This window comes from Molothrus aeneus, chromosome 6 (assembly GCF_037042795.1).
Source record: "Molothrus aeneus isolate 106 chromosome 6, BPBGC_Maene_1.0, whole genome shotgun sequence".
In the NCBI taxonomy this organism is placed as follows: Eukaryota; Metazoa; Chordata; class Aves; order Passeriformes; family Icteridae; genus Molothrus; species Molothrus aeneus.
In genome coordinates, this window is record NC_089651.1 from 50,430,825 (window position 1) to 50,552,720 (window position 121,896).

At 39.7% G+C, this 121,896-nt stretch overlaps 2 protein-coding genes across 3 annotated transcripts; one reads left to right on the forward strand and one right to left on the reverse strand.

Moving 5' to 3' along the window:
• Window positions 1–40,931: 40,931 nt before the first annotated feature.
• Window positions 40,932–102,439, reverse strand: SETD3 (SET domain containing 3, actin N3(tau)-histidine methyltransferase). Its single transcript, XM_066552186.1, has 13 exons — window positions 102,355–102,439; window positions 79,410–79,519; window positions 77,685–77,777; window positions 74,508–74,656; window positions 73,323–73,395; window positions 72,560–72,816; window positions 56,078–56,136; window positions 54,123–54,237; window positions 49,820–49,894; window positions 46,989–47,155; window positions 46,263–46,348; window positions 44,355–44,515; window positions 40,932–43,724 (listed from the first exon to the last, which is right to left on the reverse strand). Exons 2-13 carry the CDS (start codon window positions 79,510–79,512, stop codon window positions 43,281–43,283), a joined length of 1,782 nt encoding a protein of 593 aa, XP_066408283.1. The 5' UTR covers window positions 79,513–79,519; window positions 102,355–102,439; the 3' UTR covers window positions 40,932–43,280.
• Window positions 102,440–102,822: 383 nt separating this feature from the next.
• CCNK (cyclin K) lies at window positions 102,823–119,573 on the forward strand. 2 transcript variants are annotated; one of them, XM_066552914.1, is made up of 12 exons: window positions 102,849–102,935; window positions 103,567–103,674; window positions 104,692–104,958; window positions 105,937–106,018; window positions 106,604–106,735; window positions 107,538–107,643; window positions 107,784–107,841; window positions 109,624–109,793; window positions 110,711–110,994; window positions 114,985–115,018; window positions 116,076–116,150; window positions 118,248–119,573. In XM_066552914.1, the coding sequence occupies exons 3-12, from the start codon at window positions 104,762–104,764 to the stop codon at window positions 118,868–118,870; spliced, it is 1,761 nt and encodes a 586-aa protein (XP_066409011.1). In that variant the 5' UTR covers window positions 102,849–102,935; window positions 103,567–103,674; window positions 104,692–104,761; the 3' UTR covers window positions 118,871–119,573. The 2 variants fall into 2 exon arrangements, with proteins under 2 accessions (XP_066409010.1, XP_066409011.1); XM_066552913.1 differs by lacking the exon at window positions 103,567–103,674 and having other exon boundaries at window positions 102,823–102,935.
• Window positions 119,574–121,896: the final 2,323 nt, after the last annotated feature.

Genomic DNA, 121,896 nt, shown 5'->3' on the forward strand with positions numbered 1-121,896 from the left:
AAATATTCACCATGGAAAATATAAAAGACTTTTTGTGCTGTTTGCAGTTATTTTCAATTTTTATTTTTACTGTAACTCTGTATTTATTATCCTTGGTTTTTATTTAAATTACATTATACTCAGAGAGCTCAATCAAGACACAGCAACCCATTGTAAAAGGACCAGGGCACATACACTTAAAAAAAGCAGTCCTTGCTTGGCCACTTAATCACTACATCCTACACAGTGCAGAATTTATGTTTAGAGTGAGTTAAAAATCCTCTGAAAAATGCAGAGGCTTGTAGCCCTGGTGGTTGAAATCATCTGTTTATTCATGTATAACTCAGGCACATCAGTGTGCCTCAGCACTGAGTTGAACTGACACAACAAGTGTTGATTTTCCATGTCTAGTTTGTGGCCTCACTGTTATAAAAGCTACTAAGCAGGTCACTTGTGGAGACAGGGAGAAAATGGACTGTATCCCACGCTGCTCATTTCCCATAGCCTGCCATGCTCAGTGCAGTCAGGACCAGGAAGCAGTGACCTGCAAGCTCGATGTAGTTCTGCTCTTGCTGCTCCAAATTCATTTTCAGTTAAATTGTTCAGGAGGGAAACTGTAGTATCTCTGGAACAGATATCTTGCTTTTCATTTACTTCCAGCATGAGCTAATTCATCCTCAGCTCATCCAGATGGAAAACCAGGTCGTTTTATTCCCTTTTTACAGGTAGCGAAATTGAAGCAAATTTAATTGACATATTCTGAGTCATAAAAAGAAGGAAGAGCATGGGTAGCTTAGGAGTCTGCTGTTCTAAAGCACCAATTCTGCTTCAGTCCAGGAAAGCCAATTCTGCATTAACTTTTACCTCTTCTGAAATACAACTTCTAAATATCTATTCATCAAGTATCAACATGAATAACATTGCAATTATTTTATGTTCTTTTCCCATAAATTTCCACATGTTTCTCTACCAGTATTAGGTCAGAAAGGTTTGGCTTGCACAATGAATGCTGCCAGAGAGATGATCTCTGTTGCTCTCTAGCACCAAAGCTTTAATTGGCTGGTGAGATTGATTAACATGTAAAGCAAAGCTAAGGTCTTTAATCAATCTTAGAAGTCATTTATTGAGAGTATATGACAAAACCATAAAGGTTGTTGCAAATGACATATTTTAATATTAAAACCAGAATCTTCTGCCTTTGTAGGGGTTTGAATATGTTTTTCCCCTGTTTATAATAAATTAAGATTAAAATTAAACAGGTACAAAATAAAAGGATGATTTGTGAATGTAAGTCTCTTTATCACTAATCAGTAATATCCACAGCACTGGAATTCCTTGCCCTAGAATGCCTCAGAGCCCAGCCCAAGGTTGATTCACCCAGCTAACACCTGCTATCACTCCAAAGTGGTTACTTATCATCATGTCTGATCTTGATGAGAAATTGGAAAACACTATGCACACTATTCTCACTTCTCTCTTTGTAGAAGTAAGGTTGAATAAAGTATAGGTCGTTACATGAAATGTGGGTTTCAGTGTATAAAGTCATATGCTGAGGGCTGATCCCCTGCTCTGCAAGGCAGAAGGGAGCATTTATCCTGCACAGATATCAGATTCAGAATGGATCCTCAGGGAAGGTTGGGGGTTGTAAAGATAAACCTGTTCCTAAATCTGAAAGCTCAGCCTGAGACTACACTTCTATGTAAGGAAGGGATATGCCAAGACATTGCATAAGAATCTGACAGCTTGCTAGCTGGATGAAACAGAGAGAGACACTTCTTGGTTGATCTAACATATAGATAGTTATAATTATGTTTTTCTATTTCTATCCACCTGTCCTGAAATTGAGTAACTATGCTGTTAAATTTGGATTGCAATAAAACCAATATCCTTTGCACTTACCTTAACGTTTCCCTTATGTTCAAAGTGACTTTAGAGTAACTGAAAGTCATCTCATTGAAGGGACTTGACAAGCCTCAAAGGAGGATCCTGGACCAACATCTAGTACTACCTCATTGGGAGAGCTGTACAAGACTGCTTAATGATTTGTAGTTTGCATCCTCAAGGGTGCCCAAAAAAGGCATCTATTGCCCCTCTGGGCCCAGGAGTTTCTCCAAAGGATCAGTGCAGAAAGCACTAGCCAGAACAGGAATTTACTGTTAGTTATTATTTTTCCAAATATCACTTTTTCAGTCTTGCTCTGACTTCAAATTTCTTACCACAGAGTTTTTTGTTTGTTCAGCTGCTCTCCAGCTTCTTTTCAGTCACCTCAGGTGAAATGAAAGGCCAGTCACATTCAAGATCAAGCAAAACTGTCATAACAAGGACTTCCAGGGTGGTTCAGAGTAAGCCCGAATTCATCCCCTAATGCAGATAATATGAAACAGGGAGCAGCCAAGTGTGATTTTCACATATCTCACAAAGATAAAGGTATTTAATTCCATAAAATTTGCCATCTACACTGTCAGATGAGAAAATGAGGCAGAGGGAAATCTTCAATTTTTTTCCGCTACCACACAAAACAGCAAAGGAAAATCAATTGTCTGAAATACAATTCAAAAAAATTCACTACAGGACCAACTTCCTTTTTTTTTTTACTGTTGTAATCATTGGCATTTAGAAGCAGCAACACTAAATGCCTGTCCTCAGCACTGAAGCCATGTGCATAAGAAGTGAGGATTTCCATGGGCAATTGAATGATCTGGTACAACAGCAGTTAAGAGGAAAGCTCTGCTGTTGATGGCCAGAAAGATAGTGCTTGGCCTAAGAAGAGTAAAACCCATACATTTTGTTTCTCTGACCAATGTGAAAGCTTCCTAAAAAAAAAAAAAAAGGATGAGAAAGGAGATGTGCAGTTTTGTTTCTAATGATGGAGTCTGTACGACCCTTAATGACCTCCTCCCATCTTCGGGCTCTCAGTGCCCTGAAGAGCAACAGATGTGCAGCTGGTAAGGCTAAATCAGGCCTGACAGCACAGCAAGACGGCTGGGGAAAAGGAGAACACTTTTTTCAGATATTAAGTCTGGTATTCTGCCTTTTATTGTGCAGGAGTGTCCTAATGAGGGAAGCGTGCATACAGAAATTAGAGATGGGAAAGGCTATCAGGTCATCTTGTCCATCGTTCTACAATGAGAGAGGTTCTGAAAGAAATATAGCATTAATGTGGGGCCAAAGAACAGAAGAAAAATCAAGAATGAAGTGAAATAAGTTCCAAAAGCATTAGTAGCTGTTAGAGGTAACACAAGTTAATAAATAAAATTAAGGCAGATGTGAACATTAATTGGCCATTTAGATGGGTGTGCGTGAAGTTATTAATGACAGACAAGTTCTAATATATCCTGTCCATCTCCACAGTAAAAGCCAAAGAGTCCTCATTCAATAGGATAATGAGGCAGTCAATGGATGATCCAGTTATTTGACCTGTATTTTTAGTGCATTTAAACAGCATAACTAAAATATGTTAACTACAGCTGATATCCAGCAAGAGTGAGAGAGAGAAAAGGCAAGATGACATGTCTTTGCAGGGAAAAGGGCTGGAAGCATTACTTCAAAGTTTACACTATGCTTAAGAGTGGCAGGAGAGATGGTGGAGAGGTCGTATCACACAAAATACCGCATTCTGAGAACCTCTATCACCACAAAACCCTGGTTGCAAATCTCACCATGGAAGAATTATATCCTAATCTAGTTATTTTGCCAGTGTTCAACGCAAGCCAATGCAGCCACCTGTCATTAAACAGGGGGTTGATGGTTGTTTTAGTTTAGATGACTTGTGGGGTCTGTGCTGGAAACATCCTCAACCTCTATGACAGTGGCTCTGTCATAAGCAGAGAAGAATTTGTGATGCCTAGAGAGCATTCTACAGATCTGTTCAGCTCTTCTCAAAACCTCTTCTGTACAAAGAACCAAACATAAACCCAACACTTGGTCATTGCATTGCCTCTACCCAGAGTCTGTGACTGTAGGTGAACCAGCTTTTGTAGACAACTCCCCATCCTCACAGTCTTGGAAATTCTGCATGGGGCTCATTTGCAGAGGTGATGCTGCCACAAGCAGATTGAGAGTAACTCCATGATCCCAAAGTGTTCTGCCCCACCAGCCATCCCTGAATACATTCTCTAAACAAGCGCCAAGACTTCCTTGGCATACACCATGGAGTCTGAGGAGAGCAGGGCAGGATCCACTCCACTGGCACAACTGGGCTTGAGACAGGAAGGCAAATCTCATGGTGTGTGAAAACAGCCCATGTCCATTGGAAGCAAACAGCATGGAAACAGTACTTCTTGTGTGACTGAGGCCAGAAAAAATACACACATGAAAGAAAGGTGGAGATTGTTGGCCACTAGGAGAGACATATAACAGTTTTGTAATGAAAAAAATTGGTCGTACAGCTTAAGTAGACTGTCTATTCCTTTCTGCATTCAATCTTCTGGATGATGATTTCTTCTCATTCCAATGTTTAGAAAGGGTTTAGGGGAAAGGAGGGGATTTAATCTCATGACTGACCTTTACAAAGTATTTACATACACAAATATTTAAAACATGCATAGCACCTCTCCTGTTTGCCAATTTGTCTCACTAGGTAAGCCTCTCCTGAAGAGCCATTTGCAAACACAGCAGTTCTGATCCCTTCCTGTTTCCAGTGGCCTGCCAGTCGGATGTGGGGTCTTCCTGACCCACCTGGGGATGCTGACTTGCCAGGGTGATGGGGTACTGTCACTGTTGGGGTGTCTGAAGGGTGAGGTCAGTGCAGCCCAAGCACTGGACCTTATTCTCAGGCACTCACCACTTGTGAACGAGGAAATGGGAATCTCTCCAAAGAAGGAGTTAAGGAAGGTAAATCCCAGGTAATTCCCAAGATGCCAATCTCTATGCATCAGGAGACAAAGATATTAAAAATGCATTGTTTAAGAAAGCAATGAATGTCATCTGCCTTCTTTGTGGGGTGTTCCACTATCCCCGAGGTGGCAGGTGAGGGACCAAAAAGCAGTATTCCCAACCTCTTTTTTTCCCAGGGATCCAAGCTACCATAATTCCCTCCCTCCTGCAAGGGTTAACAAGAAACCTTTTCCGTGCCCCTGACTTTGTCTTCCCCCCTCTCTGTTTTCGTGCTTCCCTTGCCGGATCCATTTGCAAATGATATCACTTGTCTGCATATTGTCACTTGCCGCCTGCCCACCCATTTATCAAGTGTCTGCAGCTCGGCACAGGCTTGCCCTGTCCTGCTTGCTCCATTGTTCCTGCTGACCCAGGGGAAGGCGCGTGTGAGCGGGAGGGGAGCGGGAGGGGAGCGGGAGCGCTCCCGCAGCCCCGAGCCGGCCGGGCAGAGCGCGGCGGGGCAGCTGGGAAGGGACAATGACACGGCGAGACTGACAGCTCCCCCTCCCCGGCTGGCATTGACAGATGACCTTGCAGGGACAGCAGCCCTGGGCCTCCCCACAGACATTAGCTGATATAATGGGCTAGACTGGACACGCCATCCTGGGAACGTAGGAGGTAGGGAAATCATCCCGGCTTGGTGGAAATAAACTCCACCGTTTACTTTCACAATAGGTTTTCCCTCAAACTCATAAACTTGTTTCTCAGTAACCCTAAAGCAAAATGATCACGGAATTTGAACGCAACATTTACCAAGTCCTAATGAATAACATAATTATCACTTTATGCAAATCAAAACTCATTTGCATATGTGAATATTTAACTATTAAAAACAACGCTTTGATCTTGAATAAAAATATGTATATCACATAATCATAGCCTTATGGAACATGAAAACTATCTTTTTTTTCCTTTCTTTTTTTTTTAACCGTACAGTTTTGCTGCGCTTGGGTTTGCTGTTTGAACGTTCTCGGCAGGGACTCCATCTATGGAGCTTCTTCCCCGAGGATGTCCACTGGGGTCTCTCGGTGGCTGTCATCGCAGCTGGGTACATTGGGCCTTTTTCTTCAGGTCACTGAAGCACGGCAGCCTTCCTTCAGTTTGCTTTTTCCTTGCCCGGTAGTGTCCGCTTTGGTGGCAGGAGCAAACCCCAGCTCTGCAGCCCAGGTGGGCTGAGTGCTCCTGTGTTACACACCACCCAGAGATGCTGCCAAGAGATGGGTACTTTACACATTAATTACAGAGTAAGGGAAAAAGTCAAACTCTGCTTGCATATTTAAATCAGACCACAGTAATGCAGATTTTTCTCTTAGGGAAAGATTACCAGGGATCACAGAGGAAGCAGGAGTCTTTCACAGAGGATTTCCCCACTGAAAGCTTTGAACCTGGTTCATAGAATAGCCTTGTGAAGGAACACTTGAAGCCAAGGATCTAGAAGCATCCAAGTGCCCAACACCCACAGGTATCCTTATATAATTGCCAAGAAGCAGCTCTGAAGGTTCAAGCCGTGCACTGTGATATGCTGAATGATAAATCTCCTGTTTTCATATACTGGAGCTATTATCAGCTAGCTATTATCACTAATTGTTGTCCTTTGTTATGTTTCACTAAAAATAAAAATTAGATTTTAAAATAACCCCTTCCACTTTACCAAGTAACTCCTTGTCTGCAAAGTTATTCATAGTTATTAAACTAAATGAACTAATAATGAATAACTGGTCACCTAACATTCCCCTACAGGCTGTCATTGATTATGGCCCCTGAACAACAATGTTATCTAGAAATGTGCTTACCCAACTGGGGTGAGTAAGGAATATCAGGCCATTGATTGCCCTGTACTTCTGTCCTATGGCTTGATGTGTTTCCCTAGGGATGTGAAAGAGTGGCCCCCTGGGCTGATGGAGACATCCCTTCCCTGCTCCCCCACCCCATCATCCCCTCCCAAATCCAGGTTTTCAGTTCTTGCCCTGCCCTGCCCTGCCTGCAGTAATCCTGTGTGCAAAGGGAGCCAGACAGGGACACAAAGCATGTCCTTGACACTAACTTAGTGTCACCTTAGGATGAAGGTGTCCACTTAGGAAAAAAATAAAAATTGGTTCCAGCTCTTAGCTACAACACCTGCTTGAATATTCTGCCCTAACAAAGTTTTTGCTGAAGCTAGGCTTGCTACCCTTGTCTCTCTCTTATAGGTAATATTGCCTGGGATAAAAAGTATTCATGCTCAAATACTTTTTTTTTTTTTTTTAATCTAGCATTTGATGAAAACAGTGTCCTTTTGCAGGACTGTCTGAAGGAGACCCTCTTGAGCACATCCTGAGAGTCCCTGGGTTCAAATGCTTTATCATCTCTCCAAAAACCGAACGTGGGTCATTCCCATCCTGGTGGAGCACAGTAACCACTGAGCTGTTGCAAAAACTGGGAGTGGTGACGAAGGAAACAGGTGGTAGCACTTGCACCTCTTCTGATATTTTGTAAGCAAAGGCTGCTGTAAAAATTTAACTCCAGGACTGCTTATAGTGCCATGATTCCCAGTTGGACTTCAGTGACTTTAAAGTCTGCGCTGTTTAGAATTTGAGTGTTGGTTTGAACTTTGCAGTTTGGGCTTCAGTCTAGCAAGTGCATATTTTAAACAAAGAAAACATTTGGCAAATAGTTGATTCTGCATGCAGGCAATGTCCCTCTGCTCCACACAATTTATTTTTACAAGGGTCTAAGGGAGACACATTTCTCTAAAAATAAAAGGCATCCACACGAAGCTGAATTATTCCTTCGCAAACACAAACTGATCTTTGCTTGTTTCCAAGCATTCTAACAAATCATAACAACAAAGCAGCACTGTACTCCTTTAGTTAATGAGCCTGTGGCTGTACCAAAATCCTACCCTTTCCAGCCCCAAACACATGCATTGCTCCTATAAAGCTTTTGTCCATCAGAATGGACACCGTGACCCCCGACCTTTGAAAGGCTACAGCTTATTGATGGCATTTCCTACATGCTGTGTAACATGACAAAGTGCAGCTGATGCAAAAGTAAATTATTAGTGAAGAGTACAATACTAAGGGCCATAATTATTTTTTAACTATTCAACTTCTCTTTGGAACAAGTACAGGAAGATGATTTTCTTCAAATCACTGAATTCCTCTTAACGTGCATAGCTCAAAGTTTAGTGATGTGCAAGAGAGAAACTCCTGTAGATCTGTCAAAGGGACAAAAGAAAACATAATTCACATAGTAGCACTAATTTGGTATTTCTAATAGGTTGCTAAAAATCTTCCAGCATGTGGTGGATTGACCCTGATTGGATGTCAGGTGCCCACCAAAGCCCCTCTGTCACTTCCCTTCTCAGCTTGACAGGGGAGAAAAAATAACAAGGAAAGGCTCATGGGTTAAGATAAGGAGAGGAAGACGTAATGGACAGAACAGATTCAACTTGAAAAAATTAATTTCATTTGTCGCTAATCAAATAAGATAATGAGAAATAAAATAAAATCTTAAAAAACACCTCCTCCCCACACCTCCCTTCTTCCCAGGTTTAATTTCACTCCCAGATCCTCTCCTTCCTCCCCACCAGTGCTTCTAGGGAATGGGGACAATGGTCAGTTCATTGGTTTTGCTGTTTCTTCCTTCTCAGGAGAGAGACTTCTCACACTCCTCCCTTGTTCCACATGGGGTCCCTGCCAGAGGAGACAAAATTCTCCAATCTGAGTACTTCCCAAGGCCTCTCTTCACCAACTGCTCCAGTGTGGATTACCACCTCGGGGTGCAGTCCTTCAGGAACAGAACTCCCCAGCATGGGTCACCCACAGTATCACAGTTCCTGACAGCAAACCTGCTCCAGCATGGTCTCCTCTCTCCACAGGTCCACAAGTCCTGTCAGGACCCTGCTCCAGTGCAAGCTTTCCATGGGGTCACAGCCTCCTTTGGGCATCCTCCTGCTCTGACAGTGGGTCCTCCAGGGGCTGCAGGTGATTCTCTGGTCCACTGCGGACCTCCATGTGCTGTAGGGACACAGCTACTTCACCATGGACTGCACCATGGACTGCAGAGGATCTCACCTCTGATGCCTGGAATACCACCTCCTCCTCCTCCTGCACTGACCTGGGTGTCTGAAGAGGTTTTCCTCTCACACAGTCTTTTCTTCAGCTGCAATTGTTCCAGCACCGCAATTTTTTCCCTTTCTCTTGAAAACATTACCCTCAAGGCATTCACTGTTGCTGATGGGTTCAGCCTTGGCCAGCACTGGGTCCATCTTGCAGCCCACTGGCATTGCCTCCACTTGACATAGAGGGAGCTTCCAGTACCTTCTCACAGAAACCACCCCTATAGCCATCCTTGCTACAGAAACTTGCCACACAAACCCAATACAGAGAATATTTTGAATATGTGACTCTTCTCTTTACTTGCCCAACACAAAGAAGCACCCCAGTGCTGTGTGCACAGGATCACTCTGCTGGCTGCTCCTCAGGAGGGCAGCCAGAAACGACCAGCAAAAATTTGTGCCTGAGCATCTTGATTCAAGACTTGTAGAAAACCAGATGAAAGAGGATGTGAATTGAAAGTGTGTTTGTCACTGCCCCCCTTTTTCCCAAGGTATAGAACAATGAGGCCCAGATGTTATGATTGCAGGAATGCTAAAAATTTCATGAGTTATTCTGCAGGCAAGAAAAGACACAGAAGGTCAGGCCAAACAGGCTTAGGGTTTGTGTGGGGCAGGAGCTGTTCAGAATGAATCTTTTTAATGTGCAGTATCCATTACCAATTGATGTCAGAGATCCTCTTATAGATGGATCGTCTAATGTTTTTTCTTAAAAGGCAGAAAAATATCCATGGCAAACCTTCAACACATGTATTGGAAGAAAAATTCAGAGTTATGGAGACACAATATCTGTTTTGACCAGCTAGGAATGGCAAGTTCAAGTTTTATTCTGCTGTCCTTTCCTATGAAAGGATGATTACCAGTAAAAAAAAAAAAAAAAAAAAAAAAAAAAAAGCTGGAAACTATGCAATGTATGCAATGTAAGAAAATTCATCTGAAATTCTCTATTTCTGGATTTTAAGTGAACTACGCCTGCTTTCATCAGGTAACCTGTTGTCAAGTCATCAGGTTTGAACAGGCTCAGATCTAACAGTGCATAAGTGTAGCATGTGTTGGTCTGTGTTTCCAGGACAGAACCCCAGTTTGAGCAAAGTTCAAGGTCATACACAAGGCAGAACCATGTGGAGAGTTTGCAAACCACCAGCCTCCAGCAGCTCCCAAACACTGCTGGGTTTGCTCAAAATGATACCCAAACTGTGGCCATGCTGCTGTGTCCTGTCTCGAGCAGGAGCTGTGGTTTCTTTGCCAGGAAATTTCCCATATCACAGGGGCTTCCCACATGAATGAACCTACATGCCAATGTCTGCAATGGCAGCTGCAGAAGCTTCTGCTGCTCCAGGCCACGTCTGAAACAGAACCGTACCTACAACCTCCACTTTCACCCTTCTTGTGTCCTCATCATAAAAGTTTTCTCTCCCTTTCCCCCAATATCCAGAGCAGTTTTGGGAAAATACCAGACATGCCCTGCTGGTCTGAGATAAAGATACAAGGGTCAGCAGGACTGACCCTTGTCTCTCTCTGGCCTCCTCTGGGAGTGGAAACCTGGATGCAGTCCAGGGCTTTGATGGCTCTCCTGCATATCCACCACCCACCTCTGCCTTGGCAATCCCACTCACAATGTGGCCACTGACAGCACATCAGCCCCCTGTTCCTGAGGGCAGAAGGTCCATACACCCCAGGAATTTCCTGTGTCCTCCACTTTAGTGTCCTCCACCTGCAAATGTCCCTCCCTTGGAGCAATGCTTCCCCATCCAGAGCTCCTTTTTCCAGGCTATCCTGCCCTGCTTATTTATCCAGAGTCACTCTCACACCTGTATCTCACATTTCACACCACTCAGTCAGGAGAAACTACTGACAAAGATTGACCAAAGAGAAGGAGGCAACCAATGCCTTGCTCCCATTCAAAACAAAACAGTGCAGGAGCAGAGGGCTTTTGTTTTGGCTGTCTGGGCATGTACACACAGCATCTGCCTGTATTGGCTTTGCATGGCCAAGCTTTGGTAGTGGGGATGCTACACGGGTGGCTTCTGTGAGAAGCTGCCAGAAGCTTCCTCCATGCCCAGCAGAGCCAGTCTCTGGCAGCTCCAAAGATGGACACGCTGCTGTTCAAGGCTGGGCCAATTAGAAATGGTGGTAACACCTCTGTGATAACATATTTAGGAAGCAGAAAAAAAATTAAAGATATTTTGGTGTTGTAACCATGGCCAGAGGAGAGTGAAGCAGGGGAAGGACTCCTGTCCCTGAACAGCAGCAGAAACAAGGTGTGATGAACTGACCACAGCCCCCATTCCCTGTCTCCCTGGGCTGCCAGAGGGGAGGAGGTAGAGTAGGGAAAGAGGGAGGAGTAGGGAGAAGTTGTTTTTAAGGTTTTGTTTTACTTCTCATTATCTTGCTCTGATATTGTTCATAATAAATTCAGTTAATATCTCTAATTTGAGTCTGTTTTGCCCGTGGTTGTATTTGGTGAGTGATCTCTGTCCCTATCTCAGCTCATGAACCCTTTGTTTTATTTTGTCTCCCCTGTCCAGCTGTAGAGAGGTTTTGGTGGGTGTCAGGCATCCAGTCAGCACCAACCCACTACAATGCCCTGTTTGAAACCAGCCCTGTCTCCTCTCCTGTGCCACTACTGCAGCAAGGCTTGGAAACACATTGTTCTGTGCCCCAGCAAAGCCAGAATCTGAATGAAAAAAGGTGAAGATTCCCCATGACAAACACCCTTCCCTGCTTTCAGTACAATCGTGTAGCTCCTGCTAATGATGAACATTTCCTGGCCACAGCCCTTGGCGGGACCAAAATCAGGGTTTCATTTACTCACATTTCCTGTGATTTCCCTTAAGTTTGTCCATAATTTCATACAGACATTAAGCTTTCTTGCTATATATATCTCAAGTAGAAATCCATTCAACCAGAATTCCCTTAATAAAGGTTAAAAGATTTGCAGTGAAGAAATGTCAAAATACAGTAGCTTATAATTGCCCTCAAATATGCAGTTTTATATATTTACTTCATGTAGAGGAACCTTGGCATATATTTAATTAAAGAAATGGAGCCTGCAGGAGGTCTTGGAATGGAGCTCATTGTATTTTGGTTTGGGATGAATTTCACAATCTACTCTATAGTTTTATTAATCTCCCCAAGCATGAAAAAACTCCAGCTATTTATGTAGAAAATGGCAAGGAAATAAAACATAGAAGCCTTTGGAAGTGGTTTTAAGCATAGCAGGAGAAATTACAGTATTTAATGTCAGAATCTAGACAATTATTACAGAATAAATGGCTCCTTGCAAGAGAAATAAACTTTGAACCAAGATGGTTAATTGATACTTCAACAAAGAAGACATTTTTATGAAACAGAAATTCTGAAACAGACTTTTAGCACTTTTATCAATTAACCAACAATAAAGGTTACAATCAGCACCAGGAAAACCTACAGTTTGATTCCTGTTGACATCATCTTTTTTGATTAAAGCTAGAAACGTTAACCTGAAGACCTGCAGAGCAAGAATCGGAGAGGTAAAGCTCTGGTGAGTTTCCTAACACCAGCTACTGGATCCAGGAGAGAGTGTAGAAGAGTGTCACTTAAAAGGTTACTTGGTGGATGGTTTAGAGCCACAGCTCAGTGTGGCAGAAAGTGGTGCCACACCAACCAGAACGTGACAAGACTTGGAGATAACTTTTTCCCACTTTTTGCAAGAAGTGGAAAACCTGACCTCGTGATGGAAGCAAACAAGGGAAATGCACATATGTAATACCATGTGTGCCAGGTCCAGGGACATCAGCAGGTGGGAGAACTTTGAATCTGAAGACTTGTTCAATCATGGAGGAAATTCAGCATCCTTCCCAAGGGAGTTAACACTTCAGTGGGACCAACAAAGATGGGCCTGGCATATCTATAGGGTAATCTGTTACAGGAACATGCTGCTTTGAGTTGCCTAAGGGAAAGGGCGATTCTATTCCGAAACAAAGACTAATGCTTTCCTTCTCCTCTTTCTTCTTCCTGAAATGTCAAGACTAGAGGAAAAGTGACCAGAGCAGTGAAAGCAGTGAAATAAAATGTTGGAAAATATGACTAATTTATTTGTCACATAGGCTCTGGTGTCAGAATCACAGATCTAAAACACAGGCTAAGCTTATTTTTCACTGCTTTATTCCTTCACGCTTATACTTTTTCTCATAGGAAAGTTAGTGGAGGTTACAACGTGTGGTAATGGGGATATTTTCCACTGAAGTAAATGTAATTTAAGTGTAACAAGGCAGAATATAAGTTTCCATGGCAAAACAAAGAATTTGAGAAACATCCCATACAAACCCAACTTGTTCATTTAGAAGAAAAAAAACCTTCAAAAAATAGATTTATTTTTTCCTGGCTGGTATCTGAAAAGCTTTTCATCTATAAAGCCAGAGTCATGTACTAGTGGGAATACAAGCATTACCTCTTACCAGTTCCCTGTGAGTCCCATACACAGAGCAGAAGTATAAAGCAGGCTGACTTTAACAGCACAAGGACCTTAAACATGTAATTTTAGCTAGAGGGAATTCATTACCAAAATCTGAGACAAAGAGGATCACAAAGCTTGATTAATTGTGTACATGCTCCAGCCTATTGCTTTCCTCACTGTCCAACATGTTCATAGTTGAGGCAAAAGTAGATTTCACTCCAAAAGAGGAAAACCACACTGGTTTAATATTTAACTTCCACTAACCCCAGTGTGTTCTGGAATCCTCAGCCCTGGGTTAGAGACACAGGCATCCCAGGATGCCAGGTCTGGTGTAGGGGAGAAAGTAAATCTGATGCCTCAGGATGGGATTAGAGAAGCTGGAAAGTAGAAAAAGAAGCTGCCCAAGCTGACGGATAAGAAATGTCCACAAGAGGCCATGTGGTGTGCAGTATTTAGGGGTGAAGCAATTAAGCAGAGGCAGTTATAGCTACCACTGGGAGAGAAGGTGGCACCTATCTCCTCTGGGAGTCCCAGCTGTAAATCCTTTCTCGGAGATAAGAAAAAATACTGAAAAACAACTAACAGTTATCTTGCCCATATTTTTCCCTTAGCCACATAAGAGGTAGGAAATTGCTTTCAAGTCTTCCTCCTCTCTCCTCGCCCACACATCTGATTAGAAAGCAGATTCAAACCTTGGTCTCCCATTGAGGAGAGTGTCCTCATCACCACCTTCTTAGGTATTTGGGAACAGGACTTTCTTAATAATACTCTGCTGAATCTGATCTAATTAAACACCTGCATTCAATTATAAAACAAACCTGACTCTCTCACCTTTCTCTGTAAGGCTAAAAGATAAGGATACACGCCCAGAATGTGAGACTCAAGTTTAAATTTCTGCTCCCAAGGAGGTGAGCTCAGATGACCATGAAGTTTGAAAGGCCTGTTTGCCAGAAGACCTTATGGCATTTCCCACTCCACTGTGCATGTTCAGTGTGCCAGGAGGTGACCTCATGTGTTTTACTGCACCACTGTAATATCAGCTGTACAGGGAGAATCTAACATAGGTGCTCATGTCACTGCTCTATTGGTGCTGTCAGTGGATGTCTGATGGGTCACATACCTGCCCAGAAAATCTAGCTGGAGCACAGCTCCTCCTCCTGCTTCACTGCAACAGTGAGAGTGTTTGTGCTCCTTGCTCCACAATATGCAGCAGTGCCAGGAAAACATTTTGCCAAGGATAGGAAAAACTGACTGTTCCTCCACCTACTATCAGTAGCAAGGGGAAGTATTAGAGTTCTCTTAAAGAGGAGAAAATGCATGGACACGAAAATAAGGTGGGAGGATAAAACCTGTCTGCATCAGGCATCCTCCTCCCTCCGGTACTACAGATGCCCTATCAAGAGGAAAAGGTTATGTAATGAAAGAAGTCTGCCTACAAAGCCTGCTGCTACAAGAGTTTGCCAAGAAAAGAGACTCTCAAGAGAGTGCCTTACAACAGCCTTAAAGCAAGATACTGCAAGACAGAACCTCAAAGCATGATCTCTGAATACTAACCTAGAATGGGTTAAAAGGGTAGAAAGACCACTGAATCAACCAAAAAAACACATAATGGGCCATCTCTGGAGATTCTCACTCACTCATGTTACTGCAATTGCAAATAACAATAATAATGTTTATTTTTGGTTGCAGGAGAGTGTGGAGGGCTGAATGACTGGGGTTGGTTGTATTTGTAATTCAGCCAGCAAGAACAGAATTTGAATCTAACAGAAAGATGGACAAATTATCATACCAAACATTTCTGGTGTTTGGTGCCACCTCCTTAGGCCCATCTAACAATCCATGTTATGTGGCCCATATGACCATGAAATAAATGCAATTAATATGACTAATGAACAAAGAGAAATATTGTTGCTGCCCACTACTTCCATGGTGTCCAGGAAGCTTTGTCTTGCTCTGCATTTGTTTCAATTCTGTTGTTCTTGCAGACAGGACCTGAATATGCATTGTCATGAAGGAAGGTAAATGGAGGCATTTAAATACTTAACTGCCCAGAAAACTGTGAAATAAAATGCTCAGTCCTTGTTTGATTCAAATTTTCATTAACAGCTTGAGATTGCCAGAGACAGATGCCAGGAAGATGATTACTGTTCCCAGAAGTGGCCAACTTTTGATACTTCACTGATGCTTCTGGAACCGTTCATCCTTTGTACACACATGTGTTAAGTATAGGTTTCTCTCTTCCCTTGAGCACTGTGATTCACACAGTGATGGTATTAAGAGATCCCAGTGAGATGAGAGCCCACGTGGGTTAGGGACACTTACCCATGTGCTTGTCCTAACTTTCTGAAGGAAAAGCAAGGAGTCCTGTGCCCCTTTACACACAGAGAGCTGAGGTACAAGCAAACACACTTACTCAAGATGAAACAGGCAAATCTGTGGTGGGGCTGGGAACAAAATCCAGGTTTCCTGAATCCTCTCCAGTGTCTTAACCTCAAAAGCACCCTTTCTCACTAATCAGGTATATCAGACGAGTCATCAGACACCTATATGTATATCTGCTTACCCTGAGATTTGTATACCTCTGTGGTCCTGAAAACGAGTTTGTTCTCTCCTGCCTCACCCACAGAAGTTTGATAGGGTGGTAAAACCAGCTTAAAGACTTCCTTTGTTCTGATGAGCAAACAGCAGCTCTGCTCAAGCCTCTGACCTTTGTCATGAGGACCTGAGAGACGAAACAGCTGTCAGGTGGGCTAAATCCACATGGAAACTTCCTCCTGGCTTGTGCCCTGTTAGGTGTCTCCTGGAGTATCGGTGGCTGGATGTGTTGTCTTGATGAAAGCAGTATAGGCAAACCAATGAAAGAGGCTCATCAGCAGCTCTCCAAAACCACCTTACCTGCAAACACAAGGCAGGCAAGCAAGGCATGGTCTGCTAAACAGAGAGTGAACAGATCTTAAAGAGAAGCCAAACAGCGTAGAAGTTGCCAAAAACCACTGCCAGTGTCTGCAGGTGAGGATACTGTTACCTTACCATCAGTACATCCTTCCAGATTAGAAAAGCACAGAGTCAAGAGCCGTAGGAAATCTCCAGGTGAATTTGTTAACCTTGGCTCCATTACTAAGTCAATCTTCATAAGCAGAATATCTGCCTTTCCATTTCCTTTGAAAACAGGTGCTGCAGACCTTGTCTCTAAGCGCAATCAGAGTCTGCTGTGTTGAAAAGAATGTTGACAGAGGTAGCAATAGGTATGACAGGAGCATATGAGACTCCTTAAGCTAATCATTAAAGCCAGGATCAAGAAGGCAAGTGCTTACAGGTGCCTCTGTCAGCCTTGTCAATCCAAGAGAAAATGAGGAGATGGGGGGTGAACTCCTGAAAAAGTAACAGCTGAAAAGTGAGGCTAGTATGATAAGATGGCAAGTCACAAAAAAAGGTGATTCAGGCAGTAATATATGCTGATATTAACTAAAAACACGAAAAGTGCATAAGGAAAATGTTGTGAAACTGGCAAAACTGAATAGAATTTAAGAAGAAATCAACAGTTTTGAGAGACTAGCGTATTATCATTGGAAAAACATTTTTACTCTGACTAGAAAAATAAACAGAGGATAAAGTTTTAGAACAGCTGTATGTGATGTCAAAACTTCTACAGATCTCAGTGGCACCAAGATCTCATAGAAAAAATAAAAAACCTCTGTATCAACCAACTAGAAGCCTTGGGTGGGGAGAGCCCAAACTTTTCAGTTTCACCCCTGTTCCCACCACCCATGGATTTTCTGAGCTCCACATAATAGTGTCATTCCCAAAGACTTGGATAGTGTGTGGATACATCTGCACTGCACATTGTAGTGCTAAATGAGGTAGGTCTAAAAGAACTAGCTTGAGGATGAGAAGCAATCCAAACTGATTAGCATGGTGTTCTACCCTTGCCAATTTATTGTGCTAATGTAGATATATCACTTCTAAGTATCCCTGAACAACACAGCCTTGTGAAATCCGGATCTGCCAAGAGCTCAGATGTGTCAGTAGGTTGAATGAAGAAAGCCTGAGACTAACAGGTTGGTTGGAAATGTGAGGTACACCGAAGGAGGCTATTACTTTGTGCTGCTTTAATGCCTTCTAATTTTTTTAATTAAAGCTCGGTTACAATATCCCATAGGGAAATATCCCTTACTGGCAAAAAGAGTAGGCCAAGAAACCTCACAAGCTCTCTTCTGGCATTCATGTATATTACTCTAAGTATCAGTCCAGCCCAAACTTGTAGGAGAATAAAGCTACCACACTCCTACCACAAAAACTATTGTTCTTAGACAGTAATTGATGTTTTTCCGTATACAAGGACCAGATAATCTACTTTCATTCAAAATGACTTCTTTTAGGTTAAGGGAAAACAGCAACAAGAAGAAGAAGAAGGGGGTAGGGGGTGGTGATGATGAGATTAAAATAAAATGCAAGGTCTCCAAGAGAGACCAGTGTGTGTTCACTTCCACGACAGGCTGGAGCAGGCAAGAGGAGCATGGCTGCTCCCTCTGCACACATTACAGGATTTCTTTGAAATTTGATGTGTTCCTGGCAGGCTTAAATGTTTTCTTTATTACATCGGCCTTTCAGGGCTCTCAGTCTTTTGGCTGTGCTGTTATCAAGCCTTGCAAATGGCTGAAGTCCAGTGAGGGAGCAATCAGATGCATCTTTGTACTTGGGATCAAGGCAGGAACCCAGCTACAGAAAGGCTGGTTTGGCTTCAGCAGGCTGGAGATGCTGACGGTGCTGCCTCCATGGGCACCCTCAGATATGGTTGGGTCTGAGCTTCCCAATGTGACCACGTCCTTGTGCTGCATCATGTTGCACACTGAGAGAGTAAATCATGTGGGGAAGAAAAGAAGCTTCTTGTTCATTCTCTCTTCATACCATCTCAGCAGTGGTCTATGGCCAGAGCTTGTCAGTGTCATTGTAACACAGCACTAGTGACAGCAAACCAGAGAACTAATTTGAGCATGGTAAAACTTTTGCTGGAGTTGGTCCGGGGGTGACCTGGCCCTGGAAAAGGCAGCAGGACAGGGCTGTCGGCAGCTGCTGGATCTCCACTGAAGGAAACAGCAGAGGTGCAAGAAAGAGATTGATCTGAGGGGCTCAGGGCAAGAGCAACATGCTGATTTATAGTTATGTGCTGCATCAGCTAAAGGAGCTGTGGCACTTTCCTTTCAGCCTGGCTGTGGTCATCGGTTAATTGTCCATGAGAAGGTGGAAAGCATTAAAACTCAGGAAACCCTTGTGTCTGTGAGTGTGAGAGTAAAAGTGTTTTAGGCAGCTAAACTTACCTGCTAAGAATCAATTTTACTTTCTCGGGTGCCCAGGTCTGGTTTCCTCCCCACACGTACGTACAGACAAATACATGCACGTAAATACTAAACAAATACATTCACCTTGATAGCATTTTGACTATTCGATATGGTCGGATTGCTGAAGTTAAAAACTCTCCAAAGAAAAGAGTTTGCAGATTTCTGTCAGCCAGAGATCTATTACTCATGCTCAACCATCTGGTATTTAATGAGAATATGACAAGCTGATTGTTATTTTTTTTTCACATGGCAAATTGAAAAATGTGACTTTTTGATCTGTATTTTAATTACACCCCCTCTGATCTCTCTCCCTTGCACTTTCTTAGTAATATGATTTTGGAGAGTAAACACATTCTGACTTTCTCTATTAGCCTTGCCTCTCAAATGGATAAATAAAATCTCATTTCTTCATGTTTCTCTGATTTACCTGTGTTCGGTGAAAGTTTAAAGAAAATGCTTTTTGTCACATCTAAAGAATCAGAGAAGAGCTTCCAATGGAAGGTGAGACTGCATAACTGCGACCACCCTTGGTACTTCACAGCTTCCTGGCACCCTGTTTTTTCCATGCCATTGCAGCTCTCCCTGGAGGGGAGTTGTTTCATGTTGTATTTCATGTTGCAGGCATTGCTATTATCTAATAAGCTCATAGTTTTGCTCCAATGCTGATAATTAAAAACATAACATAATGAAAAAAGGAACCCAAACAATTCTGCCATGAGAAGAAGGGGAGATGATACAAGTCCTAGAAATGAGGGTTTCTGTCAGATTGACCCCTCTCAGTTCATGACATGTCACTGCCTGCTTAGTTGGGCCTCATGCCTATAGCTGCAACTACATCTGATTACATATGAAAGCCTGACTTTAAAGGGACTGGACCCAATCACATGACATGTTTTTGTCCAAGTTCCACTATCATGTGACAATCTACAGTAGATTTATGAAATTAAGCACAGATGGCTACTTTGTTTTTGTTCTTTGAACTGACAGCTGCTGGTGTAAAAATAAATTAAATTAAATTTCATATAAGTCAGACTCTGAGGGGGTTTTTTTTGGTTAAATAATCTTTAAGGTCCCCCCCCACCCTGAACAAACATACATTCATTTTAAGGTTTCACTGGTTCTGGCCTTCACCCCATGATCCTGGCACACCACCAGGAGCTTTTCCCATCTACCCTGGCAGTGACCTCCCTCCTCATCTGAGCACAAAGCCCCTGTCCCCAAACAGACACCAAGTGACAGTGGGGACAAAATGTGCCAAGCCTGGCCAGTGGGCATAGCTGAAGTGGAGCCATTTAAAGCCACTTTCCATCAGGAATCTCAGCTAAAAGAAGGGAAAACCCCATGAATCCTCTACCCTGCAAGCTTGCGGGAGAGTATTCCTAAGCCCTTAGGAGCTGTCAGCTCTGAAAGGCTGCATCTGCCAACAAAAGTGGGAGGATTGTTAATAATCGAGCTGCTAATAATCCAATATATAGGGAAAACCAAAGGAAGCCACTTCTAGGTAGGGAAAGTAATGGCAGGTGCATAAAAGAAAATCAGATGACTTTTTAAGAAAACAATGTTTCAAGATTAGCCAAAGGGTTCTCCTGTATTCACAAATCTCCATGGAGCACTTTAAAGTCTTCTATGTTTGTATCATTTAAAGTGCTGCTATTTTAGGTCAGTGTAAATAAGTCATGTGTGCCGTCAGCCTTGTACAAGTGCTTTCTGCTGCTTAATAATACATGTGCTTGTCCATTATAGGGGCTACACGCGTATGTGCTGGGATCTGGAGGCAGTCATGCAAAGATCCTGTCTTTGGCATGGCTGCTTAATGCTCTGAGTTAGGGCATGGGGTGTATGCTTGTGATGACCTAGAGCAGGACAGAGGCTAAACAGAGCTCTGATCACAGCTCCCAATAAATAATTCATAAGGAGCTATCTAATGGTATTGCTGCTTTCTTCCCCAGCTATGCCATCAATCCAACACTATTGCCTTTTATTTTATTTATACAGAGATACCAGGGTTCTGCATAGCAGGGGGTTAATTGACCACATCAGAATTCTGCTATTTCAAATGCATTTCAGCAGTTTTCCGGGGTCTGGTGGGTATTTTGGAATTATAATGTCTCAGGTTCCATCATGGAAATGCCTGGCACAAAAGATGCTATTCAGATGCAGCATCCTACAGCACACAGCAATCAGGGCATCTCCAGCCTGACAATCCCTTCAGATACACATTGATGCTGAGCTGCAGTCTCACCTATGGCTTGTGCCTCCAACAGATTTCCACCTCTCTGAAAGGTATTCCAGTCATTGGTCTCAAGTGGGAGCAGGACATTCTGTAGCCCACTGATGTGAGCTGGCATTCTGTGCTCCTGTATTGTTCACTTCTGTGTTTCTGCTTTCTCTGGGTCTCCTTTTCCATGTATGTAATACATTCATCACTATGGGGACTCACATCACGTGCTTTTCCAGAATTGAGCACCACGGGGTCCTGCTCCCTGTGGCCCTCTAGGCAGGACAGCAGCAAAGACAATTGGGTTCCCTAAGTGACCCAATGGCACAGCAGTGCTGTGCAATAGCCTGAATACAGGACAGAGAGCATGAACTTTCCAGATCTCAATCATCTGGTCATTTTGCAAAGCTGCAGTGAAATGTAGAAGTGATGGTGAAAAAGTAGGCCTGTCCATGATGCATAATTACTGAGTTGGTGCTTAAAAAGCACTCAGGGGTTGGAAGCTGTGAAGTCCTGCTAGGAAGATGCTGTGGCACATTTTCTTCAGTGAATCTGCATGTTGCTGCATCCAGTCAGGTAGCCATCACCCTGAATTAGAAGTGGGTTCTCTTATTCTGAGCCAGTTGCTTTGTGGGGAGAAAATGAGTTAAAGTGCCTGTTTTTCCTGATGGATATCTGAGAGAGTTAATCAGGTGATATTTTTAAAGGCCTTGTTCTCCTGTGATTTTGCCCCCAGAGAAGTCAAATTAGATTTGCCATTCCTCCAACAGGAGGAAAATTCAACAAATAAAAGAGCAAACTATCACAGTGGAAAAGCCAAATCTCCAAGTCTGACTTGCTGGGAGGGAGATGTCAAAATACCTTTACAAATCTGTGCCTCAGTACGAGTGTCAGGTTTGCAAGGTGCAAACACTGTGCTTATGAGAAAGAAATGAAGAGGGTTTTGTTAGCAAAAGCTTCCCCAATCACACCTCCACAGACCTCTGCAGGCTACTGAAACTGAGCACAATGTCTGTGAAATTAAGAGCTGAAGAGTAAATTGGTGAAAGAAAATGGTGAAAAGAAAAAAAAAGTAGTTTAAAATGGTCTTTTACTTTCCCCTTCAAATGTTACAGTACTGATTTCTTTGACAGAAAAATTAGTGTGTGCAAGTGTCTCTGTGGTGAGTTATAAGGAGAGGTTTAGAAACAAGATTTTTGACAGAAAACAAAAGCACGTCAGTAAATAAGTATGCTGTAATGTTGAAAAAGCCCCACAATAGCGTTTCTCGTGCATATGTGGGAGTGAGGGATTGTAAGAACAAGTGGTGGCTGCTTGCCTGGGTTTATCAAAGCCCAGTAGGGCACTATCACCTCTTTGTCTTTCCTGGGCTCAGAGTCATCAATCCCTCCTGTTCCTTCCCGAGCTGTGAAAATGTCGAGGGAGAAACTCCTCCTCCTGTAACAAAGCCCAGCTCCAGGCGAGCACCGTGCGGCTCTCGGGCCCCGGCCGGGTTCCCGCGGCTCCGAGGGGCAGAGGGGATGGGCAGAGCTCAGGCTGCGGGACCGCACAGCCCCGGGGCCGGGCTCCCTTCGGGCTGGGCTCCCTCAGGGCCGGGCTTCCTTCGGGCTGGGCTCCTCGGGGCTGGGCTTCCTCGGGGCCGGGCTGCCCTCAGGGCCGGGCGCCCTCGGGGCCGGGTTCCCTCAGGGCTCGGCTCCCCCCGGGGCTCGCATCCTCCGCAAAGCAAGTAAGGGCAGGCCTGGCCAGGACACCATGCGAAGGAAAGGGACTTTGTGCTGCCTTGGAGCAGGGGCTGGCCCCGTTTCCTTGCTCTGACAGGGCAGTGCTGGAGGCAGCTTTGTTTAATAGCTCAGCTCATACCTGAAACCATAGCTTCCAAAAAGCCTGGAGCCTCGTGTGCGTCCTGTTCCACAGGGCTCCTGTCCCTTGCTCCCCTTCCCACTACCTCATGCACAGCCACAAACACCAAAGACCCTTTTTAATAAGGCCACCCTCAGACTGTCTACCCTGTGTGCCTAGCCCCCACACAAAAGCTTTCTGGAGGGATGTGCTGCTGAACTCCAGCTCCCTAGGATAGCTCTGGTGCTCATGGAACCCCCACAAGCTGCAAATCACCTCAAAGAGAGGAGGAGGAAAGGGCCCTTGATGCCCACTGGGAGCCAGCACCCCATGGAGAGCTGTGGGTGACTGGGCAAGTCCATCTGCAGAAAGGCATAGCCTGTGGGATGCTCTGGTGGGAGCAAAGAGAGCAGACAGGAGGAATGCAGACAGGGATGGCTGGAGGGGCAGGGAGGAAGCTGGAAGGTGGCTGAGGGCAGGAGGGGAGAGGAAAGGCTGGAGGATGAGGTGGAGAGTGGAGAGGATGATGAGGTGTGGGATGATGTGGGAGATGTACTGGAAGGCAGAGCTGGCCAAAGCCTCCAGGCTGGAAACCAAGTGAGTGCAGAGGTTCTGGGGGAAGCGGGTGCCTTCACTGCAGCTGCAGCACGGCCCCCTCCCAGGGGTAACAGCACCTACCAGCTCCTGCCAAGGCACTCGGGATCAGTGCAGCCCACGTGTGGAAAGCTGGGCACCACAGGAAGGAGATCACACAAGCATTGCTTCATACAGGAGTGCTGACAAGCTGGAAAAAGAGATTTTATCTTCTTCTATACCTGATGTGCTGCTGGGACAGCAGGAGGGGGTTATGCTGCTGGTTTCACCAGAACACCAGAGGTCTGAGCTGGTGGCTGAGGGACTCTGGTCCCTGACCACAGTAGGAATGAGCGATGGTTTACAAAGGCAGCTGTGCAGGTCTGTGGCCTTCTCCCTGTGGTCAGGTAGGGGCTGTGGGCAGACTAGTGTTTTCCCAAGTGTGCTCAGCATGAGACAAATATTTCTCTGTCATTTTGTTGCAAAAGTGATTCTACCAAAAACATCCAGTTCAGGAAGTGATTTCACGAGGAAACAGACAGAGACAAGTATCCAAACCAGGCAGAACTCCAGAGCAGTAGTGCAGGATCAAGCACAGGATTTGCCCCAGCTTGATATTATTACTGTGCTTGTAATTAAAAGCCTTTTTTCTTCTGATTGCAAAGATAACCTCCTAAGTGTTGCCGACCATAATCCAAATCAGTTTCATACACTTGAGCCTGCATATACCCTGGAATGACAAATGCCTCTGAGAAATAGACACCATTCTATTGCTGTCAGCAGAGCATCATTGCTAGTGGCACCCATTCATTGTTTGAGTGTTTAGCTCATGTTTTCTCTGTGCTGCTGCTGGACATACCTTCAGACACCAGTGGTAACCTTTTCAGGGTGGTGCTGGCATTGCCAGGAGACCTAACAACCCTCAGATATGTAATATCATTTGAGATGATTTTAAAGGGAGAGAGAAAAGGAGATTCATCTTCCTCTGTAAAATTTACTTATTAAAATTTCAAAATCCAACTTTTCTTCCTACATCACCTTCATTGTTCTGATGAACAATGTCCTCTCCTCCAAAGAAGACTATAGCCTACAGAATCTCCCTCTGTGTCACTACAAGTACTGACATATATTCCTACAGCTTAAGAAGAAGCAGAAAATATTTACAAAGTGAGAGTTTCTACAATGACATGTAAGGAACCAGGTGGGTTAAATGATTCTTGAAGTACATTAAAAGGATGAGGCCATGCCATACTTTCTTCCAAAGACACACTGTCAGACACTGTACCTGCTATGTTGAACATGGCCCATCACCCATTTTTGGGAAAAGAGCCACATAACTGTGTATTGCTTTCAGTATTTCTAAGGAGAGCAGACAGGAACCCACTCTGAGGGGCACATCAGTAACCACACAAGCAGAGCTGGGAGAGATAACCATGGTGTGAGGCTCAACGACAGCCAGGACTGGCCCAATTCTTTACTCCTGCCCCTATGCATGGTCTTGCTCTCTGTCAGCTCCTGTTTTCTCCTCTTGTGCCAACCAGCTCCAGGGGAATAGGTCAACCCAATTTCCTAGGACAGAGACATAGATTTCTCCTTCTGCACCGTGAGTAGCTGCTGCTGCCTATGGGAGTTGTCATCCTTCCTGCACAGGAAAAATACAGTGAATGGAAGAGGCTCAAATCCCATGCAGATTTAGAAAAGAGCTAGTTTCTCATCCAGGAGAGCAGAATGCCAGCCCCATTGTCTCTGATAGCAACCCCAGCTGAAGAAAGCAGAACCTGCAATGCTGTCACAGATTTCACTGCCTTCAACACCTACTGATAAGCCATTAAAAGCTACTTTGAATATATCAAACTAAGAAATAGCCCTAGATTGGCTCATGGTTTCAATACACATTAAGAATTTATGCCTGTCAGCCCAAAGTTTGTAGTAAGAGATGTTTCTTAGTGACCTGGGAGTAGGGATGTAAATAGTGAATTAGCAAAATGTCCGGATGACACAGAATTTTTTAGGTTATTCAAGACTATGGGGAGCTACGACATGTTCCAGAAAGACTTGACCAGACAGCATGATGGAAGATGAAATTCAGTGTAGACATGTGCAAGCTAATGCACACTGCAGGAAATAATTTAAGCTTTCATACATGCCAAGGGACTGTGAATTAGTGATGAGAGGCATTATGGTGGACACACAATGCCTTCAGTGAAGCTGGTTGCACAAAGTACAGCCCAGGTCAGCAAAGGAATGAGGGGAAACTCAGATATCTAAAAGTGAGTGGGGTGAGACTTACATGGCAGAAACCTTCTGGGTCAGGCTGGAATATAATTTAAAGGTACCTGTGAATGAAGCAGCTCTGGAATCAATTCTCTCACTTTGCCTCAGCCAGGTCTTTTGGGGCTCTCATGTCTTACACTCTGAGAAGGTCAGAATAGTTGTCAAGCCTTGTAAAAGAGCTGGACCTCACTGAATTCTTTTTCCATCCATGAAGTCCTTGAAAAATGATAGATATCCTGACAAAGGTTCAAACTTGGCAATTAAATTCCCATGAGCTGGAATTAGAAAAGGTGTCCCACTTATATGAATAGATTGCATAAATTGTATTTGGAGGTAGTTTCAACAAGGCAGGTTCCCTGGGTTTTGCTGTGAATGAGCCAAACCTTTAGCATAAGGCACTATTGCAATATTACCAAAACTTAACCCCCCTGGAGTGGGAAAGGGAAGACCCTTTTTTGTTTGTTGGGTTTTTTTTTCCTTTGAAACAAAGGGCAAAAAACAATGTCTGGGAATGAAAGCCCTATAAATTAATTTATATTCTAATTTCTGCAATGTCTTTGTATATAAATGGAAGTTAAGTACATAATTTATGGAGGGTGGTATATGTGAATTGGAGTCTCAAACCCCCTCAAACATACTCACTCAGGCATGATGTGTAGCACACTAACACTCTTGGGCAGTGTGCAGATTGCAATAGTAAAAAAAAAAATCACTCTAATACTGTGTGTTACAATAATAAATGCAGGAATTAGAGGGTTTTACCGCTCTGTAAATAAATTATGCATATGTAGTTTTAAATTAGCCAAATTAAATGATTAAAGACACTCCATTCCTTCATAAACTTGTCTCAGGAGTAAGGAATGCAACATACAAGCAGAGGTCTCTGGTTCCTCTGAGCCTCACTGTTTCATTTGAAGCAATCTTAGATGCACTTCCCTTCCCTCATAGCTTTGCAAGGACAGAGGGGGTTTTATTTTTCTTCAGCTAATTATTTTCAGTGTTGTGATTAGAAGCACTAGTTGTGTTTGCAATGGACTGCTTCTGGGGTGGAGAACTACCCTGGCTCCTCAGAAATCATCCTGCCTACAATGACTGGTTCCAACATTTCTGCCCCTGGTTTTAACCAAGGTTTTCAAATACCCACAGCTCTTCATGACTGGGCTGGCAGTGGAAGTGGACACCACTCCTGAAATGCAGGTCCATAGTGCCTTCTCTGCACAGAGTAATGTTGTGCCAGCCTGTCAGGGGGGCTATGATTTGCTTTGGTACGTGGCTCTGTGACTCACAAGTGGCTACAAACATCACTGCCCATTTTCCAGTGGGAGGGAGTTTAGGCCAAATCTCAGCAAACACATTTCTCATTCATTCCATGAACTGGCACTGCAGCCTTCAGCCAAAACTCACCCATCACAAGAAGAAACTGCAGAGATTTCAGGACTGTTTCTTTTCCAGTATTACCAATGCTGTCTTACCCCATATTACCAAACAGGGCTTGATTCTACTACATCCTAGATACCAAATTAGCTCAGTTTTTCCAGGGAAAGTTTGGACAGTATCTGTCACTCTCAAAGCATTTAGCTCAAAATGTCATTTTATAAGTGGAGAAGCCATCACAGGAAAACAGAGCACCTTTCTTGCGATCACAGAGTAGAGCAGTGGAAGAGCTGAGATACTTGATTATTGCTGCGGGTCCTGCCTTTGGCCAGTACCACCTCCACACACCATGGTCATTTCATCAGCTGAGCCACTGCAAGGTACTCTTTCAGCATCACTCAGCACCTCCAAAGCAACTTGGACCCTGGATAGCTCAGGCATTTACAGATGTTAAAAATGTCCAGAGCTGTATAACCAAAAATGTCTACTGAAATCTGCATGTTAAAAAAAAAAATAAAATAAAAAAAAGAAAAATCAAACAGGGATATCCACCTAATATAGATTTCAACTGGATTTTACATGTATCTGCTAGGGAGGAATACACAAGCTTGTCACTCTATCTAAAAATGTGTATTTTAGTGGAATTCTCTCCCCATAAATCAGCTGAAACGCTGATGCTTAAAGCAGTGTGAAAACAGAAGGAGTTTAAGTGAAGGCAGTGTGGGCATGGCACAGTTCACAGAGCATTTCTCCTTTAATTCCACCTGTAAGTACAGTGTGCTGATACATGCAGTCATTCACTGCATTTTGACTGTATTTTCCCTTCTTGCTATGAAACCAGCCTCAGGCTTAACATGTATCATGTAAGGCAAGAGATGTCTCTCAAAACATTCTTGATGTTTTGGAGAAGACCCCCATTTCCAACAGCAGAAGGAGTTGACTGTTGACATCCACAGCAACAGGGTTTTGGGAAGCAAGTCCTAGGTACAGTCCTAGGATCAGGAAACATAACAGACTTTAAACTGCAACTTTATGAGTTTATGAATGGGATTATAAATAAATATGAAAAGAAGAATCTTCAGAATTAAATTTACTAATCCAGAGGTTCCTGGTCATTCTTGGTAAAGTAAGCATGCCATCCACCTTGGGAATTACGGTAGCTGTTCCAAGGTAACCACATACTTAGGTTTCTATGATTCAGACACAAGGTAGTTACAATGGGCTCCAGAATTTGGTTTATGCTTTGGAGGAAAGTAGGGAGAAATTTTAATCTCACAGTGCCAATATTGATTCTGTGTGATCCTAGCCAAATAAAGATCAAACTGCTTCCAAGATTTTTTTTAATGCTATATAGATCTGTCATTGAGAGAAACACTGCAAGTTTCTGATACAAATACATCCTCATGGTGAAATGGAGATTATTAGCTCATTATGTTTATAGCATGAACTACAGATTTTAGATATTAATGGGGCAAATATGCTGAAAAGAGTTGTGGTCTTTTGTTTAGAAATCTTCTCTTTCAGAGTTTTACACCTCTCACTGGCCAGCTTGCCACTGGGATTTGGAAGAGTGGAGTGCAATGTTCACACAAAACAATGACAGACCATGAGGCTATGAGCTCTTTGGAATTTGGTTCTCGTGTGACAGGTTGCCAGCTTGCCATGGCCTCCAGCAACAGTTCAATACAAATAACCAGTGCTACATTTTCTTTCCCCACCTGTTTGCAAAACTTTACCACTATGTGTTTTCAACATCACAAGAAGCTGCTACAAGCTGGCATCTATGTGTGCACACCAAAATGTGTATCACATGTCTATGAAAACTGGGAAATGCTTCACACTTTCAAATCACTAAAGTTCTTGGGCTTGTGTTGGGATTCTGTGTGGGATGTGATGTGAAGGACAGAAACTACGGCATCTGTGAGGGCAGGTACACAGTGGGGTTGCTGGATGAAAATGCAGGAGGAATTGAGAAAAAATTGACTGAACTACAGAGGACATGAATATCTTGGCTCAGGATGGAGAGAGATGGCAGGGTGCACCTCTGCTGCTCATGTGTGTCATTTGGCAGTATCACTCAGATCAGATCCTGCTTTTTCTTACACAACTTCAGGTCACTCATGACCATTGCCTTTTCTGCAAGTGAACTTCAATGCGTAGCCCACAGAGGCAACCATCTCCGGGGCTGCACCAGAGCCAGCATGATCAGCAGGTGGAGGGAGGTGACTCTCCTTGACTCTGCTCTCAGGAGACCCCACCTGGAGTGCTGCATCCAGCTCTGGGGCCACAGTACAGGAAGGATGTGGACCTGTTGGAGTGAATTCAGAGGAGGCCCACAGAGATGATTAGAGGGATGGAGTCCCTCCCTGATGAGGAAAGAATGAGAGAACTGGGATGTTTAGCCTGGAGAAGAGAAAGCTCCAGGGAAATCTTATTGAGGTCTCTCAGCATCTGGAGGGGTACAAGGTACCTGTAGAGGGACTATTAACAAGGACAAGGGGGAATGACTTCAGAGTGAAAAAGGGGATGTTTAGATTAGATATTAGGAAGAAATTCTTTACTGTGAGGGTGGTGAGGCATTGGTACAGGTTGCCCAGAGAGGCTGTGGGTGCCCCATCCCTAGAAGTGTTCAAGGACAGGTTGGATGCATCTTTCAGCAACCTGGTCTAGTGGAAGGTGTCCCTGTCCATGGCAGCTGGTTGGAACAAGAGGATCTTTAAGGTCCCGTACAAGCCAAACTATCCTATGATTTATGATTGTGAAGGCTTGCACAGACCCTCGTAAGAAATTCTACTGCTCTGACACAGCTTGTGAACATCTCTGGCCTGACACTGCCTGAGCATTTCTTTTGGATCATTCCTGGAGATGCCTACCTCAAGAATTGCCTGGTGCAGATATCCCTGTTTTTCCTCACTGAATGGTTGTACAAACTATCTCCTGAGCATGAAGATATTTAACAAGAGCCAAAACCACTCATTCTGTGTAGTCCTTGTCCTGTACAGTAAGAAGAAAAAGTACCTGGAGAGACAAGTTTTTGATTCAACCCACTATTGGGAAAACTGAATTTGGAGCTGAACTTCACAAAGAAGTAATGTTCTGTTGTTTTTCTGAAATTATGACTAAATGTGAAAAGTGTGGAGTTTAGCAATCTCTGTTCCAAGAAAATGTACTGGAGAACATGTCCCTATTTTTATCTATGCAAGTAAAAATATTCCAGGAGACATTAAACTTGACTATAGAATTTCTGGTATGATCATGGCATGCAGCACATGAACTTCAGGAGATTTAAAAAAACACTAACACTGGACTTAGAAAAATAAGAAAATTAATCCTGAAAAAAAAAAGAAATTAAGAAGATATAACAATTGCAGGTATTATAAGTTAAGATAATCACAAAGTTCTTACATTCGTGTCCAAAATACTTGTTAAATGTAACAAGGATCATGTAACATGAGAACTTTTTAATGCACTTGAATTCAAAGCCAGATATCAAGAAACCAGGGTACAGGCTGTACCTGTGAACTGTGGAAATTGTATCATCAACAGCAGTGATTGAAATGATGAGTGTGGAACCCAATGAAAGTGCCAAAGGAGCATTAAGACAAAGTGGACTACTGAAGGACTTTGATATTTGACCAGGCAAAATGGTAATCAAAAAGAGAAATACCACCATAAACAGCTTTGGTGTTAACGAGCAACCATATATAACCCAGTGGAAGAATCTTTGAGGAGTATGGAAAATTAGAGGAACAAAGAGGGGAGAACCTAAAATCATTTTCAGGCTGGAGGAAACGTACAGCAAGAGACCTTCTGTGCCTCTCTCATCAAAAGAAGAAGCCTGGGAGGTAAACTTGACTATTCCATACAAGTATATGCACAGAGGGAAATTTCCAGGGACTAGAGAGAGAGTTTTTGCATCCAGCAAAACAAAGCAGTACCAAATCTACCATTAGGACCTGAAGCAATAGGAAAATTTTGTTTTTGAAAGTGAGAGTCATCAAATATTGAAACAAGCTGCCAAGAATAGCAACACAATCACCATTTTCCCCTATCTTTGTATCAACGCTGGATGTCTTTGTCTTGGACAAGTGCACATTATGGACATATACCAGGTAACTGGATTCAGGGTCAGTGTTCTAGTGAACCCTTCCTGCCTCAAGGTATAAATCTAGAGTTGGTGTGGTTATTCCTACTGCATTCTGGAAAGGATATAATAGTATTTGTTCATGCTTCAGGGCTTTCATCAATCTTTTTAAAGGATCAGGATAAGGATCTTCAAGGAAACAGTTTCCCAAATCTACAGGTTCCTCAGCTACTTGTTCTACATTTTCACTAGGAATCAGTAGTGTACACTCTGCCTCATTGTGCTTCATTTGTCATTTTCATGGTCTTTTTGGCTATCTGAACCATGCCTCTTTAGGCATGTCCCTAGTTGATAGCAGCTTACTGGATTGTATCTGTAAGACTTCTCACTCCTACGACATTATCCAAGATTCACAGCTTATTTCTGTTCCTGTGCAGTCCAGGGTTAGCTAATGAATACCTTGATTACAGCATTCATAAGAGATGATTTACATTTTTTCATTTAAAATGTCACTGGAAGTCCAGTCTTCCCATGCTAAAATATTTGAAGCCACTGCCAACATCATACATGGTTGATATTAATTAGAGTAGAGGATGACAGCACTTAGAAAATGACCTTTAACAAGTGCTTGTTCTTTAGTTAGACTAGGTCATTACTAGAGATTATCAAGCATTTTCAATAAAACTGGAATCTCTGACTCCTCTTCAGCTTTAAATTTGAACAATGAAAAGTAGTGGAGACTCCTCATCTACCACTGCCCCTAGCCTGTCCCACCACAACAGACAGCTGGTGATTCCTGTGTATCATTTGCTCTGAACAGCAGGAGAAGGAAAGAAGGAAAGTGGTGAGCTTCATTCTCTCCCTTACAAGCAGAGCCTTTCCTTTGCTGCACAGAATCAGGCTCGAGAAGATGGAGGACAACCATCCCCAGCACAGTTCCTTTTGTCATCCACACAAAGCTTGTGGAAAAGGGAAGAAAAGTGGGTTTGCAGTCTGTGTTGTCACAGGTAGCAGCCATGTCCAAAATACGGGCAGAGCAGACTTTAAGGAGCTGCAGGTTCATCCTAGTTTCTTCTAGGTGCTTTGCACCTTACAACTCTGGAGTTTCAGAGTGTGTCACTGGAAAAAATCCATTTAGAGACACTCTTTGTGCTCATACTTCAGTCATACCAGGTCCCATGGAGCTGGGGACAAAGCTGCAAGCATAGCACACACCATGCAGAAAAAAGGGCAGTGGGGGCAGTCACTCTGCTCCAGCAGTTCTGGACAAGATGGGGTGAGCAGAACAAAAATCTCCCACCCAGCCTCTCTGTTCAGAGAGCAGGACTTCCCACCATGCTCCACAGCTAGTAGGCCCCATCAAATCCTGCAACTTGCTCCTTTCTGTGTGAGCCATTAAATGAAGGTTCTGGGCATAAACCATGCTGAGAAATTATGCTGCAGTTTAAGAGAGTCAGAACAGAAGGCCTGCTTAGGAAGCAGTTTGAAATTATTGAAAGTAGCACTTCACATTTCCACAGCAGAAGCCTTTATAGGCTGGAAGTCTCAAACCTTGATCACTTCCAATTGAAGCACTTATAAAAAATGTGCACTGCTGGAATATTTTAAATGACTGTGTGCAGTGTGTACTGACTGAACATTAGGGGCTTCAATTAAATAACAGTTCAGAACATAATGAACTGAAAAATTTCACACTCTCTAAAGTGAGATAAGTATGAAGTGAAGAAGAGAGAATTAAGAAATAGTGCTCTGAAAGTGGCACCAGCTAGTGCCTGATGAGACTCAGGCAGAAACACAACAGAACAGTTTGTGAATTAGGGTGTTATATTTTTGGGGGGTTCTTGTTTGGTTTTTTTTTTTCAAATCCCTCAGAGAGTACAGGAAATGGCCAGGTCTTTTTTTATTTAACAAAGGGTGACTTTGTGCTGAAATTGGGGATGCACATACTCTGTAAGCTTGGCTCAGTCATATCTGAAGTTAGGCACTTCTGGAGGCACAGTTTGTCAGCTGCTCCCTGCTGTGGGATCAGTGAATAATCTGGAGCACAGGTCCAAAGTTCTGGCCTGATATTTTGCTAACACCAAGTCCTTCTGCAGTTCTTGCATTTACTAATGAAGTAATGTTCTCCTATGACTCCTCTGACCAGACACACAGAGTACATTTGAAAATGCTCATATGCAGCTATGGAGAATGATGCAGCAAAGACTGTCCATGCTGTCCATTTCCTCTGAATGTCAATTAGAGGAGAAAAGGGATGAGCAAAGGTAGAGATCTGCACCACAGCATGAGGCACTTGCTCCAGAACACTGCAGAATGCTTTACAAAAGGGAAAACTGACACTCAGAGTGCCAGCACACTGCATTTTGGTAACTGCTGACTTCAAACTAGGGCTATTCTCCCTTTGTTCCATGGCTGGCTTGTTAGCTTTGGAGGCAAATCCCTTTACAGACTTCCATGATCTCTAAAGCACACTTCTTTGGTTTGAAATGGAACAAAATGAGATCTCATTGCAGTAAGTACCGTATTTATCCTGTTACCAGAAAGAGCACGGGTGTCTTTAGAGATCTTGCAAATATGAAAGATGTTTAAAAAAACCAACAAACCTAAAAACCAGGAAAATTGACACACTTCAGATTTTTAGGCTTATTAGGTTTAACATTTCTATGTTTGAGGTTTTAACTGACTCATTACTATTTTTCTGTCTGTATTATTTCATAGCAACCTTTCAAACAACTTGGTGGCACCTGCTCTAGGCACATCTTCCTTCGTTTTTTTTAACTGGTGAGCTCCAAATCCCAGCTGACCAAAGCAGCTGTACTCTCTAGGAGCCCAAGAAGACTGAAGATGATGGACAGCCATATCAACCTCTTCCAAAGCTGATGTATCACTTACACACTGCATTTGACTTGAAACTCTTGAAACTAGACCAGAAAGGACCAAAAGCTGAAAAGTAAGTCGATCTTATTTAGTGGCTACTTTAAGTCATGGAGAGTTAACTCAGTTTGCCAGCAGGTGTTCATGGGGATATTAATAATCCCCATGGATTATTAATAAACTCCCAAGGTGGGAGTCAGGAGCCTGCATGTATTCCAGTTTACCTGACATTAACCCAGTATATGAAAAAACTGAACAGACTACAAAACCCATTTATAAGCATATGTTGTAAGCCTAATGATTCAGGAGTTCTATAAAAATTGTAAGTATGCTCTGATCTTCAAAAAAAGGTTGTCAAATAAAATAAAATAGGAGGGAAACTTATGCACATTTCCTCAAGCTCCATATTGTCAAACTGATGAGTCTGTTATCAAAGACTTGGTCTGACTGGTCTTTTGAGGAATGTAGGAAATCCAGCCCAGACCACTGAACTTTCATTCTGTTATGCATAGAAAAAGCATCAAAAGCAATGCAAAAACCTTGCTCCTTAGACAACCACATAATTATTTGCCCATGGAATAAGTTTCTACCTTTCCCCTTCAATTCAAATCTGCTTGTAATCTTAGAACTGAGGGCTAATTGTCATCTTAATTTTGCCTATTTCCTTTTACCGAAATCTGAAGCATTGAGACCAATGCTTAGCCTTTTCAGACTCCCCCTGAGTGGTGGGATTCTTGTTTTCTTTGCCATAGCATGAAGTGTCAGTGGTTAACTATGTTTTGTTGGGTCAGTCTGAGGCTCTCTGCCTTTCAGACTCCCTTTGGTTCTCCTCAGTAAAGGAGGATGAATGAGACTGCAGCTGGACCAAACAGCAACTTTACAATTCATCTTCAAGGTTGTCCTTCAATTTGCAGCAAAATGCATTCTTGACCACTTGCACCAGAGGACAAAAAGCTGTTAAGATACTGAGCTCTTCAAATATTTGGCTTCAAGTTTTCAAAGAAAAGGGTTGAAGTCATAGAATCATACAAGCTTATATTCTTAAAAGGTCATTTCAAACCCAAAGCAGGGTTTAAATTTTAAGTTGCTTTTATGAACAAGGCATAGATTTCTTCTGACTCTCATGACTGACCATGAACTGTGTTTTGGCCTGTCTCCACATGAATTTTCTGCTTGCAACATATCAGCTAATGAAGCAGGTCTGTCCCTAAAGCAGGGCACTACCTGGCTGGTGATTTTAATGGGATTCAGCAATCTCTGAGCTTTCCATAATTTTTCTATATTTGAAGATGTCCAACAAATTCTTAACACTTGACACATAAGTAACATATGAAATGCTTGAACAACACGTAGGGAAATGCAGAGATCATGTCACTGCCCAGTTGTTTTTTTTCTTTAACAAATCAGCCTTGAAACATCAAAATAGGATGTTTTGAACAGATCAAATGTTTCCAGTTTTTTGCATGAGGAAGATATGCTAAATCTCACCCTTTCCTGCAGATTTGTGCAGTTTAGATTAACACACCCCTAAGAGAACATTTTTGTCAGTAAATCAATCAGCTATGCCTTTCCCTAAATACCTTTTCTTACTTCATATATCTGTATCACAATTAGCCATTACCTTAAAGAGTTTTTAGAGGCTCTCATTTAGAGATTTCACCTTGACTTCATTGTCTGTATTTGACTCTTTGTATCTTCTTGGAAATGGGATGTTTCTGAGTGTTTTCCAGGTTAATACTTTATTTGCATTTGCCACCATTGACCAAACCCAGGGAAGATGCCAGACCAGAACAGGTAAAATTACACCTGTGGATCCCAGTCTGTCCTTGGGGGAGGCTCAGCACTGCAGTCACAGCAATACTTTCTTCCCTCAGTCCATAGCTAGGGAGAAAAAATCCCAACGCTTAATAATCTTCTGTTTGTAAGGAGGAACTGCTTATTTTAGTAAACATTTGTTCTAAACAAGTACCAGGCACATCTCTTTTCCTCTTTCTAGAAAGAATCTTGTAGTTTGTTCACAAAACTATTTCAGATGGACTTAGAAATGTAACCTGCTCTTGTGACCAGAACTACAGATTGAGGCTCTGCCACCCTATTGCAGCCCCTTCTTCATGTCAGAAAACATAATAATGCTGCTTCATCTCAGAAAAATACTGCAAAAATTTGGCTTTGTGAGTGCTGCAAGGCATTTAGAAACCATTGGGAGAAAACGTGCCATGAAAGTGAATGTCTTCACTGCGGGATGCAAATATATGTTAAGCAATAAAATTCTACTTCCTAAATAGGCTTGTCTTGCTTTGATATTCAAGGATATGAAAAAAAAGACATACATACTTCTCATTTAATCCTGCCAAGATACAAAACTTGCCTATTTTTATACAGTTGCCCAATATGGATGACAAAAATAGCTTTCTTAATAAAGAGAAAGAAAATACTAGCTAATTTCTCTTGCTGCAAAGCAGGAGAGGTCCACCTCAAGACTGCACATCATTTTAGGCTGAAATTCTACCTGTTGAACCTAATTTTTGCTGAGGAAAAATGCTGCTGCTTCTGAAAACTCAGCTGAAGATAACTGAATTGTCCTGTCAGAGGATATCACTACTCCCAAAAGTAAAATCTGAAGAAGATTAATATGCTTTGCTGAGAGTAAGCTCGATAACTATCATTGTGCTGTGTATTTGCTTCTCGCAGCAGACGATATTTGATCACTTGAAATGATTACTTAGCTTTAGCTGAGAATGTTTTGAATCAAGTGGCTCTAAATCATCTGTCCCACAAGTATTGCTACCAGCTAGTGAGCGTTTAGGCAGCATTAGCACAGGTTAATAACACCTCTCCAAGGGAGAAAGGGCAGGGAGTACCTCAAGAGTGTGTGTGCATGTGTAAAATCCTCTGGGGACAAGGCAAGAGTTTTTGAGGCAGCAGCTAGACCTCTCCTGTGAAAAATAAGCCACATCACGCCAAACTGTGTTGCATTTTAAAATCAAAAGCCACACTCTGTTTCCAGGGGGAAATAATTTCATCTAATCCTGAGCGATGACATTCGAATATGAATGTTGTGCAATTACATTGGTGCTCATGTTAATGGTGCTGGACAGTTTGTATCCCTGTACTTGAAGTGAGCCCGTTCAGCAGCACAGGAGTGAGAATTTGTGAAAATGATACCACCATTTCTTAGGTTTGGGTAGTAGTAATTGCACTACTTAATGAAAAGAATTATTCAGGAAACACTGTTATTTTCATTCCACAGCTTATCATTTGAAAGATTTGTGTGCTATTCCTGCATTGAAGTGTTTACCATCGACCTATAAACTGCTGCTGTAATATTCCAGGAGGACTCACTTTCCTAGTCACTACCTAAAAACTTCAAAAATGAATGTGAAGAACAGGTTTTCAAACATTATTCAACGCTCACAAACTATTAAAGGTACAGTGATTTTATTAACACAGCAAATGACTACTTCTGATTTGTCTGCATACATTTCTTCAATGGATGATACAATTTAAAATTAATAAATATGCTTTTTGATAGATACTTTTCAGAATTTTTAAGTGATAGCTTAAGAGACACAACATGCCAATGTACCCTTTAGGAATTGATGCCACTAGACAGAACCAAGAGCCTCTTTTTCCCTAATCTTGTGGCTCCTTAAAGCTAGGAATTATTAAGGAATGCAGTATAACTAGGTTTTGGTCACCTGAAAACACCACCACCACTTCCTTACTCACTTTGCTTGTTTATGCCTTTTAGCTGTGGTTTGATGCTGCTTTACAGCTGTGAGAAAAATCACATGTGTACATGGAAAAAATTAAAGGGACAAATTATGGATTTGCATAATTTAGAAGCTTAGGTAGAGTAAGTTAACAGGGATGTATGTAGAAATGACTTTAAACACTCACTGTGATGTACACTTCTCTATTTCATTTACCTGTAGTTTGATCTGTGCTACTCCTTTTATTTCAAATCCATAGCAGCTCTGGTCCTTTTGTTACTTACCATTCAATAGTATCTTGACAGCAAAACTACATCTTCGTTCTCATTTAATAACTATTTATCATTCTGTATCTGCCCATTTTCAAGAAGGAATAAAGTTAAGTGTTCCAGAAATTGGAAAAAATTGAAACTTGACCTTTATTAAGTGGGTTAATTGTCACAATCTCAGCATGTACAAAATTAATGACCAAAAAGTGGAACTTCAGAGTTTCAGAAGACTAGGTTAATGTCCAAAAAAGCCTAAACTCTGACCTTCTTGACATATGCCAAAAGAAACAGCCACCCTAATAAATTACTACCTGTGTGCAATTATAATAAACCATTCCTAGCATCCAATCACTTGAATTAATTGCTGCAAGGCAGTGGGACTTATAGATATTCAAGGCAATCTAAAAATTCCTTTGCAGTTCATAGGAGGCTGTTTGTGCATGCCTGTTTCAGCATGGAGATTCAGTTTTAAAGCACATTATTCATACCTTTGGACCACAAATCTGTGTACAAGCCCACTTAGTAGTGCTGAAATTAGGAGCCTTGGCTGAGGTATTAACATTACTGAAAGTGGTGAACCAGTGTGGAATACAGCAAAGGGAATGGAATTTCCCTTAAACCCATATCATAAAGCAGTTGCTGGATGCAGGACACCTACACAGTTTCCAAAATTCAGCCTTACATAGGAGGAACAGGCAACTTCTGTGAATACGACAACAAACCACAGCATATTTAAATCAAAGAGCATTTGCAAAAAGCAAGCTAAAAGAAAGAAATGAATGCTCCATTTGCATGGGTCCAAGGTAGCAGTACAACATGAAATCTACTGAATTCCACAGCATCATGTCAAACACTGCTGAACTGGCCAAGAGGACAGCCCACACTTCTCCACAGATAGAAAAGCATCTAGGGCACAGGCAGGTTGCCCCAGCTGAACACAAAGCAAGAGGGAACCTGGTCAGAAACATGTGTAAGTGAAACAAGGCTGCAAGCTGGAATGAAGCTACTCTTGGTGCTTGCCATGCATGGGATGTTACAGGGAAATTTGCTTTTTTGCCCCTGTTAATCCTATTCAAAGGACAATTGACTTATGCATTCAGGGCTGGCAAGTTAGCCCATTTTTTAAAAACAGTAAACAAGTAAAATACCACTGTTTAAGTTCAATTATCTACCTCTGATGGTGTTTGAATCTGTGCCTAAGTAATGGCCACCCAGCTGTGAAAACCAACATTACTCATGTGCAAGATGCTATCCCCTATACTCATGCAGATTTTAAGCACCTTTCTGAAGAAGCAAAGTCAAGTCTCAGTGGCAGCAGTGACTCACATGTGCTCTTCACTGCCAGTTCAACACAACTCTTTGTGATCCATATGTGTTTGTGATCTATAGTGAAGCCCTTGCCTAATTGTGAAATTTCACAGTAATTACAGAACTAATTGGAGATGATTTTGAACATGCACTGAAATAATTCCTGAACTTCCTGTTCTTGAGAGCAGCAACTGTGCCTCCCTGGCAGAGGACAAACTGCTAGCTGGACAGACTAGCTGCAGTTCATTTGTCCAGCTCCTCTTTTCCGCTTAGGAAAGGACATCTCCTCAGTTTCCTCCCCTACCTAGCTTAATCTTTCATGATTACAAATTACACCAGATCCAAAAACCAGGACCATTTGTGGTTTGCTTTTTTCTTAATTATGGACTGAAAGGTTTTTTATTTTTTTAAATTTTAACTGAAAAATCCTCCACATGGTTTCCAAACTTATGGCATTTGTTAGGAAATAGATGTAGAACCTGGGAAATGCTAAGAAAGCTCTCCTAACCATGAGTCACCAATTTATGTGTTGTACTTTGCACAGCATGCAGTGCATGCAAAGAAGGAAACTCGATAGAAACTATTAAATATAGATGGTAATTACGTGAAAATCATGCGGTCATATCTGACTTCAACAAGGATCAGTTAAAAATCTTCTAGAGGAAAAGGGATGGGTATTGCTTCATCAGATAAATGTGGTAGGGCAATGTTTTTACTGAAAACTCCTGTTTGGAGCAGAGTACAAGAAATACCTAGACTGAGTTTCAGTCCATAAAATCAGAAAAGAAGATTTTGGGAGCACCTTTCTTTTGTCTGATTGAAGTACTTCAAATATTTCATAATTACTTCACATGCCTTTCTAGACAATGAGAGAGAAGGGGCAGCAGTAGATACTACATACTGGTTTTAAACATGTGAACTAGAGGAGATTTTGTAACCTAAATCTTCCAGAATACCATTGAATCATGCGAGTTTCATGACTCCATGACGATCATTTCTCCCTAAAGGCAAATCAGCCTCAAGAAGGCATCTACTGTTGGGTTGCACAGATTTTCTGTTCATACCACCTGATAATGATGTCTGAGGCAAAGAATAAATATTCTAGCCAAGAACAAAAACCATCCCACCTCCCCAGCCAGAAGGCTCTCATTTCTCCTTCACTCATGACAGCACTTAAGCTACAGTTGCATTTACACTTTAAAAACATTTTTCAGGCTGGCAGTTGTTGCTCAATTTTGTATATTTGACTTTATCAAGAGGGAAATATGGACATCACCTTGTGGCACGGACCCAAACTAGTTACAGGTTGTTAGGGAAATGATTCATCAGTAGGTAGGTTCATGTAAAATTCAAAAGGCTTTTTTTCCCCTGTTTTGCTTTTGGAGAACAGTCCGAGAAATGCAAGTGATGTCTTTCTTACAGGAATACTTTAGATAGCTAAACAGAAGCAAGATTTGGCATTTAGCCTGGGATTAGTGTGAACAGCCTCTTAACCAAACATTATGAAGAAAGTTAACTTTAAAATGCTTTGAAAGGTCTGTTTTCATGACAGATGGTAATAAGGGCTCATCAGTGCCAATTTTTTTTGTTTTCACCTCAGTTTTCAAGAGCTTAAGTTTTAGGTTAGTGCTTCTGAAGGAACCATTACATGCATAGAGGAAAAATGCAAATTACAAAATTAGATTACTCACTATTTTTATTGTGTGTAACATATTTTTCTAAATAACACTAACAGATGAAGAGTAAGAATTTGACCATGCACTCAGTAAAACACTTTCCCTTTCTTTTACTTGAATCCTTTTTTTGTTTTTTCCCCAGCTATTTGTCCTTTAATCTTCATCTGTACACCTGGACAGATATTCCTCTCCCCACAGACCCCAAAAGATACAGCAGTCAGTATCAGGTAGAGGTTTTGCTTGTATAATACACTCACTAGTGAAGACATGGTAGAACTATATTTTATTCAAGAAAACCCACACATTCTGTCCTGTGGTGACCACAGGCTTTGCTAAGCCATAGATATTAGCAAATACTGGAACAAAATACAGTGTATCAGATTGAATCAAAGCATTTAAATTCTGAATTACAGTTATAATTTTCAGGGAAGGCTAGTTTCAGAATTGCATCATAGTATCTAGTACAATGTTGTGCAATGTAAGTGGCAGAAACAGAAGTGGAGTATTGGTCCTAATAAAAACCAAAACGTAATTACTTGTATGACATTTAAATTGTCAAGACAACAATTCCATGACATTCTACCAAAGGCAGCATATAGTTACAAAAATACTGGTCCAGCATCTTGTTAGTGATGAAGCAATATCCAAGGTGCAATGGCAACATGCCATTCTTAGTGAAATACTTTTTAAAAAACTATTTTTTCTATTTTTTCCACACTGATACTAGCTGAACACCAGAACTTCTATGACAACCTGAAAGAAGGTCACTATTTAAATGTGTATTGCACCAAAGATTGATGCAAAAACACATGTTCCAGGTTGCAGTATGAAAGATGCAAAGGCTAAAAAAACTACAAATGTGCCAGAAGACGATTTACTGCAACTGATCTTCAATGAGCAGTTTGCAACCTCTATTGAGTTTTAAACAACTGTCCAAGCATTCCATTCTATCCATCATCATGAACTTAAGGATACAAAAGTAAGAGACAAAGTTCTTAATATTGAGAACAGATTTAAACCACTTGATACTCCTCTGAATTGATCCACAAAATAAAAATATTCTGCCCTCCTCTCCTCCTAATAGGCTGGTAATTTCAAAGTCAAGCCATGGAATTACCCTTGTTTTGATATTGCACAGTGCTAGGACTGTATGGTTTCCACCTAGAAGTTCAAACATGTACTATGACAGTGACCAAAACTGCTGGTGACAGTAGACCTGCTTAAGTTGTGGCAGCATCACAAGAAATGTGCATCAGATGAAGACACAATCTAAATGGCAAAAACCACTGCACACTTGGCTGTGGTTTGGACTTGGGCCAAAAATACATAAACCTGATTGCCATTTCCTTTGAGGAAGCAGGATCAATTAATATCTTAACTAAAAGACAAAGTTGAGTAAGATCAGGTAAACATGTGAATTCAATGTTACATTCAACAACACAGAAATGAAGGAGTAGCAGACAAGAACATTGTTAATATTTTCCTTTTAATAATGGTTTAGTCAAAAGTGTAGCTTTGAAAATCTCTAGCTCATTGTGAAAACCTGAAGAAGCTGGGAAGTGACCTCACTTTGATCAGTTTAAAGCTGTGGCTTGGCCTATCTGCTTGCAAAATCTCCAGTAGCTCTGCCAACATTGTAAATAAAAACTACTGCCTGGAAATAAAAAGTAGTCAGCCTTTAAAAGTTCATGAATGTTGTATTGTAGCAGCCTAACTCCGACTGAAGAAGAAAGATATTTTATACAGTAAACAAAAGACAAAGTAAACTGAAATCTTCAGAGATCACTTTAAGTGTATACAATTTGGATTCTCATTGACATTTAAAACTACCAATCATAAGGTTGCCACCTTACCTTTTTCTGGACTGGCACACCTGATTTTAAACAGGTTTTCCTCCAGTCTCCCAAGTTTCTGATCCTCTCATTCAGTTTTCTGCTGTATTGCTCCCCTACCTTCATGCTGAATACCGAGTCAGTCCTGCCTTCTGCTTTTCTTGGCAGGAGGCAGAGCAAGCTTTTAATTTCGGTAGTCAGAGTGACAGAACAACAAACGCACAGCAGATAGAAGAGCTTAATTCTTCCCCAGGAAGAAAATACATTTGGTTCAACAAAGGGCTGCAAAATCTTCCAAAGGCACCTCTTTCCCCAGTTTTCGCCTGAAAGCAAGATGGCAATCTTAATTGAAAAGGGATGCTAAATCTTTTAAATAACTTAAAATTTCATTTTTATATAAAGCAGCAAAACCATTTTTCTCTGCAGAAAGAGAAATGTTAACAAAGGAACACACCAACATAAATGCACTGTTGATAAACTTCAGCTAGTTTAATTTCACAAGAAAGTAAAATTTTAGGACTATTCTTTAACCTCATCAGTACTTTCTGAAGAAGATTCTTTGGCATCTTCAGTCCCTCTGTTGCTTTTCTCTTTACTAAGATTTTCACTTTCTGATTTGGTCCCATTAAATAAAGAGTTTTCACCATTTACAAACCCATTCTCTGTGACTTCAGCATCAATGGCTTCATCAATCTTTAAGTCCCCTTGCTCTTCCACATCTTCTAGGTTTCTCAAGACAATAGGGAGTCTAGAGTCTGCCACAGTGTTCTCTAACAAGGCAATATGGCCCTTGTCATACTTGGGGAGCGGAGCTCCGTCTGCCATTTGTTTCCTGTAATACTCTCTGCTGGCAGCTGCACTCTTCACCGCCTTCTCCAGGATCTCCTTCTCACCTAAGCGCAGTTTGATGGCCATTGTCGCATGTGCAGTGAGGTTGTGAGTCTCCAGGAAGGACTTATCCACCTGGTAGGAAAGAAAAAGCAAGTCTGCTACTAACACCTTACACAATCAAACAGCCCCTCCCTCACCTCATCTCTTTCTCTGAGCAGGAGTGACACCAGGCTCTCCAGGCAGAGCCAAATGGACATGAGGGGGGTCTGCAAATGTTGCAAGGAGTCCCAGTGAAATTTGTCATGAAATCATAAAAAAGCCCAACACTTCTGCACATAAATCAGTCTGCATGACAAGCAAAGTCAGGTTACTTCACAAATACATGCAACACGTAGGTTCACTTATACATTTGCAATAGGAGCACATTGCTTTGCAATCTGGAGAATGCAACAAACAGAAAACAAGTTGAAACTGATTCCCCATCTTATTTGCAGAGAAAAAAGCAGGTAGTCTCTACTTGGAAAATCAAAGGAAAAATACATTAACAAAATTACATTAACAAAATTTCCTTTTTTGCAATCTTATTTGATTTTCCTTAGATAATGCAAAACTGTTTCTGCACTTAAAAAGTACAGAATTAATTATGTGCTAACATTCAGGTTGAAGTTTGCAAAGACAAAATGAAGGACAAAATATCTTTTCCTACAATCTCAACACACAGAAGAACTCAGACTTTTAAATTACACATAATGATAATTTTACCTCCACAGTTGTTTTATAGGTTTTCAAAAGAAGGGATGCTCTAGCTTCCAGGAATGTCCAAAGTTTAACTTCATTGTCCCAGCTAACAGGAAAGTCAGAGTTCCCCAGAGTGAAGATTTTGCCAATCGCATGCTCACCTATCAAGTGCTCCTTCAGCTCTTCTGCAATAAGTATAAAACCAATCTGTTAAAAAACAATCTCATCATTCACTTTGTCAGTTGACAAACTGCAGAAAGATTTATTTTCAATCATATATCTTTGAGCAGCTAGCAAAAAATAACCCTCTCCTCAAATAAGAATTATCAGATATGCTGCTTTTTCTCTAGGATTTGCCTCAAAGAGACAACTTCAAGTCTTCAGGTCAGCAGCAAATGGGCCTTCTCCCCACCTGGAAATGAAGATACTTTAGACATCACAGCCTCTCATACACAGCATAAATCTCCATCAGTGAAACAGAATGTTTTGTAAAATCATTCATAAATGAAAGGGAGTAATTTGTAAAGAGTGCAATGAACTTTTTGAGAATAAAAGGAACAGGCCGAAGAGCGTGCAAATAGCAATGGAATTCTTTTTCCTATTGTTTTGATAATCTTTTTCAGTAGCAAAAACTTCCTACAGGTGGTCAGAAAAGACATCCATCAAAACTCAAGAGTAGAAAACATTTAATCAGCTCCTTGATATTACACAAATTTCATTTAAGTTTTAATTAATAAATTTGACTACTGCAAAGCAGTTATGACAAACTTCACCAAGAGCTTGCATGTAGTTTCTCAATAAACAGTTTTCCTAAACAGTATTTAAAACATATAAATAAACTGAGCACAATCATATACCAGAGAAATGCAATTAAAGCATTCACTAGCTATATTTTCCTCTCCAAGCCAAAATTCACTCCCTCATCAGCATCCTAAAATTTTCTTCCCTTGAATTTACTTCCCAGAAGTATGAGGCAATCGCAAGAGATGGATGTAGGTCCCTTCCAACCGAACTGTTCTGGTATATTCTAATTTCTTAGTAAGTTCTAAGAGATGGATGACAAGAGGAAGTGAAGGCATGACACTAAGTTACATTGTTTTTATTAAAGAAAGCAAATAGACCACATGCAGAAACTCAACTACTTCAGTATTCCTGCTGGCACAAAAAATCCACATCATCTGCACAGTATTCCTAACTGCAAGGGAGTTCTCTCACTGTCATGACAAACTGTCACATCCATAACCTTCAAAACTGCATCTAACCAACAAGGAGCTATTATGAGCATTTAATGAGAAGTTTCACATGCACAAATAAGGTGAATATTTATTAAATGTACACATATTTTCCCCCACAAATAGAAGTAACAGAAGAGAAACACTAGAAAGACAGTCTGCAAATACAGAAATTACCAATTACCAAAATATTGAATATTTAGTTCACAAATTACTAAAATATAGAAAATACTCAACTTTGAAATGTCTCTTCCATATTTCTTTTACAGTACAGAATATTCCAATTTAACACATATATTATTCCAGTGGTGATGACTAAAATGCTGTGATTTTAAGCATGTAAACCCCTAGGTCTTGCATGATCTTGTTCTGCAAACTATTTTGAAACCCAAGAACTAGAGATCAAACTCCAAAGCTCACTCATTCACGAGAGTCTGGGCGATTAAAATAAATAAAAAATTGTATCATTTCATGCTTTCAGAGTTACTGAAATATTCCCTCAGATGACATGGACAAAGATTGGGGTTCTCAGTAGCTTTTAACTTAACCTTTTTAACTTAAACTCATCAACTTTTCTGATCATCTATATTAATGTTTTATATAAATGTCTATCCCATTCCTACATTAAGAAAAAAAAAACAATCAAAAATCCCCACAACAACACAAACATAAATTAGGTTATCTTCATAAAATATCCTACCTTCATTCATACAAAACACTCGAAGGAAAGCCAAAAGCTGGGCAGAGATTGCAGGCTCAGTGGAGTGCAAGGCAAAAACACTTGAACTAATAAAAGAAACAATCAAACAACAGCAGTAAATACAAGTCCAATTGTCATATCTTTTAACTTATTTTAATATAAAAGACCATAAAGTATACAACAAATGTACTGCTACAAAAGTAACTTAAAAAAATTAGGTAATATTAGCTCAAACAGAAAAGCTTCCCTAACTTGTATCTGAAAAGAATGATTATCTCTACAATTTTACACTTAAAATTATTTTATACAGCTTTCATAATAAATTCATGAAAATGCAATGTTTCATGTCTGCTGCTCCTAATAGTACCCTCTGGACTTAAATGACTAAAGGAAAATGCTGTGATTCACATACTGAGCATTGCACTATGTCTGCAAGGGATAGGAAAGAAAGTAAAGCCACAGATTGCTTCAAATTAATCCTTGCTCTGTTTTTGTTCAAATGGTTATTAAAGCAAAGGCCTTTTTCCTTATATATGGTTCAAATTAGATGATAATATAGTTCAGAGAACTTCTGTAAATATTATTACAATAACTTTAATTTGCTATACAAACAGGAGAAATATAACACCTAAGAAAATTATCACAAAAGAGCTCCATCTATGCTTTACTGGACACTATATACTTTGGAAATGTTTTGAAAAACCCATGGCATTGTGTTTTACTTACGTTGGGATACCAGCACGAGCTAAGACCTCTGCCTTCATAGCATACAGCCTGTCACTTTTACTCACGCCAAGCTTTATTTTCACTCTGTCATGTGAATTATTATCAAAGAAAAAACCACTGTGGATCACAAATTCAGCGTTTGACCGAGTGCCATAAAAAATGTAAATCTAGAAGGATGAAAAGAGAAGTGAAGGGACAGGAAAAAAGCTTAAGATCAGCTCACAAAATTGACATAATTTGAAAGTTATTTTCTAGAAGAGTTACTATTCTGAGTACAATGTATATTTGGTTATATGAAGAAACATGCTTTGTTTTCTGGTATTGACTCAAATGCTGTATACAATATGGCAATTACACTTTAGAGGTAGATGTAAACATATACATGTATAACACAGACTTTGAAAGGCAAGAGGAAATTTTTATTCTGTACTTTAAAAAAAAAATGTTCTGGTTTCTCACACTGACATAAAGTACCAGCATACAGAAATAAGCTTTCAAAGGCTTGCTAAAGGCTAAAAAAATCAGAGACAAGGAGGGCCCATTAAAAGATATGGTGTTTCTGGAATAATTTTCCCCAACCAAATGTCCACTCAAAACTACACTGCTGATAGATCAACTTTGCTTTCATTTAAATGTTACCTTAAGATATGGATATACCACAGTACATCATACAGAGAGATCTGAGCTGTGTTCAACCAGTATTTATTTTTGTTTTACTCTGAACTCTTTTTTATAAAGCATATAGTTACTTTAATTCACATTTTAAAAGAAGTTACTAAATATAACCTGCAGAATGTATTAACTCAGGGCTAGGCAGTATGAAATTCATGGGACTAGAGGTCAGAGTACCAATTGTATTCTCCCACATCAAGAGGATATTTTCCCATTTGTGTCTGATAATAAAATTGTCAGTCAGAAAAAGAAGTCCCAGCAGTTACAGAATTCCCTTCAGAACCTCAGGGTACAGCAGTGCTCTGGATGCCTGCAAGCTTCCATTCCTCTCTAGCTGACAGAGAAAGACACGGTGCTCTCTAAAGGGCTCAGTAACAGCAATGATGCCATTTATTTTCTCTGTTTTCAATTTTGTGTAAGAGCTGTTTATCCTAAGCACCAAATGCTTAAGTATGATATTGAATTATACTAAACATTATACTGTAACACACTCATATGATGAACATGTGACCAGACCAGGTGTATTGAGGCAGTGGGTAAGGAGAGAGTTGCTCACCCTCTCAAGTTTTAAAACTATTGTGATACATCTCATATTAAACTAAAAGTCACATATCATGTATAGATTACACAGTATGCTCTTACACCCCAAGACTGTTTTACAAAAAATCCAATTAAACACAGTGAGAATTGTGTTATTTCAGGCCAGTGTTTGACAGACTCTGTGGACCTCTGCTGCCTAACATTTTTAGTAGTAAAAGCATGGATCATACACTCTTCCTGCTAAAACTGTAAGAAATGACATCTGCATGGTATATTAAAGGACTGAAGCATTATATAATTACAGTGCTTTAAAGATGTCACTAACAGTTAAAGTTTGCACAGAAATTCTGATAAATAGCAGACAAAGTGAAACTACTAAAATAAAATTGAAATATAGGAACCCTCTATAATTGAAATGGAGAGAGCAGCCAGAACAGCTATATGACACATCCATTGCCAGCTGTGGAAAATTATAAATTGGATCACTTCTGGAAAAACTGTGGACCTCTTTTAACTCATCACACCACAATTGGAAAAAACAGAAAATATTTGACTACCATAACAAATTCTGAGAGCAAAAATATACAATCACTGTAAACCTCAGCATAGCAATGAGGATAAATACACTTTTGGAAAGATGTATTCAATAAAGAAAAAATGCCAGATACTTCTTTGTTAAAAAAGGTAACAATACAAAAGAAAAATTAAAATCACAATATTATAAATTGTAAGACTGGCAAAATAACAGAGTAAAAGTAAAAACTCAGAGGCTGAGTTACAAAACATTTCGGGATGTTTCATAGACAAAGGCTTTGTCTGGCCATGCTGACTGCACAGGCAGCAGTCAGAAAAGGAGTGCTGCTCCACTTGAGGGTTTAGGCTGGCTGCTGACACAGAACAGGGGCTTCCTACATGCCTAGAACCACTGTCTTCAGTGCATCACTAGTTTGGACACTCAGTTTTGGTTCTGAGCAGCTCTGATCAAAATACTGGATTCTGAACTGTTCCATGCATCTTTGCAAGACTCTTCTGCTGTCTCAGGATGAAGAGGTAAATGCATGCATGCCTGTGTGAAAGGGACACAGTATGTTTTTAGGTCCTTCCTCATTTCCACTAAGCATTGCAATGACAACAGCATGGGTTAAAATAACTGGCAACTGTACTGCATTTCACCTCTTTTAAATGAACAAAGACTAACAAGAAACATAAGCCAACAAACACCATTGTTAAAAAAGACTCTACAATCCATTACTACAGACAAATCTAAAAATTATTTATCTTTGGCCTTTTGGACAGGGCCTTTTACTAAGCTCTTCCAGAATTCCTAACTTGGTGGCTGTGTATGTTCACATTAAAATTAAATATTTCAACTAGTTCTATAAAATACGAGGAATAAAACTCTCCTACAGTCAGGGTCTACCAAGTGATAGAAAATATTCTAAAAAATGCACACGTATTTAGTTTGGTAGCATTTTCACTCAAAATTAGCTCAGCATAATAAATTTCAAATGTAGCAGGGTTTAATCCACACTACTACATTATTAAAATTTTCTAGGGAGTCACCAAGTGTTCATAGAACTTAATGGAACAACAATAATGTAGACAACTCTTCACACTACCTGTTCTCCAGCCTTGAAATCTTGAAGTGCTACACATTCACACCGGTCATCTTCCAAATTGTAGCCTGTAGTGATCTATCCAGGAAAAGAGGGACAAAAGCACATTTAGCATTTTATATTTCTCTCTCCCACCACTGACAAATTTCCCTGTTGGAAATAAATATTAACAATAGGAATTGCACACATTTCTTTCTCAGCACAACAGAATACAGCTGATAGTGATTGCTTTACGATTCCTGAGCAATCTCTTTTTTTAAAAAAAGTCTCAGCATTAAAGAAATCTAATGGAGGAAATAACCTACCTGAAGTGAACAGAAGGCTCTGAGGAAGGTACCCTCCATAGAGCACAGACAAAGTACCATGCTAAAGCTGGCAGCTTGTTATAAAGTTCTGGAGCTTTCAGTCACTCCCATGAGGCCCAAGGGAGCAAGGCACTGACAGCTCTATATACTGTGCTTTATCCTTCAACTGCCAACACATTTTTGATCTCTCAATGAAAAAGGATTAGATAACTGTGGATCTTTAGGGGATACAATCTTCAGAGAATTATAATTTACTTGAAAATAATCCCTTTATCTAAAAGTTAAGTAATACTCTTAAAATGCTAAAAGGATTTTTGAGATGGTAGCTGGCAATGGAAGAGGATAAACTCTCTTGACAAACCTGCACTTCCCCAAAAATAATTACTACACTGTAAAGGGGTCACACTAACAAGTAAAGCTTTCCTAAAAATGTAATATTTTTTATTAAGTGACGAACAGCATGTTCTTGAATAGTATGACCAGAGATGCAGCCACAGGATGGAACATAAGCTGCTGAAAAATCAGAAAGCAACTTTTATGGTAGGTAGTCTGAGTTCAGTACTGACAGAGGTAACTTATGGAAAAATATGCTCTAAGCCTGGGGAAAAACCTAGAAGAAGCCAGCAATTCTCTCTCAGCCTTCAAAAATGAAAAGTTTTGTAAGCTGACTGATATGAGTCGCAGTATACCCCAATTCCCATCTTGGATGCAGCTTGTCCAAAGACAGAACGACTCAGATTATTTCAAAAGCTTGGTTGATGGCTCACACATTAATAGTTTTGCACTGCTTGCATCATTAAATGTGCATTTGTCAGCCGAAACAGTGCTTTCAAATGGAGCAAATCCAAAATGTCAGCCCCAAGCACGGGCAGTCCAGCCCTGCAGACGCTTGCAGAAAGCTCCCTGTGCAGATGCTCACTGCAGGTCTGTTAAATGGGTTTGTGGAGATCAGTAAAGAACACAAGAGCCATGCAATGCAGCCCACTGAGAAACACAGGCTGCAGTACTTGAATACAAAAATTCCTGTGCATTCTCTAATTTGGACTGCACAGTTTTAATTAAGATTTTCGGTTTAGAAAGTTATCCTACCCTGAATTGCAGGTTACAAATGCAAGAGGATAACAAATCTACCTTCTACAAATCAGTCATCTTCTGAAAAACTGTACTTTTCATCCAAAAAAAAAGAAACTCTTGACCTGTCCTGAAATTTTCTTAGTGTGTAAACTCAGTGAAATAGTTCTGAGTGTGAAAAGTCCACTCCAATCCTTTGAAATGCCAGTGGAACAGAAGGCTTTCACAGACTGGGGAAATTCCATTATTTTATGAGGAGGATTCTGTCAGTTTAAGCATGCCTCACTGGAGTACTGATCTTCCTTTTAAATTTTTAGTTTTGCTTTAAAAAAAAAAAAAACCCCAAACAGCACACAAAACCCAGCAGCACTTCTGAAAGACTTTTCTATAAAGCATAATGGAGTGCTAGACTCCTATTTCCTCCTTCTTTTAATAGCAGTCACGTAAGAGAATTAACAGGGTGTTTACTTCTCTTCCCACATGATAGCTGACAAATTGCATCCCTTCAGTTTTATTTCTGAAGCAGACTGATACATGAATTTCAAGTTGTGTATAAAGCATGCAATAGTCTGCTTGGTCAGTGATTAAGGATGGACCCAGCCCAACAGGCAGAATGTAGCTTATTCAAAGCTCTGTCAGAACTGGTAATCAACCTCTGACTGTCAAAATACAATCCCACTAAAGAATAACAATGAGAAATGCATGAAGACAACCATTTTGAAATAGTTCTTAGAGGCAGGTTGATCTAATTAATAGTGTCAGAAGCAAGAAAAAGCTGGATGGACCTAGCTCCAGTTCAAATCCAAAGAGCATTTTATTATCTAGCTCATGGAAAGGGGCCCTGTGGAATAAAGCAACAACAGGGATATATATGGTAGCTGATTGACTTGGGAGGTATTTCAGCACTACATTTGGAATAAACTACACAGGGCTGCATTCAATGTCATCTTTTGTTTCTTACTTTCCTGCAATGGATAACAGTTCCCTTCATGTATTTTAAAGGGATTGTGCTGTGATGAGAGCAGAGCCCACCCTCACCTCAATCTACAATAAGATAAATAAGATAAACTACAATATAGGCAGTTTACAGTTATTTTAGCAGTCACCCCCCATTTCTAATAATAAAAGGCAACTAGCACACAACAGAAATAGCTTTAGAAGCTTTTCTTAGCCCATTGCCAATACTACAGTTTTCTATCCTTCCTGAATTTATACCCATTTAAATTATTTTCTCTAGAAATATGAAATAAATGACTGAAATCTTTACATATATAAAAAATATTTAAGTTCAGCACAACCCCCTTTGCCCTTTAGGATATATTTCAGCATAAAAAAATGTTTCAAATCCTGATATACTACTGCATTAGGAGGTTTGGCTCCAAAGGCTGGCTCCATATCAAACCCACTGTTAAAGAGCATAATAAAAATAAAAATTACTTTATCAATTTAAATAGAAGTTTGAATGAGTAAAACAACATAAATAGCTGCTCTTTTAATATATGCTACTTAAATTTTCCCTCACAGAACCTTGATTCCCTTCCTCTTTACTCTAATCCTAACTTTGAAGGCATTCATTAAGAGTTGTCTAATGAATACAGACAAGTCTCTGCAAAAGCATCTGAAAGAGATGCCCAGCAGGAAAAGGGTACAGGAAGTACTGATGCTTGCAGCTATGACTTATATTACAAAAATACACATTTCTGGATTTTAAGCAATTTTCTTTGTACTGAAGACTCTCATACGAACTTTATTGCTAAATCAAAGCTGTGAGATTGCATAACAAATAGGCAAAGGCAAGAATCAGGGTTAAAGAACATGTAATCACCTTGCAATAATGAAAAATAAATAATAAACCCCAAACACTTGTACCTTCGTAGCCTAGCCTACCATGCTGTAATTGATACAGTCATAGTAACAGTAAATTAGCTAAATGTCAAGTGAAAAACAACTTACTTTACAGTTTGTTCATTTAAAACAGACTTTTTTATACCAACAGCACTAACACATACTGCTGTCCTAACATTTAGGTCAACCCTCCCACAAAAGAGACAGATCACTTGAATAGGATGGTTATATCCAGTGCTTACAACAAATAATATCTACTGGAAACACAAGTAGGGGGTATGACTTTTGAAGTGTGCATGAGCATGACTAAATAACATTGATAAAACAGCCTCTCTGGGTTTCCATTTCCTCACCTCAGCATTAACTAGTCTGTTAATGAAATCAGGAATCATCCCCTGAACTAGCGCACGTAAGCCAAAATGTCAGCAGGTCTGACTTTCTATATACATATGTCACCTTTTAAATGTTTAATATGCCCTAAAGTAGTATTTTTGCATTTTGTTTCTTTGATGTAGTAACAGATGTACTGTTTTTGTTGAACTAGGCTTTGTTCTTGTTGTTGCTGTCTCTGTAACAAGGCTCTTTGGGCATGGTTAGGAGAGCAGGCAGTATTTCTTAGTTGCAAATCTCTAACCACTTTCCCTAGTGGTAGCTACAAGAGGCAACATCCATCAGTGCCTGCTTTCTGTTCTCAGAACAATTCTGTCCAGTACTGTGCATCCTCTTCAGCCCACCAGAAACAAAGCTCCATGTCAGGAGACTACTCAGGCTGGACAAAACATTTCATGTAAATGAAAACTTTTAAAAGTACATTATATGTACACAAGACATAACTTTACACAAGTATCAAATCTCTTGTATGGTTTTCTCTAGATGAAGAAAGCTCTGCCTGAAAAGCTATCATAAGATATTTGAGAAACTGACAAACCTTTCTTTCAGATATTAGTTTTTCTAGGGTTTCTTGGGAAGATAGCATTCCTGTGTTAAGAAGCATAACAGAAAGTGTTACTAAACTGTTGTATAGCAGTTGAAAGACTTAATACCTAACCCCTAAAGTCGTTCAGCAACACTGAAGAAATACTTACCAGTCCATTAGTATGATTACACATGTCCCATAAAGGTATTAGAGCCAGTGTAACTCTGGAACCATCTTCTGTTGGAATCTGGTTCTGCCGTGTCATAACAGAGGAAACTGCCCATCTGCAAAAGATAAAAACATGAGATGGTCAATGTTCAAAGCATTAAAACACAATTGGCCATAGTCCCACCTGAAGCAATCATTTAGACTGGGAGTTTCCAAACTTAGTTTCCTTCAAGATCACACTGACTATAGGAACAGTAGAAGGCAATATCACTTGCAGGAAAAGCAGCAGCTCCCAGGTTTCCAAGACATGCACACAGAACAAATACCAAACCAGGATTGTGACCCCTCTTCTCTTTGCAAGTGACTCTTCACACCTTCCATTGGCTGCATTCCTCAGCCAGGATCCACTCCCTTTGTCAGCTTCTGCTTCCCAGCCCTTCACCACACACATATCTCACACTACACATCCCAAGCCCAGGGTCACCTGCTCCTGCAGCTTCTCCTGCTGGGCAGCAGGAGCTCCCACATATGTGCACACTCTTGTAAGAGCTAGGGTATATTTCCCCCTCACTCTCTAAAAAGCTTATATACTGCATGAACTGGAAACCAGTGCAACCACCTGACACATGCATGATCTTTTGGCAAGTGTTTCCCTTCAATTTGCAAGATTTTGGCTTAGGTCAGTATTGCTAAATTTTCTGCTCAATAGTATTGAGAGGAAAAAAAGCCACAACATTCCAAACAGATATCCAGGTAAAAACCATGAAGAGAGTATTACATAATTCTTTAGCATATGGACATCATTCAAAATCCTTCTAAGTCAGGTTAAGTAAACAAAATGCAAGCTACCTTTTCAAACATAAAAATCTTTAGAAAAGCTTAGAACTTCAGTATTTTCTAGATTTCATTTTTTATTTTATACCTGACAAAAATTAATATTAAACACTAGTGGAAAAAAGAATATTTGTCTCACCATGTTCTGGCCTTACGACATATATGTGTTGTGGGGTTTTTTGAGGGGAAAAAAGATGTCACCAGGAGAAGGTCAAAATAATTTTAATTCACACAGACTTCACTACTAACATGTACTTAATATACAGAATAAGACTTGTGAAGGATTTCTTCAGAAGAACTAGATTGATAAGAAAGACAGTGGCCAACTGAAATCAACCTAGGTCTAAAAAGAAAGTTAAATTGTAGATAATTCTGATATAGAAAGACTGCTTGAAACACAGTAACAACATGCTTCTTGTTAATTGTTGCAATTTGTCTGTAAAATTTTACACCACCTCACTTGTAAATTGGTGTGTTCCTCTCTTTAAGTGAAGGAGGCATGCTTCAGAAATCCCACTTTTATAGCCTTACCCACAAGTACAACTAGGCTAGAAAATCTCTTATGAATGTCTTTTATTCATGCTATTTTAATCATTTAACAGAATTAAAGCTCTCATTATCTTAAATATTATTCTTTTAATCTTAGTTCTGTCACCCCTTATAGCACCTCCAAGTGACACTCATGCTTCATGTGTACAACTTCCATTCTCCAGCTCTCCTGTTCAACAGCAGCAGCTTGAGATATTAACTTTTGCTAGTGTGTGCTGGTAGAGCCTTTTATGAAAAAAAAAATTTAAAAAATTTCCCCAAACCCTAAAACTCCTGCCACATCAACTGAATTATTTTCTTAAGAAACAAGGAATTAACCTTAGTAATCTGACTATGTGTGCCAGTGAGCTAAACTAACTGCTTATAATGAATGACTATTCCTTTGTAACAATTAAAATCTGCATATTTATTTCACTTTCTTCTTCACTAATAAAGTGTATTAGTATCAAATCCTACAATTAAAATTTCAGTAAAAATAGGGCTTTCCCACCAATTAAGACTTCCAGGGCCCCACAGTTTACCATAGTAAAAACAGAAAAGAAACAAAGAAAAAAAATTAAAAGACAGACCAACCTGTAGTCGTCATAAGTGAAAGAATCCTTTAAGGGCAGTTTGCTGGCATTAGGATGGGTCTGCAAAATGTAAGTTGCATAAAAAGGTGAAAAGAGGAAGAAAAGAGAAATCAGAAATCAGTCAGCAGAATTTCATTATTTAGCTGCCTAACAGATCCTAACAAGAGCCAAATGAAGCAGGAGGCGTCCAGCCGCGCTACAGAGGGATCATCATGCTATTATGCTCTCATACATCACTGTCAACTTAATTTGTTGTGCCCAGCAGCCGCCATAAATCTGTTTCTTCATATTTCAAGGCTGGAACCCACAGACATTGTACAAAAATAAAAAAAATTTAAGGTGGACTGAGTATGTGAAGGTAAAACACAATCCAGCCCTCAATGCACAGTGGGGGAAAGAAATCAGACAATCAGTGTACATTAGCTTTCACCAACTTCCACATTTTCCTCTCCTCTGTGATATCAGTGAGGTATTTCACAAATGCAAGAAATATTATACAAGATTTTCAATTCTTCCTTGATACCTGTAACAGTATTATTCAGTAAAAGTTGCACTACACCTCTGAAACAAAATCAGATTAAAATATTTAAATAGCTTTGGTGACAAACACTGATTAGGCAGTATCTACATTAACCCATCTACACACGCTCCTATCTAAAAGTGGAGCTGTGTCATTTGAGAATGTGTAACGCAGTTCTCATTAACAAGCAAACATTTAATTTCTAAAAGCTTTAAGAAGCTCTGATACCCGTTATTTTTCTGACTAATTAACTTATTTAAAGTCTCGAAAATACAGGTAGCTTTAAGCCCACATTCACACATTTTCTTTAGAATTTTGTTCCAATTCACAAATGGAAAGCCACAGCAGCATAAATTTTAATCTTCAGGTTCAATTAGGTCTCTGAGACGAATTGAAGCAAATGATCAAACGGTTATTTCAGAAGATACAAATGATTTTTTGCATAGCTCTATCTTTGCGACGCTTTTAATGCGTGAAGCTCCATGTAGTACGCAGTTTTTTACTCTTGATGCATTAGCATCACAAGTGCGTGGTAATTTATCATTTCTCACTGTAATGTACTTGCTGGCACTGTGTGCAGGACAGTAGGGGATGAGGTAAAAGTGGCTCAAACCGTAAATCAATTAGAAAACAAAAGCTTGTGCTCAGCGCGCAATTTTAGGCAAATTATATATTACAAAAGACTGCCAATTGGGTGTGAGGTCCCAGGTGGCTGCTGTCCCTCAGCCCCTCGGTTAACCCTTCCGATGGGCTTTCTCCGGAACACGACCGAAGTTAACAATTCCAGTGCCTCCTGTTCCTCCCCTCACTTTGAATTTTTTTTCTTTTTACAGCACTCTACGTTTCCAAATGATTTTCACTCACATAGATGGCACGGTCACTGTGTAACAAATCCCTTCGAATTTAATTGTAGCAAGACATTATACAGTTGTTTCTTCTAACAAAAACATTCAGCACAAACCCAGGACTGAGACAAAGCCAAGACATCTCAGGAGGCACCTTTGCTGCCGGACAGTCCAGACCCGAGTCCAGAAATGAACACAGAAACTCAGCCTTCAGCTGGAATTAATTATTACAAACAAAAACCTCCCTATAGTTTTCATTCATGACAATCTAATTTCAACTCTTAGTGTTAGTGATGTATTTTGCAACAGCTTGATAAATTAATCGGGGAAAGACAGCACCAACACTGTGAGTATCAGCCCCTCAGTTTCACGTTCCAGCACGGCCGCGTTTCCCTCCGGCCCGTGGCGATCGGTGTGAGGAGCGGGGTCTCATTGTGCACCTCAAGTTTACATCCGGCACGCCGCCCGTGGTGCCCGGAGCCCCGCGGGTGCCGCTGCCCCGGCCCCCGGCCGTGCCCGGCCCCGCCGCCCCCGGGCCCGGCCCTCACACCGCGGGCCGCGCGGGCCGGCACTGCCCCCTGCTGGCGCCGCCGCGCACTGCTCCGCTCCGCTCCCTTCGGTGGGGCCAGGGCACCGCACAGGCCGAGCGCCGCCGCGCACTGCTCCGCTCCGCTCCCTTCGGTGGGGCCAGGGCACCGCACAGGCCGAGCGCCGCCGCGCACTGCTCCGCTCCGCTCCCCTCGGCGGGGCCAGGGCACCCCACAGGCCGAGCGCCGCCGGCACCCCCAGAGCCCGCGCTGCACCGCGCACCTGCAGCGAGGGCAAGCGCCCCGCCGAGAGGGGTCCGACCTGTTCATCACAGGAGAAAGATCCCGGGAATGCAAACACCCCTGCGTGTCTGCTCTGTTCTTTCCTGCTTTGCTCCTGTCCCCGAAACAGCAGGATTTAGCGGAACATGCTGTTTTTCCAAGGGTAAGAATGACTATGGTCATAATGCACTGGAAGTAAAAAGGCATCACAGACACTGCGAGGGCTCAACAGCCAAAAAGCGACGGCTGCAGCCCCTGTGTCCAGCACACAGCCGGTTCCAGGAGCATCAGCTCACAGCCTCAACCCCAACTTGGAGCAAATAACCATAGGATGCAAGACCTATACACGTTGTCATTGTCCTCTCTGTAGGAAACGTGTATTAGATCAGTAGATTGCAGGGAGATCAATTGTTCATTTCACGCAAGCAGCCTCCTGTAAGAGCCAACCTGAACACCCAACCCATGGGCAAAGATCCTGGATGCTGCCAAATGCTCTGTCACCCTTCTGGCTTGTAAATCTGTGAAACTTTGGGACTGCCCCTATGTGGACACCATCCAGATGTAATTCACATAAAACCACTAGTAAATTACAATAAGGGACAAAATATATGGTCTAAAAGACACAGGGCAGAATAAAAATCCCAGCATTTGTAATTACCATATTTATAACATCCCGTGGTACAATATTCTAGTAGCTCTTTTAAAGTTAAGATACGTCAGCATATTTGATCATGCTAGATTTCTGATTTGGTCTATTTTACTATGTAACTTTAAAACCCTATAGATTACAAGAATCTGAAGACACACAAAAAAGAACAATATTCTGATTAAGAACTTGATTTAGTATGCAGCTTCTCTTTATAGTCCCTTGGTAAAAATGAAATCTCCCTAACAAACACTTAATAAAACCTGTCAATATATCTAGAAAGAAAAATGACACAAATGCATTAAGTATTAAATACCCTTGAAAAAAGTCACATATTCCATGAATTTTTGATGTACTATCTTGACATTAATGTAAAACCTTGATATTTATAATTGACAGATATTTAATAAAGTATAGAAGATGACTGCTGCATAGCATGCAAATTGCTCAGACTGCTCAAAAAAGATACAGACATATTTAAACTAAACAAACACTTAATATGTAAAAAAAAAAATCAGATCTAGCTTTTACAGGTTCATGCAGCTAGGTCTCTACAGATTAGCTTTCAAATGTGACATTATCCACTACATGAACCCTAATTTTAACTTACCAAGTCTGTATGAAGTAGTTTCAGAAAGTTGGGAGAGGAAGCTTTAAATAAAAAATGGGAACATGAAAATGTGAATATATTCATTTAGATGCAGGTCCTGACATTCTACTGAAAGAGTTATTATAAAGAACAAATACCATTTATTTCGTTACCCTTTCTGTGAAAATATTGTCAGAGCTGGCAATCAGGGTGATGACCACTGCAAAAACAAATAGTGGCATGCTGAATTTCATTTTCCTCCTGATGCTGCTATTCCTAAAAAAAAAAAATGAATAAAAAATGCTTTTTCCCCTTCAGTGTTCCAAGCCTTCTTTGAGACATTTGGAGGATATCTCAAAATAACCAGAAATATTAAAAAGTAACAGTGATTGCTGCCAGATTGTCTGCAGCCACTGTGGAAAGAGACAGACTGTTATTCTAGTCACCTAAAACACTATCAGACTAGAAGCCAGTTACTCAGTATGGCAATCAGAGGAAGGGGGGGGCGTGGGGGGGAGAAGAAAAAAAAAAAGAAAAAAAAGGACACTTCCAAACATATTTTCTCTTTCTGTGAAGCAGTAATATCCAGGGGTTCACATCTCATGTTTAATGCCTCACAAACAAGCAACACTCCTGATGTGCCATAGGGGCCTCTGTGTTATTAATTTCTCCTTCAAACTTTTAGATGGACATCACAAGGTAATAATTCTCAAGTTGCAGAAAGTAGATGCTAAAGCACTCCCACTTTGAGGGCTTGTTTCATTTCAACGGCATGAAGGCTGCAGTGTAGAATAGTGGGTGCCCTTCCAGCTAAGAAGCCATCACAGCCTTGACTCTGCTTTCCAGCCTAGGGGCATTCAACTCCTGTCAGAGTGGCCAGACTCCTGCAGACAGTAACCCTTTTCCCTATTCAATCGCAAAATGCTACAGCTCATTTATCAGAGTTCCTAATCTTGATGGAGAATTTCCATTAAAATTGGCTTAACATTTGCTTGTTTACCAAGTGATGCAAAGAACAAGTCCAATTACTATAACATACAATATAATGTCTGAGTAGAAGGAAAATTTAAAGTTTACTTAGTGTTAAATTTGTGTTCACATCTACACTACTAGATGCCTTGAAAAGAGCTGATGTATTTTTATATGAAGTCATATTGCCCAGTGTATTCCTTTGTGCTATTAACCCTAGTATAATCCAAGTAAGAAAAAATTATTTTAATCACTAGATGTGATCAAAGTTAGTTGTTTTTTAAAAGACACCACCTCTAAGCTGAGATAAAGCGATCATTGGACCCATCTACTGCTCCACTGTAATACATAGCCAAAAAAAGGTTTTTAAAAAAAATCCTTGTTTTTGTTGGTTTCCTGCCTTTGTAGACAAAGAGATTGTTGGACTTCTGTGACAACTATTTCAAGTACTCACCAGTCCAAGGCAAAGTTGTGGGCAATCACTGCACTGATATCACTAAATCAGATTTCAATAATCTCAGAAATCTCTTGTATCCCCATTGAAGGGGAGACAGCTCCACTTCTACCCCAGGAAATGATCATAGCCAGTGTTAAAAGTACACTGAGGCTACCACTGCACTCCCTTCACAGCCCCCAAAACATTAAGGGTGCTTGAAACAGTTAAAGCCAAAACCACTTTAAGTTTCCACCTTGTTAACTTTCATTCCTTTGAACATAAACCCCAAGGGTTACTTGCTTTTGACCAAACAATTTTTTCTTCCTCTTCTTTGCAGATTCTTCCCTCTTTCCACTGTACTCATTAACATGGGGAGATTTCGTTATGAGCCTTGGTGGATGCTACTTGATGGTTTCAGGCCAATGTGTAGGTGTACAAAAACACAAACACACACACATTCAGGGCCAGAAGCAGGAAGATCTGTCAGCATTTGCTGGTTACTGTCCCTTTCCCAGCTCTGGAAATCCTTTGAAGCAGCAGCCTTGAAGAGAAACTCCTCTCTGTGGAGCTGCTGAGGCTTTAACTGCCCTAAAGCTAAGTAAAATAAAGAATTCAGAATGGAGGATCCTAGTGATCTACAGGGAAACAAGAATTCACTTTTTCCATTGGACATATGCTGCCTAACCTAATGAGGGAAGCCAGTTTACTGTACAGGACAGGAGACAAAGCCAAAGATTATTTTACTTTGTATAGTTTATACAGTTTATAACTACAGAGGCATACTATAGAATTTTCAAACAGGCCAATTCGTGAAGTGCTAGGAATAATGTTCCCAAACTCGTGCCATTATATGACTTTCCTAACAGAAAAAAGATAGTTCTACTTTGCAAAACCTAATAGAATGAATCTTTTATAAAAAAAAGATTGAAACTTCTTAAATCTAAATAATATTCTTGCTTAATTCTTTATGTCAGCAATTTTTATTTACTTTCAGCCAATATACACAAGAAAGCACCGTTCCAGACTATTAGGGGATTCACGCAGCGGAAGCAAAGTGGAATGACTCCTTCTGGTGCAATGGAATTTAACTGTGTAGTCCCTTTTTCTGTACCTTCTACCTGCAAAATTGTTCTTTGTTAATGAGACAGCAGTGGCACAACAGACAACTCAAATCATTAACTATTAACTCAAGGGTCTGAAGGACTGACAACCCACTTCACATACAATGTGGATATTACTGTTTGGTAGACAGAGTACACAGAAACAACTCTGAACTGACTGCAACTGAGTACCCCACCTCCAATCCTGTGCCATCTCCTTTTTTAAATAGAGGCAAGACAGCCATGGACTCCTTAACAATTACTTCTTGATTACTCCATTTCAGAATACTGATTATTCTGTATGTGTGTATCTATACACAATTCTGAAATACTAATCCTTCCCAAAACAGAAGACATTCAGATACAGCATTTAAATAAGAGACCAAGTTTTTGTACCTTTTTTTTTTGTCCTTTCACTGAATCACTTAGATCTGAGTGCAGCCCCATTAAGGGCTGAAGTGGAAGAAGCTGGGCTGAGATTAGATGTGTTTTGCAATGAGACAGCCTCCCGAGTCCTTCCCAAAGCAATTCACTTGACAGAAGGACACATGAGCTCCACTATCCCCTGTGGTAAATCTCCTTGCAAAATTTGAGTTTACTGTTCATGTTGAGCCTTAGATTTACAGGCTCGTTCTGCAACATTTCATTCACACAGGTACAGTAAGATAGCTACAAAACCCTGCTTCCTTGCAAGGGTCTATGTTTGTATATCATGACACATCTTTTCCTCTATAGGCTCTTCCTGAGGTACAAAGTTTACCTTGAGCATTTTTCATTTCAGGAAACATTTTACCTTGTTAATTTCAGGAGCTGGACTTTGATGATCCTTGTGGGTCCCTTCCAACTCTGGATACTTTATGATTCTGTTTAGTGCAACACACAGGAACTATGCTTATGCACAAATCCATCCCACAACTCTACTATTAGTGAACTCCACTATTAGGTGAATCACAAGCCACATAAAAAATGCTGTGATGGAAACCCTGAAGTGAACTGCTTTGAAAGGACAGAAATGGTGTTTCCGATTCACAACCACTTCTCAACAAAAGAGTTTGCTAACAAGCATTAATATTATGCAGTATAGCCAAAGTTTTGTTACCTGTGATTTAACTACTCAAGTTTTCCAATAAATCCTACCAGGAGCCATTTAAGTAGAAGCTTGGATCACGATCACCTCATAACCAAGCTCCCACAGGCCATGGTAAGTCCTGGAATGACAGGTACTGGGGCTACAGTGGCACACACATCCAAAACTAAAAACCATTTCCTCTTCAACCTACATTCAAACAACAGTACAAGAAAATAAACTTTGGTTTACTTAGCAACATATCAATGTCCTACTGTGTGGAGTATTAGCATTGGGTCTGACTGAAGAGGATAATCCACTTTGTAATTTAGTTAAATTACTAATTTTAACAAAGATAAGTACCCTGTATAATTTTGCAGTGCTTAAAGAATACATCCTTTGAGTATTCCGCTCTAAGAAACATCAGCTTGTTATAATATTTTAAATTTATGGAACATTGGTAACTGCTGTTATATCAGGAAAAATATTAAATCTGCACAATAAGTACAAACTTTATATGAGAAAGTATACTTGTAAGTGCATGATGATCTCCTGATGTCTGCTGAGGCACTCACTTCCACAAAAGACACAGACAACATCCCTGCGGATAGACTCAAATGTCCCACAAAGTGCAACTCAGTTTAAAAAAAACACAACTAACAGAAAAGCAAACAAAAAACTGTCTCCACTCTATTGGCTGTAAAAAGAGATGCTTATCTGCATTCTCAACTAGGAGAGTGGTTGAGAACCCCATCTTCAAAAAAATGCCTTAAAAGCCCATACTACTAACAAGAGAATGTATTATTCCTCCCAAATGTGGTTTAAACTAAGCAGAAACAAATTTTGTTTTGCATGGCACATATGCTTTGAAGTACATCTCTGCTTCTCCAGAGGAAAGCAGGCGTTTAGGCCACTACAGCAGAATCCATTCAGAATATAAAATAAATTAAAACCTGCTGATTAGGAGATCTTAGCAATGTCTGTACAATGAAAGATAACATTTATACCCAAAATGAAAGATATGTTTTATCCTATCTGTCCTCCAACTTCGAATCATTTTGACTCTAAGCAAGAGCAGACACCAAGCAGGATGTGCCTGTATTCTGATCTAGGCCAGCACGGTCCAACTGGTGCCCATCGTCTGAATCTGGACCACAGGATGCCTCCATATGGCCTGCCACCTTTTCCTTGGAGGAGATAGGGAACAGCTGCTTGAGGAGCAAACGCTGCCTGAACAGCCAAACACCTCCTCCTGTGTCCGGCTGGCTCAAAGCCCAGAGCTGTCGCTGTGTTCCTGTGGAAAGCAAGGAAGGAACAGGGGAACAAGGCAGCAGAACCTCCCACCCACGCAAGGACTCGAGCTCTTCATCTGCCTGGCTCGGACAGACACAGCCCAGCAAAGCCTGGAGCTGCTTCTGCCATGGAGAGGGGCAGCCACAGGAATGGCCCCACAAAGCCCCAGGATCTGCTGTTACTGTCATCATGGTCGGGGGTGGGATGTACCCAAAAGTGACACAAAAAATCAGGAATTTGGCACATGTTTGCAAAGTCTAAACCACCTTACAGTAGCTACACTAAGTGGTACAGTACAAGCATACTGTCAATCTTCAATCTGCTGCCAGTAAAACAGATTAATACAATATTTTGGCCTTCACAGAGAGGAAAAACACAGAAAAGCATAAATATATTTCATTATTAACTGCCTATTTATTTATTATTGATCAAGAAGAACAACTTGGGCATTGAAACACAGACAAAGCAAATTATATAGCAACACTATTTTTACCTTTGCAACTGCCCACTCAATGCAATTTTAAATCTCTCCTTAAGGTGACATGCATAGTAGACAAGTAAAAAAAGGGAAAGATTTTACAGGGTTTACAACTGTGCCATCTTTCTTCCACCCATTTTTCATTGTGTCGCTGACATCATTTCTGAAAAAAAGCTATTTGACTGGTATGCCAATGAGTATAAATCAAGCAGGGAAGAACACTGAGAATCCTGAAGACCTACCTGGTACAGAAACAAAATTGAATTTGTGTTTCAAATACATCTGCTTTTGACTGCATATTGGTTGATCTCTTTGGAAGCATTAAAATATTCTCTATTACTCTATTATTATCAACTTAAAAATAATAAACACCTTCTGATTACTTCAGTGGGGTGTTTCAAAAGACAGTATACTTGTCTGCATTCAACTCAGGTAACGTTTAGCACACAAAAGTTAAATGGTGGTGTCTTCAAGCCAAGTACAGAGAGACACCAGATGTTCTACTTCACGCTGACCTGGAAAATCACATGCTTATTGGAATAGGAGAGATTAAAAACAACACAGAAAAATAATGTAAGAGCAGCATAAGTCATATTGAAAGTATCATCAAAACTTCAAAAATTGGTGTAAAAACTATGCTAGAGACGTGAAATCTCATTTAATATACCAAATATTGAAGCCACACACAATACCAGATTTTAAAGATGCTATGATGAAATCTAGAACTTGATGTGTTAAACATCCTAACTAAAATGATATTCCAGTCCCCAACAGCTAATGGCTGGATTTTAGAATTTCATTCATGCTAAATCAATTAGTCAAATTTTATATGAATAATATATGAAATCTAGTATCTGATCAAAAGGGATTACAGCCTCCAGGAAATTAAGTTCTCTGTCCAGTACTGCACACAAACAGACAAAAACATCTTTGTATAGATTACTGCAAAGCTTGTATTCACAACAGGACTACAACAACACTTTCACAGTGTCCAGATGTCAATACACCCTAGTCAGAAAACTGTTTGACAGTGTTCCTGTGAAATGCTGGAAGAAAATCAGACTACAGATAATACCTAAAAATTGTTAACAACTTCTACCAAATTCTATTTTAAAAAAATATTAAAAAGAGTATGACTCATGGGGCAGCTTCTGTCTTCTTGAGTAAGAGGAGCTTGACAGAAGGAAAAGAAAGCAAGTATTTGCTCATTAACTTTGCAAAGAAACATAAAAGTGAGTCAAAGAAAGTAAGTTTACTTGCTAAAAAATGTTACTTAAATAGGTGACTTTGCCTTCTTCATTTAGTAAGAATTTTAGAATTAAACTGATCTCTCCTGTACTGGGGAGCCCAGTGCTGGACTCAGTACTCTGGGTGTGGCCTCACCAGTGCTGAGTAGAGGAGAAGGATCACCTCTCTCAACATGCTGCCAACAATCCTAGTGCAGCCAGGATGCCATTAGCCCTTTTTTGCTGTAAGGACGCATTGCTGGCTCATGCTCAGCTTGTTCCCCAACATAATAATGGGATCATTTCACTTCAAGTGCAGGACTTTGCACTTCTTGCTAAATATCAATTAGCAGCCCATTTCTCCAGCCTGTCAAAGTCCCGCTGGATGGGACTTACCAGAAACTGAAGTGAGGCTAACAGGCTTGTAGTTCCCTGGAATGATCTTTCTATCCTGAGGATAGGAGTGAGTTTGCTTTCTTCCAATCCTCAGGAAAGTTTTCCAATCATCATGGGAAGATGATTGGGAAATCATCGCTCAAAGATCACTAAGAGTCATCAAATTTGCTTTGGAAAGGATCTCTAAGTGTTCCCTAGTCCAACTCCTCACTGTGATGAACAGGAACATCTTCAACTGGATCATGGTTGCTCAGAGCCCCATCCAACCTGACCTGGAATGTTTCCAGGAATAGGGCATCAACAACCTCTCTGAGCAACCTGTGTCAGTGTTTCACCTCTCTTTTTGTAAGAAATACCTTCTAGTCTAAATCAACCCTCTCTCTTTTTGTAAAAAATACCTTCCTTAGACCTAGTCTAAATCAACCCTCCTTTTTTAAAACCATTACCCTTGGTCCTTGCAACAAGCCCTGCTAAAAAGTTGGTCCCCATCTTTCTCACGCCCTTTTAACTATGGAAAGGCTGCTTTAAGTCCTCCCTTTTTTTTTGTCTAGGATGAACAAGGCCAGCTCTTTCAGCATTTCCTCACAGGAGAGGTGCTTTAGCACTCTGATTATTTCTGTGGCTATCCTCTGGAATCTCTCCATGTCCTTCCTGTGTTGGGGACCCCAGAGCTGGGTGCAGTACTCCAGGTGGAGTCTCACCAGAGCAGAGGGATTGAATCCCCACTCTCAACCTGCTGGCCACCCTGCTTTTGATGTAGCCAGGGTACAACTGGCTTTCTGAGCAGCAAGCACACATTGCTGGCTCCTTCACCAGCACTCCCAAAGTCCATTTTTCAAGGCTGCTCTCAATCCCTTCAACCCACACCTGTATTGATAGCATGAGTTGTCCCAACACAGGTGCAGCACCTCGCACTTTCCCCTGGTGAACTTCATGAGGTTCCCAAGAGCCCATTTCTCAAGCTTGTCCAGGCACCTCCAGATGGCATTGTGGTACTAGGAACTCTTGAAGGCCAGTCTTACCAGTAAAGGAAGGCATTTGGTACTCCCATTTTACATGTTCTATGTCACAGTCCCCCACTCCATCCAGCAGCCCGCCCACATTTCCTCTAGTCCTTTGGTCATCTATGTACATATAGAAACCCTTTTGATCACCTTTGATATCTCTTGTAAGATGCAATTCCTACTGGGCTTTAGGTTTCTTAACCACATCCCTGGATGACTGGACAATATCTCTATATTCCTTACAAGTTACCTGTCCCTGCTTTCACCTTCCCTATGCCTCCTTTGAAAAAGGAGTTAAAAACTCCATCTGAGTTTTTGCCAGGAGTTCCTTGCTGATTCATGAAGGCCTCTTGGCACTTTTGCCTGACCTCCTGCTTTTGGGACGAACTGCTCCTGAACTTAGAGGAGGTGCTCTATCAATACTAACCATGTTTTCTTTCTTGGATCCTTCTTCTCTCCAAAGCCTTATCCCATGGGACTCTTCCAAGCAGATCCATGAAGTAGCCAATACTGCTCTCCTGAAGTCCAGCATCATGACCCTTCTGTTTGCTCCTCTCAGGATCCTGAAATCCACCACCTCATGGTCACTACAGCCAAGGCCATCTTCAACCTCTGCATCTCTAGCAAACCCTTCTTTGTTTGTAAGTATGAGGTCCCTGAATGCAAGTAGCACCTCTCCTCATTGGCCCCTCCACTACTTGGTTGACGAAGCTCTCCACAAACCTCCTGGACTGCTTATGCCCTGCTGTGCTGTTCCTTTAACAGATACTGGAGTGAGGTCCCCACTGAGGACCAGGCCCTGCAAATGTGAGGCTGTTTTTAGCTATCTGTAGAAGGCCTCATTAACTTCTTCCTTCCTCCTGATCAGGCCTTATAGCAGAGGCCCACCGCGCTGTCAACCATATTGAGGTTCAGGTCTTTTATTTCTTTCCAGACTGATAACTTGCTCTTCAGAAAAAAAATGTGGTCCCTCAGTGGTCCAAAGAGTACAGGCTGAAAACAGTGTGTAAATCAATGCCAAACTGCCATCCTGGACAATCCCACAAAACTGGTGTTTTTTCCAGCACATGAGAGGCAGCTACACAGAGATACTACTCACGGAGTGCCACTGAATGCATACAGCCATGGCAAAAGCTATGGTCAGCTAATGCTCTGCTGGTTTTGGACTTACCACTTCAAAGATTTTAAAAGACAACTAAAGTTATCATAAAATTGTCTTTTATTTAGGCAGGAAGTAACAGCCTTTACTACAGCTGGGGAAAAGATACAACACTTTCATGTTCAAAATGGAAATAGTTTGGACACTTCCACCTTCTCTAAGTGCATTCCTTGTCTTCATATCTTGTTTTGATTCACAAAACCTTCTCTGTGGCTGACTACAAACAGGCATAGAGATGCACCTGAAAATTAAACACAAAGACCACTGCATATTCTTTTAAAAAAGCTTCAAACTCGGCTGTATTTTCTTTAGAAATATGATCTCACTGTGACTGTCTGTAAACTATATGGCTCCCTCTTGTGTCTATCATACCACATTTCAATGGACAAAAAATTTTTAACATTAAGCCATAAACATCTGGGCTTTGTTCACCCTTCTTCAGGCAAGCAGTGCTCATAAATGTTAAGGAAGTCACAGACATACCTTCCTTTCTCTTCCCATGAGAAGAGAAAACCCTGCAGCTTACAGAATTTCACTTTGGAACAAACTATAAAAAAATCTAGCAAACTACAAGTCTGCAGCAATGATAGCAATAATCTTTTGAGCATTCTCTGTATTTTGATACCAGAGCAGAGGCCAAATGCAGCACTGAAGTACATCTGCAACAACTTTTAGCTATTTTTTAGTTATCAAATTACATATGTTTAGAGAGGTGTCAGTGTGGTTTATAGAGCCTGGCTAACATGCTCAAGAGTTTATTTTTGTCTGCTCAACATCCCACCTGTTTCTGCTTATCAAACCAGACTACAGTTTAGCTTGCAACAGCTGTGAAATTCATAAATCTGCCCATTCTTCATGTGTAGCCAGACTAAGCACTTGGAGAACGAGTCAGAACTGCAGCAGTCACCCTTTATGGAGAAGCTAAGGAAATAAAACAGAGCAGCACTTCTCAAACCATGTTTGAAACTGCACACCTATCAGAAGCCAAATTATTTTAAAAGCAGTCTAGCAATGCTATTTGGAAAGAAAAAGAAGCATTTGAAGACAGGACCTGTTAACCCTTTTATTCCCCCCACCATTAGAAATATCTTGTAGACTAAAAATATTGCAATTAGAATATTTTGTCTGCACAAAGTAGTCCCTTTTTTAGTATCTTCAATTAGCAAAAAACCCCAGCTTTTATTTCAGGATGCTGCTAGCATTACTTCCCACAGTAGAACAACTATCAATAAAGTAAACACAGTTTTAAGATTTTTGTATTATAAAAAATGTATCTGTATACTTAAAAATACATACTTTAAAAGGTATTTCTACTTTAAAAAAATTAGTCTGCATACTGAAAGCAATATGAAAATCCTGGTCACACAGGATAGCTTTCATTTAAACATTTCTACTAAAGCAGTAGTAATACTGAATGAAATGATGGTTCACAAAAATCTAAAAAAAACCTCATTTAATCAAGCTTGCAGAGTACAGAGCCTTTCATGGACAAGTGGGTTTGATTTGCTTTTTTCATTTATATGAAAAATTTCTCTTTCACTGTTTCTTCCCTTTTCCATCTGTTCATGAATTACCCTTAGCATTAGTATTTTGGGGGTCAATTTTGTTCAAAACATGGTATGAGTACATGCAAGCTGATACTAAAATTAATTTAAGCTTTTATGAATAAGGAAAAATGGTACTGTTTTAGGGAAGAAAAAGACTTCTATTTTTTCTCTATGAACTCCTTTCCTCCACCATTTAATAAATTACAGGCTTTTATTTTTGAGAGCAGAAGCAGAAATCAAACATTTAAACTTTTCCATAAGTTTTCACCAAAAACATCAATAATAGCTGCCCAATAGATACAGTTGGCATTCCTGGAGCCAACTGAGTTTATTTGACTTTCTAATGTGAACAGTACTATTTGCTGAATAGTAGTGAAGAAACATTCAGCTGAAATTGTGGTTACATGGCAGTGCTGAAGTAAGGCACCAAACAACCAGGACCCACTTAAAATTTAACTAAATACTTATTACCTCTCATTCTGCAAAGGAAAGTAAATAAAGCAAATGATTCCTACCTGACCTACCTTCATCTCATGTTCAACAATGTGAAACAATAGCTATAGAACAAGATATGTAACAAGAATACAAGGCAAGCAATAAAAGCATTTGTCAGGAGAAGCAAAAAAAAAAAAAATTGATCTCATTTTCTGACCATTCTCCATTTCAGAGATTTTTTTTTAAACTAATGTTGCAACCACACAACCTATCCCATAATAGTACTAGTGCAGGATGAGTGAAAATGATGGAACTGGTCATAGTGATAGTTCAGCTGAATGAGATGATTCAGTTCTGAAAAGAACTGCAAGAGCAAGAATAGCAGCTAGAAGAATTGGATAATGTTCCACAATATCCTGCTAATAACTTGTCAAAAACAGTAGAAGAATTGGATAATGTTCCACAATATCCTGCTAATAACTTGTCAAAAACAGTAGACCTTCTTAGGGTGAAAAAAACGTTCTAAGGCACAACATTTAGCAGCTCTGTTTGATCAGGCAGCATATTTTGAGAAACTAAGTGAAGGCTGGAAGACCAAGTGTGGACTGGCAGTCTAGGAGAGGCCACAGCAAGAAAGCAGTGTTGGCTGAACTATCATTTCCTCTACTGTGACACCTGGAAGGAAGAATTCAGTTCCCTTCCAATATCAAAGCCACTGTTTCTAGCTTATTCCTTGTGCATCTGATTTGGCTTTCACCAATCATTTTCAATTACTTCAGTTTTCAAAATGTATCCCTCTACTCCTTACACTCCATAAACTGAATTTGTGTTTGAAACATATTCAGTTCTTGAAATACCAAACAGCTACACAAAATAATGTAACACTTGTTAAATTTAAACAGTTGACAGAACAGCTTTGGAACTCTGGTAACACTAAAGGAGAATAGAATTGCCTTGTGTCTTCTGACCTTTCTCATGCCCAAACAAAATGTCTCTAGACCACACATTTGGGGAGATTCAGTACACAGAGCCATACATTTTTTATACAGATTGTGCCACAAAAAGCTTTGAATGTCTGGACATTGAGCACTACCTTGAGAACAACACATCAACATTCACACCAACATTATATCCAGATATCAGTCAGACTAACAGAGTTCTGTCAGAAACTTGGTTTAAATCATTACTTCAGAACACAATGAGAAGTTCACCCATCTCAAGCCTCTCCATACCCTGTTACCAGATGGGTTTATCTTTGTATTTGAAAGCAATCAAAAATAATTACACTAAACAGAACTGAAAACAACAGTTAATCCAGTTCATTGGAAATACAACATATGCAATGGTTTTATTCTGTCAATTAACAATTATAATTTTGCTTTGTTAAGTGCAAACTAGACAGTTTCCAAAGAATCATAGAACCATGCATAGGTTGCAGATCTCTGTAGGTCATATAGAAAAGTTTCCAACCCACAAACTTCTAGAGACTGGCTAACAGTAGCAAGATGAAAGCAGTGACTGGATCATTCCTTATCTCCTTTTCCCCAAAACAAACAAATCCAGATCCCTTAGTCTCCCATACAGATAAAGGGCTGAAGCAAATTACATCTTAATAGCCCTCCTCTGGTCTCAGTCCAGTTTGTCAACAAGTTTCCAGTTTGTCAATGTGTCTTTTGCACTGGTGGGCCCAAAATTGTACAGTATTCCAAATGAAGCCTCACCCATTTTTAAACAAAGGGCAATAATCACTTCTCTCAACCACCTAAATACATTTTTATATATCGATAAGCCTACAGAACTGCCAAATTTCAATAGCAGTTAAAAAAAAAAAGGCAAGAAATTGCTTTAATGATTGAGACTTTCAAGGGCAATATACTTGTACTATTATTTAGCATCACTGCTTTCACACCTTCCACAATAAGGATCATGAGAACAACATGTATATACTATATTTAAGATTCTTACCTGAATAACTTTGTAGAAATAGGCATACTGTCGAGCTGTATTTTTATATTGGCTAAAAACATCATGTATGGCCTGAGTAGACTGAAGATACTGTACTTCATCTTCTTCAAAATAGAGAGGAGTATCATATTCACTGGGGAGAGTCTGGATGTAGGGCAGCCAGAAAGAGTTGGGGTTGGCTCGCTCACAAAGGAGATGGAATGCCAATGTTATATTGCCCATGGCTTGAAGAATTCGATCTTGAGAATACAGAGATCCTGAATCAACCAAGAAAGGCAAGGAACTAAATTGATTCTCCACGGAAAATACCATCCTAGATTTACTTTAAATTAACATGATTAAATAACAGGTAAGCACTTAACAAAAAGAAAAAGCTTTTCAGGTTTCTAAAATATTTAGCCTACACTTTATTATACTGCAAGATTTTTGACACAGCAAATGCCTTGTGTACAATTGCATTACAAAACTAGAACAATATTCTCAATACCTCAGAACATTTTATCTCCAAGTACTATACAAGCTACATAATACACGTTCAAAATAACACAAACACTTGTGGCAGATATCCAGTGCACTCAGCCAGAAACTAACCGGGAAATTAAATTCTTTCCACTGACACTTCAAGTTTCTAAGTATTCCCAACCTGATGGCTGGCATGATAAGCAAGCCCTGTAATAAAGAAGATCAGCTAAAAAAAGAAAGTCTCCTACTGAAAGATCCCATAAATATTAATTTCTTCTTAAGAACTTCCTTGAGCTCTTACCTAAAACTGAATTTTTAGCTGACTCAACCGTCATTAACAGTTTTCTAGGAACCCACAGAAACAATTCTTCAGCCTACAGAAAGGAAAGAAATGCAACAGAGGGTCAGCCAGCATTTATATGATATGCCAAGTGTCTCAAATATACACCAACTTTAAATTACAAGTTGTTTGCATTATTTTTTTAAAATAAAAATTATTCTGAATCTAAATTCTTCCTTCTCCCTCTTCCACTGCAAATTCAACAAACAACCTGTAGTTCACATTGTGGAAAGCAGTGTTTCAATCTGCATTACACAAAGCTTTAAAACAGGCACTCAGATACAAAATAAAGCCCTTCCATTTTGGAACTGCTACGATGTACAACACAACCTTAAAGCTACCAGACACATTATATTGCTAATAATTACATGATCACATATTTTCTCACAGTAGAGTTTTTTCATATTGGCTGTTTTTATTCTAGAAGAATGGTTCAGTATTTTTATCAATCTATTAACTGTGTGCTAATGAAGCTCTTAAATTATTATACTGGGCTCATTTTCTGGTAGTCATTTTACAACAGCTGATTGGTCTTCAAACCTGTTTCCCACCTACAAAATAGGAATGGAAAGACACAATTTTAAATGCTTTCCTTTTAACAGTTACCTAACTCTTTGTGTGTCTATACTCCTTATCTGATGATTAAAAAAATCCTTTACAATTGTCATAATTTGGGGATTTTTTTTCATTTTCACTGGAGAACAGGTATTGCAAACACCTCTTTCTGAGACAAAAAGACCAATTCTTTAAAAGAAGGGACATGAATGAAGAAGAGAAGAGGCTAAATAGGTATTGCAAATACCTCTTTTTCAGACAAAAACCTTGTTCAGTTCTTTAAAAGGGATATGAAAGAAGAGACTAAATAGTTAGAAAACATGGAATAAAGGGATACATCAGTGTGGTAGAGCACTCTGGTAAACAGTATAGGCAACATAGAGGAAAAGAAAAAGACTGATTAAAAATTCACAGTACTAGCAGTAGTCATACAAAATAATACTCTATTTTATCAATAATGTTTTTCTCAAGTACACAATGTTTCAGAACAGCATAAGCAGTTAAAAGGGGGAAAAGGGTGAGCATTTCAGAGTTTTGCAGATACATTCCAAACACAATTTTCTAATCTAAGTCAAATGTTCACATGCTCACCTTTATCTCTCTTGTTGCTTTCAAACCAAATCCCTCCTCTTCAAAGTTAGCTATTTCAAACCCCTCTGTGGATGCTCCATTTTCAGTTGCCCACTTTATCAATTCAGGAAAATAGTCATCTCTTTTTCCATCAAAGACAACAGACAAACCTATATACACAATTTATTGAAAAACAAATGCAGAAATAAGAGGATCCAGAAAGATAAAAAAGCTCAATATAGAAGCCCATGTTAAAAGTTATCTGCTATCTCATAGCAGTGCTACTTTGAAGAAGCTGAGTCAGAACTGGTCTCTGTTAAGTGTTACTCAATAATTTATAAATGTCATACCCAATTTTCATCAAATTCATTATTGTGCCAAAATGGCTTACCAGTCATCTTAAAAATGCAACTGCCTAAACTGAGCAGTAATGAAATATGAAACTCTCCTCCTCTTTCCCTTTTAATAAAAGCCAAAATATTTCCAATCTTAATATCAATGATAAATGCAATCACCACAACATGTTGATACAGACAAGGAAGAATTTGAGAGGCAAGCTGTAATTTCATTAATTCAGCACTGCAACTGATGATAAGCAGATCTTGAGTTTCTTCTTTCACATACAAGACAGTTAGCCTTTTCCTGTAGCATATGGATCTACTAAAATATCCAAGGATAGATCTAAGGATAGATCTAAACTATCTAAGAATCATCCTCCTGACATCACAGAGCTCATCCAAATTTTTAAACTTTGCTTCTCCAACAACATGTGGTCCACCAGTGGAATCACAAGCCTCATTCATTTCCTCAGCTTTCTTCTACTGTGAATGCATTTGAATCTCTCTGTAATAGTTCCTGGCTATTCTCAGCCAGCTCCTTTTGTACCTCTTTGTCTCTGTCTGTTCTCTTCAATCCAAACTCTAGAGTCAGATAACATTAAAAGTGTCCAAAGACCCCCAAAATGCTCAGGCCATTTTATGAGTGACAAAATGTCATCAGTATTACATCCAAAGATATTTTGGCTAAGCAAAGAGAATAAAATACTTTTTGAGATCAAAATTATTTTAGGCAAGTAGCATTAGTAAGTAGCAAGTAGCATTTAAAATATCCCTCTCCTGCATTTTGCGTTTCAAGGCCCAGAACCAATCAATCTGTAGTTAACTTAAAAATGTGAGCATCATTTAAAACTTTCTTCTTTGTGATGCAGAATAAAAATTTATTAAGCATTTGCAAAGTATTTTTTTTCATATAATGCCCTCATAAACATAGTAAGGCTAGTTGCATAGTTTCTACAGAACTTGGTAGGTATTTACACTGCCCAAGATTTTGCTCTTGTGATTTTCAACTTTTGCTACTCTATAAGACTATTGGAAGCTTTTAACATCCAGTTTGTACTTGAGACCATTCTTTAAGCATCTCTAAAATTCTGCTTCTGTTCTTCATATACAATGTGGACCAATACTTCCCAATTTTTTCCAAATTAAAGAGAAGATCATCTCCTTTAAGCCATAAGCACCATTGGGAAATAAACGGTTTCTACATGGAACAAAATATAGTTGTACTGATGAAAATCTATATTGAAAACTAGCTTTAGTTAAGATTTTGCTAATGAGTCAAACAAGGAAAATTTTAGAAATTAAACTCAGTTTTCAAAATAAGATTTTTTTATACCGAAGATCATTCTAGTTCACATCCTGCAACCCCACATTCTAGTCAAGAAAAGCACAAAGTATAATATTTTTGGCAATATACATTAATTATATATTATTAGGTCTAAAGCCTTTATTAAGTTAGAAAACTCTGTAGATTAACTACTATGTTCTATTAAAAACAGTCTTGAAAGACACCATACCATTGCTGCTCACTGTGTATGGAAAAATGTTACATGGAAAGACACTTGTATGTCAATAGCAGTGTGGTTAGTAGGTTTGGTATCTTCCAAAGAAAAAACTATGCTCTATTAACATGATACTGTTACACTAATTCTACCATCTCTGCCAGCAGCATCTTTCCTGCGGATAGTTTAATCATTCTGGTGCAGAAGAAAGATTCAGAGACAAGGGCAACCCCCGTGCTAACTCTGCTCTTATTAACCTGAATTATGACTTTAACACATATATTACATCATAAAAACCTGCACATGTACAGTAAGTTTATACAAGTCATGGCACAGTTAAAAATGAACCAAGTTCACATCTACATCACTACAGAATGCAGTCACTGAAAGAGCATCATTTATTCTTCCATACACCCTCTGCCAAAAACTGATCAGAGGTGTATTAAGTCCTTTGGAGTAAGATCTTTCTGCATCAGCCAAAATATATTAAAAACAGGTGTAAAAGGGAAGTTTCAAGACTCTTAAGTATCTGCTTTATCAAGTAACACCATGAACTAGACAAGCTCCATTTATATGTAGTCTGGCTTTCTTGCTATAACTGTATAAAAACCAGAGAAGAAAGAATTGTTTAGGACTTTTTCAGGTATATCCAGCCCAAATCTATTCATTGCAAGGTTAAAAAGTTATTTCTCAGTCATTAAAATATATCTGTCATAAAAGAGGTTACTTTTACTAAAATTATGTGAAAAGGATTTTTTAGAGTATACCTCCAAACATAACAAAATTAATATAAAAAAGTATTATCAACAGCAAGATGTTACGTTCCATAATAGAAGAAAACTGATCTAGTATGAAAAAGAAGCATACCTTGAACTTTGGAAAAGTGGCAATAAAATTCTTTGTGAACTGTGATATTACAATAATTTCTTTATTTTGATTATGTGTATAATTTAGAGCAGAGAGACTTATTAGCTGCTGCATTTACTTTGTGTATTTATATACTTTTGTCATCACTTGATGTCCTGATGTTGTCTTGCTGAAACTGTTTCAACACCCAGTAAAGCCTTAATGTACAACAGTTACAAATTTAACTTTAGAATGTTCAGATGTATAGAGACAGAACAGCAGACTATGCAACCAGGAACCAAGGCAGCCCATTACTCTCTAAGGATTGTTACTTCTAGTCCTTCAGATGGTGATGAGAAAACAATCTCAAGCTCCTTTTTCTACTTATCAGACAAAATTCTCACAGGATCATCTGTCTGTGATAATCATTCAGAATTCTGAGTATTAAAATGGTTAATGCCAGTGGTGAAGCCCACCTGAACATTTCAGAAACACTGCAAGTGTTTCACATTTACCTTTCTGCTTTTTGCGGATTTTCTCCACAAGTGAACGGATCTGTACATATTCCTCCCATTCCTTACCAGGACCTGGGGGAGGACTGCTGCATTCTGGAAATAAAAATGTTTTCTTTAATTAAGTACATTTTATATATATATATATACACACACATAGATCTATATATGCACACATATACATATATATTTTAACCTCAGAATTATGTTTTCACAGTAATTTAACAGAATCTCAGTACTATCTGTCCTTCAAATATGTTTACATGGCAAATAAAACAATCTCCACTGTTACAAACATCCAATTATATGACAAGTAACTAATTTAGACTTTTGAAATCTTAACACTATAACTTATTTTATTTTTAATATTCCTTCAGATATAAGAAATAGCAAATGTCTAAAAAGCTGGGTAGAGAAAAAAGTAAACAACCAGGCCATTAAGTAAATAATATCTCAGATAAGACAAACAACAAAAAGTGTCTGTTTTCAATAATTCAAGCAAAGCACTCTGTTTACATTACCCTGCTTGCCATCACTCTTGCTGTAATGAAAGCAGATAATAATAGCACAGAGCATACCTTAAATAATTGAGAAATTTGTTGGTACATACATTTCACCTGCCTAGTCATTACTGTTTTCATAGATGCAAAAGTACTGCAGGGACAAGTAAAGGAACACAAAGCCATGCTTCAGCTTTAGATTACATCCACAGTGTCTCTGCCAATATTCTAAATGTCAGTGTGTGGATTTCTTGATCTAAGCCATGTAAATCCAAGTGGACAGCTGAAGATTACCTTGCTCAAGTGATTTGAAAAATCTTAGCATTGAATAAAATATGGAAGCTTGACAAAAAGAACAGCTGATACTTGTCTTTGCTTAGCAAATTAGATCCACATTTTATTTTTGGTAGCAAAGCAGAGGCCAATTGTAGCATAAGCATCAAACTGCTTTGCCAACTCCTTGTCTCCTCCTCATGAGCAATGCTAAGAAAAATTTTAATTTTTCTAAGGCAACACTTAGATGTGTCCAGAATATGAAAATATGGAGTTGTGTTTCAAAAAGAACTGTATCATTGCAGTTACTAATGACAGTAGCAAGAGTCAATAGTATTTTAGCATCATCGTATGAAATTATGCTCTGCTTTTCATATTTACTAGAAATAATGGATGAGTTCCAAGTTCCTCAACAAGTGAAACAATCTTTGGTCTATACACAAGATCTAAGCACTATGAAAAGTTTCCAAACAGCAACAACAAATTTATCTAAGCAACAAAAATATCTGTGCAGTTGAACTGAGTTGTATTACTGCTGCCCACAGTTAATTTCCCTACTCCAGTATCAGTTCAAAGTACTGTTCAAGTGATAGATGGAAACAGTGTAATTTTTCAAGTTTACAAGAAAAACATTTTTGACAAAGCTTCAATGCCAAGTTATCTGGTTGTTTAAAAACCTAATCTCACCCAGTATTTATGCTTGTACTCGGATGAAAAGCCAAATGCTGCCACAAATACGGTCTGTCCAATAAATACCCATTTAAATAAGCAAATGGTGGCATATATTAACAGAGGTAGTTTAGTATGTATTTCAAAGTATCCACCTTAAGCACTCTGAAATAGCAAGCTTGGCCACTTACAGAAAAAACACAACTCATTGGCTTCAGCAAGAAAATGTTTTTGTGCGGTTTGCACAGCATCCCTTTTCCCAGAGAGGCATAAAAACAAAACTTACTTTGCAATAACTCACTAATTAGATTCAACATTTCCTTTGGAGTTACCGTCGCTGTGGCTCCTGTACCTGACTTCTGAGTTTTTACTCGGCTTTTCTTCCCCATCTTCCAACTAAAACAGATTAAGAAGCACACTGTCACCAATTACAATGAAACAAAATATGATAAGTATGAATGAATGAGATCTTCTTTCACTAGTCATATGAAAAAGAAAAGAATGAGAAATTATTTCTCGCACATATATATGTGCAAGTATTATTTACATGGCCTGAACATAAGAGCTATACAGTGCAATCTGAAGCAATATTTCATGTAGTTGCATATTAATTACTTCAGGGTAATTAGAAACTAGAAATCTTAGAACAAAAAGAAAAATTATTCTAATCACATGCAAATTCATTAGTTGTGAACAAATATTATGGATTCCAATGTATTCAGGCTACAGAAAACCAGGTTATTTTATCTCATCAGCTGCATGGCCAATAGCAGCTGAATTAGTATTTTGACTGTATGTTACATAGTAATTCAAAATTAATTGAAAATTAAGTATTCCATTTCAAATAAAATCACAATACCATCTGTATGTCTTTGCTGCAGCTTCTTCTGATTCAAGGCAACTAGTTAAAGAAAACTTGTTTTCAGTTCCCAAAGTAAATGGAACATCATCTTAGGCTGGTATTCCAATATTCAGTGCCCCTTGTTCTCCTGCAGGACTTAAATCACACAACACCTCCTGGAACAGCATTGTAGTAAGGTGTGAAATATCCAGGGAATTTCTCACATGCACCGGGAGCAATTTCTGATGCTGGCACTGAACAGGCTTCTAGAGGAGGGGCTGAGCAGGATCTGGTACTCATGAATAAGGAAGAACTGCTTACACATGAGACAGCCAACTGCCTCAGATGCAGTAATTGTGAAATCGTAGCGTGTCTTGAGAAAAGAAAGGAAGGAAAAAAGCAGACTAAAGACTCTGGACTCACTGCAGCAGACAGAGCTGGGACTTGCTCAGGGAATGGTAAGCAGAATGACTTGGGAGGCTACAAACAAGTCCATGACAGCCAGTCATCTTCCTGGACTCTTCTCTGAGCACCAAAGAGCAGGAGGCCAGCTGACTGTGCACAGGACTCCTCACTGACAGAGCTCAAATGAAACACAGGTAAAGTGGAACTGGGGACAGGCAACTGGAGGAGAATAGAGATGCACTGTCTGGGCAAGCAGAGGATGAAAGAGGGAGGCCAAAGCCTGGTTGGAGCCGATATTGAGGATGAATGTGAAAAGCAAGAAGAAAAGCTTTTACCATGAGCAGAAGACACTCTGGGAAAAGTGTAATTCAGCTGCTAAATCAGGAAGATACCTAGTGATGAAAGGTACAGAAAAAGTTGAGACACCTGACACTTTGGGCATGGTCTTCACCAGCAAGGGCTGCTATCAGGTTTACCATGTTTCTGCATTTAGCAAAGTTTGAGGGAGAGGAGCAGCCAAATCAAAAAGCTATCTAGGTAAGCTGTACCTATGCAAGTACATAGGATCAAATGGGAAACATCCAAAGTACTAAAAAAGTTAGTTGATGTCTCTGGAAGGCTGCTGGCTACCATCTTTGAAAAGTCATGGTAATTGCTCATGACAGGAAACTGGTAACTTAAAATCAAACAAACAAAAGCCAAATGAAAGGCAAGGTGGAGGCAGCAGAGTAAAGGATCCAGAGAACTAGAAAACAGTGAGTTTCACCTCAAATGCTGTACAAAATGTAGAATGAGTTCTAAAAGGAAGTTATTTCCAGGCATGATGGACATAAATGTGACTGGAATCAGAAAACAGACTTCTAAAGGCAACCCCTGCACTTCCTTAAGCAGAAGAGTAAGTGGCTTCATGGACCAGGGAGAACTGGGGGTTGCCAGTGCTTTGACTTATGCAAGGTTTTTAACACTAGCTCCATAGCACCCCAATGGTCAAATTGAGGAGACATTGACTGAATAGGCAGGCAAATAATTCCTTGAATCATGAAGTTCAAAGAGTTTTGGTCCGTAATCCTTTATGCCAACAGATTAGGTGCAGTATTTCTCAGATTTCTCAGTAGACAATACCAGCCATTAATCACCAGATTTGGATGCTAGGACAGAAAGGATCCTCACATATTTACAGAAGATATAAAATGGAAAAAGCAGCCAATATGTTGAAGGGCAGGACCAGCATTCAGAAGGATCCCAACTAACTGGAGGAAGAAGCCAGAAGTGACTTTGTTAAGTTATACAAAGATATAGTAATCCTGCATTTGGGAAGGAAAAGATCATATAGTGCATCATAGCTGCAGACTGGACCAGCAGCAGCTCTGCAGAAAAGGATTTGGAGACTCTAGGGGACAGCAAATTCAACAAAAGCCAGCATCCATAAAGCAGTGAAAACTAACTGCAGTTTGAGCTGCATAAGCAAGAACACAAACAGCAGGTCAAGAGAAGCAATTATTCCCCTCTGCTTGCAGTGGTGAGGCCCCATGTCCAGTGCTGCAGCTTTGGGCCACACAGAGCAGGAGGTGCTGGCAAACTGAAGCACATCCAGAGGAAGGACACTAAAAGGGCTACCACATAAAATGAAAGACATCATTTGTTCAGTCTGGAGATGAAAGGGAGTCCACTACTGCCTTCATCTATGTGATAGGGAATTATGCAACAGATGAAAGCAGACTCTTATTGGAAAACACAGCAAAAACTCAACAGGCAACAGACACACAATGCCTCAAAGGAAATTCCACATAGGCATAAGGAAACTTCTCACCCTGAGGATGGTTGAGCACTGAACAAGACAGAGATTTAACAGCATCTCCAAGCAACCTTGGAGAATTTAAAAATTTGACTTGGCAAGGCCGTAAGCAACCTGATTTAACTTTGAAGCTAAAGCAAAAAATGGAGCCTCTCAATCTCCAGATATACTTTTTTCCCTACAGTTCCACATGTTATTGCAACTGAACTCTGCACGTCTATAAGTAGTCTATACAGTAAATAATATCTTCCTGTACAGCACAGAAGATTCTATGTCCAGTTATTTTGCAGTGAGATGGGAGACAGTCATGTCCACAACTTCAGACATCTCAAAGCTTTCAAACATCTGCCCAAGTCATCAAGATCACCACAGCCATAGCAGCTTTAAGTTACAACACATTGCACAGTAACATCCATAAAATGCAAAAATCACTGTACAGAAGCAGTACTTTGGGCTCCAGGTGTTCTGAACAATCTGTATATTTAAAAGGAATCATTTTATCCTTGGTCAGTGCAGTTAGCTGACCCAAAATTACATGCTTTCTCTCATATGCTGCCAAAAAGTTTTGCTCTTCAGCAACTGGTATTAACACTGTAATGTATTGAACAGCAGCTGAAAATTCTAGTAGGAAAGGTATATAATCTGGCTGCTTTCCTTTTCCATTAAGATTAGAGAGAACAAGAAGCTACCAAACCCAAGGTTTATTTTAAATAGTAACTTTGAATGATCAGGAAGCAAGGTAAGTTAACACTGTTAACTTATTAACTCAAAATTAAAGGAGCTCAAAACTGACTGAAAAGCAACACCTCATAAAAGGGAAGTAAGGCAAAACTATAAGGTGTTTTCCAAAGGCAAAGAAACCGAGTCTTTCATTTTCTGACATTAATCATAGTGCAAGAACAAAACTAGCTCTGAGCACACACAAACTGTGAAGTCCTGGGGCATATTCACATCCCCTGATTTTAGCACTCTCTGATAGATGTCAGAGGCTCAAACAACCCACCTGTGCTTCACTTTATCAGTCCCCCCTGAGTTGCATAACTTACTTTCCCAATACAGTTTCTACTATGACAAGCCCACACATGCAGCTGGTAAGGAAAGATCCCACAGATTCAATGTGAGAACCACTGTCTGATCACATCTCTTGATGTTTGTGAATGAACACTGGACATCCCCTTGAAAGGTGCTGTTCTACCACAAACAATTACATTTGATATGAGATTTCTCTATATTTTTCAGCACAAATGAAGGGGGCAGTAATGCTCATTATGCAATCCATGTTGGATTTAAAATAGTGCTCACTGGAAATAGGATCCATATAAAAGGTCAACCTGCCATAATGCAGTGTGAGACAAAGATAAAGAATAACAACGCCAACAAAAAATTAACTTAGAGTTTATTTTCATGGTCTTCCCATTATACAGTCTTTCCTTCTGCTTTGTTTTTTTCTTTACCCCCCAGGAGTTTTCTCGTGGTACATCCTTCACAAAGACTTTATTTGCACATTGCCTATTGCATGTCCCACTCTCCCATATGCCATCCTGCTACATTTATTTTAGATTCTTCAGCTCTTAAGAAAAATCAAGTCAGATGGGTCTGTAATGGATCCAACAGCAGGATTGTAGATGGAGTCCAAAAGCTTAAGAGCAAGAACAGTACAGTCCTGTGTTGATTCATACAAATGTTTTCTACATTTCCTCTAAGCACAAGTCCCTGCATCTTTAGAATCATCAGAAAATTAAAGCACTCACACACCATATATTTCATTATAAAAGTTATAAATGACCTATAGTTTATATCAAGATACTCATAAGTATTAAGATATGCAGGTTGAAAAAATGAAATTATTTTGAAGGATTTTGTTTTCTCATTTCCAAGAATAAAGCAAGTTAACTGATCAATAAACTGGGGAAAAACAATCTTAGCAAATGTTCTGCACAAACAACTACCAATATACTGCATGCTTTTTTCTTTCCATTATTATTTTAAAGTTCTATTGAGAGGAATAATCTGCTTGAAATATAAACATCCATCAGTAAATTTATGAGAAGAAAAAAGCCAAAGAAAACTGTGCACATTTTATAAATGGAGACATGAAAAGTGCCACTGTGGATTCAGAAAAACAACACAGCAATACATAAAGCTGTTCAAATATGGTACACAGTTAGCAACAATTTTTGAATTTTTCCTTGTATGAAACACTCAGTAGCAATAATCCATTATTCCAGTGAAAGTAGTGGCAAGAATTATGTCTAAAGATAAAGCTGATTTCAGAGGCTGTGAACTTCAGCTTCCCAAATACAATGAAAAGGAAAATTTGAACAATGCTTTGTATTTATATTGCTACCCTAGATGAATATTGTTTCAGAGGCCAAAACCAGAAATCTAGCTGAAATCTGGTCTACACAAGAAATTCAAGGCTTATACAAGATATGTCTCAGCTACTACTGATGCTCAAATAAAACACAGCAAACATACCATAGAAAAAAACAAGCTCATTGAACACAACTTAAAAGATTGATGGCACCATAATCAGAAATGCATTTTTTCAGTATACTGCTACCAGTATATGAATATGAAATAAGCTCTGTGAGTATCTCTGCTCTCTCCTTTGATACATGCATCCTGTCTAACTATTGCTTCTTAGCCATCAGAATTTCTACAGAGAAAATATTCTGCATGCACGATTAAATCAGCAAGTCTCTCTCTCACACACACACACACAAAAAAAAGCAAAACCATCAGACTGACATCTTGGGATATCTAGTTAAGGAAGTATTTCCTTTCAAGGAATCATCTACCTTGATCAAAACTGTACTTTTGGATCCAATTCCCAATCAGAAAAACAGGTTTCTACTTCCTACGTACTCATCTTCATTCAGTGTTCAGTTACATGAAACAGATATAACTATTTAAAACTAATGCATTTGACAGCTGAATTGTTTAGCAAGAGCCATAATTTGAAAGGATTTGCTGCTATACATAGCTGTCTAGAAAATGAATTCCAAATACCAGCACTGTGAAGTCTATGTATCATTAAAAAGTCACACATTATATCTTATAAAATAAATAATTTAAAAATAGATTATGAATGTTTTTTCAAAACTTCTGAAATCTAACAGAACACTTCATCCAATTTCATGGTTGGGAAAAAAGTTTAGTTATGGAGTGCTCTGCTGTATTTAACCAGCAAATGATTATAATGATAGCAGGAGACCCAATATGGAGAAAGTAAGTGTGCTTCCTTTGTGAAACCACCTTTGTAATTTAGCTCATGAAACAGATTATAGAGTTAAATTTCAATTCAATTCAAAAAAAATCCTAGAATTCCATGACATATTTGTAACTTCAGGGGGAAAAACCAGTATATTTTTCATTTTAAATAAAATTTCAAACAAAAAGGTGGTGTATTTTTCTGCAAGTGACTAAAATTATTGATTAGAAAGAAAGTTCGAGTCCTCTTTATGACACAGCAATGAAAAGAAGGGGTGTTTGGCAGTACCTGCACGACAACAGAAAAAGCAATAAATACATGTAAAAGATATATATGTATGTATATATATATATATATATATATATATGTATGTATGTATATATATATATAAAATATAGCAGCACTACATGGGGAGAAGCAAAAGAAAAAATCCTTCAGATTCAGAACCACAAACTTTACGGATGTCTGAAGAAGCAGCACACATTTCAGTGGAAAAGCAATTTGGGTTGCTTTTTTTTTTCTTTTTGAGTTTGGCTGTATTCTGGTGAATAGCCTTTAAGTACTATGCCATGTTTTCTTTCAAATGAACGTTGCTGAAAATTCCTGAAAGCATTCTCCAAAGAGCGAGTACACTGACAGCAATGATGAATATGCTTAGTAACACAGAACACAGCCACATTTCCAAATATAGTGTATCAGCTGGCTTGACAAAGAGAATCATGCCAAAACTGGCAGTGAGGGGTGTAAATGATCCATCTCCCTCTCTAATACTGCTATCAAAGAGCAGTATTGGGTGAGACTTTGAACTGGTTTCCACATCACACACAAAAAGAATATTTTAATGAGCTGTAAAATACGCTTCCTTTTTACTTACAGCTTTAAAAAGTGAGCATGTTTACCTAACAGCTTCAGAAGGTAACCATGAGAAGTCTGCACAAAACCTCAGATGTACTAAAGAACTGCCACCAAGTGAATGCATTTTTGTTGTTTTATTTAAAAAATAACCATGACTGCTTTAGCATTTTATTTAAGAAACCTAATACTTCTGGTATAAGAGAGTTTGACTTCATCACAGGACTGCATTTTGTTATGGAAACAATGCCAATTTTGCACAATAAAACACAGATCTTTCCAAATAATAGGTCAGAAAAAAACCCTTCAATTTAATCATTAACAAACCCCTCAGTTCACTGTAGTGCTACATAGAGCTGCAGTCAGATTTGATAGGAAAAAAAAAAATTAAAAGATCTGTCATTGAGCACTGTAAAGACACCTACCTCTCCCCCTCTCTAACTGGGTAAAAATACAAGTTGCAACCTTTGTTACAAAACTGTGAATATGATCATTGAGCTAAGTAAACACTATGTTAATTTTTAACTGTGCTGGACTTAAAAAACTTATCCTACATGATGCAGACCACATGAAGTCTGATTTCTTCTGGATGTGTATCTCACTTTCTTTTCCAGTGGCCTCAGAATCCCTGCTGTGCTCTGTGACCCTCCTCATCTCCTCTGGGACTTGGATTAGCTTCAACTATTACTTTTTACTTTACAGAGCAGTAAACCAGCTACTAAAAAATTTGCCAGACTTTTACATACCAACCAAGTTAGGAATTCCCACAGCAAGAGTTACCTCTCCAAGTTTCCCTTCACTTCAAGGACTCAGTACATTTCAATGCAGTATCTTAACATTGCATCTTCTTTAATTCAGATCCTTGTAGATATTAATTACATTATGTTCTCATTATTACATAATAGTTACCACTCCATGCATCTACTTGGCATACACGGGCACAGATGGCAGAGGGGTGCAGATCTAGAATCTCTATTAGAAGGATACATATGGGTAAACAAGGGCAGACAAGGAGAAGACAAGGGAATTCTCAAGCCATGCAAAGAGCAAGGAGAGATGAGTATTGTGGGTGGCTGTGGGATATATTCCATGGCTGCATCAAAAGGGAGGACAGATGAGTGGGATGCACACAAATGAGACTTGCAATTTCTTTTTCTAGCTTGACTGCCTAGCCTAAGTCCTTTTCCCCTCTGCTTCAGAGAGGGAAGTGTATCATCTCTTACATCAACATATGTTAAGAAGCCAGGGTCTTAAAGGACAAACTTAATGCTTATTAATGCTCAGACAACTGACAGGAGCTCTCCAATCTGTATGTAGGAGAACACAATTTTACACTTGATATGACCAGTTCTACACAGAATGTGATCTTTTGCTTCCACTGATCAAGTTTGGTTTTTTCTCCTAAACTTGAATCTTATGACTGTGGCTACAAAGATAAATACATTTCATAGCAAATAGATGAAATCAAGAAGTGTAAGAACAGTGTGGGTGGAGGAAGAGATCTGTGATCTTTAAGAAAAATTCAGCTTATACATTTACAATGAATGCTATGTTTTCTTTTGAAAACCACCTACATCATGTCACTTGGAAACCACATTAACATTCTCATCACTCCTAAGGTATTAATCTAAATGTTCCCACTAAATAAATGACTAATTAGTTACTGATTCAATCCCTTTCCCCCCAGCTCTTTCATCTTTGATGTACTCCACCCCTTCTCTTCTTGCTATTAATTCTCTTCTCCTATGACCGCCTTTTCCTTTTTCTTCCACTTCCTCTACAAACTTGTCACAAAATCTGTTCTAAATACAAATGTCATTGCAATTCACTGTCTGTGTATTTTCTTTCTCCAGCATGTCTCGGTTCTTCTGTTTAAGTTGCAAGCTCTTTTGGAAGTTGGACCTTCTGTGATTGTATAGAGGACTAATAACAAATTTTTTTTAAACAGGATCTGAAGTATTTCTGTAGCAGTGATGACAATGCTGATAAAAACGACCTAAAGAAAGCACTAATAAGATTAATAATAGAAAACCCCATATTTTTTCCACTTATGATTGCATTCCACTTAAAATACAATGTGAATTTCTGTTTCCTTTAGCCATAACCCACACAATTTCCTTGAAGAGCTATCTTTGATGCATGTGCTCCTCGTGACAAGATGCTGTATTTATAATCAGTCCAATGCACAACACAAGTAACAGAGGGTGCCCTAGTATCTTCTGCTCTCCCAAAACAACTTGCAACCCTCAAATGCAGCTCCTTCTTGTTAGTTAATCTGAACACTCTATTCTATATAAAATATAGGCCAGATGCTTAGGCTTTTCAATTGAATATCAAGTCAAGAAAGCCACCTCCAGCAGCAACCCACAGCCCCAGATACTCACGTTCTTCAGGAAGAGAGACATCTTGGAACACACTTATATTGGTTACATGCTGCAGGTTTTTTAATTCCATCTTATGAGCTTCTGCTTACCATTGCCCCCTCCCTTTCTAGTGTCTGCTTCCTGGACTCAAGACCACCCAAAGCCACAGATCTTCCTCCAAAATCTTCTTGATTAAAAAGCACTTACTACATCCCCTCATATCTTCTCATCGACAAAGGACTGCACTGAAGAGCACCCACCATCTCCTGGAGGAACAGTGAGAAGTTGCCCTGCTCTGTTTCTTTGTGAAGTCTGCAGTTTTCATCCTTACCACAGTCTCCTTTATTTTTCTTCTCCCCTCACCTCTTTTACCAGAGGAAAAGCAACAGTGACAGCAATCAAGAGCAGGCTACTTAGAGACCTACAGGAAAAGCAGGACAGAGGGATTTTCCTGGATGTGTTCACGCTGCTTCTTGCAGCCCAAGTTGCAATGTAGTAAGCTTCCCTTCTTCAGGAGGCCTGTGAAATTATCCAGGGCAGCTTCTACTTCATACACAAACTCACATTTATTTTCTTTTCAAAGACCTGATTTAACCGCATGATCTATTTGCAATAGGACTCCAAACATTTTGTCGCTCAGGTAAAGCAAATTAAATAGGTTGTCACCATCACTTCTTAAAAAGAACAGTCTTCCTGAGAAAAAGTCTTTGAAAGCCTCATGTCTTTTGATTCAGTTATTTCCTTCCCATAGCTCCTCATCTTTCTCACTTAGCAGATGGGTTTTATTCCCTTCAGGAGATAGGTACAGGTACCATTTACCTCTGTCTACCCTCTCTGGGATACTTGCTTCTCACAAGCATTTTTTTCTTTGAGGAATCTACCACACCAGTGGTTGTAAGCTTTTCTATTCTCTAAAGACACAGTACCATATGAAAATTACAATCATCTAAATAAATTTAACTGATTAGGAATAAATTTTTACCCCAATGGGGACAAAATAAAGACTGATACAGAAAATGTCTCTCTAGCCCTCTTTAATGAAAAGAACTTACTGGCAAAAAAATTACCAGAAATGTGTGTCCATGTTCTTAATGCTTCCAAATGAATGCTTTCTCTTCCTACAGGATAGGTTTGAGTACAATTACAGTATATGTATGCCATTGCTTTAAAAACAGTTAACATCAACTAAGTAAACAAAAAAAAAAAATTGTTAGATAATATTTTTGCTTTTGCTTTTGTACTCATTCAGAAAAATCCAGTTCTTGCAAAGCATCTGTTTTTCAGCTAGACCATCTTTTTACTGAACTCTTCGTGCAGGCTGTTTACTAAGGCATAAGACAGTCACATGATTGACATATGCTTCAATAAACCCAGATGCAAAATTTTGATTGTTTGTGAGAACACTACTTACATGTTTTGTCCTGGAAGAGCTGTTTGCTATGGCAGTGTAATCCCAGAAGAAACACCCTCAACATATAAAAGAAACTTTGAAAAAGTCTACAAAAGAAGTAAGATTAGTTGTTGTCTAGATCTAGCCTCCCAGTGCTCACATAAGAAAATTTCCCAAATGGCAAAACCATAAATACAGAAATGTTAATATGGACCAAAATATTTATTAGCCAGTATGTCAGAGAAAGTTACTTTGATTTTACCTGTTATCCTGTGCACATACATACTACACAATGCTTAAGTAAAACTGCTCATACGCAAAGACATGAACTAGCAATTATGTGCTACCTTTGCTGTACTTAAATGGCTTTGTAAAGATCTAAATATTCCACAATTTTCAAAAATAGGTCCTGTGATGGCTTAACACAACCTGTTCTATTTGCCATTGCAATGTGCCAACAAGGCTCAAAATCACTTCAGTATGTCATTTCAGACAGCAACTCCTTGGCCATGCTGGCACATTTATCAAGTGTCTTCATGGAAATCTCTATATTAATGACGACTAATGAGAGCAAAAACTAGAACCTGCCATCACCATTTCCTGTATTTTGCTTAGTCAGACTACTTTGCAAAAGTAGAAAAATTAGTTACATTGATAACTATGAAGGCACAAGTTAAAATTAAGCAATACTATGTTAATAGAGGTGCAACAGAACACTGTAACATTCAATACATTGCTCCAGAGTGAACAGCTAAGAGCAGAAGTTCTGTCCCAGTCCAAGACAGCTAATGTGCTTTGAAATTTTGACAAGGCCTTGCATGCAATTAGGACTTTAGAATGATGCTATCTAAGCATCATATTTCCATAGCAATTGTTTTTTAACCCAAAATGTACATGTTACATAGCTCTTGGTTACTAAGGATCATAGTAATTTCAACCACCAAAAATGAGGCAGCACCTCTATAAATGGGGGAAAGAACTCCTAATAAAAATTTAACCCATTCCTCCATTTGTGTTACTGAAAAAACAAGTGTGTGTGGACACCATCCACTTTTTTTCCAAATTCTCTAGAATGCACAGAAAAGATTGATGCATATTGATACATATCACTACGTATTTACTGTGACCTGTTTCATGTAACTGCTAGCGCAGAAGGAAAGGAGCCTAGCTGAATAGCAAAAAAAAATTCTTGGGTATCACTGTGTCAATTTTTTCAAGTCCTTTTTTAATTGCATTATAGTCAACAGCATAAATAACACATAACTAGGCAATAACATATATTCCAATTAACTGGATTGTCTCAAAGGAAGAGATTTAAAGCTGAAGACACTTAATGCCAAGGACTACTGTTTAATTGCAACAATAATTCCACATAAGTGGAATGCCCTCAAGCAACCTAGTAGCAATCGGGCCCACAATTATTGCTACACACTGAAAAATTCTCCTCTCAGTTTAGCTTAGTTTTTGCTTTAACACCTTTGCCTACCCTCTGCTTTCTACACCTACTGCAACTCCAGTATGATTTACTATTGCCTCCCACACTGCTCCCTTCCATTAGATAATTATGTAGGGCCATCATACTGACAAACCACATCTCCAGTCTCAGCATGGGCAGCACATCCTAGAAAGGGATGGCCACAGTCCTGGCACCTTTCCCATGTAACTAGCTCTCATGTTGAAGTTACTCCTCCAAGCAGCCAGGTGATGCAGATGAAACCATACATCAGATACATCACCTGCATTTCACTGAAAAGAACTTACTGCCCACAGAATCCTTCCAATATGTTCACAAAGTCACAAAAAACCTCTTGCAAACCACTCTAATGAAAGGGAGGAAGGAAAGATGATATCCAGAGCAGAAAACAAGTTTCACAAGCTTCAAGACTTGTTCTAGGCTATGTGGCAACACACACAATTCTTGCCCTCAAAACCAGTTTCATTATACATTCATGTCTTGTACCGACTTAAATTGGCTGAATGTTTCAATACTGCTGCTGGAAACAAAAAACTACTTAAGTATCTATATTTGGACACTGAATTGACACTACCCAGCATGCACAATTAAACTGTGCTTGAAATTATAAATATCTGAATTCAGCTACAGTTTCAAGTTGCTTCCTGGAATACCCTGTCCTTAAAGAAGGGATTCTAAGCAGTTTTAAAGTAACTGCTGTATTTTTTCAAGCTAAGAGTATGAAGCACAGCTGTTCCATCAAGCTTCTGAAGCAGATTAATTCCTTAAAGATGTAGTCAGAGGCGGTATTGGTGGCACTTCATCCTGACCAGGAGAGTTTGGGACCACTATCAGACCACAAGAAACAAAACATGGTCCAGAAATGTTTACTGAATTCTAAGAGCTCCAGGCTGCAGCCAGGAACCACAGCAGAAACTAGTGTGAACAACGAAAAGACAAGTTTGGAGAAATCCATTGGGTATTTGTGTACCTCTTCTCAGGCTTCCCAAGACATGGGAATAGTTATGCCAGTTAATGGGCTTGCTGTTAAATTATACTCTGTGCCTTGTGCACTTCTGAAAGACACCTGACAGATCATGCTGGTATAGGATCATGGTTGCATGGAGGCAAAAAGTTCAGAGTGGCACTGCACCTCCATGAGAATGTGCTGCTCTTTTAGCCACACAAAGGGTACACCTGGCCTGCCTTCCTGCTCTGGGCTCAGGGCAACATCAGCTCACTGAACACACATATATATAAACCTATCACTGCTCATTTGTGGAAATAATGAATGAGCATTACTATCATTCATTCCATGTGAAGTTTGAGGAGAGTCATACAATGGTTGCCAATGTATAAATTGGAGCAGTGCACAGATTTACTGCCATGCAATTGATAAGAAATACTCTGGGGATGCTCCTTAATGGTTTGAAAGAAACATTTTACCATTTTACATTTATTACAGAGCTGCTTCTTTTGCTGGCAAGCCTTTACAGAAGAGATCACAGCCCTCGAGCCCAGTTATGATTACACTTCAATTCACTGCAATTTTAGTGTCCTCAAACCACCCGGGGCAGACCAAGCACTCTGCATTTCTAAATCCCAAAAGAGTACTATTTGACAGTTGGGTGAGGAACTTCTGACAACATTTAAGAGCTATGCACATTGAAAAAAAAATTAAGAAGTTTCTGCTATGAATGCCTGATAAGTGATGTAACTGAGGGCTAAACAACTGTCAGAAAGTCTTCCAAACCCATTTGCCTTAAGCCCACTCCCTAGCTAGAGGTTAAAATGGTGATTATTCCAGTAGGTGTCAAGAAATTTCAGGAAAAACACTGGCAGTTTTCTGATTTTTTTTTTATTCTAGACCTTGAAAATGAAGCAGCATATTCGTTCAAGCCCCTTCATACCTTCTGGCATTCACAGTTGGCAACTTGAGACCTTACAGTCTCTTCCATGTTTACTCAAACTCTGCAGTGGTTTGAAATAAAGCAGCTTTTAACATACACATTTACTGGGCTCTAAGGAACACGAAAGGCACAGCACTATTAAGTGTTACCTAGCTTCATCCCCGAGCTTTCAGATGTTTGATAAAGTAATAAACAAAATGTATACAGACTATAAGGTCCTGTAAACTGCCATAATCTTCTCAGAATGTTAATCCTCACCATTTAGAAGAATGATAGGAGAACTGTTAGGCAGCACTTGTTTTTCTGGTATGCTCACAGGTGACAACACAAGCCGAAGAAGAAATAGTTTAAACATTTATTTTAGCACACATTACAGAGTAAGCACATTGCCCACTCCAGTTCTAAAATATCTAGGAAGGCCATATAACTTTCTGAACAAAGGTCTCCTCTCTGTATTAAGGCAGAAAGATTGACCAGCATGTTTTCACAAGGTAACTGCCTCCAGTATCCTAATAAACTGTTAACATGTCTGCTGAGAATCTGTTTTCCTGCCCCGTCTTAATTTGGTGCACACCCCTAGTCATTTCCTCAACCTATCTCTCTGACCCCCAACCTGCACTGAATCACAGAGTAGGGCTGACCAGACCCTGCAAGCAGTGTTTCAAAATGTTCAGATAAAGAGCTGAAAAGATTTCTGTAGTCTTTCTACAAACCTCTAGGAAGCCTGAGCTTGTCTTGCCTCTGACCCCTCCAAACTGAGATTTCAATGTTTTTATTCCCAAGTACCTTCCTTGCTAGATAAACCACTTGTGTCAGATTCCAGCAGTTTGGACTTTCAACAGTCCTAGGCCCCTGCAGACCCCTCATCTTCCATCTCATCTGAGACCTGCATGGTTCCTGTGCTGCAGCAAGAATCCAGTTCAAGCAGCAGCCTCAGGGCCTGTTGTCACTGCCACAGCCCCATGTCCCCCAACAGCAACACCACCAGGTCTCCTTTGGCCATAAAGGACCACGAAGGGATATTGTGTTAACAACAAGTCACATCTGCAACACTTGCAAGAGGATACTTATATCCATCAGCCCAAAAAGAAAATTTGTTCCTACTGAATATAATCTCAAACAAGGGAAAAAACAGCAGCCTGACTCCAGAAAAGACTGGCTGTCGGTGTTAGGATTCCCAGTTCTTGTCGCTGGGTTTCCTGCTACTACAAATAGAACCATTACCTACAAGTCAGGCAAATTTGTAAATAGATAGAGATGACTTCTACTCAGACCAAGTAATTCTTCCTGAGAGACACAAAGGACAGAACTGAATATAAACACCATGGCTATTGTAGCAAAGCTGCACCTGATGCCTTGGTGTAGGTGACACTGGTGAATCTCTATCCACCAGAGAAAAATGCATTCTGGGAGCAGCAGCACTTTCCAAAACTAGAGCAGCCATGCCCTAGGCCTTAGGTCAACACATCATATAGGGTCAGGACTGAAGTCTGCAGAAATGTGCTTAAACCAGCTTTTTGGTATTGACCTCATCTGGCATTTGAGAGTTTTCTGGAAAAGACACAACTTTATCTTTACAGAAGGTAAAATATTCCTCAAAGTTGCACAGAATTTTGCTGTCTTGGAGTGCTACAGTAAAACCCCAGTATGACAAATAAAACCAGCATCATTGCACTAACTTCCCACTTTCAAACTAGGCATACACCATGCCTTTAAGACTGCAGTCACTGTTTACTAGAGTTTGCAAAGTTTTTGGCTGTTCATATTATTATATGAAACTCTACACTATACCTCCAAACCACTTAGAGACCAACTCTAAATCATCACAGAATACAGCAAGAATTTTTTTTATTAGTCTACTTATTTTTTTCCTCTAAATGCCCAAACTCAAAGTGCAACAGGCCATGTTTTTATATTCAGGCATGGATTCAAAGACTCAGTAAGCCAGAGAAACAGGTTGTAGAAGTCAAGCATCCTACAGTGACAGAAGGAAATCTTAATATTATCTGTCATTGTCCTGAAAACAGGAATTCTATTTTCAAATAGAGCATTGACAAATGCAAAAATTGTAATTTCATGAGCCCTTACAGAGCTCACTGTTCCCAAGCATCAGCTGGGAACAAATAACTGCTTGAATGCAGACTTTTGGAAATAGGGGCAGAAAACAGCTACAATCTGAATCTGACAACCACATGAAAACCCAACAGTCATTTTCTGCAACTCTGTTTTACAGTTGTATTAGTGTACTCACTGTATCAGCATACAGAGCTCTCAAATTGGTCTGACAACATCCTTGCTCCTGACTGACAGAATCAGGTGCAGCATACCCCAGAGGGAATGGATGCTTCTCTATTTTAAGTAAAGTTAATATATTAATATGCTATCAATGCAACTCTGCTTAGCAAAGGGGAAGATTACACATTGTAGGTGGTCATCCAAAATAACCAGCCATTTCTTTCTTCACCAGCCAACCCTTATTACTTTCTGAAAAATACTATCCCAGCACACAAAGTTCCTTAAGCAAAGAAATTCATCCATACACAGCTCAGCTTCCTGCTAAGATCCACTTCATTTGAAAATGGCAGTTTCCAAAGAAAGGATTATCCAGTTGCAAGACCATTTATATATATTCACACATATATATATGTATATACATATATACATACATACACACACACACACATATATATATACATATATATATATATATATATATAAATGACATCAAGACATAGCAGGAATATCCAAAGACAAGCAGTTACCCTCCAAAGTGAGCAGCAGAAGTTATAGAATGTCTGCTGGTTTACAGAGGTTAGAGCTGGAGTTCCACAACAAGACTGTAGAAATGTGTCAGTCACCAGTTTCCTGAATCCCAGCAGCTCTAATCATGCCACCTGGAAGCTCACAGACCACCCAGATGCCACAGCCTGTATAAGGCAGTGGAGACTAACCCAGAAGGCTGTGAGCCTATTTTGAAAAGTCAGTTTTGTTTATGTGAAAAACTAAACCCTGGACAAATGGGTCACAGACTTTTAGATACAGGCCAGTAGCTATTTCTGAGTAACATATTCAACAAGAAACTATGCAGATGCATTAAAGAAATGCTTTTGTACCTAGGGTTCAATTGACAAAACTGAATAAATAAACCTGTAAATAGATGCAGGAAAAACCAACTAAGCTGGAAGATCTGAACATTTTTTATCACTGGTTTTGAAGAAGCAAGAAAACCAACTTTATGAACACTGATATCAACCTCTGTCCCACTCTGTCAAAAAAAAATAGAAGACCATATTGGTGACAATTCATCATATCCCAGTGAAAGTCTGGGAAAACAAATGCTGAAACTAGAATAAGGAATAGTGACTACCACTGCAGTAAAACAGAACCATTTTAACAAACCCTGAAATGCTGTCTGTACAGCAGGTATCAAAAATGTAACAAAAGCATCTATATGACTAACACCTTCTACTTTTGAAAATGATAAATTATACTCTGTTGTATTTAGGGGAAAAAACAAGTAACCTTGAATGCTAAAAAAAAAATCTTATATAGCTGTCTGGAACTAGAGATTTGATGCACAAGTGTAACTTGGTATTAACAAGTTGTTGTTAACTTCTTTTCTCCAGACCAAATAGTCTCAACTCTCCCAGCCTTTCTTCATATGAGGAAAGTCCCTTAATCATCTCAGTGGCCCCTCTTCAGTAACTCCACCTCTCACACTGGGGGGCTCAGAACCGGACACTACACTCCAGATGTGGCCTCACAGTGCTGAGGGGAGGGAAGCTGTTGAAGCAAGTAACCTTGAAGGGAGAGCAGTGGATGCTGTTCATCTCTGCATTGATAAGGCTTTTAACAACATCTACCATCACATACACAAGCTGATGAACTACCAACTAAAGCAGTGGACAGTGAGGTGGACTGAAAACTGGCTGCACTGCTGGCTTCAAGAGGCTGTGGTGAATGGCAGGAAGTTCAGCTGGAGGCTGGTCACACCAGCATAGCCCAGGGATTAGTACTGGGACTAACAGTGATTATCATCCTCACTGATGACTTGAGCAGTGGGACAAATCAGACACTCAGTTCCACAAATTATATAATGGCATACATCAGTTCATTTGAATTACCTAGGGGCAAACCTGTAAAAAGAGATCTTTCAGAAGTCCTTGTCAGAAATATTTAAATGCAAAAGTTGTTAAATGCAACATCTCCTTCTCTCAGTTCTTGAAATTATTATGTGGCTACAACTATAAACTGTCATCAAATAAAGATAACCAAGAACCTCCAACAGTGGCCACAAAGACAACTCCCACAGGACTTGTCAAGGGCAGGAAACAGCCTGCACCTCATGCTTGGCTGGCACCAACCCCTTCCCACAAAGCAACTCATCCTCCCTTAGCTTGGCATGGGAATGGACACACCAGGCAAGACCCAAGGAAGTTCTGGACCAGCAATTCAGGTCCTGTGGAAGTAGAAATCCACACACCACATCCTCTTCCTACTCTGATGAAACATTACTTGAAAACTTTGGGCACTAGTGCTATAAAGCATTAAAGACAAAAGCAAGATTAACTAAGAAATACAGGCAGCATTTGTAATGTAAGAGACTTAGTTTATTGAGATGATTCCATCATTATTTATCATATTCTAAAATACATACAAACATGTAAAAAGGACAATCTACAAACTGATCTGCATGCAAAAGGCTAGAATCAGATAGCTACCACTGGAGCCCCAGAGATTGACTCCCCTCCTTTCAGAGCAGGTTATCACACTCTTAACAGAAACAATAAAAAGGAACTGAATAGAACTGACAGACTTTACAGTCTGTCTTCAATTACAAAAACAATTCTGGCCTACATTAATACACTAGTTGAAAACCATATGTTCAAACCCTGCTGTAGGCACTTCCAGGACAGGTTAGCCAATTCCTTCAGAGATATTGGGAATATACCCAGGAATAAGATAAACCAACTAATCTGTCATCCCCCAGTACATAATAGACTTTAACATCAGGCTCAGAAAATCCTGCTGAAAAGTAAAATTATATCTCTCAAGTTACAGTTATATTATATTTTGATTCCTAATAGGATATTAGCAGCTACATTCTCAGAAATGTCTTTCCCTTTATTTCTGCTTTATGTATTACCTACATCTGGCCAACTTCAGAGCCTGTAAACACCAGTGCTGGAGATAACACTGATCTCAAGCACAGTCATTCACACCTCTGCATGATGCAGCCCAGGTTAGATGTAGAGGTGGAAGCCTCCTGCAGTGACAGGTCTGCTGCTCTGGCCTGGTCACAGAACCCAGAACTGAAATAAAAGAATACAGCTCTAATTCTTCCTTATTTCAAAGAAAGAAAAAGGATTAACAGACTACCTGAACAGGATGGGAAGTGGTAAAGAAAGGGCAGGGATAGATGGAGCAACTGGAATAGTCATTTGTTAGAAGAGATGCAATCAAGAGGCAATGTAGGGCAGAGCAGCTAAAAACAGAAAAAGGGAGCAAAGAAGGTTAAAGCAGAGGAAGGGCAAGACCAAAAATGCAAAGCAATGTTAAAATACACTTGGGCATGAAGTCACCTCTTAACTGCTACAAACACAAGCCTAGCTCCAAATACACAAGACTAAGGCCAGACAACACTGATGGGCCATTTTTATGGAGCAACGAAGAACCCCAGCTGTACTTTTAGTTTTGAGAGGTTCTTTCTTATATTTTACATAACAGTCTAAGTTAAAAACATTATTAGTCATCTAAAGCCAAATCTAGGAAGCTGAAGTGTCTCTAACAAGTTCTTTGGCAAAGGATGGTCAGAATCCAATAATTCCCTTTACTATAAAGAGCTGTACCACCACAGGTGTGTCAACCATGAGCACAAGCATAAAGTATTTGGAAAAGAGGAAAGACTGAACCACTGCTGTATGCACTGCATACATCTACTCTGCAAAGAACAAACTGCTAATCTCACTACAGTGTAAGGTTAAGGAAAGAATGATGGTGATAGTGGTGACTGTGATACTGGGAAGAAGCCAATCTATCAAGAATAATATCAAAAGAAGCTCCTAAAATTAGCTAAACATTTGGCTGATACACTTACAAAAAACACCAACTACAACAAATTTAGCTAATTGTTGAGAATCAAATTCCAAAAGACATTTATTCTTATAATTAGAATCCAGAAAACATGTCTTGACAGTATTCTGATTACAGATGCCTGAGGTAGTATTAATCTACTGAAAAAAGGAAGTCCTGTCATTTTGACATTATCTCCCTCCCCACCCAGTTGAACCTAGCTAGATACTAAGCACAAGACTGCCTCATGCATTAAATATAAACTTCTGGTAAGAAATTATTAATTTGAAGGTAGCACAAAATGCTGAAAGGCAAAAAAAAAAAAGTCTATATCCAACATATCCAACAGAACAGCTCAAAAAAGTATGTATTTCTTAATTCACTTTTATCAGCTTGCTCATTTTGAACTATTACATTATTTACCATAGGTTGATCCCCATACCCCTTGACCTCCCATTAAAGCTTTCTTAAACAGATGGAGTGCTTCTTCCTATCAACACCTGACTGATCTTCCTCGGAAAGACAGTTTACTATCTATGCATAGGAAACAAGCTCTTCACTCCCTTGCCTCTCTCTTGAATCAGATCCTCAGACAGCTATTTGACCAGAAAAGAAAAAATACTCTTTGAAGAAAAGAAGCTGATAAACTCTACAAATTTACCAGCCCACTTTGTAATTTTATTTCTTAACTTTAATTTTGTTCCTCCTGAAGACTCCCACAAACTTTCTTTTCCTAATTCCTTTAGAGCAGAATTAATTAAAAACCCTTATGTACAGTCTTTATCTGCAGGTTCCTAAATAATGTTCTTAATTTAGAAAATATTAACCTCACTTTATATGAAATAACTCCTAATTAAGAATAAAGCAAGCCACCCTGACTTCAACCATCAGTAGGGCAGACTTAACAGAACCACCACCCAGGCTTCCAAAAGGTTAAGCCACAGGCATCATGAGGTCTCATGCACTGAGCACTATGCCAGCCCACTAGAAAATATACAGATCCCTTAAGACCTCCAGTACCCTTAAAGTGCCTTTGTTTTTTTCAAAGGGCAACCACTGAAATACTCACTTGCTGAGAACTCTACACAATTTATCAAATTAACTACATAACCAGCACCACTATGATGAAGTATTACATAGATACAGTAGACATGTCTAAATAGATTTATTATAATGAAAACATCATCAAGATCTACACTTTTCCATACAGAGAAGCATAATGCAGTCTATTTTTAATTTCTGTACCATACTGAAATCAGAATTCTATTTCAAGGCACATCTGACTTCAGCAACAGATCAGGCCATCTCTAGAAATAGTGATATATAGATTACAAATGATTTTGGGGCTTGTGGCATTTCTTCCCCCAACAGCCTAAAAATCTATTTCTCAGCACACAAAGTCAAGAATGTGTTTTCAACTCTACTGCAATATATACTTCAATCCCTGCTAAACATAACCGAAAACTTTACTAAGGCACAAGCCAGCAGGCTTGAATCTCTACCATATTAAGTTACTTAATTGAGCAAAAATATCAGGAAGCCACCCCCGCCTTTGAGCCCATCATGCCTTTCCTTCCCACAACTTGTACACTGGCTTACTATTTTGTACCAGGAACCTGATAGTGGACATACAGAATGCCACAGCTGTTTTTTACTCACCGACAAAATACTTATGTTTCACTTGACAGTCATGGGATTACAACAACTGAAGGCAGAAAACACTTGCAAGACATTAAGCTAACATTGTAGCAATTTTCAAAGAACAGAGCTGTCACTTGAATGGACAGGTGCCTATATTACACGCTCCTAGAAGGGACAAAGACAATCTACTTTCAGCTTGATCTCAGGAGCAAGCTTAGGTTCCAAGGACAAGTCCACCCAGAAGAGCAGATGCCAAGCTTGGGGCAAGAACAGATTTGAACCATGAGGGACAACTTCCAAAAGGAAGAACTGAGCTTATTCTGATAGCTGAACGTAGGCTAAAAAATTGCATGCCAAATTCAAAATTTAAGAACGGAAGGCAAAGCACAACCTCAGCTCAAGCAACTCTAGTCAAGTGTTGCTGGGTGAGGAAGAGGAGGAAGGGTTCATGGGACAGGCAGCTGTTGTAGCAATAGGGGAAGGCTGAAATAGCGAGGCTGTTTCAGGAGTAACACCCCTATCAATAATCAGTTTACGATTTACTCTAATTTTAACCCCCCCCCCTTTTTTTCCTCCAAAGATTTAACCCCTCTGCTTAAGCAGAGGGGGTGAGAAAGGAAAGAAAGCAGAGAAGCAGAGCACTCTTCTCCAGCCAGAGGAGGGCTCTGAGGAGCCCGCACACCCGCAGAGACGCCCCCGAGCCAGACCCCGAGAGCTGGGGGCATGGGAGGCTCCATGGCAAACTGAACTAGGAGCAGGGAGCATTCAAACCGTATCACATATTAAAAAAAAAAAAAACAAAACCAAAAATAATCACATCATGAGGAAAGCAGTTTTAAGCCATTTGCTTTACTCTCGTTTCTATCAGCCTCTCAAGGGGGGATGGGGCAAGGGAGAACGCCAGTGCCGCCGCCTCGATCACCAGAAACCCGCGCAGGCCGGGCTGGAACGAACCCGCCCACGGCGGACCCGGGGGACGCGCCGGCCCCTTCAGCCGGGCAGCGGGACAGGGACAGGCCGGGGCGAGCCGCGACGGAGGCTGCGGCTCCCGGGGGAAGGAGGCCCGGCCCAGCCCCGCACCGGCCACGCGGGGGAAGGCAGGGGCGGCGAGGCCCGCGGAGCGCGCCCCGGGGCGGCGGGAGGGGGTGTCCGGAAAGAGCGGCGCCTCCTGCGGGGAAGGCGGCGGCGGCAGCGGAGCAGGGCGAGCCCACGCCGCGCGGAGGGTTGCGAGGAAGGGCCCGCGCCGGGGCGAGCGGCGGAGGCAGGGGAGGGGGCGCGGGCAGGCCCCGCCTTACCTCCCGGCAGCGGCCGCTCCTGCCTGGCCCGAGGGAGCGGCGCACCCGAGCCCGCGCCGGACGCCACTGCCCGCCGAGGGGAGGCGGCCGCTCCGCCCGGCCCCGCCCCCTCCTGCGCCCCCTGCCGCCATTGGCCGAGCGGCCGCCCGCCGGAAGGCCCCGCCCCTCCCGCGCCCGCGGCGGCCAATCCTTCGCGGCCGGCCTCAGAAAGGGCACGGCAGCGCCCCCATTGGCTGTCATTCAGTCCCTATTGGCCCGCCTTCAGGTTTCTATTGGTCTCTGAGGTTCGCAATCTTTCTCTTTAGCGTTCCGATTGGTTCGCTCCCAGGGTACGTCGGCACGTCGGCTTTCTGCCGCGGCTCTGCAGCCGCTGACGAAGCCGGGATTGGGCGGGAGGCAGAGGGGGCGCCGCCGCTTCCCATTGGCGGAGCCTCCGTCTTCGCGCGCTACGCCCTTGCGACGTGATGACGCAGCGCGTGGACTGGCCTGGGCTCCCAAGATGGCGGCGCGCAGGGCGCGGAGGCCGCGCTGTCGCTGAGAGGCCCCGCGCTCCGGTGCGGCTCCCGCTCCCCGCGAGCCCTGTGAGTGCGCGGGGCTCGCCCGGGCTGCCCGTCGGCGACAGCCGCCGCCTGGGGACGGGGGGAACGGAGCGGGGAGGCTGGGGCGGGGAGCGAGCGCCTCCCCGGGCACCGGCAGCCCCGTGCAGGGCGGGCGGGCGGGTGTGAGAGGCGGTGTGAGCATCCCCGGCTGGGCTGGGGCTGCAGGGGCGGAGCCGCGGTCGGTGCGTTCGGCTCAGGTAAGGTATGGAAAAGCCGCGATCGAGCTCTGGAACTCTCTTCCACTTTCCTGGGGTGCGTAAAAAGGCAGGGAAAACTTATTTTTGTCGGGCGTTGCGGTGTGGATTGGCACGTTTAAGATGGTTCATTGAAGATGTTTGCGGGTGATGATTTTAATTCCTGGTTCCGTATTCGGAAATGCGTTCGCTCCTTTATAGAAACAGATCGTGTCGCTTCAGGCGCTTTTAGTGTTAATTTGGTTTTAAGCGCTTTAGAAGTTAGAAAGTAAAATATCTCGTACGGAAGAAGGATCGTTACAGTTATAAAAATTAGCACCTTTCTAGTAAATGTGATGGGAATGTGTGGTCGTGGCCTGGCGCGCTTTTTTTGATTCTGGAAATAGTTTTTAGTAGCCATTTACTTTTTCTTGTGGCAGAATTTAGATCTGTCTGTGACCGATACCACGAGTTGTGAAGTTGATTCCAAAACCACCGTGAGGCAAAGACAGTTTCCTTTATTCTGAAAAAGAGAAAACTTTTTGAAGGTGAGCGAGGTGCTGATTGTAGGCATCGTTGTGTGGCTGTTCGCGTGATCTTCCTTCCGTTTTCGGAAGGGAAACGTCTCGAAAAGTAATAGCTGATTTTAAGAGTTTTAAATTTTGGGTCTTCCTGTGACTGTCTTGCTTAGAGCGAATATATTGCATCATATGTTAATGACTGTCTGTTATGCAAACCTTTGCAGGTGACTGTAGTAATCTGTGAGTAGTATCTGTAGCTGGTTGAATTGGAGTACGAGCAGGTTTGTGCCTGAAAGAAATAAAGGAAGCGAGTGCTCATTGTTTAAGCTGAGGCACGGCTGAATGTCTGTCATAATTCAAACACCAGAAAGGTGCCTGCAGAGCTTTGTGATCTGCATCTATGTACACCAAGTGCTGGTAAACTCAGGCAAGTAGGAGACTCTTGGGGTGTATTCAGTTGCCTTGTTTGGGGGATAGTTTAGATGCTGCCTTACTCTAAACTTAATTGGTTGTCTCAATCTTGATATGTGAAAGAACACTGATACATTTTTTTCTTTAAGTAATACAAGTACAGATCACTTTACAAAGCTTCTGCCAAGTGGTTGCTGCTAGGGGTATCCCTGGGAGCAGGCAGGTATTTAAGGCTCACCTCACCAGGGCCTTTCCTAGTTACCATTAGCTAATCCCCCCAACTTTCCAAATCTCTCTACAGCCATCACTGAACTGTTTTTTCCTAGTTTTATTGACAAAGTAGATGGAAGTTGTCCTACTAAGAAATAGCAGATATTGTTGGAGATGTATTCTTGAAGTCTCCTTATTAAACAGGTAATAGCAAGGATAAAACTTATGGCTTTTTCTTTGATTGTATTTGCAATATAGAGGGAGGCTGAAGGCAAAGTTGTTTATTCCTTGTCTTTGAGCATAGGAAAAAGTTCTTTTTAACAGGCAAGGCTAAGCACTAGTCTTCTTTACTCCTCTTTGAGCAGGAACTGGAGAAGACAGTTCTCTCTATTTTTAAAGAATTCCTTTTTTCTTTTCTTCAAGGTCCTGACGTGACTCTCTGAAGACTTTGTTTTTGAAAATTTAAACAGCAAAGACAATTCTGTTTTAATAAATGAAGGAGAACAAAGAAAATTCCAGCCCTTCTGTAAACTTGGCAAACCTGGACCATACAAAGCCATGCTGGTACTGGGATAAGAAAGATTTGGCACACACACCATCACAGCTTGAAGGGCTTGATCCAGCTACAGAGGCACGATACCGCAGGGAAGGGGCCAGATTCATATTCGACGTGGGAACACGTTTAGGGCTGTATCCTTTACACTCATGTTGGTGTGAAATGTCTCTATGAATAGTGAGTTTTCAGAATGAAATATACAACAAATGTGATATACTCATCTGTTCAGATGTTTAATTGCTAATCAAAAATATATTTGTGTTGAAGTGCCTTTTGATGTAATGTGTTCCTACACAATTTCTGTCCAAGGTTCCAATTTGGAAGTAAGATGATATAAACTTTCCAATTAAGAGTAACTTCTATAAGTTATGAAACTGTTCCAATATATGAATCTATGTGACTTCTCAAATTTTGAATTTTTCCCCCAGCTTTCTAGATTGTGCCTTTGAGGCTTCTAACCTCTGCCTGCCCAGTCTTGGTCCTTGGTGGCTGTTTTTTTGTTTCATTGGTTTGGGATTTATAGCTGTGTATAAGTTCTCCAGACTGTCCCACTCCCTCATAGACAGCCACTTAAATTTTCTGCTTCCTATATTCCTGTGCTTCCTTTAATCTCCTTAGTTCTTTCTTTAATAAAGCATGGTGAAGACAAAACTGTTACTTGTCTTGAAGTGAAGAATACAGAGCATGTTCAGATTTTATTTGCATTTGTAGGTGTGAATAGTAACTTTCCTCCAGGCCAGCACTTGAATGAGAAGTGATAATTGTTCTGTTCCTTCGTGTACCTACTGCTGGATTTGACCTTCTCTGAGGCATGGTGAAACCCAGAGGTGACCTTATGTTCATCCTCTTGTAACTACAGTCAGGACTTTGCACATTTACAACAAATGCTTTAGATATCAGCTGCATCTGGGCCTGATCACAGTATTTACACAGCTTTAAGGGCTTTTGTGGCTTTTTTTTTTTCCTAAAGCTCCTGTTTTACTTGCAGTGTTTTCTAACTGGTCACTGAACAGCCAATTACTTGAAGTACTTGATAAAGCAGAATCCATTGTGCATGTTTGGTTGTATATTTGTTTTATGTGCTGCTTGAAAGTCCTTGATCTGCACCACAGACATTATGACACTCTAGCAACCGGAATAATTTATTTCCATCGGTTTTATATGTTTCATTCCTTCAAACAGTTCCCAAGATATGTAAGTATTTAGGATATTGATGACTTAATTTAATGATTGCACTAGGCAGGGACTATTTGAAATGGTGATTAGTCACTTGGGTACTACAATTGCTGTTCACTGCAGAAAGATGGAAAATTGGCATTTTTTCTTTTAATTATTACAGCTTAAAGTTCATTGTTCTTACCTGTTTACACATTTCTGTTTATGCTCAGAAATGTTTTGACATTGTAGTTATGACTTGCTGATATTGTTCTTTAGGAGTAGCAGCTGTAATGCTGGCATTCTAAATTAGCTGAAAGAAAAAAGAAGTGTAATACAGTTTTAAAACTGCTTGAGCGACAACATTGAACCAGGACAAATTGTGCTTTGGGTTTCTGACCTTGAAATGAAGTTGCATAAAATAGATAGTCCTCCAAATTCTGTGTAGTTCCTCTGAAAAAATAAAAGTTTAACACTATATTAAAATAGAAATTAGTATGCTCATTAAGTCTTTCCTGGGAGATTTCTACAGTACTGTTAATGGAAATTGACAGTGCTTTTATGCTACACTGTATTGCATATCTACATGCAGACCATTTTTTGAAAGTACTTGCCTTTTTTTAGGTGACAGGAGCCTGCTGTCTCTTCCTAGCAGGAAAGGTTGAAGAAACACCCAAGAAATGTAAAGACATAATTAAAACAGCTCGTAGCTTGCTAAATGATGTACAGTTTGGGCAGTTTGGAGATGACCCAAAGGTAAAAATACTCATGTTGAAATTGATTTCATCCTGTTGTACTGTAGTAAAGTGACACACACTCAATAGAGCATTGACTGATTTTCAGTTGTTCTAAATTAAATTAGATGTTCAGCATGCATTTATTGCTCTTCTGGGTAATGTGGTTGGTAGCTATGAAAGTAATTCTTCCTAATAAAAGTAGCTTTGGGAGCTTACTGGAATAGTTGTTTTCATTAAAAGTTTGCATTTTATTTCATGTAAATTTTGATATTATTTTGCAAATTAAAGTTAATTTGAGTCATTTCAGCCAGAGTAAGAAGTGTTACCAAGACATAAATCATCTGAATGGGATTTTAGGAAGTAGTTAATAGTGAATCTTAAATAAGAGAACTAGATCTCAAAATATTGAGAAGTTTCTTGTTTACAGCATTGACTTAGCAAAACTATGCTTCTCTTAAAATTTGTTTATTTTAAATAGCAGAAGGACTTGAAACTTTAGAGTGAAATGTGGTAGATCTTATATTTTTGTTGTGATTGTGTATCTGGCAATTTCATGCTATGTCTAGTTCAGTTCATTCCTCTGCAGAGGAATAGGGATTTTAAACATCACATCCCCTGTCCTCACTCAAATAAATGTGAAGAAAAGGTATAAGAAAAGGTATCTGAGTTTAAAATAATATTGTAAGTTGGAGAGCTTTCTGTTCTCCTTGGAGACAAACATGGCTGCCTGGAGGTGCTGTGAAGTCATGCCCTGTACTAGCATAAAGTATTTTTGAGTGAAAGAAGAAATAATACTGTGGTTACCTTGTAACTCTCTATAGGAAGAAGTGATGGTACTTGAAAGAATCTTACTACAAACAATAAAGTTTGATTTGCAAGTGGAACATCCATACCAATTTCTTCTCAAGTATGCCAAACAGCTCAAAGGTAAAATATTGGCAGGGTGAGCAAGTAATGCCTGTTATTGATTTCCAGAACTTAATATATTAACAGTGCAAGAATATTCTACTTCCTGCTGTTTGTCCCTCCTAATTTTATGTCCTAATTTTTTTCTAATTGTTTTTCAGGAGACAAAAACAAAATTCAAAAACTGGTTCAAATGGCATGGACATTTGTCAATGACAGGTAAGATACACCTAGGAAACATTCTGAAAGTGAAATAGTTACTGTTGCTTACATTGTTCTGGTATTGGATATTTTTTTGACAAATACTCAATTTTTTTTTTCTGCTTGTTACATGTTTTCTTGGTTCTTCAGTTTTTCTTTCCATCATTACCATGATAAGTTCCACTGAGCACACTGAGCACAGAATCTGAAATGAGTATGAAGTGGACCAGTAAGATCTCTGCAATGCTGTGGCACTAATTTAGTGCTGCATTAAAAAGAAACTTACTGTTTGAAAGAGCCAAACCAAATTCTTAATCTCCAGGATAAAAACCAGCTTCTTGCCAAATCTGTGATATATTGTACATACTGAAAAAAATAAGTCACTTCTCAATTCCATTAATGTATTTTTAATGTGATATTTTGGTAATAGTGAAGTAGCCATTAAATTCACTGAGGAATACAGTTTTTAGCATTGGATTTACAATTTCTTGAATAATGAACTTGTAAGAATGACATCAATTAATGGGAGTGCATGCAAAAGCATTTCTCATGTGGTATTGGAAAAAAAAACAAAACAACTTGACACACTTTAGTCTTGTTCAGGAGGATTCTACAGAGCTGGGCAAGTTAATTTATTAAGGACTTGAATATTACTTTTTGTTTCCATAGCAAACCTTTCAGAAAATGTGTAAGGGGTCTGACTGTCCAGAAATTGTGAATACATGGCTTTCAGTCATGCCTACAGCAGTAGAACATAATGAAAAAGAGGTGTATTTTTAATCATATTCCTGATTTGCATTAGCCCTGTGTGGGTTCAGTTTTTGTAAACTCTCCAAATTATTTTGACCAAAATTAATGGGGATCTCAAGAGATGTTTACTTCAGCTGCTCTCAGTCTTACAGGTAGAACAAAATTATGGCATAACTGTCACTGTTAAGCCTGTCAAAGTACTGTAATTTATCCATCAAAGTTTGGAGACCATTGTACTTGGAATTAGGTAGTGTTTAATATTTAAAAACCTAACAATTAAAATGCACTTAAGGAAAACACTTGCATGAAGTTGGAGGGGTTGTTTCAAGTCATGCATAATAATTACCTCTGTTCTGAGGAGGCTATATTGTGCTTAGTTAATAATCACCATGTTAGAAGTTTACTTTGTTTGGAAAATAATTCAGTGCTTTGCACTACAGGCCCTTAGAAGAAAGGGTTCTGTTCTTATACAGCCACAGTGAACTCATGGAAATTCAGCTGGCTGGCTGGCTTTAAAATTCTGTAAACAGTTTATATGCTACTGAATCTATGGAGAAAATAGAGAAAAAATATTTCATCATTTAAAATTGATATCAAGAAACAGTAATTGATTGTGACAGAAACTTAGTTTATATCAATAATACCAATAACATCAATTGTTTTAGCATTAGCTTTAACAAAGGCTATTCAAGACATAACTTTTATATGTTGATCTAAAACTTGTGTTGTGCTTGACAAGCTGCTTTACAAATTCTTGTTGGCTGTTCTGTGGGGTTTTGGGGGTTTTTTAGTATTTGTTTACATTTTATTGACAAGCATTTTAGAAGCTCTAAAATCTGATTTGGGACCTGATTTCATGACCGTGGTAGTCCAGAAATTAGTTTTGTAAACTCTTTTGTTTAACAAGGCTCTTAATTAAAATTGCCTCAGAAGTTAGAATTGCGGTGGGATTTTATACCCTGTTAATTATATCTGCTGTACATTAAAGTGCACTTGGACAATCAGGTCATCTCCAAGGTTGTGTTTTGCTTGGTGCATTTTCTGTTGCAGCCTCTGCACTACCCTGTCCCTGCAGTGGGAGCCTGAGATCATAGCTGTTGCAGTCATGTACTTAGCAGGACGTTTGTGTAAGTTTGAAATACAGGAATGGACATCCAAACCAATGTACAGGCGATGGTGGGAGCAGTTTGTCCAAGATGTTCCTGTTGATGTTTTGGAAGGTATGAAAACCATTTCCCACAATATTTCTTGTAACTGTGTGGCCTAGGTCATAAGTAAATGCAAATAGCTTTTTATCTAGGTTTCAGTCAAAATAATCGTGTGTCAAGTATGTAACTCAGGTTGTATGTGCTGTGCTTTAATCAGGTTTTAAATTGAACTAGCTTAGCTTAGAAGCATATTTAATCATCATGATTAGTCTTTTGTTCAATGTTTGCTTTACAGTTTTTTTTTTAGTTTATAACACATCTAATTAGCCAGAATTGTCATGATGTGTTTTCTATTTTTTAAATGATTATCTACTCCCCATTTTAAATAAGTGTTTCTACAAACACTGGAACTAATGGAGCCTGATTCCCAGCAGTTTTGTCATTGATAATTGTTCTCTTTGACCAAATTATGCTAGTATAGAAGGTTTTTTGTCATGTACCATGAATGGTGAACAGATTATGGGCATCCTTTACCTCCTAACATGTTGGAAGAAGAATTTAGTGCTAGTGCTTTGCTTAGTTTCCTAAAACTTTTTTGGCCTAACAAGACATGTATGTTTTAACATGCAATCTTCCACTTGCTTTCTTGCTGTATTACTGTTCTGGGAGTGTGGTTACCTGGCTCTCCAGGCACACAGTAATGACAAACAGTGTGTTATTACCAAGACACTGTGTTCTCCTTCTGAAAGGCGTGCATATACATGTACATATTGCTCAGGATAGGCAGAAGAAACACAGAAATGCAAGTATAAGTTGAAAATTAATCTGTTTTAAAAAGTTATTTCATTCATTATTATGATGAGTAATATTTGCAATTAATTTTTCCAAAGTTGATGTCCAGTAAAAATCAGAGTTGATAATTGTGTTAAATATACACTTGTGCATTATAAGGTTGTAATACTTTGGAATTTTCTTTCTTTATTATAAAGATATCTGCCATCAGATCCTGGATCTATACTCCCAGGGAAAACAGCAAATGCCTCATCATACTCCTCATCAGTTGCAGCAGCCACCATCTCTTCAGTCTACACCCCAGGCACCTACAGTACAGCAGTCACAGCAATCCCAGAGTTCAGAGCAATCCCAGACCCAGCAGCAAAAAGAGTCTCAGCAGTCAGCACAGCAACAGCAGCAGCAGCAGCAAACACAAGCACAGCAATCTAAAAAGCCCTCTCCCCAGTCAAGTCCTCCTAGACAGATTAAAAGACCAGCAGTAAGTTGAACTTTACCTTGCAATTTTACTTTATTTTATCAGGCTGATCTGATGCCCATTTGATTTAAAGGCAACAATGTGCAGAAGACTTGTGTTTGCTTTAAGAATGAGCCTTGTAATTAATTTTATGTAATTGATTTTCCTTGTTTATGTGACAGCTTTGTTAATGCCAAACAGCCTTTACAGTTCTGTGACATTCTTATTCCACTTCAGCCAAAAGCCATGGAGAGGCTTTGCAGTCAACATGAGCTGTTCAGGTTCTCAGTGCTTGTGGTTCTGGACTATCAAACTTCATTGTTTTGTCTATTAAGCAGGTTTAATTTAGGGAGGGTTTCTTGTGCTGTACTGGAATGCAGAGATGTGCACAATGCTGATGAAGACATTTTTTTACTCTGATTACTAATATTAAGGGAACAGTGACTTCTAAAGTTATGTCAAAATTCTTGAAAGAAAAGTATTTTAAAATAATCTTTTAACAGTTACAACCTATTTATCATCAGATTTTATAGCCTCACTTTGTCCATAATATCACATCATAATTGAAAATAAGAAGCTACATTAGCAGTTGGATAGTGTCACAAGTAGTAGTCTGAGCACTTTTCAACAGCCATCAAGTTCAAATGAAGCTTTCAGATTTTAATGTATATTTCTGTTTTGTTTTGTTTTGTTTTTTTTTCCACTTGTAAGTTTAAAAAAAGTGTTACCCAAGTCTTCTTTTGTTTGTACTTAGCAACAGGAGTGTTTTCAGCAGTACAGTCTTTGGAACAAGTCCATTTAGGTTGTAAATTTTGTTCTAACTTTTGCTCCAACTTGTAGTTAATGCATGCCCAAACTAGAGAACAGATATCAGAGGAAAAAAAAACAAACCAACAAACCAAAAAAAAAACCAAACTAAAAACTTGGAGTAAGCAGCAAATATTGGAATGAAATGGAAATGAAAATGAAAAAGTACAGCATCTTCCTGATGGCAGACTCCCAAAAAAGACAAAAATATGACTCTGTAAAACCTTGGTCTTGTAAGTGCAGCATAGAGCTTACTAGAGGAAAAGACCTGCTCTGAAATTTTTAGTTGTTGCACTGAACTTTAGCATTGTTCAGGATATTATTAATTAGCTTATAAACTGTGAGAGTTCTTTATAGGTATTATGTATTTCTTCTGCTTTTACTTCATACTTTTTATGCCATCAGCACAAATTCTGCTTGAGTTATCAGACCTGTAGGATCTCTTAACAATTTTTCTTCAACAAAAATGCCTGGGACAGTTTGGCACATCAGAAACTGTTAATAACAATTTTGTTTTTCCTATGTGTGCCATCTGAGTTGTTACAAATGCTTGTTCCTTCCTGTAATTCAGGATCATTCAGGATCTACCATTACAGTACTACTGATTTTGCCCCATCCCATATGTTAATGAAGTGTCTTGTGGAAAAAAGTGATGCTTTTGCATGGATAGTATCTGTTGTTCTTAAACAGTCACCTCTGGTCAAGCCATCAGTGAAACTTATCTTTTCCTGAAATTAGTTTGAGGTCCATCAATGAAAAATCAGGAAAAAAATACTAGATACAGTGTAAGCAGCCACAACAAATAAAAAGCAAAGGGTGTTTCAAAATTCAAAGGAGTTTTGTAGGAATACAGCACAAGCAGCATGAATTTGAGAAAATTAAATGTGGTGATCCAAAATTGTTCTTTATCCAGAAAGCAGTCTGGGAGAATAAGATGTGTGGTGATTGAAAGATTTACTTGGTGCTTCTAGAATGTTCTTGAGTTAGATGTACTATAAACCTTACTTAAAATCTTTGCCTGCTTCTATAAATAGGGCTTTGCATGACTTCTCCTTTGGTTTGTGCAGAACAGAAATGCACTTTGTTCCTGGGGCCAGATTTTCAATTTACATGAACTCTTATGACTCCCATTACCTTCTACTGAGCCAAGAGGCTTTCAAGCAGCTGAGGCATTGGCCCATGACTTACAGACCCATATCAGATGTCTAAAGCATCTGCACATCCTCTACATCTCCAGTGGTGAAGAATGCTTGAATTTTCAGTTAATTTCACTAAAAATATACTGGTGAATCATTAGATGTAAATAGTATTTTCATTTGGATTAAACTAGAAATTGTTGTGGGGACAATTTTATTGCTCATAGAAACAGCAGTAAAGGAGAAGTTCCATTGTGTAGATTCAGCTGAAAGTATTAAATATCCACCAGCCTGACAGTAGATAATGTTGATAATTTGTTATTGTTCATTATGACCCTCAGGTGTTCTGGCTGGGGCAGTACAAACTACAGTGCAGTAGAATGACCAAATAAATGCTCATCTCTATTTTAGCAATTGCTGTTGTTGGAGAATTGTGGCTGCTTGACTCTTTTTTTTTTTTTTCTTTAGCAAAAATGCAGTTTAAATTGATATTTGTTTTTTTCTGTCATGAGTTATTTTGCTCCAGTTTCTTGTTCTACTGTAACGTTGTACCTTGATGTCGTTTTTTGAATATTGCTCTATATTAACAAGTGTACAGTAATTGAATTGCTTGTCACCTGAAGTGATCAACTGACTTCACAAAGTAAGTGATTTTTGGAAAAAGTTCCAACAAGTAGTGATTTGCTTCTATTTGAAAGTGCAGGGAGAGCTGATGCAGTTTTACAGGCATGGAATTTATTGCTAGAAAGTCAAGAAAAGACCATTGAAGTAAAATGAAGGCAACAGATGAGTCCATGAGAGTCACTAAAAAAAGAACTGTGTGGGTTTGAAATGGTAAGATAAAGATTGTCCTTAAAAAGCAGGAAAGCAGCTGGATGGTGTCTGGAAAATTGAAATTACTATCAAAGGAATACAAGAATGAGGTTGCCTCAAGCAGGCAAAAATTAGACACCAAAAATTCTGAGAATACCCATAAGAATTAAGGAAAAGTACTGTTCAAGTTGGATTGAAGTGTGCTGTGGAAAGTGGAATGAAGGAAACAGAACAATTTGTGCAGGTAAAGCTACTAAACAGTCCCTTAAAAAACCATTTTCACTGAAAAGACAGAGAAGCTATGTACTGTACCCCTCCGACCTTCCTCATTCAGTCTAAATACTGTTGTACTTAAAATTTCAGTTAAGTTCTCTGCTTTTCTCAGAAACCATCAAGTAGCCATCTCAGTGGGACAGTGTAATCTAAGATTTTTTTATTCCTTTATCTGTGGTTGTTTCATAAAACTGCAATGAAAGAACAACCAACAAAACAATAAAAAACCCAACCAAAAACTTGTGATTGGAAGGATGATGTGAGGGTTTGTGGGTTTTGTTCAGTGGGCATACATTTTTTTCCTGGCATAACATTAGGATTTTATACAATGCTTTCCATCTGAAGGCTTCTGAAATGTTTTATGCTGTGCAACACTTTCACTGCCCTCCTGTCCTGGTAAATAAAGCACAAGAGCCTGAAGTGATTTTGGCAAAGGTTGAGTGACAGGTCAAGGCAGAATTGGGAACAGAGGCCAAGCCTCTTGTTTTCAGCTCAGTGAGCAGTGAACCGGACCATGATGTATGTGCAGTGGATGATAAATACATGAAATGAGATTGAATACTCAGCAGTGGGAACTGCAGGAAATGCTACATATAAAATACCTGCTATTTTTCCAGTCTTTTCATTCTGCTAGTCAAGCTGGGCTTTCCAAGTGTGATTTGACTTAGTCTGTCTTGCATTTGTCATAAGAAACTATAGAAGCATTAGGTTGGAAAAGATCTTAAAGAGCATCAGCTCTGATCATTAATGCAGCACTGTCAAGTCTACCACTAAACCATGTTCCCAAGTGCCACATGCACACATCATTCGAATGTTCCAATGCCTGACCACCCTTTCCATGAAGAAATTTTACCTCATATCCAATCTAAACCTCCCTTGGCACAACTTGAGGCCAATTCTTCTTGTCCTGTCACTTTTTACCTGGGAGAAAAGACTGACTGCAATGGTGTTATTCTTATATTTTTTTTCTTTTATTTTCAAACAGGCTGTATCTCCAAAAGAAGAAACAAAGGCAGTAGGTAAATATTAATATTCTATTCATGTTGCTTCCATTTTACTGTTTAAACCAGAATAAGTAATTTGCTGACATGCACTTAGTTTGTCTGCTTACAGGCTTGGCATTTCTAAACTATTTTGATCCTGCTAATGTACCTTAAATATATACAATAACTATTTTTAAAATGTTCCTAACTACAAAACTTAAAATAAATTGAGTGTAACTGTTGCCCAAAGAGTTCCTTAATAGAGTCAATTTGGTAGAAATCTTGCTAAACTAGTCAACTCTCAATGTATAACTCATGCATCATTTGGGAATCGTTCCTCAGCAAACTGTGAGGCCCTGAAGTGACTGAAGGTACCATGTCATTAAATAGCTGCACTAACAGTAAGTGGTTGGTAATCAGTGATGTTTGTAATTGGTTGTTGGCATGGCTGCCACTAAAAGGCATTTTGTGTCAATAGATAGTGTAGTGAAAGAAATGTATACTCACTGCAGTGATCATACTTGGTTATTTTGTTTATTTGGGGGTTTTTCTTTGCTTTGCTGGTTTGGAACAAAGTAGTTCAGAATCCTAGGATGTACTTCTTAAGGAAGCCTGGCACTTATTCCCCTGTAGCTCTGCAGACAGATTCCAGACAGCTGTCTCTTCTTCCTCCTCTCCCTGTCCAATCACTGTTTTGTTTGGTTCATGACACACATTTCCCTGGCTGAGCAAAGGTCAGCTTCTTCTGAAAGCTGTTCCAACTACTTACAAGTTAAAGTTTTGGGCTACAAAGCATACACTTGCTCATCTTCACTTACATACTGTTATTGGGAGTTTGTCTCTAGTTACAAAGTCACTTGAATTTTTAGGCATATGTTCTTTTGGAAGACTTGTGTGTGATACTTGATGCCACTTAATTTATGCGAAGGTGTTGATTTTAGTTTTCTTTATTAAACATACCTAGTAAATAGGATTTCCACTGTACTTTTGCATAGTGTAATGTTATATGATAATCATTATCATGAGAGCAGAGTTGGAATTTGGAAAATATTGCAGAGCAATAACCAATCACAAACTGACAAATGTTTTTTAGAACCACCACCACCATCTAAAATTCCTAAAATTGAAACTTCACATCCACCAATACCTCCTGCACATCCACCTCCAGGTAAGCTTTTGTTTTCTTAAAAACATTTATTCTTGTTAACTTCCTTGCTTTTCATTCAGGTGGGGGCAGGGGTTTGTTGCCTTGATTAATCTGCTTGGCAAGTAAAAATACAAGGTTGATAAGCTCTAGAGGGAATTTCATCATAGTAGCACAGGCTTTTCCAGACAGAACTAAAAAACTTACAATGGAAACAAGACTATACTAGGTGGATAAAGGCAAAACAAAGCTGCAACAGTTAAAGGCCTAGAAGATGAAAACTAATTGTTAATAGCAGGCTAAAAGGGACTTCTTGATCTCAAAATGATGATAGATGCCACATTGGATTACTAGAGCAGCCTTCAGCTATCCTATAGAAGTTTCCATGTTATATCTGTTGTACAGGAATTCTGCAGGTGTGCAATTTCCAAACAATAATACAAAAAATACCAAAAAAAACCCACCACAGGGGGATGCTTTCTTTGCTGTACCTAAAAAGAGGATTTTTTTCTGTCAGGGAACACTAATACCACACACATGCTGTATGTTTGCAAAATAAACTTTACTGTTGTAAAAATGTGCTTCCAGCACCTTGATGCATTAGCTGTCTTCCAGTGACCCTTAAATATGACATAAATATTTCACTGCCCATAGTCCATAATGTAACTGTAAGGTGGCAGCTTCTAAAGAGAACTAGGAGAGAGAAAAGCAGTGCTCTGAAATATAGTAGGACAATTTTTCTCATTTCTTAAAATCTAATTAAGAATGAAGTTTTTCTAAATACCATTATTCCTTCAGTTGCTAAATCTTGAATGCGCATCTTGCATCCAGAATGGTTCTGAAAGTGAGGAAATTATTGCCTGCTACAATTTAGGAGCTTGAGGTCACTGAAATTAGGACTACCACAGCCAGCATGCCCACCTTATGTGATTTAATTATGTGGCTTTCCTAGGGGGCATTTTTGCTGTTAAAATCCTACTTAGGCAGGTAATGGATTTATTTCCCTTGTTACCTGAAATTTTCCTCTTTGTTTATACAAGGATGTAATTGTACAAGCACTGAAACATTATCAAAATAAAGGGCAGCTCTGTGGAAAAGTCAGGTGAAAACAAAGAATGCATCTTGACCAAGTGAACTAGGAGGAGGATTTATCTCCAATTCTGTTTAACAGTGACAGTGTAGTATGCCACTGGAAATGACTGCCCTGCATGTGTTTCTAAATAGCTTTTCTTATTGAACAATGTTGTAGATGCTCATATATACAAGCAAGATGTCCCAACTTCTTTTTTGTTGGTTGTTCTAATAATCTCTCTGACCATACAGAGAGGTTTCCATTAGGTTAGTAATCCTAGTGGTATTACTTACTTTACAATGTCTGCATTAAGAGGGGAAAACAAACAATTCTTATTTAAAGAGAAGACTGCTTAAAGCATCTTCTTTCCAGAAGTAGCTAATTATAATTCTGTAAAATGCTGACATTTTTATGAACTTCTCCAGAATGTCAGGTACTAAGTTCACTGAAATTAATCAGTGGGCAAAGCTGATCAGATTTCATGTCCTTCTTACTTACCCTTTGGTTTTCTTTTTCTCTTTCTTTGGTAAACAGGTTTAGAACTGAGCGTTAAAGACTTGAGACTTTGGCCTGTGTTCTCAAATAATGTTTCCCAATATGGGAGGCAGGTGAAGTGCAGAGGGTAATCCCAGGCCACCTCCTGGACTACCCAAGAGGTAGAAAGGAGGCCTGAACTAAAGAAGGTGAAAGCACTGAACTAAAGATTTTTTTGTATCATGAATCCTATGACTTTTTAATCCACTAGTTGTGATTCCATCCATCCAGTGTGTTAATTCTGCTGATTGTACAACAATATTTAAATTATAAAAAATAGTAACAAGAAAGATGAATTTAACTTTTAGAATGGGAAAAGCTGACCTTGAAGCTTTGATAGGCAGCTTAGTTGGTTTTTAGTGACCTGAGATGGTCTCACTGGATACCATATGGCATTCAGAGACTTAGAAAATTGAGTTCTCTTTTGCTAATTTAACTGGAGGAAAAATATGAAGTATTCAGAAGCTGTTCTTGCCACTATCCTTCAAAAAAATAAATTAAATTTTCTTTTCCAGAGCGCAAGCCTCCTTTGACAACAGCGGTTTCAATGGGAGAACCAGAGCAATCTACTACTGTGGACTCAGTAGATGTGCCAAAGGTCCAGATTCCTCCTCCTGCTCATCCTGCCCCAGTGCATCAACCTCCCCCTCTGCCACATCGTCCCCCACCCCCACCCCCCACCAGTTACATTACAGGGATGTCTACTACAAATTCCTACATGTCAGGGGAGGGTTATCAGAGTCTCCAGTCAATGATGAAGACAGAAGGACCAACATACGGAGCTTTACCACCAGCCTATGGACCACCAGCTCATCTACCATATCATCCTCATGTCTACCCTCCCAACCCTCCACCACCAGTTCCACCTCCCCCCCCTGCTTCTTTCCCCCCACCCAATATTCCACCTCCTACTCCCGGATATCCTCCTCCACCTACATACAACCCTAATTTCCCACCTCCAAGACTGCCTCCAACTCATGCAGTGCCACCTCATCCGCCTCCAGGGCTGGGAATGCCCCCAGCTAGTTACCCCCCTCCTACTGTTCCCCCAGGTGGACAGCCACCTGTACCACCTCCAATTCCACCACCTGGTATGCCACCTGTAGCAGGACTTGGACGTGCTACCTGGATGAGATAGCATGAGGTCATTTGCACGAATATACCTTTATGTTGATTAGGCAGGAGTAGATAGCCAAAACTTACATTGTAAAGATGAAGAGGAGGGTAATCTGTATAATTTAGATGAAGAAACGAGATTAAATGAAAATTTAGCTGATCTGTTTGCAGTATGGTTTATGGTGAGTTATATAGGCTTCTAGATTTTAATCAGCTTTGCAGTATCTATTCTAACTTTATACATTTGACTTAAGTTTAAATTGTCGTGACTTATTCCAGCACTGGATTACTTTGTACTAGCAAAACCAGCCATATTGGCTCAATTATATCAGTAAGAAGAAAATTTCCTTCTAGAAATCAGTGCCTATTTTTAAGTATCAAAATAGCCAGATACTATGATATTTGATCTATAATAAGAAACTTCATTTTTAATAGTAAGTAAACCAACACAATGTCAAGCATAAAAGCTGCTTTATTTAAGAGAGATTCTGAATGCTAGCTGACTGGAATAATTTTGAGGTGTTTGCCTTGCTGATAGTTTTGGTTTGGAATGTACTGGTATCTTAAAATATTGTATGTTTACACCTATTTGCAAATTCCTGTACATAATATATATATTTTCTAAGTGTGAAAGTCTGAATGTAACAGCCTACTGTGATGTACATCATAGTTATAAATGGGACTACTTTGTTCACTCTACCCAAATAAAATTGGTTCTGAATTTAGTGGATTTCCAGGTTTTTCATATTAGTTCAGAGGTCATAGCTATGGTTACTCCAAGATACTTACTCCAAGGTATTTCAGCAGTGGTCTCCCAAATCTTACTCATCAGTTTATTTAAAAAGAATGTATTTTATTTTATTCAGCTAGAAGTATACACTATCACAATCAATCTCTTACTTCATTTTTACTAAAATATTTCAAAAGAATGTTTTACACACATTATCAAAAAAAAACTGTACTATTACTTTCCTTCCCCAAAAAAGCCAGAGTGGTTCAATAATAGGTAAAAACGCGTGCTAAGGTCTAAAGAATTTTGCTATATACACAACAGCAGGTGCTAACTTTTCCAGTTCTTTGTAAATCATATACAGAAAATATAGCAGGGCTCTAAGATCACAGGTTTAACAGAAATCAAACTTTAAACTGATTTCTAAAGCAGCACAAATAGACTTTCCCCACATTATGAAAAATATACAATTTTATCACTTTACAGTCATGCACTTTGAAAAAGATCAGTAGTACTCTTCCCCCCAGCTTCTAGAAAGATAAAAGGTCACTTTAACACTGATTTCATTTAATATCTAATATTTGGATAAAAATGTGCCATTCTCAAACAAGGTTGTGCTCAGCAGTCTTATCAAGGTGCGAAGAGCCAACTGAAGCTGGTTACACTGCAGCATTTCAGGAACTGGTAGGGAAACACTGCTTACTCCAGTCACTCCAACAAAAGTCAAGGATGTGATTTTACTTTCCTTAAGCAAGCAAAGTCCATTTGTAAACAGTGGATGCTTTCTTTGCCAGAGGATTGCAGAACCCAGGGCTTCAATCTTGAAAAAATTATCTTGGGCTATTGCCCCAAATATATGAATTTAATGGCCACTATTGCAAGGGATGCTCCCCTCCAACTTCATGTACAAAACTCCTCAGGTAGTTTTCACTGAATACTGAGCGCATAGGTAAGTGAATTCAAATATGCATATAAAATATCTATTTAGACAGCTGAAAATTCAGCACCCAAGTCATCCTGTAAAGTCATTGAGCATCATTTTACCCCAGGAAGACATTTCATAGCTCAAATGGAATAAGTATGAAGATTGGCAAGCCTAAAAACCCCTAAACAGTAACACTGCAAGGTACAGCACTGCCATGTTCTTCTGCAAAATCAGTGATGGGCATCTTGCATTGAAGATGATAAATAAAATCTTTAAAAGGGCAGTACCCTATGAGTATGAAGTTTGTTCAGCTGAACTGCTGGCTACCATAAAGTGGCTCTTCAGGATTTGCAGGGCTAATTGACCTCAATTGCAGCACTGTTTCCCTTGTAGGTGAGATCTGCAGGTGGAACAAAACAAGCTTTGCTTGAAGTCAATGAATAGATTTTGAGAAAGATTTGAGAGCAGGGAATATTTGAGTGGGAATTACATAGTGGTGGGACCAGGAATCTGATGAATATAGCTCTTGTCTTGTGAGAGGACCTGCTAAAAGCCTCATATACCCTTTAAATAGCAAGCATGTCATGAACACAATTAACTCTCTCCAAGTGCTGGCAACGCTTGTGTTGCTTTAGTTAAAATTCACTGAGACAAATCAACCTTGTTCAAAATATACTTCAACTCTGCTTAATCCAGCAGTCAGATGCCACCAAAGTTAAAATGGGCTTTCAAGCAGATAAAGTAACCCTCGTTTTGACTTCAGATGTTAAGGAATAATGATGCTCTGCTTTACATCACCTTTTCTGTTACAGAAATCTCAAGGTATAAATTGTACAGGAGGAAGACAAGTAATCACCAATGGTGACTAGAAACTGGAGGACAAAATAAAAAGCAAAGAGGAGGAAATCCAGAATCCTCTAAACATGCTTAAAGGAGACAGTCAGACTCTAGAATGGATTTTTCCAGACTCCATGGGATGTAAATACTATTAGACTGAGAGCTATCTAGCTCAGTGTTCACTGATTGAGCAGTAGTAGGAAATAATCTACTGGTGGGTGTGTGAGTGAAAGTATGCACTCGTGTTTTGGGGGTGGTTCTTGGTTATTTTTAAATAACCTACTCAACTGTTACATTTATATGTCTGCAATGAATAATGAAGTGGTGCTTACTCTTACTGGTTATTTTGTATTTTGGTTGTATTCCTTCTCTATTTTTTTACTGGTTACAGGTTTCAGCTCTGACACTGAAAATTCTTCAGCCAGGCAGCAGTAGTTTATTGTACACCACGGGACCAATTACCTTTCATAATTCATAATAAACCACACGGGTTCCTTGGTATTGTATCAGTGCTCCATGTAATACAATACCACAAGTCAAGAACTCAACTGGTAGA

What these genes read in the sequence shown, in the direction of transcription:
- CCNK (XM_066552913.1), top strand. Translation starts at nt 104,762, where the DNA reads ATGAAGGAGAACAAAGAAAATTCCAGCCCTTCTGTAAACTTGGCAAAC. An exon ending in GTGGGAACACGTTTAGGGCT is followed by an intron (nt 104,959 to 105,936) that starts GTATCCTTTACA and finishes TCTGCACCACAG; the next exon opens with ACATTATGACACTCTAGCAA. An exon ending in AGTTTGGAGATGACCCAAAG is followed by an intron (nt 106,736 to 107,537) that starts GTAAAAATACTC and finishes AACTCTCTATAG; the next exon opens with GAAGAAGTGATGGTACTTGA.
- SETD3 (XM_066552186.1), bottom strand. Translation starts at nt 79,512, where the DNA reads ATGGGGAAGAAAAGCCGAGTAAAAACTCAGAAGTCAGGTACAGGAGCC. An exon ending in AATTAGTGAGTTATTGCAAA is followed by an intron (nt 77,778 to 79,409) that starts GTAAGTTTTGTT and finishes TTTTATTTCCAG; the next exon opens with AATGCAGCAGTCCTCCCCCA. An exon ending in AAGCAACAAGAGAGATAAAG is followed by an intron (nt 73,396 to 74,507) that starts GTGAGCATGTGA and finishes TCCTTTCTGTAG; the next exon opens with GCTGAAGAATTGTTTCTGTG.